The 144,179-nt window shown below is 41.1% G+C and overlaps 1 protein-coding gene across 3 annotated transcripts; it reads left to right on the forward strand.

Moving 5' to 3' along the window:
* Window positions 1-17,332: 17,332 nt before the first annotated feature.
* Wapl (WAPL cohesin release factor) lies at window positions 17,333-90,072 on the forward strand. 3 transcript variants are annotated; one of them, XM_052190190.1, is made up of 19 exons: window positions 17,333-17,753; window positions 20,533-21,053; window positions 34,110-35,162; window positions 37,905-38,023; window positions 62,181-62,276; window positions 63,368-63,520; window positions 63,792-63,928; window positions 64,540-64,651; window positions 67,937-68,164; window positions 72,550-72,661; window positions 73,438-73,535; window positions 75,578-75,654; window positions 78,467-78,642; window positions 79,069-79,184; window positions 79,867-80,031; window positions 81,101-81,308; window positions 82,929-83,017; window positions 87,768-87,863; window positions 88,376-90,072. In XM_052190190.1, exons 2-19 carry the CDS (start codon window positions 20,555-20,557, stop codon window positions 88,439-88,441), a joined length of 3,600 nt encoding a protein of 1,199 aa, XP_052046150.1. In that variant the 5' UTR covers window positions 17,333-17,753; window positions 20,533-20,554; the 3' UTR covers window positions 88,442-90,072. The 3 variants fall into 3 exon arrangements, with proteins under 3 accessions (XP_052046150.1, XP_052046151.1, XP_052046152.1); XM_052190191.1 differs by having other exon boundaries at window positions 37,923-38,023; XM_052190192.1 differs by lacking the exon at window positions 63,368-63,520.
* Window positions 90,073-144,179: the final 54,107 nt, after the last annotated feature.

Raw genomic sequence — 144,179 nt, forward strand, 5'->3', positions numbered from 1 at the left:
TCGAAAAAAACCAAATCCAAAAAACCAAAATAATAATAATAATAAATAAAAACTGCATGGTTCTGGTACAGAAAGAGTAATGTTGATCAAGGGGATTGAATCAAAGACCCAGAAATAAACCCACACATCTATGGGCACTTGATTTTTGATAAAGAAGCCAAAACCATACAATGGAAAAAAGAAAGTATCTTCAACAAATGGTGCTGGTCTAAACGAATGTCTGCATGTAGAAGAATGCAAACAAATTCCTATTTACCATCTTGCACAAAACTCAAATCCAAGTGGATCAAGGAACTCAACACCACCACCAACAACAAAAAAACAGATACACTATATCTCATAGAAGAGAAAGTGGGAAATACCGTTGAACACATTGGTATAGGAGACAATTCCCTGAACAGAAGAACATCAATGGCTCAGGCTCTAAGATCAACAATTGATAAATTGATAAATCATGAAACTGCAAAGCTACTGTAAAGCAAGGGACACTGTCAATAGGACAGAAAGGCAGCCTACAGATTGGGAAAGGATATCCTACAAGTCTACATCTGACAGAGCACTAATATCCAAAATTTACAAAAGCTCAAGAAGTTAGACACCACAACCCAATTGAAAAATGGGGCACTGTGATGGTTCATATATGACTGGTCCAGGGAGTGACTATTAGGAGGTGTGGCCTTGTTGGAGTAGGTGTGTCACTGTGGGTGTGGGCTTAAGATCCTCACCCTAGTTGCCTGGAAGTTAGTCTTCTACTAGCAGCCTTCAGATGAAGATGTAAATTTCAGCTCCTCCTGCACCATATTTGCCTGGATGCTGCCATGATTCTGCCTTGATGACAATGGACTGAACCTCTGAGCCTGTAAGCCAGCCCCAATTAAATGTTGTCTTTTATAAAACTTGCATTGGTCATGGTGTCTGTTCATAGCAGTGAAACCCTAATTAAGACAGGTACAGAGCTAAACAGATAATTCTCAACAGAGGAATCTCGAATGGCCAAGAAGCACTTACAGAATTTTTCAAAGTCCTTAGTCATCAGGGAAGTGCAAATCAAAACATCTCAGAGGTTTCACCTTACACCCATTAAAAACGACTAAGATCAAAAACTAACTCAAGAGATAACACATGCTGGCCAAGTTGTGGAGCACGAGGACACTCCTCCGTTGTTGGTGGGAGTGCAAACTTGTTATAACCACTTTTGAAATCAGTTTGGCAGTTTCTCAGAATACTGGGAATAGTTCTACCTCAAGAGCCAGCTATACCACTCCTGGGCATATACACAAAAAATGCTTCCCCATCTCATAAAGACACATGCTCAATTGTGTTTATAGCAGCTTTATTTGTAATAACCAGGCAATAACTGGAATCTCCATTCATTTGTTCAGTCGTTTCTTTACATCAGTATGGATCCATGGGTATTTACTTCTACTTAATAATATTTCACTGCTCTGCTCATAGTATCCCATCGGGAGCTCTTCCCCAGTGGTCCTTGGTGGGTTTTTAAAAAATTATCATTTATTTTTATTTTATGTGCATTGGTGTTTTGCCTGAAGGAGTGCTGTAAGAGTCCGTCGGAAGACCCCCCACTCAATAAGTCACAGAGACCGGACTCGTTGCAATCTGCAAGAGGTTTATTGTTCCAATGTACACTGGGGTCCTTCAGCACGCAGGCAAGAGGAGACCCCAACTCATGAAGCACAACCTTTTTACGAATATTTTGGCGGGGAGTTCATCAGGTCACCTGAGTTGGACGACTGTGATTGGTTATCCCGAGCAACATTTAAAATTATTGGTCAACTCGAATGAGGAGGCTGTCTCTGCCTTTTGGCCCTGTCCTGCCCACCTTGAGGTATTTGTAGTTTTTCCTGGCATTGTCTTTTTTGACGAGTCACTTCCCTCTCTGGCCTCACCCTAGGCAGGGTGGTTCTGTTTAGGCCTTATCCTCCGCTAGGCAGTCCTGGACAGAATGTAAAGTTTCAGTCCAGCTTTGAGCCCCCATTCTGGGTCGAGGGGAGCTGGCCTGCTGTTTCTGACAGGGTCCTCACAGTGCCTGTGTTAGGTGTCAGATCCCCTGAAACTGGAGTTACAGACAGTTGTGAGCTGTCATGTGGGTGCTGAGAATTGAATCTCTTGAAAGCCAGTGCTCTTAAACCTCTGAATCACCCTCCAGCCTCCAGCTCAAGTATTTTTAACTGCTAGTCTCAGGCTGTGTTGGGGGGAGGGGGGTGTTGTAGGCCCTTTAGAGCATCTGAATGGTGGAAATGGGTTTCTGGGTGTGGATCTAAAAGGCTTATGACCCTTTCTACTTCTAGTGTAGCTCTCTGCTTCCTGGTCCGGATACCATCCCAACCCATGGAACTGTTGGGGTTCAGACTTGGGACAAATAATTGAGGTGTGTATTTAACAGATCTAAGTGTTTTCCCAGGTCCTCCCAGCACTTCCCAGTCCTTACTTGGCATACCTGCCCTCTCTCTGTAAGACTAGGCAAGGCTTAACTTACCAGAGACCCCCTGAGTGAACCATGTGGAGACAGGAACCGATGCAAAAAGCAAGAGGAGTTAGTTTTATTTGATCCAGCATACTGGGGTCGCCCTGTACATGGGGAGAGAAACCTTTATACAGTTTTCAGGGCAGCCGCTGTTAGGCACAATGTGATGGACAGAACAGTGTTACCTTTAAACTAAATGGTTGTTAGGGGATGAGGTAGGTGGTTGACGGTCAACTCTGGGCCTCCCTTAGCTGCAGGGAACTCCCTGTGGTCTGAGGAATGTAATTTAGCCTCTCTCTTTTGGGATAGGCAAGTGTTCCACGACCTTTCCAAAGTTTCTGAGCTGACCCTTTCATCTCTACCCTGAACTTTCCAGTCCAGGGACTAGGCTTCCCCCCTCCCCTAGAGGCTCCTCCCTATATAACCCAGACACTTTGGTCTCTCCCTCTCCCCTTCTCCCCCCTCTCCCACCGCTCTTCCCCCTCCCCCTCTCCTTCCTTTCCCCTCTCCTTCCCTTCTCCAGATAACTTCCCTGGCCTAGTTCCTCGGAATTTGTGAACCCACCTGGATCAGGTTTCCAATAAACCTGCCTGCCTTTATATACTTGAACTCGCTCATTTCACCAGTGGAGAAACAACATATCAGGAACTACTCTGCCTGACCTTCTCTGCCATGCCGGAATGAGCCTCTGAAGCTTTGACTCAGATTAAGTCCTTCCTGCTGTAAATGGCCTTTGTCAGGTGTTTTGTCACAGACAGGAGTAATCAATACACGTGGTGTGAGAAGCTAAGATGCCAGAGCTGCATAGAGCCTTCACGGTTTGCTACAGTAAATAAGTAGGGACCAGGCGTGCCACTCAGTGCTGCCACATAAAAACCCTGGATTTCACGCCCAGCACCAGAAAAGAAACAATGAAGCAAATGGAAATTGGGTCACGGAGGTTTCGTTTATACCTTTCCCGTCTACATTTGGCTCAGGAGGCTAAGCAGGAAGATTTCTGAGTTCAAGGCCAACCCGAGCTACAAGCAAAACTGTTACCAAAACACATGCCAAACTCTCCAGTCCTTTTGTCCCTGTTCTTTGAAGGTGGTCCCACCGACTGCTGTGTTTTATAAAAAGATAGGAAAAGGCAGGGATATGTTTGGTGGACGCTTGGTATGGTGTGTGGGAATGGAATGCCTCTGCAGGCCCATGCTGAGGCATCCCCACTCCCGCACCACTATACGGGCGGTATAATATAGAATAGAATTTACTAGGGCATGGGAATTGAGAGAAAGGCAGGGAGGGAGGGAGGGAAAGAGGGAGAGAGATATGATGAGGAGGAGCTGGCCATGAACACATGGAGAGAGAGGGGGAGGAGGCTGGAGGAGCAAGAGAGGAGGGGCAATTAGCCCCTTTAATAGTGAGTCAATATGACCTTCTTTGGGTAGGTACGAGGTGGGTCAGGTAGGCACTGATGAAACAATACATTGTTTCAATGCTCAAAACAAACAAAAACAAACAAACAAACAAAGCCAACCCAGATGCTCAAAGATCTTGCCAACCACGATCAAACAAACCAGTAAGAAAGAAAAAAAAGAGAGACAGGAAGTCAGCAGGCCCAGGAGTTGCTGAAGAAGCGGTGGCTACAAGCCAGGAGGCTGAAGGGGAAAAGGTTGGTGGGGAAGACAGAGAGTACAGGAGTGCTCCCATGAACAAGGTCACTGCGTCTGGACCGCCTAGTACTGCTGTGGGGCAGCAGCCAGGCCAGCCTGGAGGAGCACAGACTGGAGGACGGAAGTTGGCTTGGTGAGCCAGCCTCTTTAAAGCCGGCCCCCGGGAAAGTTCACCGTCGAGTTTGGAGCCGGGCCCCGGGGAAAGTTCACCGTGGAGTCTGGAACAGTGCAAGATTGGAAGGCTCTGAACATTTTTCTAGACACAGAGAGTTAATTTGTTTTACACATAGAGCATGTATGTTTTCTGAAGGTCGAGGTCAGAACCACTGTGGTTTCTGGCAGCCCCAGATAATAAGGAGGCTGCCTGGGATCAGACCTTGTAGCTTATCAACTCTGCCTTAGGTCTCCAGGCCCCTAACTCACTTGGGCCTCTAAAGTCCTTGCGGAGAGATCAGTTGTAATTGTCTTTATCACCTAGCAAGGCGCCTTTTTTTTTTCTTGAAGAAACAAAATGCAGACAGATAAGGTGGTACACTGCCTAAATTTGGGTGGGGCAAGGCCGAATGAAAATGTGTATCTATTCAACCTAAAATATCTTTGGGCTTGCAACGCGTGGGTGGGTGAGCGGGTGGGCTGAGCTTCTTTGGGAGCCCAGGATCAGCTCAGAAGCCACCTTACTACGCCTGCCTCGAAGTTGAGTGGTCGCCCATTTCCTCCGAGGTGGCTCCGCTCCCATCTCTGAGAAGCCCTTCTCGACTCAAAGACCTCAGAAAGGGCGATCAGAGTCCAGGTGGACCGGAGGCTAATCTTGCCCCGGCTTGCTATACCCGGGCGCCTCCAGACCCCACTTGGTTGACAGAGCCGCTGTACTGACCCAACGGGCCGCCCCACTTTCTCAGCTCTGGGTAAGGCAGGGACAGTCCAGCAAAGCAGCTAGGTAGGTCTCTCATCTGACTAGGAAGTGCCCTCTAAATTGTCGGCACTACAAAGGACGCCCTTGCTGGCACCTTTTTCTTGTAAATTCTAGGTCAGGGCCCTAGTGCAAAGCAAATCCCCTAGGGAGAAGCGACCAAGCAAGCACATAACTCCCATCCCACCCACTCCGGCATCCTGGGGTGCATTCATTTGAAATGCTAATATTTTCATTAGTCTTTCTCCTCTAGAACCGAGTACTACCAGTAAACAGGCTAAAGCCTGGCGGAGATTAAAGAACTTGGCGACTTTGGCTGGGGCAGGAAGCGGCAAACATCTGTTGACTTAGAGGGAGGCAGGTGTTTGTAGATAAATGACGGAAAATTATTGCAGATCCCGTAGCCTAGGCTGCTCGCTTTAATGTCTCCTTTAAGCACTAATTTCAGAGTGGAGGTTTTCCGAGTCCACTGACCCTTATTTGCACCGCTCCCTGTCACCTTTTCAGCCGGGACAGCGGGCAGCTGGGTCTCCCGCCTCTGGGCAGCAGGAGGGCGGAAAGCAGGTCGCGGGTGGAGGAAGGGCGGGGATCGGGTGATCCAAATTCAAGTCCTGCCCAGGTCGCTGGCCTTTTCTGGGTACAGATAGGCCGGGTCTCCTCGCTCAGCGAGAAGTTGGGTGGTAGCCATGGCGCCCTAGAGAACAGAGAAGCGACACAGAGGCTGGCGCTTTCGCTCACATTCCCTGTCTCTCTGTGTGTCTCTGCCTCTGTCTCTGTCTCTCCCCCCTCCTTTTGTTCCCCATCTCCAATTTTGGCTTGCGTTTCTTTGTCCGCATTCGATAGTTTGTCAAGTTTTGCCAAAATTATCAAGTCGTATTCCTTGCCACAGCCTAGCTGCCAGCGATGGTAACAATACCCGCGAACACCTTGGGAGCTGCCGACACTCGGCCAGGTCCTGTCCCTAGCCTTTCAAAGAGATAACTCTGCAGGAGGAGAAGAAAGTCGCGTCAAGCTGCTTCCCAGAAGCGGTCCAACACTTGTTCCTCACTGTCTCATGGGATGTGATAAATTGGGACACACTTCCTGGTAGGATATGGATCGCAATTTCGCAGATGGACCTCCTAAGGGCCTAGAGTTTGTGGGTGCTGGAGAGGGCTGCACAGGATATCAGTGGTTTTGGAACGTTTCCAGGTTCCCCACAATACTCCAACTTTGGTGTTCTTTAAGCCACTCAGTTCTCGAGCAAGTACTCCCTTATCTTTCACGAGTTTTTGTCTCAAGCTGGGAAAACTCAATAAAGGAATGAAGAGTTTTCAGCTTGTGCAGTCAATCCCCAAACACAATGAAGTAAGGACAGAATTCTGTCCCACTCTCCTGGGAGAGGCTCAGGGGTTCAGGGACTTTGCAGGGCAGCCTGAGCTGGGATGGGGCCCTTATTTTTTCCACCCAAAGGCTGGAGTTGCTCACTGAAAGAAACTCAATCCCCTCTTTTCTCTGTCTTTCTGGGAAGCCGAGAGAACTGGAGAGAGTGGAAAACCAGTGGTGGGAATTTGTTTGGGTGCTGTTGGAGGACCCAATAAACGAGGTTTGGAGGACAGTGTTCACTTCTTGGCTAAGACCAGGGACTGTGATCTCAAATTCGAAAGCCTGGCTTTGGAGAGCAGTGGTTCTCAAACTTCCTAATGTTTTGACCTTTTAATACTCTTCCTCACATTGTGCTGGCCCCTCAAACAGAAATTACTTTAATTGCTACTTCATAACTGTAGTTTTGCTATGTTTAGGAATTGTAGTGTGAAAATATGTATTTCCCAATGGTCTTAGGCAACCCCCTGTGAAAGGGTCCTTTGACAAGCCCAAAAGGTCGTGACCCACAGGTTGAGAGCCACAGGTATAGACCGTTTTTTATTTCCCCATCCTAGCCGCTTACAGAGAAGTTGACCTCCCAGCCAGACTGAACTTGCCCTCTTCAATCTTTATTGTGTTCGTGGAGGTCAGAGGACAACTTGTGTGAGTTGTCTCTTTCCACCACACAGATCCAGGGAATGACCAGGCTCTGCCCTTTTTCTTCAAACAAGTAGGGAAGTCTCAACCCTAATCCTTGTTCCTCTGTGCAAACTCAAGCTTGCAGATTGGAAGGGCAACAGAAAAAGGGGGCCGTGGTGGCGCACGCCTGTAATCCCAGCACTTGGGGAGGCAGAAGCAGGCTGATTTCTGAGTTCGAGGCCAGCCTGGTCTACAGAGTGAGTTCCAGGACAGCCAGGGCTATACAGAGAAACTCTGTCTTGAAAACAAAACAAAACAAAACAAAACAAAAAATAAAACAAAAACAAAAAAAGAGTTCCTTCTTCTGACTTAAACTCCAGGGTGTGTGCCTAGCAATCAAACAGTTAGATAGATAGATGGATAGATAGATAGATAGATAGATAGATAGATAGATAGATAGATAGATAGATAAAAGCTAGGCAGTGGTGGAACATGTCTTTAATCCCAGCATAGGCAGGTGAATCTCTATGAGTTTGAGGCCAGCCTGGTCTCTAGAGCCAGTTCTAGGACAGCCAAGGCTACACAAAGAAACCCTGTCTTTAAAAAACAAAAGCAAAACCTAAAAACTTCAGGGTCTGGGACAACACAGGCTTCACTCTTCTGTCCTCTGGAAACAGACAGAGCTGGTTTAGAACTCCGGTTCTGTCACCTAGCTGCTGGCTTGCTGGCTGGCCTTGGGAAGGTCAGGTACCTGGCATAGTGTTCTTCAGGTCTCCCCAATGGAATGAATGGTAGGCTAACACAAAAGCCCTAAGAAGGGGATGAGATGCTGGTGACAGTGTCGGTGACACTCTGCATTGTGCTTGGCAAAGACAAGTCAATGAAGGGGTGTGTGGGGTGTCTTCTCTCTTGATGAGAACAGCACACGTGCATCTGGGAAGTGACTGTTCTCACAAGCTCTCTGACGTTCCACAGTGGCACGGAGAAACTCTAATATCCCTGCTACAGTCAAACTGTCTGGTCCTGGCAGGAGGCAGGGGCAGATGGGCTTCTGGAACAGGTAGCACCCCTGGGATCTCTAGCTGGAGTCAGCTAATGCATTCGCACTGCTTGAATCTTGTCCCAAGCAGGGTCTTCTGCTGCTTCTGGCCTTGGGAAGTCCTTGGAGGCCATTCAATTGCCTTGTGTTGCTTCTGATATTATCACCTCCAGGTTATGAACAACACGTTCAAGATCTATCCTTCTATCTATCTATCTATCTATCTATCTATCCATCCATCCATCCATCCATCCACCCACCCACCCACCCACCCACCCACCCACCCACCCACCCATCTATCTATCTATCTATCTATCTATCTATCTATCTATCTATCTATCTATCTATCTCATATCCACTTTTCCATTTTTCTTTCTAGAACGAGCCCTACCTGACTGTAATGCCATGGGCCTGGGTTTTAAATATAGACCATATGGGAATAAGACTACAGGCTGACTCACATCTAGTAGAATGTGTAATCTAGAAAAAGGCATCAAGCACAGAGGAAGAATGATATTCTAGGCAGAGGGGAGTCCAAGCATGAAGTCTTACTACCTGAGTACTATTTTACTGTCTGGAGTCAAGTGAAAGGAAATGAAGGTATTTAATGTAACCATATAGAGTCTTTTTCTGGGCACAACCACAAGTCATTACATTTTGGAAGCAGAGGGAGGTTATTTGCCAAATGTATGACTTAAAAGTATCATTCTGGGAGCTAAGGAAAGGTAAATTGGTGATTTCTAGTCAGGCTGGTGACACACACCTGTAATCCCAGTACCCAGCAGGCAGAGTCAGAAGGACTGGTGAAAATCTGAGGCCAGACAGTGTAGGCTTAGAGTTTTCAAAACTTACTTTATTTAGGGTTCTTAGATGCTTCAACCTCCCTTCTAGCCCACTGACCTGAGGTAGGGGGAAGAAGATTAACAGGAAAAGGGGGTTGTGGGCCTGTTTAGTAGTTACTTGGGGTGATTCCATTCTTTGCAGTCAGGATACCAGCAGTCCGGGCAACAGCAAGCACCAAGAATGATCCAACAGAAACAGCAAGACTTCGACATATTGACACAAGTCAGCGGAAGTGTCTAGAATCAGCCGGAATACCACAAGAAGTTCTTTGGTGCATTTCTCCCTACCAAGTGAAGACAGAAAGCAGGGTAGCCATGCAAGCCTGTCCTCTCACTGTTGGGGTTCTATTTATATTCTTTTTTGAACATCATAAGACCTGACAAGTGTCTGTTTTCAGCAAAACATCACATGCCCCCTCAAAAGGCAGCTTCCATAAAAACATCGCATGACACAAATAAGTTTTTAAAGAAACCAGGAATTTCCACCATATAGCCAGGGCTATATAGCAGGACCCTGGGTGTAAAAAAAAAAAAAAAAAAGGAAGCTTTATCTTTCCTTCCATTACATTTCTTTCAGTATTCTTCTCAGGTCAGTGAGTGATCAGCAGTCATACGGTGAGAAGACAGGAAGGTTCTACTGTTATTCACAGACTCGCTTTATTTTCTGACATATAATAATATGACAGATTTATAAGAGTACAGTGTGATAATTTAATACATGTATAAAATGTGTAATTGTCAAACCAAGACAATTAACTCTCCTCAAATATTTAACATTCACTTGCACTGGGAAAGTTCAATCTTTTTTTTCTTTTTTTTTTAAATGTAAAAAAAAAATCCCTGTAAACAACGGGCGCATGTTGTTCGTCATAGCACAAGGCTCGTTTTATCTAATGGAAAGTATCAATTTGCTATCCAATCTTCTCTAACCCTCATGTCTGATGACCACTATGCTAGGAAATCAGTGGCATTTCAAAAAGTGTTTATTTTTGTTTTTAACTGTGCGTGTGCTTGCGTGTACACATGCCCAACAGAGGCCAGAGTCCTTGGATCCCGTGTGCTGCAGTACAGGTGGTCGTGAGCCACCCAATGTGGGTGCTGCGAACTGAACTTGACAAGAGCAATCTGTGCTCTTACTCCTGAGCCAAGTCTCGCCCTATAAGATCATCTTTTTTTTTTTTAAAGGATTTATTTATTATATGTGACTATGCTGTAGCTGTCTTCAGACACCCTAGAAAAGGGCATCAGATCCCATTACAGATGGCTGTGAGCCACCATGTGGTTGCTGGGAATTGAACTTAGAACCTACGGAAGAACAGTCAATGCTCTTTTTTGTTTTGTTTTGGTTTTTTGTTTTGTTTTGTTTTTTTTTCGGTACAGGGTTTCTCTGTGTAGCCCTGGCTGTCCTGGAATTCACTCTGTAGACCAGGCTGGCCTCAAACTCAAGAGATCCACCTGCCTCTTCCTCCCAAGTGCTGGGATTAAAAGTGTGTGCCACCACTGCCCGGCTAGTATTTGTCTTTCTGTGCTTCACTTATTACAGTCATGATGTCCCCAGTTTCAACAGTTTTAGATTCAGAAAAACTAAACACATAGTATAGAGTTCCCACAAACCTCCCTCTCCTAACCCCACTCCAAATGCACCTACCATTAATACACCAGTGTGGTAACCTGGTTTTAATGATGCAATATTAACTACATCTATGGTGAACCTGAATGCTGGAGTTAGTGTTTCACACATAGTCCTACATTTCGACACATAGACCTGTTACAGCACTATAGAAAATGTCACCTTCCTCAGGACCTTCTGAAGAGCAGTTGGTGCTCTTACCTGTTGAGCCATCTCTCCAGCCCCCTCATTTAAATATTTAGTCAGTGAGCAAATTTAAACAATTATATATCTTTTTGTAGCAAGCTCTTGCAATCCAGCATTATCTTACATTTTCAGCACACCTCAGGTTAGACTAAACACATGTCTGACACTCAGTAGACATATAGCTATGGCTGCCACACTGGACAGAGGGAGGGGGATACAGTTTTGTGTTGGGTGTTGAGGACCCGATTTTTTTTTTTTTTATAATATTGCATCAAAATGGACGGGACTCTATACTCATACAGTGAGAGTCTAGTGAGGGAGACGAAGAAGAAACAAGCAAATACTTTTGGAAGGCTGAATTGGGAAGAGAATATACGAATATTGCCACGAGACTGGGAGGCTGCTTTAGACTGCCTGAGTAAGCCAGAAAGCCCTGGGCAGTGGCTTCAAATTAAACATGGGGGCATCACTGCTGGATCACACTAACACTAGGTAACAAGCTGCTCCACAATTCAGCCTAGTGCAGTCATTCTTGCTCGTGGGAAGACATGGGTCAGTGGGGCAGCTCTCAGTCCCAGATGGGCTCATGTGTGTGCTGCGGTCAGATAGGTGGCTTTGTAGGTCAGCTTTGGGGCTTGCTGTCTGTTGCCTGAAATAGCATGACTTCAGCTCTTTTCCATGTGGCTTCTCCTCACCTAACAAGCAAGTCTCAACCTGTTCTCTGGGCAGAGGCAGCAGACCCAAAAGACAACATGAAAGCTTCAGGCTTCTTAAGCCTTCGATGTGAAATGTATCACCTCTGCCCTTTTCTTTTGACTAAGGGAACTTAGAGGGCCTGCCTAGATCCTGAGGGCAACTGCAGAGTCACATTGCAAAAAGTGTGACTACAGAAACAGGCCAACAATTCAGGCACCATCCATTATGACTGCTTCAGCTACATCAAAAGCTTTCAACTCCAGGAGCGATGAAAATGCTAAACCAGGGCGGGGCATATCAGCTCAGTGGTGGTGTGCTTGCTGGACCTAGAGCTGGAGCTCTAGTACCTCATACTAAGAAAATTCTAAACCTCTAAGTGCCCAGTAAGATAACCTCAGATTACAAGAGCAAAAACAGAACACCATGTTTTGTTTTTTTGTTTTGTTTTAAATTAAGCCAAATATTTCAATGTAACTTTTGCAACTATCGATTGGCCAAACAGGCAAAAGATCAGTCAAACTTTAGAAGCTGTCAGAATTTAAAGTAATTCAACGCTAGTGCTTGGCTAGCAAATATTTACAGCCGATTTTCTGTGTGTCTGGCGCTATGTCTGTACGCCCGTTCCTTCATACGGGCTTATGTTGTAGTGGCAGAAAACAAACTAAATGAATATGTAAAACTGCTGTGACAACTGTGGAGAAAGACAACGGGAAAGGAACTACGGAGCGCTGAGTGGAAGGGGAGGAAGAGATGGCAGAGCTGGAGCAGTGAGTCCTATATGATAAGTCGCAGCGGTCACGTCACGTCACGGTCACCGTAAGCACAAAGGCCAGAAGCAGGAGCTGCTTTTACAGTAGCAGAAGGTAGGTGTGGACAAGTGGGAAGGATCAGAAGGGCTCAGGGGCCCATCAGCAGGACCTCTGGGCCATGATAAGAATTTGGGAGGTTTAGTTTTAGTAATGGGGAAGTATCTAGATTTTTTTGATGAGGTATCTTGCACCTTTACTGTAGAGGACCCTAGGAAAAAGGCTGTTTGCTGAGACAAAAGTCAGGAATCAAGACCTCTCAGAGGTTGCTGGGTCCCCAGTTTTGTTAACAGCAGTTCAAGCAATTTCCATGGCTGTGTCGTTTAACTACCTAGACTGTAGTTTATTCCCCAAGGGACGTTACCATCTCCAGAGAACATATTCCAATTATCTTGGAAAACAAGGTAATTGGAATTATGATAGGATTCATCATCTCAGTTCTTGCAATGAAAAACCACAAGGACAAAGTAACCCCAGATAGTTCAGTCCCCCTTGCCACAGCCACGGGAGGCTTGACATGACTGGAGCCTCTACGTAAGTTATCTGAAACTACTGTTAGTGTCTGCGGGCTTTCCTTTCCAAGGTACAACCCTATAGGAAAGGAGGGTTTTAGTCCACAGCTATTTAATGAGTATCTACTATGTGTAGGCACTCTTCTATAGGGATAGAGCAGAAAATAAGATCTGATATGAGGGCAGATTCCCATCCTTTCTTCCCAGAGTAGACAGGCATGCAAAATAAATATGTGAAATAGTGTATATTAGATGGGAATATATACACTTTAGGAAAAAATGAAACAGGTAGTGGATGTTTTGGAGTGAAGGGACTATAGTGGTTTAATATAGGCTTCTCAGAGTTGGGGTACAAGCTCATTGGAGGAACCCTTGCTTAGCATTGCTGGACCTTGAATGAAGCCCCCCCCCCATTCATTGAACATCTAATGGAAAGAAATGGAAATGGCCTGGTATGGGACAAGCCATGTGCAGGGGGAGGGAGTAGGGGTGTCTGCGGAACAGTGGATGTGTGCACAGAGTGGAGAGAGGAGGAGCTGTGTGTCCACAGGTAAGGGCAGGGTCTAGCACAAGTCCTGGCGCACTTTCTAACCCAAGCTCTACATATGCAAATGTACACTTTATAATTTTTCCCACATACCAGAGCATAGGAAAAGAAGTTATGCTCATGTGGTCACTTTGTTTTTCAATGTACCGAACTAGACTCTATGTATTTTTTTTTAATTTATTTATTTATGTATTTATTTTTTTGGTTTTTCAAGACAGGATTCTCTGTACAGAACTGGCTGTCCTGAAACTTACTCTGTAGACCAGGCTGGCCTTGAACTCAGAAATCTGCCTGCCTCTGCCTTCCTAGTGTTGGGATTAAAGGCATGCGCCACCTCTGCCCGGCTCTGAACTAGACTCTTTAAGTTATATTTTATGAAACAATTTTCTGAAAAGGGCTGAGGGTCTATTTGGTACAGTTAGTTCTGCCTCCGCCTGTGCATGAGCTAGAACAAGGGCAAGAAACAGCAGCAGAAATGCCTTCTGCTAGTTTTCTTCACAGGAGAGAGTGTAAGTGGACTCGGGTGGAGTTCCAGGCAGGTGGGGGTGGGGTCTGGGCTCCCCTAGGCAGCACACAGAAGGGCAGCCAGTAGCATCAAAGGCTGCAAACTGGACTCAGTCTCAGGATTCTAATTTGTTATATAACTATGACTTTGGGGGGTAAACCCTAGATATCCGAGGGGGGAGAAGAACATTAGTTGAAGGAAAGGATTAGTTTTTTTGTTTTTGTTTTTTTTTTTTTTTTTATCAGGTGAGAGTCACATGTCATCTGAGTGAGGACAGTAGAGGAGAAAAGAGCAGTTTCTGAGTCAAACGTTATCAGAGTGCAGCTGCACACACCTGTAATTAAAGCTTCTGGGAGTGGAGTGGAGGCAGGAGGAGCAAGTCCAAGGCTGTACGGAGCCCTGCATGGCCCTGTTTCAAAACCAACCAACCAACCGACTGACCCACTAACCAAATAAATGGAGAAATATGTCAGGACTCAAGCAACACAACAAAAAGCTTCTTGCCGGTTCACCATCCATTATCCCACTCTGGTGTGGCACTCAGGATCATGCAGGGGAGCACTTGCTTTCCAGGGAACTGAGGAGGGAAGGGGGGAAGGTTATGGTACAGTGTTCTGGGTCAGAAGAGTCTGAACCCTCCTAAGATAAGCCCTAGGGGTGGCATAATCTGTCAGTCATGATATGAGGCCCAGGAAGGTAGAGAGCCCCAGCGTAGCACTGCTACTTAGTCATGGGTCTGACTCCACAGGCCCAGGCTCACTATTTCTCTTCACAAATCATGCACAACTTCTTTCCCCACTTCCCCAATGCGAGGCCGGCTATGATCCTCCTCCTTCAGCTTCCTGAATGCAGTGTGTGTATCCATACCTGGCTTCATGTATAACTTTCTGCTACATTTAAGAATATCCATGCATATCCAATAAAGTTGGTATTCCTTTGTTAGTTGCAGTACACTAAGCAAGTGCCAGCCTTCCTATGCCCTTTCCTGTATAATAGGGAGGTCAACCAAGGGCACAAATGAATCCCCTAAAAACCCTAGCCTCATACTTGATGCATAGTAGTCATACTTGACTCTTGTGCTTGTTTATGACAGACAAGTGCTCTATCACCAAGTTATAAGCCAAGCCCTGTTTTCCCTTCAATATCTTATTCCAGACTGGCCTGGAATGCCCAAAGCTCCTACCTTAAACTCAGAAGGCTTGGGACTGCCCTCCCCTTGTCACCCAAACTCTGTGGATTATATGCCGTGGATCTCCTATAAACCAGTGCTTCTCTCACTGGTTTGATGTGTGAACCCATTGCCCGGGGGACTCCCACTAATCTGCAGATGTTCATGTCTGGGGTTGGGGTGAGGCTGGGAATTATCCCTTCCCAACAAGGTCAACAGTTATGCCTAGATACTGACTATGGGTCATTCTTTCAGTAGCAGGAATTTAAACACAACTAAGTCCTATCACTTAAGACAAGAACACATAAAGCCCTATAAAAGGGAGCCAAAGTCTGTTTCTTAAATAATTAACCTTTCCACTTTCACTACATTCAGCTTCCAAACCCGCCAAGTGCCGAATGCCAGCAGGGCTGGGCTAGAGGGTATTTCTCTTGGTCTTGGAACCTCCTCCAGCAAGATCTTGCAACTGCTTCTCTCTACCTCTTTTGGCTTTTTGATCTTACCTTTTGCCTCTGATGATAATGACCCTCTAATTAGCACCCACAACCATGTCATCTAAATAATTAACCTAAGTGCAGACTGCACCTCTGCCAGCCATCTTCAAACAAATGATAAAACAATATCCCAAGCTGTTGATTTTTTTTTTTAAAAAGACAAAGTTGACCCAAATAAGTCATATATGTATACCATATATAGTGCAAGACCTGTGAACTGGTTTCTTAGCATAAGTTAAGGGGCAGGTGGCTTACTGTGAAGTCAGTCGGAGAAAATACATATACAATATTAGGGAAACTGCAAACGCAAGAATGTAAGTTATGAACTTAGCATCAAAAGGAAAACAATTCAAGTGCGTCGAAAATCCACCTTAAATTCCTATTGGGAAGGGCTCACATTTTTGTTTTTAAGAGGGTGGCAGAAGGGATTCTAACCAAGAGCATGCCGGAGAAGCACTTTACCTTATCCTCCCAGCCTCAAGTTTTTATTTTTCCTCTTTAGGATTTTCATTGGAGGGAAAATCCAATGACTACACTGGAGGGGGCTTGAAATTTGAGACTTTAAAAGCAAATCTGAAAAAAAAAAAAAGAAAAAAAAAGTAGCCACGATTTAAAAAAAAAAAAAAAAAAAGCAAATCTGGCAGAAGAGGTTGTCTTTTCACTAAAAGCAATTAGTAGTTTTCTAATTTCTTTGATAGACGAGTTTCCATTACCTGCAAGGCCAACGACTGACCGCTCATTTCTCCTAAGGGAAACTAACTGTACAGTGTTTAGAAAGCTATTTTCTCATTGAAGACTTAAAATAGAACCTCTCCAAGTTTCTGAACCAGGTAATTCACTGACATGGAAAAAAAGTCTCTGCAGAAGAAAACTTAAAATACTTCCGTCCATCATTCACTACCTTCCTGTCCCAGACTAGTTAAAAACCAAAACCAAAACAATCTGTCCCCCCAAACCAAAACTTTATTATGAACAATTTGAGACATAAACACTGGTTTGATAGCGTATGTGTACATATCCAGCAGCTCTAACATCGAAGAACATCCTTAGTTAAGTTATTCCCTTCTTTCCCAGTTTTCAGAGGCTTAGTCTAAAACAAAATAAATACATCGGATCATTTTACCTATCAACACTTTAGTATGCCTTTTTTCTTTCTAAATTTAAGCCACATTACCGTAAGCACATTCAATAAAGATAATTTCTTGGTAACAAAATATTCGGGGAGCGGTATGGGGATGGGCTGTCACTGCTAACAGGTAGGGGACAGAAGACAGAACTCCGTGGGGAAGACTGACAAGTAAGGAGAGAGGATGACGTGCCGGGCTGAAGCGGATCGCGGCTGCGAAGAGACCGGCACCCGATTGCTCCAGGTTCCGGTGCTCGTTTACCTGCGATGGTTCGCTCGCACCGTCAGACCAGGTCAAAGGCGGCTCCAAGTTCCCCGCCTCCAAGGTCCGGGCGGTGGCCCAGCAGGCTCGGCGCAGCTGCACAAGTCACTGTCCCCAGACACTGGAGGGTCCCTGGAGGGGAAACGATTGACACAGCTGCCTGCACTGTGCCGCGAGCCTCCCCGCGCTGCACCTGCGTCTCGTCGCGTGGCTAGGAACTTGAATTGGCTTCCGAATCGGCGAAGTCCAGCAGGCCCGTAGCCAGAACCCATACCGCTCGCCAGCTCCGGAACCGGGCTTTAGACACCAGGACCTTGCGGAAGAGAACTACAACTCCCGTCGGGCCTCGCGGTCCGACCAATGGTGGTAGCCGGCGCGTGCGGGGCGCGGCGCCTGCGCGGCGGTTTGAGTAAGCGGCCGTACGATTGGCTGCGGGGTCGGGCGGCCGCGCGGGGCCTGTGGGAAGCGGAGTGACGGAGCGAGCGGCTGAAGGAGGTGGGGGCCGGGAGCGCAAATGGCGTTGAGATGGTTCAGGGCCCTGTTCAAACTCCAGCGCTGACCATTCACCGGCGGAGGCGGCGGCGCAGAAGGCGGCGGCGGCCCAGCGGGGGCACGTAGCAGGCTCGGCACCGGCGGCGGCCGCCAGGGAGGCCTAGGCCCCGTCCGGCCGGCGCGCCTGAGGTGGGGAGGGAAGTTGCGGGGCCGCCGCTCACCCCCACCCCCCCTCGACCGAGCTTCCTATTTACCGAAGCGGAGCCGCGGACCGTGACGGCAGCGGAGCCCCTCGCCTCTCGGCGCACCGGTCGGCACTTCTCTCGCGCGCGGGGCTCCCGCGCCCGCCCGTGGGCCGTTGGGAGCGGGAGAGGCGGAGGCGGCCCGAGGCCAAAGCACCCGCCAGGCGCCGAGGGTAAGTGAGGTCTCGGGCGGCTGCTTAGGCCCGGAGTGAGTTGGGGCGGGTGGAGGCGGCAGGGGCGGTGCGAGTCTCGTTGCTCACCTGGCTTCTAAGGAAGTTGGGCACTGGAGGATCTGGAGAACTCTTTCCCTTCCCACCTCTCATTTTGCCTTTTGAGTTCTTTTCCGGGCGGCTACTTGGCTGACTTCTCTCTTCCAAACCCGGTCCGGTTGATTTGAGTCCTGAGTTCTTTTCCCCATCGTTTCCTCCGCCTCTAGCCGTCACCGAGGCCTTGCTTCGGGGACTCGGCAGCAGAAGCTTCCGGGGCGTCCGAAGCGACATCCCTTTCCTAGGCGGTGGGGGTTGGGAGGAGAAAAGTTGCGTGAGTGTCCAGCGGGAGCGAGGGGTGTCTCGGGCTACTGCCTGCGGGCGCACTCGCAGCCTCAGGTGAGGATTTCTGTTTGCCTCTATTTGCCCGGTCCACTTTCCTCTCCTAATTGAAGCCCCTTCCCCCCAGTGTATTACCTTGGGGGGGTCTTTCCTGGAAGAGCTAGGTTCCTTTACAGCCTGAGTGTAAGGAGGTTGGTTGGTTGGTTTGTATACCCTTTTCCTAATCTTAATAATCCCAAATGCACTTCGGTCAAAAAGTCCGTTGAGCTTTGGGATGAGGCAAAGGCCTCCCAAATCGAAAACACTTAGCTGTGTACCTTCATTTCCTTTTTACTTAGGACTGTTGGTGAAATTTGAAGCCTGAACAAGATAGTGTGTCTGGAATGTGTATAAAACGTCATGCCAAATATATATATGCTGAATTTGTACATATGTTGTGCTTAGATAGTGCCATCGCAGTAGTCTGCTGACTTTTCTAAATGGACGTTGTGGAAGACAAGTAAAAGCAATCATATAAAGAACTCTTATATCTCCTGGTTTTGGTAGATAATAACTTAACCGAATTTTCTAATCTGTACGCTCTCCATTTTTAATATTAAAAAGATCATTGATATTTCATCAGCATTTAATGATGTTAATACACCAGTGTATATTTCTGAGACATGATCTTTTAAAAATACGGTTGTCTTAATCACTTAACTCAGTATCAGATATTCATTTGCAGACCTTAATCTTGCACAGTGAATGCTTTGTGGTTTTAGAACTGTTTTTACGTTGAGTTTTTCAGATGTTGTCATAAAGAAGATCAAGTTTAGATTTTTGATTTGGCTTTAGTCAGCATTTTTAGAGGATTGCAATGTACGTGTGCCCAAAACATTCCAGCATTGTTGGAATATGTGTGTGTAGGTCTGCATTTAAAAAATGACTTTATTTTCTTGACTTTGGCAGCTGCCCAGTTATACTTAGTTTTGCTTAATAGGCTACACTTAACAAGAGAGACAATACAGCTTGTTAGTGTTAAAACTACAAACGTGGAAAAGCTGAGAAAAGCTAACATTTCTCTTTGCACAGATGTGTACGATGACTAAATTATTATTTTGTCCAATCAGAGTTGGTTTCCTTTCAAACATTTGGGTGGTGGTGAGTTATCTTCTGAATATTTGCTGAACTAAATTGCGTAGTGATTCATTAAATTATAAGAACTTAATAAAAATACTAAAAGTGTAGCTCAAAAATATTTGAAAATATAAGTTAAATATTATTATTGTAAATTTCCAAGTAATGAAGATTTTCCAAGCTCTTAAGTAATTGCTTACCTTCCCCCAGAATTGATAAATTGATATTTAAACTGCAGAAGGTCAAAGTGTTAAATGGATAATGATTGATTGATTGTGCTGAAAAAGTACCATACCTTGTATTTTAAAAATTTTTTTTTTTTTTACTTTTTTTGGAAATTTTTTTTCAGCATATTTTTAGGTAAATGGGTTTGTAAACTGAAGGGGAAAATAAAGGCTATATATTTCTACTTTATAATAAATCATGTACCTCTGTAAAATGGAGTTTCTCCAGCTTCAGAAAAATGTTGCTCAGCAATGAGTGGAGCACTATAGAGAGAAAGGGAAGAAGAAGAATGGTTTCTTGAGTTTAGGGAGATGACCATTGAAAGAGCCTTTTTTTTTTGTTGTTGTTGTTTTTGTTTTTGTTTTTGTTTGGATTTGGCTTTTTTTCTCTGTTTACCCGTGGCTGTCCTGGAACTCACTCTGTAGACCAGGCTGGCCTTGAACTCAGAAATCTGCCTGCCTCTGTCTCCCAGAGTGCTGGAATTACAGGCGTGCACCACCACCGCCCAGCGAAAGAGCTTTTTAAAAATCAGTTAAAATCACCTTAGTTTAAGAATCAGAATCTTTAAGCTTGGGTAGAAGCTACAGATTGTACTATATGAGAAAATAAGTTTTTCTGACCCTTTATGAAACGCTGTAAAAATTTCAAAGAACCAAGTTTGGTCAACTGACATTGTTTAGATCCTGGAAAACTTAATATATTCTAACTAAAGATATTGTATTTGGGTATTTACTCTATTCTGGTTAAATTGTGTATGAAGATATTTGCATGTTCTAAGTTAGATTTGTAGGTATTGCATTATAAGTTGGTTAGTAGTAAGTTTTTTTTTAAACTTTGTAAGTTTTATATGACCATGTCCTTATTGTAAAAACAAACAAAACACCACCAAACCTGATAAAGGATGGAAAATGAACCTCTTTAGCTTGCTTATTCAAACTAGTTTAAAAGTTTGTGTGCTGAATGTTGAAAGGTATATAAGGAAGTCCTAGGATCTTATTTTTATAGAATGCTTAAAACTTGTTAAAAATTTGCTGATTATATTTTCTTAAATTTCTGCCCACAGAGAATATGAAACAGGTGTCAAAATGACATCCAGATTTGGAAAAACTTACAGTAGGAAAGGAGGAAATGGCAGTTCAAAATTTGATGAAGTTTTTTCCAACAAACGGACTACTCTTAGTACAAAATGGGGAGAGACCACATTTATGGCTAAATTAGGGCAGAAGAGGCCCAATTTCAAACCAGATATTCAAGAAATTCCGAAGAAACCTAAAGTAGAAGAAGATGATACTGGAGATCCTTTTGGTTTTGATAGTGATGATGACTCTCTACCTGTTTCTTCAAAAAATTTAGCCCAGGGTAAGGGTTCATCTTACTCAGAGTCTAGTGAAGCTGCTCAGCTGGAAGAAGTCACTTCTGCACTTGAAGCTAATAGCAAATTTAGTCATGCAGTGGGTGAAGACAGTTTTGCTTCTGACAGATGCTTACTTACGGAGGATACTTTAATTGGGAAAGAGAAGAGCACAAGTAGAATTCCAGAAGACAATGCAAACAAAAGTAGTTGCACTAAGTTGATAACTTCAGGTAAGTTTTAATGTTTTTATAAGCCAAGAAAGCCTTTTTAAAACTACTTAAGTGATAATGAAATTCTAAGTTATTACTTGTGTGCATGCATGTGTTTGGAAAAAAAGGACAACTTTGTATAGTTGTTTTTCTCCTTGTTTATGTGGGTTCTAAGAAATAAATGCAGGTTTGCCTTCTAAGGACTCCTACTGAGCCATCTCATTAGCACCTTAAAAGGTGCAAGTGGTTGATGGGTGGGTTGGTACCTGCTTTTAATTCCAGCTCTTGGGATGCAGAGGCAGGTGGATCTCTGTGAGTTGGAAGCGAGCCTGGTCTGCAAAATTTGAGTCCAGGACAGCTAGGGCTGTTCCACAGAGAAGCCGTATCTTGACACCCCTTTGCCCCAAAAGAAAAAGAAAGGGTGTGTGTGATTACCACTTGTTTTTTTTTCTCCTTGCATTTATGATTAGTAGAGGATATTGATAAGTTTGTGTGTGTGTATGTGTGTGTTTTGCCTGCATATGTTTGTGCACTGTGCTTGCCTGGTGCCTGTAGAAGCTAGGAGCTACTGGAATTAGGCACCATGCAGGTGCTAGGAACTGAACCTGGGTTCTTTGAAAGAGAAGCCAGTGCTCTACTGAACCATTTCTCCAGTCCCCTTATAAAAGCATTTAAAATTTTAAAGAGCTCAATCAGATTTAAATTTTAATTCAAACAACATATTAGAGACTTATTACGTGGCATATTTTGGGAACAGTCTTTTATACCTTGTTTTTGTTGGATAGTGTTTTTAAAATACTGTAGATTGGCTGGCTTTGAGGAATTTGTCTGTTATAGCCTTAATGTAAGAGACATCAAGTAGTAGTATAATGGAATGTGACTTGGAAAATTTTGCTAAAAAGACCGAGCTTTTCCCTGCTTTTCTCACCTTTGGGTGAATGAGCTAGTTTTTGTTGTCATTCCCTTGTTCCTGTGGGCTAATGCTCTTTTGGTTGTTGTTTTGTTCATGTTTCTCCTAAAGCATTGTTCTTGAGGTTAGATTTTCATAAGAAAACAAATCAAAAGAAGCCTAAAATTTCTTCCAGATAAGCTAAAATTTGTCATACAGATACAATTTCTGAGCTCAAATGAAATTTTTAACTTTTTTTTTAAAGATTTATTTAATGTATATGAGTACACCGTAGTTCTCTTCAGATACACCAGAAGAAGGCATCGGATCCCATTACAGATGATTGTGAGCCACCATGTGGTTGCTGGGATTTGAACTCAGGACCTCTGGAAGAGCAGTTGGTTCTCTTAACCGCTGAGCCATCTCTCACAAATGAATTTTTACTCAACTCTCCTCACTTTGTAAAGTTCACAGAGATTTGGTGACTTTGTAAGATCAGCAAAATTGGAATGAGATTTTTTTTTTTAAGTTAATTACTTTTAGGTATATTATATGAGTTCTGCATGCATTTATGCTTATACCATATGCATGCTTGCTGACCACCTAGGCTGGAAGAGGGCATCTGATTCCCCTGAGACTGGAGTTACAGACAGTTGGGAACTGCAGTGTGGATTCTGGGAGTTGAACCATGACCTCTGCAAGAGTAACCAGAGCAGGGAACTACTGAATGAGATTTATTGATAGCCAAGATGTTGTTGAGCCTTCTATTTCAATTGTGTAGTATTTTAATTGTTATTTCTTGCTGATTCCAGATAGTTTTACGTAGGAGGGAGTTGGCCTGTAGAAAAAGTGAAGGTGGCAAGTGTTAGTTTTCCTGGATCAAGGAAGAGAATGTGGGGAATAAAACTGCAGAATGAGTTCAGTTATTTTCCCCTTTTCATTGACTTTCTGAATCTGCAAACTCTGGCAACTCCAATAGGGTAGGAAGCAAACTTGAACTGTCTTTAATTTTTGTAATAGTGTTAGCCTATTCTAAATGTGTATAAATTAGTTATTTTTATAAACCATGTAAAAGTTCATGTATATATAAGTTAGTTCTGTAATACAGAATGCTCTATAGCTTTTGAGCTATAGAGTTTCTTTTCATTTCTTTTTCATCTAAACGTTTGGGATTTCTTTGTTTTGTATTTTTGTCATATTGTCAGTGTCCTTAATTTTACTCAGAAAACTATTAAAAGTTTTATCAACAATTTGTTCAAAGTATGTAGATGTACTTGTTCAAAGTGTGCAGGTTTACCATCCATAGTATCTTTTCAGTGAGATATTTGTTAACAATCACTGGTTTCTGCAGTGGAATTATTACACACCAATGAGAAAAGCTTATTCAAGTTTAAGAGTTTTATCATTTTTTTCTAATAGTACACATTAAGTGCATCTTTTCCCTCTATAGAGATTTATGTGATTTTTTTTTATGATATTACAATTCTTTGTTTTAAATTCTTCTTAATGGTAGTACTTTTAAAAATTATGGTTGGGCAGTGGTGGCGTATGCCTTTAATCCCAGCACTTGGGAGGCAGAGGCAGGCGGATTTCTGAGTTCGAGGCCAGCCTGGTCCACAGAGTGAGTTCCAGGACAGCCAGGGCTATACAGAGAAACCCTGTCTCACAAAAACAAAACAACAACAAAAAAAATTATGGTTAATTTGGAGAGGAAATTCAAAATGAAGTCATAATAAAACAGAATGGTTTGACTAGTAAGCTATTCTAGTGGGTAAAGCCTAAACACCTGAGTTTTCATCTCTGGGAACCACATAGTAGAAGGAGAGAGCTGATTTTCTGCAGGTTGACTTCTGACCTGTATACTCTCAGTGTGCACCATGACTGTGTCCCCACTTGTGCACATACTCACATATAAATGAGTAAGTGTAATAAGTTTTAAAACCGTCAACGGTTGCCGAATGTATTTCAAAACATGTCTAAGAACTCTAGGGAAAGGTTGAGTTGTTAAAAGTACTGAAAACAAGAGCTCAATCAGATTTAAATTTTTAGTTTTTAACTTTAATTAAACTTAACTTTAGTTTTAATTTTTAACAAAATTTCTAGTTTCAGAAAAATAGTGAAAGAACCTTGGGTATTCAGTAGTTGATATATGTCAGGGCATCTTTTCTCTCCTTATGATTGTTGTGGGTTGTCCTGGTGCCATTTGTATTCTGATGTTAATTCTACTTCCTTGGAAGAGGTTGCCTCCTGGAGCTGTGATGTCATGTTTACCTTGGCCACATTTTAACTGGTCAATAAAGACTAGATTTTGGGCAGTGGAGGGGAAAGGTAGTGCTGTAGGTTTGAGTGAGTGGAAGGAGGGAGGACTGAAGAAGAGGAGGAAGCCATGTTGGACCAGAACCATGTGGCCAGGAGAAGCCACAAGTAGCAAGGGGTCTTACAGCTGGGGAATAAGAATAAGTTAGTATAGTGTTAGATCTGCCCAATCTAGGTTTATAGCTTATAATTGTAATAACTGGAATTTTTTTTAAATATGCGCTTATTGGGGTTGGAAATTTCTGCAACATGTGATACCATGGACTGAACCTAGGGCTTTATGCATGCTAGTTAGTCATCTACCATTGAATACCCCTTAGCTCAGTGTATGGCAAATTGTGTCATCTTTTCTACATACTAATCTTCCTATCTTCCATCATGTATGTATTTTATTTTTAAGTAAATTTAGTAGTTCTGGTTTTATCTACAAATTCTTATTTAATTTTATAAACAACATTCTGATTTCAGGTTTTCTTTCTTTTCTTTTTCTTTCTTTTCTTTTCCTTCCTTCCTTCCTTCCTTCCTTCCTTCCTTCCTTCCTTCCTTCCTTCCTTCCTTCCTTCCTTCCTTCCTCCCTCCCCCCTCCCCTCCCCTCCCCTCCTCCTTCCCTCTCTCCCTCCCTCCCTCTCTCTCTCCCTCCCTCTCTCTCCCCCCCTCCCCCAGGGTTTCTCTGTGTAGCCCTGGCTGTCCTGGAACTCTGTAGACCAGGCTGGCCTGGAACTCAGAAATCCGCCTGCCTCTGCCTTCCAAGTGCTGGGATTAAAGGCGTGTGCCACCACTGCCCAGGTTTTTTAAACTAGTTAATTCTTAGACAGGTGTGACATTAAAATGACTTTGAGCAGGAGCCAGAGTTCATCTTTTTAAGATATCTATAGTATATTATGAATCATTTTACTCAACCTTTTATATTTTGTTATTTTTAAAAGACACAGTCTTACTATGCAGCCCTAGTTGTTCTGGTAAACACTGCACATAGACCAGGATTTGGTCTCTGCCTTCTGAGTGTTGGGATTAAAGGATGCATGTCCATGCCTGGTTTAAGATTTATCTTTAATTATGTTTATGTGTGTGTCTGTTGTCATGTGTATATAAGTGCAGGTGCCAGAGGCATTGGATCCTTTGGAACTTGAATTATAGGCAGTTGTGAGCTATCTGACATAGATACTGGGAACTGAACTCAGGTCCTCTGGAAGAGTAATATTCACCTTTCCAGACACCCCCCCCCCCCATTTTTTGAATTAAACTTATGTATGTGTGTGCACATGAGCATGAATAAATATGGAAGTTTAGAGTACATTATTTTGGAGTCAGTTCTCTCTCTTTATTCTAGCAAATGAACTCACTGTCAGGCTTGCATGACAAGCACTTTTACCAGTTAACTCATCTTACCCACTGGAGTGAGGGGTGGTTTTGTTGAGACAGGATCTTGTATATCCTAGACTGGTCTTGTGGTTACTATGTGAACAAGGATGACCTTGAACTTCTGATCTCCAGCCTTCACATTCAAGGCATTCTCCACCGTACCTCCCTTATTTTGGTGTTGGTTATTGAACCAGATGCTAGGAGGCATGATACTACCAATACCTGCCAGTATTCAAGTTTGGAATCCGGGACTGTGCAATACAACATTATTTTTACTGGGTGGTGCTGGTGCTGGCACCTTTAATCTCAGCACTTGGGAGGCAAGTGGATTTCTGAGTTCAAGACCAGCCGGGTCTGATTGAGCTCCAGGACAGCCAAAGCTACACAAACCCTGTCTTGGGGAAAAAAAAAAAAGACTACCATATGTGTGCAGTAAAGGCCAGAATAAGGTGTTAGATCCCCTGGGACTGGAGTTACAGTCAGTTGTGGGAGCTGGGGCTTCTGGAAGAGCAGCCAGTACCTCTGAACCATCTTCTTACCCCAAAGATACTTTTTAAAAAGGTTGCTTTTGCTTTTTATGTGGGGTTACTTCCATTTCTCCTCTTTGTTAGTCTGGACTCTTGAAAAAAAATTATGTAGAGACTTACATTTTTGCTTGGCACACTTTCCATGCCAGCCAGCTGGGATTCAGTCTACATATCCTGCCAAATATTGAGATAACCATAGCATAGGCTCTTAATTTGCATGGCTGGTTTCATAGCCAATAAATTTTTTCCATTTGCTTAAAGCTGTATTGAGTGTGTGAGCCTGCTGGGTGGTATTATCAGGACTTTCTGAGATTTGATTTTAGAACCAAAGGTGATTTTCAGAAAAGGGGAATGAATAATTCTACTTTTGACAGTTTAAAGTGGGCTACAATCAGGCTGGAGTGGTGGTTCAGGGGTTAAGAATGCATGAGTCTTGGAGAAGACCTGAGTAGCTCCCAGCACCTACCAGTGACTACAGTTCCAGGGGAATCTAACATCTTTGGTCTCTGTGAGCACCACACTCTTGTGTATTTACCTACACAGAGGGGTATAATATGAACATATTTTAAAAATATAACTTTTTTTAAAAAAAGGACTACAAACTTATCTTAAAAACATCAGGAAGTTAAATTTATTTGCCTTTAGGTCGCAAGCATTTTTTGTATAAAATATACTTATGCTTCAAGTTTCATGAAAAGTGGGTAAGAAATCAATTCTGTTTTTGGTTCCAGCTTTGTGCTAAGCCATTTATATATCATAGCCTCTTAAAGCCGGCTTAATTCCCATTATATAAAGAGTAAAGCATCATTGGATAACTTGAATTAATTGGAATAGGTGTGAAACATCCAAATTGCTCTTTTCATATGGTATTATTATATTCTAGTAGGAATAAACTTAATAATAAGTAAACAATTCTTGATTTTAGAATTTTTGTTTTTGTTTTTTGTTTTTTGTTTTTTGGATTTGGTTTTTTCGAGACAGGGTTTCTCTGTATAGCCCTGGCTGTCCTGGAACTCACTTTAGACCAGGCTGGCCTCGAACTCGGAAATCCGCCTACCTCTGCCTCCCAGAGTGCTGGGATTACAGGCGTGCGCCACCACCACCCGGCACTTGATTTTAGAAATTAACAGCTGTCATGAGATCGATTTTATCTTGATGTTGAAGCAAATTACAAGTTCTCATTTGTTTCTATTTAAATAATTTTTCCAAAAAGACATGTTTTATTTGTATGGATATTTTGCCTGGCATATACTTGTGCACCATGTGTTTGCCTGGTGCCTTGGATCCCCTGGGACTGGAGTTAAAGACAGTTAGTTAAAGTAAGCTACCATGTGGGTGCTGAGAATTGAGCCTGGGTCCTCTAGAGGAACATCTGGTGCTCCTAACCATTGAGCGATATCTCCAGTCCCTAAATAATTTTTTTTTCCAAAATAAGGCCAGAGTTTTTACTGAATAAAATGGATTTTATTTATATAGTTAATAAATATCTTTTTTGTGTGGGAGGCAGATTTGTATGTGCTTTGTTTGTTTTTGCAGTTGCTGGAGATTGTGTGCAGGGCCCTCTACATTCTGCCACATCCCCAGCCTCCGTTTAGATTTTGATCTGTCTATTTCTGCCTTGAGATTATAGTACAGGCTGCCCTCATTTTGAAAACACACTCTTTTCTCTCTCTCTCTCTCTCTCTCTCTCTCTCTCCCTCCCTCCCTCCCTCCCTCCCTCTCCCTCTCCCTCTCCCTCTCCCTCTCTCTCCCCTTAGACTTAGAACCATGCACAGCCACACCTGGTTTTTGAGTGGGAGATCAAGGATGGAGCTTAAATAAGCAGCATTGATTTGAAATAATACATGTGAGACTAAGTATAAAAATATTTGAACATGAAGTCATTAAGTATTTGAATTGAGCTGTGAAAAAATTCCTATACTTAAAGGGTAGGGAAAAGAAGAAACTAAAAAAGAAAGCTAATTTGAAACAGCCAGAACTGAGTTGAATTGGATTGCTCATACAAAAGTTAGCTAAATGAGGATTCTACAGAATGGTAGTAATGGCCTGAGGATTGAGAAAATTTCACATATGGAAGTGTACATGTTTTAAAGAGAAGAACTGGGACAGCTGGAAACAGATGGCATGCCCAAATTAGATAATATGAGGAAGGTTTATTTACAAAGGTATGGGGGGGCATATAGGAAAATCACAGGGGATGAGGCCCCAACCTTGATTCTTCACAGTGAAGCTATTATTACCCTGACTCAAATGGATTAGGAGCTGAAGAAGCCTACTTTATAAGGAACTCTATCTTTCTGTTGAGGACTTGATTATGTTGTCCTGGGGACAGCAGCTCCTTACTGATAGAACCCTGTGTAAGCCTAAAGATAAGGGCTGTTTCATTGATTGGAATGATAGGTTGGTTTAATTTTAGCCGTTCTGTGTAGCAGGCCTGCTGTTGGTTGTGCTGGCAATGCTGCTGCTGGTGGTGGTTATAATAATGGCAACAATAATAATAATAATAATAATAATTTTATATGTAATTCTAGCGCTCAAGTGCTGGATTATAGATAGGCTGCTATGCCCCGTTTTTGAGTAGTATTTTTGAAATGGTTTTTGGTCTGTCTGTCTGTCTCTGTCTCAGGGTTAAGTATTAAACCTAAAGCCTATAGTTAAGCACTGTTCTGTACATTGAGCTACATCCCTAATCTTCATTTACTTACTATATTATCTTTAAAATGACATATAGTCTTGTGTTTCATTAGAGTAGTTTATATTCCAGTTGAAAGAAGATGCTTTACCTTTCAAATCTTGATGTAAAGTCTAATTGAGGAAGTTGGGAGCTTTTTTTATTTTTTTTGAACCAGTTTCTAACCAAGGCTGGCCTCAGACTCCTGTAACAAAAAATGACTTGAATTTTTTACTCTATCCCCATCCTGAGTGCTAGCATTACATTCCGATACCCCTCTGTTTTTTGCCCCCCTCCCCAATCCCACTCTGACTGATTGAAGCTTGAGCTTGAACCAAGGGCCTGGTATGTGCTAGGCAAGCTATCAACCAGTTATATCCCCAGTTCCTGGTTCACAAGTAATAGTTCATTCTCTGACTTTTTAGGTACTTGTGGTTATAGGTACTTGTGGTTAATATCCACATGTTCTTTTGACAGTGAAAAGTTGCTTTCCTTCGGATTTCATGAATACTTTGTATTTCATTTTGGAAATAGAACCCAAGAACTTGGGTATGGGAATGTGCATTCTATCATTGAACTATACCACCTACCAGCTTATATACTGTGTATGACTCTAAAAACCTAAACATGTGCTGTATGTAGTGGCATTGACTATAATCCTAGCAGTTAGTACAGCAAGGCAGGGCAATCTCTGAATTTGAAATTAAGCCCAGGTTACATAGTTCTTGGGCAGCCTTGGTTACACAGTGGGGTCTTGTTTCAAAACATGCACACAATGTCACACATAAAATACTGGAATATATGTGTATGTATGGTGTATCATGCTATTAATACATTTAAAGGACAATTTTAGGTTGTGCATTGCTCAGTTTTTGTAGATACGTGTTCTTTTTGGCAGGCTCGTAGTTTCCCATTGTGTAGGTGCACTTGAACTGCCTTATGTTTTTTGCTGTAAGTAAATATTGCATTGAACATCTTTCTAAGTTTTTGAGTATGATGTCACCTGTGTTAGTATAGTGATAGGAGTTATTTCTAAAAGAAATTTTGGAAGGGCATATATATTTTAAAGTTTATTTATTTATTTATGAATGATTTATTTATTTTATTCATGTGAGTACACTGTAGCTGTCATCAGATACACCAGAAGAGAGCATCAGATCTCATTACAGATGGTTGTGAGCTACCATGTAGTTGCTGGGAATTAAACTTAGGACCTCTGGAAGAGCAGTCTGTGCTCTTAACCACTGAGCCATCTCTCCAGCCCTAAAGTTTTATTTTTATTGCTTTAAGTTATATGTAGGGGTGTGTGTGTGTGTGTGTGTGTGTGTGTGTGTGTGCGTGCGTGTGCGTGTGCGCGCGTGCGCGCGCGCGTGCGCTTGAGTTTGGATATGTGCATATAAGTACAGGTGTTGAGGAGGACGAAAGCATAGGACCCCTTGCAGCTGAAGAAACAGGTGGTTTTGCATCACCTGATGTGTGTTGGGGTTGGAATTTGGGTCCTTGGGAAGAGCAGCAAGTGCTCTTCTGCTGGACCATCTCTCTAGCCTAAGATGTATACAGCTTAAATTTCAGTTGATAATGCCACATTTCTTGTTAATAGTATGCACCTCCTCTCCCAAACTTGGTATCACCCTTCTATCAAACTTTGTACCAAGGTAAAGGTAGAAAAATAGCTACTTGGGGTTTTTTTTTTTTTTTTTTTTTTTTTTTAAATGTTGGATTGTTTTCACTTTAGAATATATAGTATTTTTTACACATTTTAACTTGCAATTGGTTTATAATGGTATTGGCTAGAATCTTCCTACTTAGCCCTTTTCTCAGCCAGTTACCACAGTTCTCCCTAGAATGACAGTATATAGTTAATTATTGTAGCTTTTTAGGTACATACTGTACAGTTATATTGTAAAGTATACATTTAGTTCAGTTTTTGAGCATAAAATTCAAGATCCTAGAATCTTTTTTTTTTTTTTTTTTTTTTTTTTTGGTTTTTGAGACAGGTTTCTCTGTGTAGCCCTGGCTGTCCTGGAACTCACTCTGTAGACGAGGCTGGCCTCAAACTCAGAAATCCGCCTGCCTCTGCCTCCCAGAGTGCTGGGATTACAGGCGTGTGCTACTACCACCCAGCAGGCTGACAATTTTTAAGGAGCTTTAGGATAAATAGTGTTCACTAGGTAGATGCAATCAGGATTAGAGGGTTTAGACTTTCAGAGATACTCCTACCTGAAACCTCTTAAGGAAGGGAAGAGGGGACAAGGACAAGGGCTAAGTTGATTGATTACTTAGGAAAGAAGAACCATCATGAAAACCATAAAAGGTCAGGTTTTAGAGAGCTTCCAGATAACTGATCACTAGGTTTCCTGGAGGATGGTGCACTCTTCCCCTCATGCCTTGTTTGTTCATTGTTCTATCTGGTTCTATTTACTTGTTAACTAACTAACTAACTTACTTACTTACTTACTTAAGGTTTATGAGATAGGGTCCCATGTAGCCCAGAAGCCTCTGGAGTTTGATATGTAGCCAAGGATGACCATAAACTCTCAATCATTCTGCCTTCACCTTTCAGGTGCCACTATACCCAGCAACTATTTTCTTCTCCTGATGGATGATTTGTTTTAGAGATAGGACTTCCTGTATAAAATTAAGAATTTGTTAAGTAAAAGTGGCCATTTAATTTCTCTTATTGGATGTGAGAGTTGAGACAGAGTCTGTGTAACATGCTGGCTTTGAATTCACAATCCTGGTTGATTTGCCCAGCCTTGTGAGGGTTAGTGCCTGGTTTTATTGTATCTTGTTATGACTTGTTTGGTTGATGTCCCTGGGAGGAGGAGATGTTGGGTTTGTGGGGTGGATCTGGAAGGAGATGTAGGATGAGGAGACTGGGAGAAATGGAGGGGGGAGGGGAAGGGAAGCTGCAGCCAGGATGTATTGTATGAAAGAATAAAATAAAACAAAAACCCAAAAAAATCTAGCCGTCCCTAACCCCTTTGGTAAATGGATATTCTGTATAAATGGGTTTATCTGTTAGGAAATGGGTTTTGATGTGGGAGGGCAGTTAAAAGCAATTGTAATCTGCAGTTTTGGATATGGTGATAACCTTTCAAAAGCAAGTTAAGATTTTGTTGTTGTTGAGTAGTTAAATAATTGAGGACAGGACACATTTTACGTGCTAAAATACTGCTGTGGAGACCTTGGTCAGTTTTTCTTATGTAGAACTCAGTTGATCAAATTAGCTTTTACCTAAAACTATCTATGTTTTAGAAGTTTAAAAATGTACTAGTAATAATTCACTTTTGCTTTTGCTATATATAATAGGTGGATTGTTTGCTACTGTTACTGTATACTATTTCCTTACTGAATGCTGCATACTGAAACTATTTATCACTCTTCCTTCTTACAAGTTTACAAAGATAGCAGCAGTTACTACTTAAATCACTCAAAGGGCAACTTCTAAAATGCATAAACACAACACAGGAGAAATGAGGGCAATAAATTTAAAACAGCAATGTTTTTTAAAACTATAATGAAGTTTATTTTTAGATATGTCTTTAAATCAGAATAATGTTTATGCCTAAAACAGAAAGTCTTTTTTGAGATATTAAGATAGTAGAAGCCAGGTATTATGCACATGAAGCAGAAAGATTACTGCTTTGAGGCCATCTTGGGTTCCAAAGGGAACCCTGTCTAGGAAAACAAAAACAAGCTGTGTGTGGTAGCATGTCTTTAATCCCAGCAGAGGCAGGTGGATCTATATGATTTTAGGGCCAGCATGATTTATAGCAAGTTGTAGGCCAGTCAGTGCTACATAGTGAAAACCTGTCTCAAAACAAAAACATACTATAACCCAACTACCCTCCACAAAGTCCCCTCAGTGGAATACTATATGACTATAAAAATGAGCTGCGGCTTGGAGAGGTGGTTCCCAGCATCATGGCACACATGCTTCCACATGTGCACTAATCAGTAAACATGAGGTATTTTAATGTAGTTACATCTTAGACGTGTTAGGTGGGTGCTCTAACCAGAGTTAAATTAGTACGCTCCTCTTTTTTCTTTTTCTTTTGAATCGGTGCCTAAGTTTCCCAGGATTGCCATTAACTTTGTATTCTCTTGCTGAGATTACAGGCCTGTGACACAGTTAAATTATATTTAAACTCATTGAGTAGCATCAAAAATTATATAGACTCACTCTGTAGACCAGGCTGGCCTTGAACTCAGAAATCCATCTGCCTCTGTCTCCCAAGTGCTGGGATTAAAGGCTTGCGCCACCACTGCCCAACAAACATTTCTTTTTGACTGTATTCAAAAGTATGTTCATTAAGACTTGTAAATAAGGAGAGTGTTGTGGCATATAACATTAATCTCAGCACTTGGAAGGTGCAGGCAGGTAGATCTCTTGTGAGTTTGTGGCCAGTCTGGTCTATATCATGAGTTCCAGGACAGAATTACATAGTGAGACCCTATCTTAAAACAAAACAAAAGATTTGTAAATAGTTTTTCTTAGATGTCATTGTGTTTTTCTTGAGGCAAGTTTTTTTTTTTTTTTTTTTTTGGTTTGGCATAGAGTAAATATTTGCCAGTGTTTACCCATTAATTTAATGCTCAGGAATCCATGATACTAGTTTGAGTCATATTGCTATCTTTTACTTGAAGGTAAAAATGTAATTGCTTCTTATGTTCAAAAAAATGAAATTCTCACATATAAAATAGTTATGTTAAGTTTGCAATACTGGTTGATACTCATAAATAGGCATTATAGACTACATAGGCAACAGATCTGTTGTTAAGAAATTATGTGGCTTTTAGGATTAGAAGAAATATAGAAATAGCTAGAGAAGCTTCCTGTAGGCAAGTCTCTTGACAAAATTAGCATATTGTATAAACAGCCCTATTTCAGGTAAGTACAAATGCCCTTCAAAGGCTTGTGACTCATTGTTACATGTGTTTAAGTTCTACTAATTTAAGCATAGTTACTTGAAAGCATGTTATCTAATGTTATCCTCAGTTGATTCAGTTTCTTAATAATGCTAGAATCTCTTATGAGTTCAGCATAACAGTTTTAAGAAGCTTGGGTGTCCAGGGACAGGCTACTAGAAGACATGGCAGCTGTACCTACTGACAGAGTCAGAGACTCTTAATTTTGGTTTGTTTTTTTTTGTTTGTTTGTTTGTTTGTTTTTTGTTGTTTTGCAATTTGAACTCATTGCCGCTATTTCAAGATTATGTTATACTACTGTTCAAATAGCCCTGCTATTTGTTAATTTGCGTATTGATCTCATTTATGTTTTTAACCTGACATATTTTTCATTTTTATAGATAAAGTGGAGAATTTTAGTGAAGAACATGAAAAAAATAGTCACCATTTTCACAAAAATGCTGAAGATAGTACTAAGAAACCCAGTGCAGAAATCACAGTGGCTTCTGATTATAAAGCTGATGAAACTAAAGAAACAAAGGATACTTGGAACTCTCAGTCTGGAAAACAAACAGAGTCTCCATCTGAAAGTTGTCCAGTCAAAGGATCTGTAAGAACTGGTTTATATGAATGGGATAATGATTTTGAAGCTATCAGATCAGAAGACTGTATTTTAAGTTTGGATAGTGATTCTCTTTTGCAGATGAAGGATGAGGATTTAAAAACTCGGATTGGAGGATTGGAAAATCTAAATGAAGCCTTTGAAGAAGATATTATACAAAGTGTTCTTAGGCCAAGCAACTGTAGGACGTACTGTAGGGCCAATAAAGCGAAATCCTCACAGGGAGCATCAAATTTTGATAAGCTAATGGATGGCACCAGTCAGTCCTTAGCCAAAGCAAACAGTGAATCAAGTAAAGATGGCCTGAATCAGGCAAAGAAAGGTAGTGCAAGTTGTGGGACCAGTTTTAAAGGAACAGTTGGACGGACTAGAGATTACACTGTTTTACATCCATCTTGCTTGTCAGTTTGTAATGTTACCATCCAGGATACTATGGAACGGAGTATGGATGAATTCACTGCATCCACTCCTGCTGATTTAGGAGAGGCTGGCCGGCTCAGAAAAAAGGCAGATATTGCAACTTCCAAGACCACTACTAGATTTCGACCTAGTAATACTAAATCCAAAAAGGATGTTAAACTTGAATTTTTTGGTTTTGAAGATCATGATGAGACAGGAGGTGATGAAGGGGGTTCTGGAAGTTCTAATTACAAAATTAAATATTTTGGCTTTGACGATCTCAGTGAAAGTGAAGATGATGATGATGACGACTGTCAAGTGGAAAGAAAGAAAGACAAAAAAAGAACTAAAACAGCTCCATCACCTTCCCAGCAGCCTCCTCCTGAAAGCAGTGACAATTCCCAGGATAGTCAGTCTAGTACTAATAATGCAGGTAAGAATTGTAAGATGTATATATAATGTAAAATAATTTGTATCTAATACATAAATTTTTTCAGGCTTTCCTTAATACTCAGTTTTAGTTTGATATATATGATTTATTTTTAATTATATGCTGATGTGTGTGCCTGCATGTGGGTATGAGTCTATTAGTGCAGGTGCCATCTGAGACCAGAGCTGGAGATAGAGAGACTTGTAAGCTGCCTGACCTGGGTGCTGAATACTGAGCTCAGATCCTTGGGAAGAACAGCAAATTCTCTTAACCACTGAGCGATCTCTTAAGCCTTAGTTATATTATACTTTGTAGACGCATAGATTGTCTTATGTATAAATATAGCATTTTACATGTAAATGATTAGGTCTTAAATTGTAGGGTAGACTGGGGAGTCTTATATGTATTAAGTCAGTAACTGTCATTTAAAGTTTTTTATTTTGGATTGGGCTCCAAACCCAATTCAAATTACATATAAGTAAACTCTCTTGCACTGAAATACAACCCTAGGCCAGCACATATGGGAATTTATGTGAGAATTGTATATTATTGAGTCTTTGGGACAGAAATACCAAACATCTTGTTTTAGTTTTGGAAATACAAATGCAATGCAGGCATAAGGATAGATTTTTTTGGACATTTAGAATTGTACTGATAACAGATGGTTTCAATGAGGGAAATACTCAAGAAATTAATTAAACCCTTTGGAAGTAGTACAAAACTGAAAAAAAATTTAAAATATTCTCAAAGCCTCTTAAATTGCGGTTTCATAGGACTGGAAAGTACTAGTAGTAAGTAACTATTCTCTTTTAATAATAAAATTTGTCTCAAGATTGTAGGCTCAATGATAAGATCCTTTTTGTAGTTGAGTCTCTATTGAGAGCTAGGTCTGTTTTTTGTATCTTGGAGTAACAGAATTTAAATTCTGGAATATGAAAAGTTAGACCCACTTTGAGAAATGAAGTTGATATTGAATAACATTTGAAAACTAAAGACCACTTGGATGAGAAATACCAAGATGCAGTTCAGTCTTGATATAATGTGTGAACCAGCAATCATTTTTAAAAGTTGAGGTTCTCTTCCTTCTTTTAAATTAGAAGAAAATGTTTATAACCATTTGAGAAATAATCTGATCCTTTAGTAGTTTTTATGTGAAGGCTCACAGGTCATTGAACTGCATTGTACTAACCAAGTACAATTGTTGTTTTCTTTTCCTCCTGACTCAGCCTCCCAAGCTCTAGGATTAGGACTGTGTACCACACCCAGAGATTGTACTTTTTAAAATTTTGTCCTCTTTAGGTCTGGAGAAATGGCTCAGTGGTTATGTTTGTTGTTGTTTGTTCCCAGCACCCATATGGTGGTTCATAACTTTAGTTCCAGAGAATCTGATGCCTTACCATTTCTGCAGTCTCTACAGGCAGGCATATGGTTCATATTCATACATGTAGGCAAAACTGTTGGGAGATGGTTTTGTGTATTGTGTATTCAGATACTGATTTCTATGCCTAGACTTCTGCAGTCTGGACAATGGCATGGTCTAACATCTCCAGTCTTAATGTTATATAAAAATTGTTTTCCATCACCTCTGTCTGATTGGCTAATAAAGAGCTGATCAGCTAGTTAGCTGGACAGAAGAAAATAGGACAGTACTTCCAATCCCAGTTGGGGTCCTGGAGAAGAGGAGAGAGGGAGAAGAAGGTGTGGAGAGACCATAGGGATGGACCAGGAAGATTCTCCATTTAGGTCTCTATGAGAGAGTAGCCATGAGGACAAACATGAACCAGAGTGAGCCAGGGCAAAACTCAGACATAGCTGGGAAATATGCAGCATAACCAGCTTAGAATAGCTCCGAACCTGCCAGCTTAGTGCTTGAAGCTTGTTAATAAAAAATACCAGGTCTCTGCGTCTTTTATTCAGGAGCTAAAATGGACTAGAGTGGGCCCTGCAGTTATGTGGGAACAAAGAATTAGTTACACAAAACACTCACATGGAATATAAATCTTAAAAAAAGTTTTAGAGTGGTTATCTTTGTAGAAGTCAGCAGCCTGTTACACACTTTGAACTATGTCTAGAGTATTTAAATGTCTTTGACTTTTGAGAATCACACCAAAAAAAGTTACTTATCTTACATCAAAGAACTCTAGACTCCCAGCTAGCACAAACATGCATTGGTACTGGAAATATCCAGCACTGACACCAGACACTACTACCTAGCTTTGGATTCTGAGTCAGCTTCATCGGCTTTGCTTCCAGCAAGTATTCTTTTAAGGCAACATGGTTTCATGAACTTAAAATGGAGAAAAAAATGTAAAATTTAGAGAAATTTGGTATTTTTTGAGTTTGTAAATTATATATCAGTATTAGTATCTATAGATATCTGGCAATTACATTATAAAGTTTAGATTTTATTTTGGGAAAAAACTTTAATCCGGGCATGGTGAGTATGACTGTGATTTCAATAGGATTGCCATGAGTTTGATCCCACTTTGGAATATATAGGCCAGCCTGAGCTAACTATAAAGACCCATTCTCAGTAAAAGAGAACATGTTTGATTTTTTGCTGTTAATACAAAATACAGTTAGAACAGATATGTAATAGGTTTTGAAGTAGAGGGTAGGGTTAGAGTACTTCAACCAGTACTACTTTTAATCCTTTATTTTCCCCAACATTGTTTTTTAAAAAGCCTTACGTTTTCTGATAACTTGAAACACTGGAAAGCTAGCTAGTTTTGATTACCATTTCAGAAAACTTGGATTTTGCAGAGGACTTGCCTGGTGTGCCTGAGAGTGTGAAGAAGCCCATAAGTAAACAAGGAGATAAATCCAAGGAAAATACCAGAAAGATTTTTAGTGGCCCCAAACGGGTAAGTAAAGCATTACTATTGGTGATTTTAATTTAAAAAAAAGTGTGTGGTGTGTGTGTGTGTGTGTATGTGTGTATACATACATATATTTATTTATCACTAGAGGGCTCAACCCTTAACTTTTTATTGGGAAATTACTAGTAAGCCATTGTGACAGTGTGTTTTTTTTTTAAAAAAACTAATATACTATTGTAAAAAAAATGTAATTATATATCTAAGTCAGTGAATCAGTGCATGTGGCTGTGCTCCTGCCACCACAGTCAACACTCTCCAAGCTAGGCCTCGCTGTGCCTGATGACTGTGTTCCCAGCTTTCCTTCACTTGTTCCTGGAGGTGCTAGTTCTTCCTCAGCCATAAACCCATGTAGTCCATATTCCCACATTCCAGTAACTAAAGGGAACCACCAACCTCGAGATTGCATATCACAATACCCAGTAACCTGGTAAAATCAAGTTTAATTAACCAGTCATATTTATGTATCAATAATATCACAATTTACGATACCAATACAATAATTTCATAGCCAATTGATGATGATAAAAGCTTTATCCCAATTAATCTAACCTAACTAGCTGGTAAACGCTACTTGGGTGCAACAGCCATCTTACTCCTACCCACCGCCCCATTCACCCTGTCTCTGACACTCTTAGTCTGCCTCTCGTTTCCCTGTTCAATCACAAGCCTCCTCTGTACTAATGTAATTGGACAGGGAAAATCCTGAGACATACGGCATTAAAAAATAATTTTTCCATGCTTTAAAATATTGGTTGTTTAAACTGACAAGAGGCTGGTTGGGAGCTGAGACTTGTTGCTCCTCCTGTCTTTTAATAGTATTCTGCCACACATCACTAGTCTAGAAGAAGACCAGAATTCAAATACAGTTTCTACTAAATTCTAGTTGCTTTCATGCCATCCTCAGATTGAACATTTGTAAGTCAGGGATCTTCTGTGTTGTATCTTTTTGATTTTTTTTTTCCGTTCTTTTAGCTATATACCTACTGTTATAACCATTTGTCAAGCTTGTTCAGTAACTGGAAATTGTTTTGCATTCCATTTTATATCTCCTCAGCAATATAGGCTCTATCAATTTCCCCCATGTCCTGGCCAACATTTACTACTAGACAAAAGCTACTATAGGCTTGTTGTGATGATTCATGCCTTTAATTCCAGCAACTGACAGACAGAGGCTGTCTTTGAATTTTGGGTCAACCTTGCCTGTATAGTGTGAGTTGAAGGCCAGCCAGAGATACATAGATCCTGTTGTAATTTAAAAAAAAAAAAAGCTACCATAGTACTTATAGAGGAGTCATGCTTTGATCTTCATTTCTATAATGGCCAGAAGTAGGAACTTTTTTCACATGCTTTCTAGTCATTAGTGAGTCTGCATCATGTGTGTTATTATTATTATTTTTTTTTTTAGTATGTTCGTTCTGCATGTGTCTCAAGACCCTGTGAGGCTTCTTCCTCTATTGTTCCCTACCTTTTTTTTTTTTGGTTTTTTTTTGGGGGGGGGGGGGTGTTTGAGACAGGGTTTCACTCAGCCTGGAGTTCATAGATTCAGCTAGACTATGACTGGCCAGCAAAGCCCAGGAAATCTTTTTCTATCTCTGCCTTTCTGGAACTAGGATTACATTTATTGCTGTGCCCAGTTTTTAGCTGGAGTTGAACTGAGGTGGTTGTGCTTGTATGGAAGTATTTTACTAACTGAGCTGTCTCCCTAATCCTATTTTGTCTGTATTTTGAGAAATTGCTAATTGAATCTTTTTGCCCTTTTTAAAATTTAGGATTATATATTTGTTTGTTGTAGGAGTTCAGTAGATTTTTCAGAAAAGAACTATGTATGAGCCTGCTGTCTCACTCCTGGGCATATACCCAGAGAACTTCATACCTGCTGTGGGGATATTTGTACTCTCGTCTTCATCGCTGTTTTTATTGTAGCAAAGACTTTGGAATCAGCATAGTTGTCCATCAAAAGATGAATGAATATTTGGTTTGTGTGTGTGTGTGTGTGTGTGTGTGTGAGAGAGAGTGTGTGTGTGTGTATAATGGAATACTATTCAGCTGTAAAGAAAACTATAATAAAGTTTGCAGGAAAATAGATGGACTTAGATTAAAATATATAATAGCTTAGGCCATCCACTTTCAGAAAAAAAACAACCACATTCTCTGAAGTCTAGCCAATAATTTACACACACACACACACACACACACACACACACACACGTATGTATGTAAGTATATAAACAAATGTGGGCACATAGTATAACATGTAAGAAAGTAAAAGAATATTGTTAAATGTTAGGGGATAAGAAATGACAGAGTTTCTGTTCTGTATAAAAGAGAAGTTCACTGAGTTGTATAATCTTTGGGGCTAGGTTTTCTGTGTTTTATAATTTTTGTTAATTGGCAGTGTTTTGTATAATATAAAATGTAGTTAAAAAGAATTCCTTATTAGATATATAATTTGCAAATATTTTGTCTATTTTTTTTGTTTGTTTTTTGTTTTTTTGAGACAGGGTTTCTCTGTGTAGTCCTGGCTGTCCTGAACTCTGTAGCCCAGGCTGGCCTCGAACTCAGAAATCCACCTGCCTCTGCCTCCCGACTGCTGGGATTAAAGGCGTGCGCCACCACACCCGGCTTTGTCTATTTAATGTTACATCTTCTTCTTTGCCAAGTTTAAAATATTATTTTCTTTCCCTTTTGTTGTCTCTGGTTTTGATGTCATAGCCAAGAATTCATTGCTATATTTAATATAGGTTTTCAAAATTGTTTTTCCACTCAGGGTTTTATAGTTTTATTTAGGTTTTTGGTCTATTTGAGTAATGTTTGTTTGCTTATAGATAGGGTTTGGGTTTTCTGTGTAACAGTCCTGACTGACCTGGAACTTGCTTTGTAGACCTGGCTAGCACCATACTTGCAGAGATCCTGCCTCCCCAGTGCTGAGACTAAAAAAATAAGTGGCACTACTGCCTAACTTGAGTGAATTTTGGTGTATGCTATAACATGGTGATTGTGGTCCACGTTCATTTTTAGGCATGGCAGCATGTAATTTAATATGGTCTAGCACAGGTGCTGAGAATATTTTTTACATTTAAAAAGCCTATTGTGTTTTGTTCTTGAACTTGCAGCTAAAAGTTTTGTTCTTGCTATGTGAATTAATTTTATGTAGCTAGAATGTAAACATTTTTTATTGTCTGTCTCTTTTATTTCTGTCAAAGCTCATTGGTAATCTTCAAAGTAATTATAGCTGTTTAGATGCACTTTTAGTTCTTACAAAATGGTTTATAATATATGTTTTCAGAGCAATATTTATCAACAGGTAGAGGGGTCTCAATTACTACATTTTTTAACATTTGTTTAGTTTTGGGAGAGGATTCCATATTATAAGTCCTGTATTTATACAGTTTCTATCTCTCCCTGTCCTTCCTTTGTACGTTCCCACTCCTCAACATCATGACTTCTTTACTTACTAATATACATACACAAAATACATATGTAAATTAAGTAAGTCTTGCTGAGTCCTTTTGATATGCTTATGTGTGTGTGTGTTTACTTTACATTACATCCTTAACACATATTAAGGACCCCAAAGGACTTTTAATTACATGGCCACTATCAGTATGTATTAGATTAGATAGAGCCAAGAGTGGTGGCGGACATCTATGATCTCAGGAACTGGGGAACTGATACAGGGGCATAACAAGTTATAGCTTTATGATTTGGGGCCATATAACAAGGCCCTGTCTTAAATAAATGCAGTGAAAAAGAAAAATAAGCAAACAAATAAAAACACTGAATAGATTAGAAATGAAAAACAAACCCCATTTGTATTTATTTATGATTTATTTACGATTTCCTAAAATGATGAACTAATGGTGTAACAATTTATATGAAAAAATATTTTCAAACCAAAAGTGTAGAGGAAAGAATAACAATATTATACCTTTATTTTTGTAAATCTCTGTAAAGACAGGCTTTAAAAAAAATGCACTTGGAGGCTTGGTGTGATGGCCCATGTTCATGCATTTAATTCCAGCTCTGGGGATGCAGAGTTTGAGACTAGCCAGGAGTATCTATGTCAACTAACAGTTGTAGTTTCCTTTTTCTTTTTTTTTTTCTTTTTTGTTTTTTTTTTTTTGTTTTTTTGTTTTTTTGTTTTTTTGGATTTGGTTTTTTCGAGACAGGGTTTCTCTGTATAGCCCTGCCTGTCATGGGACTCATTCTGTAAACCAGGCTGGCCTCGAACTCAGAAATCCGCTTGCCTCTACCTCCCAAGTGCTGGGATTAAAGGCATGTGCCACCACTGCCCATTTTTTGAAGAATCATTTTTCTGACATAGATATACAGCTCAAAGTTGTTTTATACACAAATATTTTATGCACATTTGTCACATAGAACATTGAGATTTAATAAAATTGATAATAATTCTTAGGCTTTATATGACGCTGATGGATATGGTTTATGGCAGTGATGAGAAGAGGTATAATTTGTAGGTTTTACAGTTTCTTCTTGCCAAGACACCACCAAACTGGCTTCAGCACCATCCATAGGAATTTCAACACTGAGAAAGGCAAATAACTGTAATTATGAAAATAGTTTTGATTTTGTAGTCTCCTGAGTTTGATCTATCTCTAGTGTCTATGGCCTACACTTTGAGACCTGATAATTGTGATAGTAGTATTCTGTTCCCCCAATTTTTGGTTTTTTTTTTTTTTGTTTGGTTTTTTTTTTGTTTTTTTTTTTTGGATTTGGTTTTTTTCCGAGACGGGGTTTCTCTGTATAGCCCTGGCTGTCCTGGAACTTACTCTGTAGACCGGGCTGGCCTCGAACTGAGAAATCCACCTGCCTCTGCCAGAGTACTGTGACTTCAGGTGTGCGCCACCACCGCCCGGTTGTTTCCAAAATTTTTATTGTGAAAATTTTCAGATCAAAAAAGAAATGTGAAACCCCTTCTCTCTCGGCTTGTATTTATTTTTAGCTAGCATTTTGCTATCATGGTTTGCACAGTGTTCTTTCTTTCTGTATAGCATGTTTATTATATGTAGTATCATGTATATATTGTAGTATTTGAAAATAATTTCATTGTTAGCATAAACATTTTTCTTTTTTCCTTCTGTTTTGTTTTTTATTTTTGCAAGGCGGGTTTCTTTGTGTAGCTCTGCCTGTCCTGGAAATCAAGATATCAGTTCTCTGGAAATCAGGCTAGCCTAGAATTCAGAGATCCTCTGCCTCTCAGTGCTGGATGATTTAGAGTACACTGTCTTCAGAGACACCAGAAGAGGGCATCAGATCCCATTACAGATGGTTGTGAGCCACCATGTGGTTGCTGGGAATTGAACTCAGAACCTCTGGAAGAGCAGTCAGTGCTCTTAACTGATGAGCTAACTCTCCAGCCCCCTAAGTATTTCTTAAGGAAAAAAAAAAATCTCCTGTTTAGTGATAAGATTAAAACCTATAAGAAAATAAATGCTGTAAAACATAATTCTTAATGCCTGATCATATAGTTTTCATCTAAAGTCCTTAGTTTCCTTCTTCACCCCTTTTAAGTAAAACTCTTGTAGTTTGGTATGGTTTGTTTTTATATACACCTTGTTTAAATAGATTCTTTTTTTTTTTTTTCTTTTTTTTTTTGAATTTTCGAGACAGGGATTCTCTGTGTAGCACTTGCTGTCCTAAAACTCACTCTGTAGACCAGGTTGACCTTGAACTCTGAAATCTGCCTGCCTCTGCCTCCCAAGTGCTCTGACTAAAGGCGTGCACCACCACTGCCCGGCTTAAATAGATTCTTATTTACAAAGAATTCCCTTTCACTTATTTTTATTAGGAAGCTGTGATAGTTTTGATACTTTAGGACTGTTCCACATGTAGATATTATCCAATTACTTCCTTGATATTATTTAACTTGCTCTCCACTATTGACTTAGCTGTTTATTAATAAACCTATTTCCTGGGTTAGATTTATGTTAAATTTTTTCCCCCAGAGCTTCTTTGTTTATAATTGTTAATGTTTCTTTATCAGGTGTGTATAGCAAGTGCTTTTACTTGCTGAGCCATTTTGTGAGCACTGATGTGACCTTTTTGTATTTGGTTTACTGTTGTAGTCTGTGCACACATAATAACCACATTGTAATGGACTACTGATTGTTACTGGGAACAATAAATAGTGAGTGAGATTTAAGCTATCTATGTTTGCAGTTCTTTTGACCCTTAAATTGTATCTTACTAAGGGTGACTGGTCAGAAAGTAGGCAAGGTGTCACACCTATAATAACTAGCACTTGAGCTGAGACAGGAGACTTGGTATGAGTTTGAAGCAAGACTGGTATACAGAGCAGAGACCCTGCCTGAAATTTTTTTAAAAGCCTGGCAAGGTGGCAGAGGCCTTTAATTCCAGCAGAGGAATACGGATCTCTATGAGCTCAAGGCCAGTTAGGCCCATGTAAGTGAAACCCTATCTCAAAACAAAACAGTTCCTTGTTAATTTTATGGTCTTTGCCTATATTGCTTCAATATTTCAGTTAGTTGAGTTCACCATGTATGCTTATTTGTACTCAATTTTTTGGTAGTGTTTGTTTTTGCAGTATTAGTGATCTAACCCAATGCCTTATACATCGTAGGCAAGTACTCTACCACTAAACTATACCTACAGCCCTGTGTTCAGTTTTCAGATTTAGTTTTAAACTTAACCTGGAGAGATTTTGTTTTGCTACTCAGAGCTTAAAATGGAAATAGTATGCATGTACTTGACCTGATTTTGAAATAATTTATCTGGCCCAAAGTAAATCAGGTCATAGAAAACAAGTTGGCAGCAGACCTATTTGCTGTGTTGATGGACACGATATTATAGTGTCAGGAAACGTCAGGAAAATTAAGGAAATGACTGCTAACTTGTTTAAACTTAAAAGCTACATGTGGGATTGCACGCACTTTAAATATATAATGTGAGTAAAATGGTCTTGTAATAGTAGTTTTATTCCCTGAAGAGACTTAGATGCTCCCTACTTTCATATGAGTAATTAGGATTTCCAGAAAACTAAATTCTCCAAGGAACTTTTATGTACATTATTTTCCAGATACCCTAGGAGAGAAGTGGGTGTGAGTGGATGCAGGAAATGCTCGCAGCACTTGTAGAGTGGCCTCAGCTTACATTTGTGTAGTGCTTCCTCTGATTCACTTTAGTTGCCATGGTTTTGGTATGAACACTAGAGAAGATACTGTGTTCTCATTGCTTCAAGACCCTGTTTAAGTACACAGAACTGTGAAACGTTTAAAAAAAATACATAGACTTTTTTAGAGTTGTTTTATTGTTAAAAACTAAGGACTTAAATAATGCCTTGTTATTAGGGCCTTCCTCATGCCAGACTATCCCTTCTCTACTTCTCTACATCTCCATTCTGTCATGCTGTGGCTTTACATGTGATTTTATACTTCATTTTATAGAGTCTAGCGTTCACACTGGCACTTTTCCTTTTGGTCCACCACCAGGTTTATTTTGCCCTTCATGCTTTTGTATTTTATTTCTCTTAAACTACAGTAAAAAATCTGGTTGTTATTATCTTCAGTATGTTCCATCATTGAGTTAGTCCTAGTAATATTTGTCAATAAATTTCTTGGTCACATAGGTCACCTTCTTGCTTTAGTGATATAGACAGTCTAGCCCAGAGTTTCCTTTTTTCTATTTTCTTTAACGTTTTAAAATGTTTATTTTATGTATATGAGTGTTTTACCTGCCTGTATGTATATACACCCACCCACTTGTATGCCTAATTGCCTAAAGAGGTTAGAAGAGTTTGTCAGATTTCCTGGAATTAGAGTTAAAGATGGCTCTGAACCACCATGTGGTTACTAGGAATCAAACTAGGTCCTTTTGAAGTGCTTTCAGCTGCTGACCCATCTTCTCCAGCCCCACATTACCTTTATTAAACATGTCGTCAGTACAGTTTTTAACCTTACCAGGAATATAGGCAGGAGTTGTTAATAATAGGATTGGGGGCTGCCTGGAAGGTTATATGCTACAGAAAAATGAGCAGCATGAAGAAAATTGGTTAAAAAATAGTTTAAACAATTGCTTTAAAAAGTCATTTGCTGGGCTTGAGAATTGGCTCAGTGGTTAAAAGCGTTCTTGTTCTTTTAAAGGACCCAGGTTTGATTCTCAGCATCTGCATGGGTTCTAAGTTCATTAATTCTAGAGCTCTGACACCCTCTTTGACCTCTGCAGGCTCCAGTTATCCATGTGGTGCATATAAATACGTGAATGCAAGACAGTCAATATACATGTTTTTTAAAAAAACAAAACCAAAGACTTAAAAAAGTTATTTGCTAGTTACGAAAACAAAGGGATTTTAGGAATTGAACTTGAACATAACTGAATTTAAGTAACCTTGGTTAAGTTTTAAGAATTGATCATTTGGAAATTCTGGTGTAATGATTCTGTTTCTGATTTCTGGCTACCATTTCTCTGCTTCCCCCTTTTTGCAGCTGTCATGCCTGTGCTGATTTAGAGAGAACTGCTTGCTCTGCTCACTTTACACTCAACTCCTCCTTACCCCTGTCTGTTGCTAAGGCAATGTTTTTTTATAAAAAATCAGCCAAAAATACCTTCAGTGCTTGGAAGGTTGCATTTTTCTTGGAATGTTTGCTACCTTGTTTTGCATTTAAGACTGCTTCTGGGTCTTTGAAGAAACTAATATAATATCAGTTATGGTTTCAATTTTCAAATATTTCTACCACTACTTTTCAGTGTTTCTCTGTAGTTTAAAACTAGGTCCATCTGTCCCTATCTTTTGTCTGACTTTCTAAGGAACATTTTGGACTTAAGTGTTTTTTCTTCCTTCTGTCATTCAATATGACAATTGATAGTAAGTTTCTAGGCATTTGGATTAAAATTTACTTCAAGAGTACACATTAATTTCTAGCATAAAATTGGAATTGTATGAGCTTGCAATTTTAAAGTTGTATAGCTTTATAAATTCTTTTTTGTTTTCTGAAATTAATTTATATAGGTTGTTAATTTAAAAACAGAATCTCGTAACTGAAGAACTTTAAAGGACAGGTACTCCCACATTTCACCAAAGAACAAATGTTCTTCCACACAGTACTTGTTTTAGCAGTTAGAATTCATTCTCCCAGAACAGCTTATTTTCATCCAGTGTATTTAGTGAGTGTTGCTTTTTTATTTGAGAATTTACCTATTTTTGTGTTTTGTATTTGAGGATTTATTTCCCACTTTTGGATTCAGATATCTAGGTGGTGGTAATTTTTAAAAACTAGACACCTGGGATGTTAACGCACATGAAGCCTGAATAAAAGGAAGACCGGCACTGGCATGATGATGAGGAGTGTTTGAGGAGTATAAAAGTTCAGAGGCGCCGGGTGGTGGCGGCAGCACACACCTGTAATCCCAGCACTCTGGGAGGCAGAGGCAGGCGGATTTCTGAGTTCGAGGCCAGCCTGGTCTACAGAGTGAGTTCCAGGACAGCCAGGGCTGCACAGAAAAACCCTGTCTCGAAAAAACCAAATCCAAAAAACTAACAGACAAAAATAAAGTTCAGAGGCATGGCTGGCTGTTTATAGTTGCTACAGTGATGATCCACAGGAGTTTTAAGAGTTGTCAGATAGCTTCTAGTTTAGTTGGCTGTCTTCCTTTGTCTTTAGTTAATGTATGATGGATGCTCTGTGTGCTAGCTGATCAGGCATCCCAGAAGAAATATTTAAAAAAAAAAGTCTTTTAAAGCTCATTAAAATGTTTGTCCAAGCTGGAATTTTATATAGTTTTAGCATTATCTTTCTCTTTTAGTTTTTTGAGAAAGGGTTTCTCTGTGTAGCCCTGGTAGTTCTTGCTGTTCTGGAACTCAATTTGTAGACCAGGCTGGCCTTGAACTCAGAAATCTGCCTGCCTCTCCCTCCCAAGTGCTGGGATGAAAGGTGTGTGCCACCACCACCCGGCTGCATTATCTTTCTCTTATAGAAATAATATTTGAATATTAAACTAGGTATTCTGAATTACTGATCTGTGCAAGTGATAAGGTAAAAATACTTAGGAAGGTTAAAGTGAAGGTTAAAGTATTTTTTCTTTATAATCCTTTTCTTCATTTTCTTATATAAAATACTACTAAAGTATTACTACTTTCAGTTTTCATTAGTTCAGTGTTGTTTTGCTTGCATGCATGTAAAAGGCATTTTGTTCATGCCTGGTGCCCACAGAGGCTAGATCCTCTGGAACTGGAGTTATAGAGAGCTGCGAGCCCTCGTGTGTGCTGGGAATGGAATACAAGTCCTCTGAAAGAGCATCCAGTGCTCTTAACTGCTGAAGTATCTCCCCAGCTCCAATTCAGGTGCTTTTAAAATTAAAAATAGGACCTGGAGTGATGGCTCAGCAAATGAGAGTACTGGCTGCTCTTTTAGAGGACCTAGATTTGATTTTCAGTAACCACATGGAAGCTCCAGGCACCTGTAACTCCCATTCCATGGCAGCCTTCTGGTCTCTCAGGTAACAGGCATGCAAGTACTGGGTGTTTGGTCTTTATGACTTGACTCTCATTCTACAGAAATTCCTCACTTTCTGAATAGCATGGGTTCGTCTTATACTCCTGCTAAGGCCCATTCCTGGGTTGGAGATGTCCCCAGGGACTAGGTTTTATGCACTAGGCATGCTTTCATTGATTTTGACCCCTTTAACAGAGATAGGGAACGTGCATGTATATAATCACATACACATAAAATACATACTCATGTAGATTCAAATACATGCACATGTCTTGAGATCATAGAGAAGATATCTTCAGTACCAACCCATCCCCACAATTTTTTCATCCTTTTTGTCGACAGTGAGCATTAGCATGACATTTACTCAGACTTGTAATATTTCTAAAAATGTATTTGCTTATTTCACTGCAATAAAGCCATTATTAAGATATTCAGGATTTGAGGGTGAGATGGCTGAACCGGTAAGTACTTTCTGGTCAGCTATAAGAATTAGACTTCAGATCCCCATCATCTGGGATGAGAGGGGCATATATGGTAGTGCCTATAACACCCTAGCACTGTGGAATTAGGATTTGGGTACATCCCAGGAATTCAGTGGTCAGCCAGTCTAGTCAGTTGCTTATTTCACTGCAGTAAAGCTCCAGGATCAGTAAAAGACCCTGTCTTGTAAGATGGAGCAATAGAGAATACCTGACATTGATTTGTGGCCTCTATAAACATGCATACAGAGCACACACACTGCACATATTCTCAAGTTATTCAGAATTTGTTTACAGACATACACTTTCTGTGTCAGCACTAAGATCAAGGGTGTAATGTCAAACTGTTCACAGATTATTTGGGATTAGTTGTCTGCCTGCCTTTTGATCAGTTGGTCTGCCCTTGATTTATTTGAAATATAAGTAGGTTTCTTGGTTCTGCTTTGCTTTAAATTTTAATTTTCCCCCTCTGTTTTCATCCTTGTGAATGATATGAACAACATTAACATTTTTCCTGAAGTAAAAACTAGAAGCCGGGTGTGGTGGTGCATGTCTGTAATCCCAGCACTTGGGAGGCAGAGGCAGGCAGATTTCTGAGTTCGAGGCCAGCCTGGTCTACAGAGTGAGTTCCAGGACAGCCAGGGCTACACAGAGAAACCCTGCCTTGAAAAAACAAACAAATAGAAAACTATTTAAAAAGGTAAATGAGTTAAAGGTCACTTCATTTGAGACCTGTTCCACCTAATTTCCCACCACTTGGGGGGGGGGGGGGACAGCTTTATTTTTTGTTTTCCTGTTTTTTTTTGTTTTTTTTTTTAAAGATTTATTATCATACGTAAGAACACTGTAGCTGTCTTCAGACACCCCAGAAGAGGGTGTCAGATCTCATTATGGATGGTTGTGAGCCACCATGTGGCTGGAATTTGAACTCAGGACCTTGAAAGAGTAGTCAGTGTTCTTAACTGCTGAGCCATCTCTCCAGCCCTTTGTTTTCCTTTTTTATAAAAGAAAATAAACAGATGCTTTTTTCTAACTTTCTTACAAAAACGTAAAATTTACTATTTTTTATTTTGAGACAGGATTTTGTCGGGTAATTTTTGCTTTTCCTGTTGACCGCCTGGCCTCAGACTTACAGAGCTCTTTCTGCCTCTGTCTTCCAAGTGCTGGGATTAAAGGGATTAGCCACTACTGCCTGGCTGTTTGAATTGTGTAAGAAAGGGTCTCTCACTCACTGTTTCCCAGGCTGACCTGGAAGTACTGTTTAATCTCAAAATTCTACTGCCTCAATCTCCTGAGTGCTTCCATACATTCTTTTATAGGGTTTTTTTGTTTGTTTGTTTTATTTTTGAGATGGGGTCTTACCTAGGTAACCTTGGTTGCCCTGAAGCCTGCCTTGGTGTTGAGTGCTGGAATTGGAGAGTGGGTGCCACCATACTTGGGTTACACAGTAGTTTTTGTGCTTTGCTTATTCTGCTTAGTAATAACACCTCTTGAAAAATTCACATACTATTGGCACATAAAGATCTTCACAATACTAAGCATGTAAGAATGTAAGCACGGGTCTGTACATTGTGCTTTCACTTTAGTCTCTTTCTCTCACATGCTGATTGTTTATATTCTGTAAATTACTTCCTTTAAAATCATGTTTTAAAAATGTACACACTTTATGTGTATGAGTGTTTGTGCACTGTATATGTATCTGGCTGCTGTTGAGGCCAGAAGAGAGCTTGGATCTCCTGGAACTAGAGTTGCAGACCTGCTGTGAGCTGCTATATGAGTGCTAGTAATCAAACGTTGGGTCTTCAAGAAGAGCAGCCAGTGTATCTTTGCCCAGGAGCCATCTCTCCAGCGCCCCCCTTTAATATTACGGTTATGTAGTTTTTCCACACCCAGTGTTATTAAATAATTTCTATGTTCAGCATGATGCTAACCTCAAGGGAATGTTATTTAAAATTGTTGTCTTAGCCGGGCGTGGTGGCACACGCCTGTAATCCCAGCACTTGGGAGGCAGAGGCAGGTGGATTTCTGAGTTCGAGGCCAGCCTGGTCTACAGAGTGAGTTCCAGGACAGCCAGGACTACACAGAGAAACCCTGTCTCAAAAAACCAAAAAAAAAAAAAAAAAAAAAAACAAAAAAAAAAAAAAAAAAAAAAAAAAAAACATTGTTACCTTGAGCTTTGATATAGCTGCTTTAAAATAGATCCTAATGTAAATTTAAGTGGGTAACATATTTTTCTTTGACTCCATAATTTTTGTTTATGTAGATATCCTCCACATTGTTGGCTTCTTTTTTTCCCTTCTACCCTTTTTCTCTTATTTCTGTTGATATGAAGGAACTGTATACCTAGACACACACTGTGTATTGCAGCTCTTTGAGCATCATTCAGATGGACTTATGCTGACAGCGTTACATTACTTTGTTCATGAAATCCTTGTAGACAAGACTGGCTGAAATATAGCCAGCTTATTGTTTATTGTTTCTGTCATTATAGTCTTGAGTTGGTCTTGTTTTTTTTGTTGTTGTTTGTTTGTTTGGATTTGGTTTTTTCAAGACAGGGGTTCTCTGTATACCCCTGCCTGTCCTGGTACTCACTCTGTAGACCAGGCTGGCCTGGAACTCAGAAATCCTCCTGCCTCTGCCTCCCAAGTGCTGGGATTAAAGGCGTGCGCCACCACCGCCCCTCGAGTTGGTCTTGTTAAAAAACAAAATCATACTAAAAAAGGGTGGGAATCCTCTCCCTCACCCAGCACACATACTTTTAGAGGCCTACTCAGTGGAAAAGAGCAAAATGTTCTTTACTATTCAGGAAGGAACTTTACTTAAGGAAAACAAAAACATTTATTTTTATGTAGGATTGGTATTTTGCGTGAATATGTGTCTGTTAGATTCCTTGGAACTAGAATTGCAAGCAGTTGTGAACTGCCATGTGTGTTAGGAATTGAATCCTCTGGAAGAACAGCCAGTTTTATTAACTGCTGAGCCATCAGAACTCCACTTTCTTTTTTCTTTCATTTTTATTAGATATATTCTTTATTTACATTTCAAATGTTGCCCCTCTTCCTGGTCCCCCCCCAAAAAATCCCATAAACCATCTCCCCTCCCCCTGTTCCCCAATCAACCCTCTACCGCTTCCCAGTCCTGTCATTCCTCTACACTGTGGCATCGAGCCTTTCCAGGACCAAGGACCCTTTGGTGTCTACAAAGGCCATCCAATGCTGCATATATGTCTGGAGCCATGGGTAGCTCCATGTGTACTCTTTGGTTGATGATTTTGTCCCTGGGAGCTCTGGGAGTGTTGGGGGGCTCATATTGTTGTTCCTCCTATGGTGCTGCAAACCCCTTCAGCTCCTTGGTTCCTTTCTCTAGCCTCCCCCATTGGGGACCCTGTGCAAAGTTCAATGGCTGGCAGAGAGGGTCCCTCTCTGTATTTCTCATGCACTAGCAGAGCCTCCCAGGTGACAGCTATATCCAGCTCTGGTCAGCAAGCACTTGTGGGCATCGATAATAGTGTCTGGGTTTTATAACTGTATATGGGGATGGATCCCTAGGTGGGTTAGTCCCAGACTCTGCTCCACACTTTATCTCCTTCTGTGGATATTTTGTTACCCTTTCAAAGAAGGACCAGAGTATCCATACTTTATTCTTCCTTCTTGAGCAACATTTGATATGTGAAATGTGTCTTGGGTATTCCATGTTTCTGGGCTAACCACTTATCAGTGAGTTCATACCATGAATGTTCTTTTGTGATTGGGTTACCTCACTCAGGATATCTTCAGATGCATCAATTTGTATAAGAACTTCATGAAAGCATGTTTTTAATAGCTGCGTAGTATTCCATTGTGTAAATATATCACATTTTCTGTATCCATTCCTCCATTGAGGGACATCTTGGTTCTTTCCAGCCTCTGTCTATTATAAATGGGGCTGCTATGAACATAGTGGAGCATATGTCCTTATTACATGCTGGAGAATTCTCTGGGTATATGCCCAGGAGTGGTATACCAGGGTCCTCTGGTAGTATTATGCCTAGTTTTCTAAGGAATCGCCAGACTGATTTCCAGAGTGGTTGTACCAGCTTGCAATCCCACCAGCAGTGGAGGAGTGTTCCTCTTTCTCCACATCCTCACCAGTACCTGTTTTCCCGAGTTTTTGATCTCAGCCATTCTGACTGCTGTGAGGTGAAATCTCAGGGTTTTGATTTGCATTTCCCTGATGACTAAGGATGTTGAACATTTCTGTAGGTGCTTCTCAGCCATTCGGTATTCCTCAGGTGAAAATTCTTTGTTTAGCTCTGTATCCCATTTTTTAATAGGGTTATTTGGTTCTCTGGAGTCTAACTTCTTGACTTCTTTGTATATATTGGATATTAGCCCTCTGTTGGATATAGGGTTGGTGTAGATTTTTTCCCAAATTGTTGGTTGCAGCTTTGTCCTATTGACAGTGTTCTTTGCCTTACAGAAACTTTGTAATTTTGTGAGGTCCCATTTGTCAATTCTTGATCTTAGAACATAAGCTATTGGTTCAGGAAAATTACCCCTGTGCCCAAGTGTTCAAGACTCTTCCCCAGTTTCTTTTCTATTAGTTTCAGTGTGGCTGGTTTTATGTGGAGGTCCTTGATCCAAATGGACTTTGGTTAGAGTCACACCAAGATACTTTTTATCTCCTTTGTACAAGGAGATTAGAATGGATCGATTTACATTCTTCTGCATGCTAGCAGCCAGTTGATCCAGCACCATTGAAAAGTCTATCTCTCCCCTCCCCCAACTCCCACACTGGATGGTTTTAGCTCCTTTGTCAAAGATCAAGTAACCATAGGTGTGTGGGTTCATTTCTGGGTCTTCAAATCTATTCCATTGATCTACCTGCCTGTGACTGTACCAATACCATGCAGTTTTTAACACTGTTGCTCTGTAGTATTGCTTGAGGTCTGGGATACTGATTCCCCCATAAGTTCTTTTACTGCTGAGAATACTTTTCACTATCCTGGGTCTTTTGTTATTCTAGATGAATTTAAGAATTGCTCTAAGTCTATGAATAATTGAGTTGGAATTTTGATGAATCTGTAGATTGCTTTTGACATGATGGCCATTTTTACTTTATTAATCCTTCCAATCCACCAACAAGGGAGATCTTTCCATCTTCTGGAAATTCTTCAATTTTTTTTTTTCAGATACTTGAATATTTCACTTGTTTGGTTAGAGTCACACCAAGATACTTTATATTGTTTGTTACTATTGTGAAGGGTGCCGTTTCTCTAATTTCTTTTTCAGCCTGTTTATCCTTTGAGTATAGGAAGGCTGCTGATTTGTTTGATTTAATTTTATATCCAGTCACTTTGCTTAAGTTGTTTATCAGCTGTAGGAGTTCTCTGGTGGAGTTTTTTGGGTCGTTTAGGTATACTATCATATCTGCAAATAGTGATAATTTGACTTTTTTCTTTCCAATTTGTATCCCTTTGACCTCCTTTTGTTGTCTAATTGCTCTAGTTAGAACTTTAAGTACCATATTGAATAGATATAGAGAGAGAGAGCAGCCTTGTCTAGTTCCCTGATTTTAGTGGAATTGCTTCAAGTTTCCATTTAGTTTGATTTTGGCTACTGGTTTGCTGTATATTGCTTTTACTATGTTTCAGTATGGGCCTTGAATTCCTGATCTTTCCAAAACTGGATGCTGGATTTTGTTAAATGCTTTTTTCAGCATCTAATGAAATGATCATGTGGTTTTTTTCTTTGAATTTGTTTATGTAGTGGATTACATTGATGGATTTCCATATATTGATTCATCCCTGCATCGCTGGGATGAAGCCTACTTGCAATATTGTGGTGAATGATCGTTTTTTGATGTGTTCTTATATTCGGTTGGCAAGAATTTTATTGAGTATTTTTGCATCGATATTCATAAGGAAAATTAGTCTGAAATTCTCTTTCTTTGTTGGATCTTTGTGTGGTTTTGGTATCAGTGAATTGTGACTTCATAGAATGGGTTGGGTAGAGTTCCTTCTGTTTCTATTTTGTGGAATAGTTTGAGAGTATTGTGTTAGGTCTTCTTTGAAGAATTTTGCACTAAAACCATCTGGTCCTGTGCTTTTTTTTGGTTGGGAGACTTTCAGTGATTGATTATATTTCTTTAGGGGTTATGAGACTGCTTAGATGGTCTATCTGGTCCTGATTTAACTTTGGTAAAATCTGTTTATACTAGGATCTGATGTTTTTTTTTTTGTTTTGTTTTTTGTTTTTTGTTTTTTTTTTGTTTTGTTTTTAATTTCCTCAGTTTCTGTTGTTATATCTCCCTTTTCATTTCTGATTTTCTTATTTTGGATACTGTATCTGTGCCCTCTGGTTAATCTGGCTAAGGGTTTATCTATCTTGTTGATTCTCTCAAAGAATCAGCTCCTGGTTTTGTTGATTCTTTGTATGGTTCTTTTTGTTTCTACTTGGTTGATTTCAGCCCTGAGTTTGATGATTTCCTGCCTTCTATTCCTCTTGGGTGTATTAGCTTCTTTCTGTTCTAGAGCTTTCAGATGTGCTGTTAAGCTGCTAGTGTAAGCTCTCTCCAGTTTCTTTTTGGAGGTGCTCAGAGCTGTGAGTTTTCCTCTTAGTACTATTTCATTGTGTCCCATAAGTTAGGGTATGGTGTGCCTTCATTTTTATTAAGTCCTAAAAAGTCTTTGATTTATTTCCTTATTTCTTCCTTGACCAAGGTATCATTGAGTAGAGCATTGTTCAGCTTCCATGTGTATGTGGGCTCCTGTTGTTTTCAGTGCTATTGAAGACCACCTTTACTCCATAGTGATCTGATAGAAGACATGGGGTTAGTTTCATCTTCTTACATCTATTGAGGTCTGTATATATGGTCGATTTTGGAGAAGTACCATGAGGTGCTGAGAAGAAGGTATATTCTTTTGATTTAGGATGAAATGTTCTATATATATCTGTTAAATCCATTTGGTCCAAAACTCCAATTAGCTTCACTGTGTCTCTGTTTAGTTTGTGTTTCCCTGATTGGTCCATTGAGGAGAGTAGGGTGTTGAAGTCACCCACAATTATTGTGTGAGGTACAATGTGTGCTTTGAGCTTTATTAACGTTTCTTTTACAAATGAGGGTGCCCTTGCATTTGGAGCATAGATGTTCAGAACTCAGAGTTCTTGGTAGATTTTTTTCTTTGATGAATATGAAGCGTCCTTCCATGTCTTTTTTGATGACTTTTGCTTGAACGTCAATTTTATCTGATTAGAATGGCTACTCCAGCTTGTTTCCTGGGACCACTTGCTTGGAAAATTGTTTGACACTGAGGTGTGTTTCCTGTATGCAGCAATATGCTGGGTCCTGTTTACATATCCAGTTTGTTAGTCTTTTTTTTTATTGGGGAATTGAGTCCATTGATGTTAAGAGATATACTAAGGAATAGTGATTGTTGCTTCCTGTTATTTTTGATGTTATTTTTATGTTTGAGTATTTATCTTTGGGTTTGTTGAAAGAAGATTACTTTCTTGCTTTTTCTAGGGTGTAGTTGCCCTCCTTATATTGGTGTTTTCCATCCATTATCCTTTGCAGGGCTAGATTTGTGGAAAGATATTTTGTAAATTTGGCTTTCTCATGGAATATCTTGGTTTCTCCATCTATGTTGATTGAGAGTTTTGCTGGGTATAGTAGTCTGGGCTGGCATTTGTGCTCTCTTAGTGTCTGTATGAGATCTGCCCAGGATATTTTTGCTTTCATGGTCTCTGATAAGAAGTCTGGTAAATCTGATAGGTCTTCCTTTATATGTTACTTGGCCTTTTCTTTTCTCTTACTGTTTTTTAATATTCTTTCCTTGTTTAGTGCAGTTGGTGTTATGATTATTATGTGACGGGAGGTATTTCTGTTCTGGTCTAGTCTGTTGGAGTTCTGTAGGCTTGTATGTTCATGGGCATCTCTCTTCAGGTTAGGGAAGTTTTCTTCTATAATTTTGTTAAAGATATTTACTGGCCTTTTAAGTTGTAAATCTTCGCTCTCTTCTATACCTATAATCCTTCGGTTTGGTCTTCTCATTGTGTCCTAGATTTCCTGGATGTTTTGGGTTACAATCATTTTGCATTTTCTTTGACTGTTGAGTCAATGCTTTCTATGGTATCTTCAGCACCTGAACTTCTTTCTTCTATCTCTTGTATTCTGTTGTTGATGTTTGCATCTATGACTCTTGATTTCTTCCCAAGGTTTTCTATCTTCAGGGTTGTCTCCCTTTGTGATTTCTTAGTTGTTTCTACTTCTGTTTTCAGATCCTGGATGGTTTTGTTCAGTTCCTTCACTAGTTTGTTTGTGTTTTTCTGTAATTCGTTAAGGGATTTTTGTGTTTCCTCTTTAAGGGCTTCTGGCTGTTGACCCATGTTCTCCTGTATTTCTTCAAGTATTTTTGTGTTTCCTTTTTAAGGGCTTCTACCTGTTGACTAATGTTCTATTGTTTACTTCTTTAAAGGAGTTATTTATGTCCTTGAAATCCTCTATCAGCCTCATGAGATGTGATTTTAAATCCAAATCTTGCTTTTCTGGTGCCTTCGGGTATCCAGTACTTTCTGTTGTGGGAAAACTTGGTTCAGATGGTGCCATGTTGCCTTGGTTTTTGTTGGTAATGTTCTTCAACTTGCCTTTTGCCATCTGGTTATCTTTGGTGTTAGCTGGTGTTGCTGTCTCTGAATGTGGCTTATCTGTCATAGAAGCCTCTGTATCTTTGCTCCTGGGTGACCTGTTCTCTCTGTGTACACTGGTATGTAGGTGTTCCTGTGAGACCTGCTCTCTTGTGATTGTATTTGGGTATGTAGTTCTGTGGCCCGATCAACTCTGGGTGCAGGTGGAAATTTGAAGACTCCTGTTCCAGGCTGCTCCTCTGGGTTTCTGGCTGTTTCCTCTGAGCAGCAGGAGTGGTCCTACCTGTGCTGTCTAGCCTCTCTGCACTCCTGAGTGGTTAGCTACCTCTGTTCGTGCATCACTTGGATATGGTGCACCGTGGCAGAGGGTGGTCCTAAGCTAGAGTCAGAAACCAGATGACTTCTGCCAGAGGTTCAGGGTGTGATCCTCTGAGTGGTGGGGGTGGTTCTACCTGTGCAGGCAGCTCCTCCGCACTTTTCAGAACTCTACTTTCTTATAATTGTAATTCAGTTAATTGGTCTGCTAAATCACTCTTGAGATTGTCCTCATATAAAAACCTTGTATTTTTGTTTTCATTGACACTGTCACTCATGTATAATTGATCCACATAGGTTGATCATGGGCTTTTTTTTTTTTTTTTTTTTTTTTTTTTGAGACAGGGTTTCTCTGTGTCTGTGTAGCCCTGGCTGTCTTGGAATTCACTCTGTAGACCAGGCTGGCTTCAAACTCAGAAATCCGCCTGTCTCTGCCTCCCAGAATGCTGGGACTACAGGCATGCGCCACCACCGCCCAGCTTATTTTTTTTAACTGTAGTAAATTTCTGCATGTAAAATTTTTGTTGTTGCATATATTCTTGGAGAAGTAAATAAGAATGAACACAGGATGTTGTAAGGTTCTGAAATATGCTTACGTGGTTTCAACTCTTTAGATGTTAGCATATTCATGTGAGCTATCCATTCCTTGTTCTAAGTATTCTTTAGATTGGAGAGCAAACAGAAGCAGAAATTGTCTAAGAAAGAATAAAGAAAAGTTAATGTGCTATATATCTATGTAGGTGAGACTAACCCTGAACTCCTTGCTGCTAACTAAAAAAAAAAAAAAGTCCTCCTGATTCTTATTATAAAACATTTCAATGCCAGCATTCCCTTTGTTGGACTGAGTCCCTGTATGATGGATTCCCCTTTTGACTTGAAGGTGATGGACTCATATTAGGTAGCCCAGCATTAAAATAGCTATATACTAAGGTATATAAATATTACTACATAATTAGTAATATTTAGTACTTAAAATAGTAATTAGTGTTTTGCCTGATCTTACAGGGTTAGTTAAGAATCTTGTTTTTCCCTGTTGTTTTGTTCTAAGGAGATTTAGCCTTTTTCTCAACCCAAGATTAGAATGGGGGACTAACTCTTACCTAGAGTTAGTGTGTTTTTAAAAGAAATAGAATGGGGGACTAGGGAGATGGCTTAGCCGTTAACACCAACTGTTCTTCAGAGGGCCCAGGTTCAATTCCCGACACCTATGTGGCAACTCAAAACTTTCTGTAATTCATACATATGGTTCACACATATCTGTAAGAAAGACAAACACCAACTCATTTAAAAAAAATCAGTAGAATTTTTGCACTTTGAAATACCTTTCTCTGTCTTTGACTATATTATAATTCTAGGGATGAAATCAGGGACTTTGCGCATGCTAGGCAGGTGCACTACCAGCCACACTTCAACCCAGGACACAGATTTACATCAAAAGCATGGAATTGTGGCCTGGGCTCTGAGTGTACTTGAGGTATTAGAGGTTGCTTGAATAAAGGATTTAATAATGAACAGGGACAAAACATGTATAGTGTTTTTCTGAGATAAACATTAATAGAGAGTTAGCTTTTAGAATTTATGTTAAATCTACGGTGTGTACATGTGACCCAGAAATCCTGATCAAGTCGTTGTATGACTTCATAAATTATTTAGGTATAAGAATGAATCATTAATTAATATAAATCTAGTTTATAAGAGTAATGGGAACAGGAGTACTTGGCCATTCTTAAAGTAGGTTTTTGTGCAAATACTCTCTTTTGCATGTGTAGCATAAAAAATAGGAAGATTGGCATCATAAACAGAATCATTAGTCAGGTTAGAGACTTGAGGATTAGAATGAGAACATTTAGTATCATATCTTTTTCTTTTAATTTTTTTTAAAGATTTATTTATTATATGTGAGTACACTGTAGCTGTCCTCAGACACCCCAGAAGAAGAATCAGATCTCATTATTGATGGTTGTGAGCCATCATGAGGTTGCTGAGATTTGAACTCATGACCTTCAGAAGAGACTGCTCTTAACTGCTGAGCCATCTCTCTAGCCCTTAGTATCACCCTTGAAGAATAAAAATGGTATTACTCTTCTGTCTTGTCATTCTTCCTTTTGAAAATAGAGGTTACACACACACACACACACACACACACACACACACACACACACACACGTAGGCCTATGCATTTATATTTGCAGGTTTTACTATTCTGGTTCTGAAATTCAGAATGTTAAAACTGAGAGACTTTTTAAGTAAATTGGTTTACTAGTATAATAGCCTTTATTAAAAATTCAAGACAGTTTATAATCTATGAACATTCAATATGAATTTTTTATATAATTTTGTTATGGAATTCATAAATGTTATACACTGAACTATTGTGTCTTATAAGGGTAGTTCATCTCTACTTTTATAATATTTGAATAATTTTCAATGTTGTACAATTGGTTCCAGTGGTTTCACTCAGATCTGAGTATGGAACTTTTTTCTGCCTGCCATAAACTGCCTGATCCCTCTTGTTAGCAAATTATGAAGCAAGAATGACATAATTTTGGTATTAATATTCTGAATTAAGTATATTAAATTCTCTACATTCTTCCTTTTCTTTTTTCTTTCCTTCCTTCCTTCCTTCCTTCCTTCCTTCCTTCCTTCCTTCCTTCCTTCCTTCCTTCCTTCCTTCCTTCCTTCCTTCCTTCCTTCCTTCCTTCCTTCCTTCCTTCCTTCCCTCCCTCCCTCCCTCCCTCCCTCCCTCCCTCCCCCCCCCCTTTGGTTTTGTTTTTGTTTTTTCCAGATAGTTTCTGTGTGTATCCCTGATTGTATGGAACTTGCTTAGTAGACTGGGCTGGCTTCAAATGCAGAGATCCACCTGTCTCTGCCTCCTGAGTGGGATTAAAAGTGTGTACCACCACATCCAGTGTATATAGGATTTTAAAACATTTACTTAAAAAAAAAAAAGCCTCATTTACTTATTGCATGTGTGTGTGTGTGAGGGGAGGGGTGGTGGAAGGGAGAGGGAGAAAGAATGTGTGTGGAAATATAGGCACGTATGAAGGGCGTATGTGGAGGTCAGGGGTCTCTTGTTCTTGTTACTGCTATGCCACTTACTCTAGGTTAGCTTATTACAAACTTGTGGGCAGTTGTTTTTCTTTTCTTTTTTTTAAATTAAGAATTATTTATTTACTTTTTATGAGTTCATTGTTGCTGTCTTCAGACACACGAAAAGAGAGGGCATCAGATCCATTGCAGGTGGTTGTGAGGCACCGTGTGGTTGCTGGGAATTGAACTCAAGACCTCTGGAAGAGCAGTCAGTGCTCTTAACCACTGAGATATCTCTCCAGCCCTGGGCAGTTCTTCTGTAGAAATACTAGGACTCCAGATGCATAGTTGGTGATGCAGCTTTCTTTGTGGGTTAAGTTGTTAGATTTAACTCCAGTTGTCAGGCTGGTACTGCTAGAACTTGTATTCAGTGAGATAGATCTTTCTTTCTTTCTTTCTTTCTTTCTTTCTTTCTTTCTCTCTCTCTCTCTCTCTCTCTCTCTCTCTCTCTCTCTCTCTCTCTCTCTCTCTTCTTTCTTTCTTCGATTTGGTTTTTTTTTTTTTTTTTTGAGACAGGGTTTCTCTGTGTAACCCTGGCTGCCTGGAACTCACTCTGTAGACCAGGCTGGCCTCCAACTCAGAAATCTGCCTGCCTCTGCCTCCCAGAGTGCTGGGATTAAAGGTGTGCGCCGCCTCCGCCCTGCTGAGATATTTCTTCATCCCCAAGAAAGTACTCTATACAAAAAAAAGTAGTTCAAGATGCCTTAATTTCTGTTACTATTACTTTTAGGAAGTAGATTTGCATTAAGTGATGATTTCGTTATTATGTCCAAATAATTTATGAATTCATACAGTGACCTTATTAGGTTTTCTGGGTAATGTATATAGTGTAGATGAAACATAAACTAACTCTGTTTTTATGTTCCTCCAAGAGAACTGCTGTATATAATATGTGTGTGTGTGTGTGTGTGTGTGTGTGTGTGTGTGTGTGTGTGTGTTAGCAATTTCAAGTGCTGTTTTCTTCTGGTTAATTGCCTGCACAGAAGAGCAGTTACCAGCTGTGCTAAATACCAAAGTGATTATGGCCAGCGTAGGCATGGTAATAGCACTGTTTTTGATTAAGCATGTATGTTTATGCATTTCAGTTATTCTATATATGAGACCTTTTTGTAAGGGATGCAAAGTGAGATGGAAACAGTTGATTTTTTTTCTCTCATTTCACTAGTCACCTACAAAAGCTGTATATAATGCCAGGCATTGGAACCATCCAGACTCAGAAGAATTGCCTGGGCCACCAGTAGCAAAACCTCAGAGTGTCACAGTAAGTAAATTTCTTTCTCTTTCTCTTAAAATAAATTTGAAATTAATGTAGATAGTTACTATCTTAATTTTTATTCTTACAAGGTTATAATTGAAAGCTTTAAAAATTAAAACTTTGTAGGAGCTCAAGGCCAATCTAGGTTTCATACTAAGACCTTATCTTCTTTATTTTATGTGCAAGAGTGTTTTGCCTGAATATTTATTCTCTCTCTGTCTCTCTGTCTCTGTCTCTGTCTCTCTCTCTCTCCTGTTGTTTTTTTTTGAGACAGTGTATCTTAAGCTGTTCTGGAACTCATTTTGTAGACCAGGCTGGCCTTGACTTAAAAAGCCTTCCTTCTAAGTGCTGGGATTAAAGGTGTTCTTCACCTCTGTCCAGCTGTCTGTCTTTGTATATCTTAAAGTAACTTATATTCTTTAATTTGATTTTCATAGAGCTAAAATTACATTCAGTTAATACATTCCAGAGCAAATCTGTTGCAAAATATTCTTGCTAGGTATGCTACCTACAATCCAGGCAACTAGGGATCGAATTTGTGTTAGTGGCTGAACCCAGGACCTTGTGCATAGACTAATACTTATCTTCAGCTCTAATAATAGAACTCTATAATAAACACAATATAATGTTTTTTCTTAAATTGATTATGAAGTCACCATCATATATACTAATAATTATTTGTGATTCTGAAACATGCTTTGTTATTTTTACAACTTATTATTTTTGTTCTTTCCTATTCTGTGATTTCTTTGTTGTAGTTTTTCTGAAGCTGTGTCTGTTTATCATTGCTACTTATATGCATGCAATTGTGGTTCTTTATTCTGTTAATAGTCCTGGAAGCAAAGAAATGATATGAAATGTGAAGTTTTTAAAAAGTTGGAAGTATTTCTCAAGTGGTTCTTTTGTATATAAATCAAAATTTAAGTCTTAGTAGTGCATGAAATTTAAATTATCTCTTAGGACTTGTCAGCAGCCTCCTTCTTCCCCTTTAAAATTTTTTCATTTACTTTTTAAAAGCTAAATTTGTCACATAGACAAGATGTTACCTTTTAAAATATATTTGCCTAGAACAACTAATTTAATACCTTTATTAATAGGTGAGGCTGTCTTCAAAGGAACCAAATCAAAAAGATGATGGAGTTTTTAAGGCTCCTGCACCACCACTCAAAGTGATAAAAACTGTGACAATACCTACTCAGCCCTACCAAGAAATAGTTACTGCACTGAAATGCAGAAAAGAAGACAAAGAAGTAAGCAGCCATATACCTTTCACTGCACGTGGATAGATTTCTGTGTATAACAATTAGCCTTTTGCTTTAAACAAGTATCACTACATTGTTAGCCACAGTTTGAACCACAAACGTACCTTATCCTACTTGTCCAATACTAGTGATTTAAAAACATTTTTGTTGCCATCTAATGAATGATTTTATAGGTGTTTTATTAAATATAGTGAGTCTATAGATTGAAATATGTTAGTTCAAAGTTACAAAGAGGTGGGCTTATTTTTTTTCTTGGCAGTTATATACTGTTGTTCAGCACGTGAAGCACTTCAATGATGTGGTGGAATTTGGTGAAAATCAAGAGTTCACTGATGACATTGAATACTTGTTAAGTGGCTTAAAGAGTACTCAGCCTCTAAACACACGTTGCCTTAGGTAAGCTCATAAGTGTACATTTTATAATGTTGAGCATGCTGTGTCATTAAGCTTTTCATCTAGATGGGTTTTTTAGATTTGTTAATAAAGCTAGACACTTAAAACATTTTGATGTTGTAATTAGTGATATGCTAAAATGTTTCTTCTTTTGTATGGTATAGGCTTTTCAGTTTCAGATGCTAAAAGATTAAATAGTATATTAAATAATCTGAGCTGTCTTTTTTTTTAAAATCTCGGAATTTCAGCCACCGAGTGAGGTGATGGATTGTATATGTTGAGTGGTTGTATTATCTATAGTCAGTTGAAATGTATCCAATCAAATATAACTACTTCTAGTTTTAAAATAGTAGCAGTACTATGAATGTGAAAGGGAATTAGAACTAGTGTTGGAAGAATACACCACAGAAACCATGGTATTCATTTTTATAAATGTAGTATGCCCATTCATACTCTAAGCCTTGGTACATGTTTTAAAATTTGGTTTGTCTGTGGTTTTTATATTTTGTGTTGTCAGTATTTTAAACCTTCCACTTCTTGTTTGGAATTATGCAAACTACAACTAATGTCCTCACAGTTTTTAGCTGCCTTAACATTAGTCTGTTTCCTTTTAGTGTTATCAGCTTGGCTACTAAATGTGCCATGCCCAGTTTTCGGATGCATCTGAGGGCACATGGGATGGTTGCAATGGTCTTTAAAACTTTGGATGATTCCCAGCACCATCAGGTAGGTATTTTTAAGTTTCCGAGGTTTGAGAAGTAGTATTAAAAAAAAATTACAGTTTTTGTTTCTATCAGAAAATAGCTTCATAAGATAGTCATATAAATGAATTAACAGTTGAGTTTGATAAGTAGAAATGATAGCAATATATTTTTTCCTTTATATATCACATTTTTTCAAGACATTTTCCTTAAGAAAAGTTTGTTTATATTAAAATACTATTCATTTGTCAGTTAGCATATTATACTGAATATTTTATATTATAAAATGATTTCTTACATTCAGAAGTTTTAAAATATTATTTGATAGTGATGGCATAGCACAGGGCTTTGAAATATAGCCATGGGGCTAGAGAGATGGCTCAGTGGTTAAGAGCACTGTCTGCTCTTTCAGAGGTACTGAATTCAATTCCCAGCAACCACATGGTGGCTCACAACCATCTATAATGGGATCTGATGCTCTCTGCTGGTATGCAGGTGTACATGCAGATAGAGCACTCATATACATTAAATAAATATAAATAAATAGTTTTTAAAGAAATATAGCTTCAAAATATCTAGTTCATTTTTGGTTCTGCCAAATAGCTGCATTGTAAAAAGAAATAAATGGTAAAGATTAATCAACCAAAGTTAACTCTGTTTTTGGATTTGGTTTTTTCAAGACAGGGTTTCTCTGTATAGACCAGGCTGGCCTCGAACTCACTCGGTAGACCAGGCTGGCCTCCCTCCCAGAGTGCTGGGATTACAGGCATGCGCCACCACCGCCTGGCTCAAAGTTAACTCTTAATGTCATCATAAGTTGGAAAAAATACTCATTTCCAAACCTGACAGTGATATATTGAGGTGGCCTTATATGAAAGGAAATTACTTTCTAAATACAAATTGAGTGGCCCAAATTAATCTAATACCAATGCTTCTAAAACTAAAAGTAATGAAATTAAAGTGAGCGTCCCTTCCTCTGTTCCCAGGTTGTACTAGACACATAATAATGAGGCCAAAAAGGCACAAGAAATGTGTTGTTTGTTTCATTGAGCAGTTAGGTATAGGCTTAAGACATAACTTTTTCTTAGTCTTCTCTTTGATATTCTAATTTCCAAAAAAATGCTTTATAAACATTTAATCAAGGGGACTGAAAAGATGATTCCACAATAAAAGTTCTGATTTGGTTTTTGCCCATAACTCATAATCATCTGTGACTCTAGCTCCAAACTTCTGGTCTTCTTGAGCAATTATACCTATATGGTGTATACACACACTTTACGTATATACAGTCACACACACACCTTAGTTTTAAGATAACGTCAAAATAACAATATTTAGAGAATTTGTACTTTGAACAATTTAGAGCCACAATCAAGTGATTAATTATATACACTATATTGTTGAACATAATAAATACAAACAACCTCAAACATTGGCATATCCGAAATGTACACAGCCATCCCTTGATATCAGTAGGAGACTGGTTCTAGGACAATATGACTAAATATTTACAGATTCCAAGGCGACTTTGTCTTAAGCCTGTACCTAACTGGACAATGAAGCAAGCAACACATTTCTTGTGCCTTTTTGACCTCATTATTATGTGTCTAGTACAACCTGGGAACAGAGGAAGGGTCACTCACTTTAATTCCTATACAGATTCTCTCTTACAATTTAATTTCTGGATTACCTAGAATATCTAGTAGAATTTAAATATAGTAGTTCTCATATTATTTAGGAAATAATATCAAAGAAAAGGTTTATATATATTAAAAACAAATATAATCCTTATTTCTTGAATAAGAATTGCTTGAATTTTTTGATATAGAATACATTCTTAAGGTATTTGTCTACCAAAGACTGATTGTGTTAACATTAATCTAAGACAATCTATAACAATTTTGTTAATGTTTTATTAAACAGTTACTAGGGACTACGAATATAGCTCAGTTAGTATATGTGCTTGTATAATAAACATGAAGCCCTGTGTCTGACCCCCCAGTATGATATAAACCAGGTATTATTCAGGCCTGTAATTCTAGCATTTAGGAATGCAGAGGCAGGAGTACCAAAACTTCATGGTTAGCCTCAACTACATAATGAGTTCAGGGCCAGCATGTGTTATATGAGATCCTGTCAAAAAAATGAAACAAGCCTGGCACATGTCTTTAATCCCAGAACCTGGGAGGCAGAGGCAGGCATAACCTCAAGGCTACTTTGACCTACCTGGTTTGCACAGTGAGTTCCAGTGCTACATAGTGAAACTTTGTCTCAAGAACTTACACCACACACCTAACAAAGGTGTGTCAGGCCTGATGGCACATAAGTAAATAGATCTCTAGGCTAGTTTGGTCGCAAGTTCCAGGCTGATCAGAACCACATTGTGAGACCATGTCTTTAAAAAATGTTGTTGCATCAGGTGTAGTGGTGTATGCCTTTAATTCCAGCACTGAGGAGGCAGGGATAGGTTGACTTCTGTGAGTTTGAGGATAACCTGGTCTACAGAGTGGACAGGATAGCCAGAGCTATATAATGAGACCCTGTCTGGAAAACCAAAACAAAAGAATATGAGTATGTTTGTTTCCTTTTAAAAGTTAATTAGTTTATGAGTGTTTTGCTTGCTGTGTGTCTGTATTTGGTGTGTGCCTGGTGCTTGCAGGGGCCAGAAGATGGTGTTGGATCCCCTAGGAATAGAGTTAGAGATAGATGTGAGTGAGCCACCATGTGCATGCTTGGAATAGAACTGGGCTCCCCTGGAAGATCATCTAATGGCCACTCTTAACTGCTGAGTCATCTCTTCAACCCTCTAGTTAAATTTATTTCCGTTCCCTGTATTCTGATGGCAAGCTCAGTTGTCTATACTTTTTAGAGGGAAAATTGTGTTTTGATACAAAGTATAAACATTTATGTTTTTCAAAACAAAACTTGACATAACTTTATGCTACAAAGAACATTAAAGGTATATTGCAAAAAGAAATATTTATGTACTACATAATTCACAAAAATGTTGTATAAGCACCTTATTTAGCAAAACTGTTCAAAGAAATGAATAGTTAAATTTATATTCTAGTTGAACATTCATTAGTGAAGGATGATAGAGAGGAAAAACAGCTTTTAATCAGGGTTTTATTTATCAAATGTTTCCCTAGAATATTTTGAAAGAGCAGTGAATCAAGCATTATTGGGGTCTCCATCAAAACTAGCAATAGAAATTTTAGACATTTTAGCTTATAAATGTCAGTAATGTCCTTGTTTCTGAAGTTGTTAGTAATTGCTTTCATGAATATTTCTCTTTTGGGGTCTGTTGAAGAATCTGTCCCTCTGTACAGCTGCTCTCATGTACATATTGAGTAGAGATCGTCTGAACATGGATCTGGATAGGGCCAGCCTAGACCTCATGATTCGGCTTTTGGAGCTGGAACAAGATGCTTCTTCAGCTAAGCTACTGAATGAAAAAGACATGAACAAGATCAAAGAAAAAATCCGAAGACTCTGTGAAACTGTGCACAATAAGCATCTTGATCTAGAAAATATAACGGTGGGTTGTTCTATAACAAATGAAGATTACATTTAGAAAGTCTGATTGGTTACAGTGGCTTTGTGGGTTTTGACAAACGATTTAACCTTTAATGGCCTTGTTTATGGCCTTCGTTGACAGTTTCCTATTAAGGTTTAGCTCAGAAAATCATTTCCTGTTCTAGTTAGTGTAACTATTGCTGTGATGAACCACCATGACTAAAGGAACTTGGGGACGAAAGGATTTATTTCAACTTACACTTCCAGGTAACAGTCCATCACTAAGGAAAATCAGGGTAGGAGCCTGGAGGCAGGAGCTGTTCAAAGGCCGGAACTGCTGCAGAGGCCCTTACTCTCCTGTTCCTCAGGGCTTACTCAGCCTGTGTCTCCCTCCCACCCCCCACCCCCAGTCACTAGTTAAGGCTACAGTCAGGTTCCCGTCTTTCAGATAACATAACATTATCTAGCACACTCCTGAAATCACTAAACTTGCTCATCTATATTTGAGCTTTTCTTAGTTTTGGTTTTGCTGGTAAATAGCTATTTTGTTGTTGTTAAAATTTCCTTAATGTGCCGGGCAGTGGTGGCACACGCCTGTAATCCCAGCGCTCTGGGAGGCAGAGGCAGGAGGATTTCTGAGTTGGAGGCCAGCCTGGTCTACAGAGTAAGTTCCAGGACAGCCAGGGCTTTACAGAGAAATCCTGTCTCGAAAAACCAAAAAAAAAAAAAAAAAAGAAAAAGAAAATCCTTAATGTTTCTCTTTTTATTCTTAGCAACTGCAATTTTTTTTCTCAATTTCAAAAATCAGAATTTGGAGGATTTATGCACAAGTACTTTTTTTATTCTAGACTCTCTCAGGCATCTGGAGGCTAAAAGGGGAAATTCTGTCCTTTTTGGAGCAGTGTCCCCCTCATGGCCCCTTCATTCTGGGCACAGTTCCCCAGTGGGTGATGGTAGTCTAAGCTCACAGGCTAGTAGGATAATTGATCCGAGCTGTTGAGGAGAGGAAAAAAAGGTAATTGTTGTATAATCTGATTTTTGTTTTTTAAGATAAAACTTTTTCTTTTCATTGACAGCTTAACTGTGAAGACTCCCAACATTTGCCACAAAAATTTGCAGACCATTGATAGTAGTCACAGTGATTGAGGGCTCTCACTCTGTTCAATTATTCTAGACTTATTAAGGGATTTATGGACAAAAGCCAGTAGAATTTAAAACTCAAATCCAAAATGCACATTTGTTCTGTACTTTCTAGTTCTGGGAAATAGTTGTCCTTAGCACATGAATTAATTATCCTTTGTTACCACAGTCTGTCCCTTTAGGCTGACTTGTTATTCTATTTTTTAAATGTGCAATTTTCATTCACCCAGAATTTTTAAATCTAATTTTTTAAAATAATTGTGTTTTCTCCCATTCTTTGTTCTTATTGACTCATCTTTCCTAGCACTTCCCCTGTCTAGAAACTCAACCACTCTCTGCCTGCCACAGAAGTACTTGTATGTTTGTTTATTGGTGCACTGTCAGTGATAGCAAGAAGTGCTATTCTAGTGCTAATCCTAGGTCTCCAGCAACAGATGAATAGATAAAAATATGGTCTAAGTGGAGTTTCATTCAGCTATAAAGGAAAATTAATTTTAATGCTATAAAAGAATTATTTTGGCCGGGCGGTGATGGCGCACACCTGTAATCCCAGCACTCTGGGAGGCAAAGGCAGGCAGATGTCTGAGTTTGAGGCCAGCCTGGTCTACAGAGTGAGTTCCAGGACAGCCAGGGCTATACAGAGAAACCCTGTCTCAAAAAAACCAAAAAAAAAAAAGAAAAAAAGAAAAAAAATTATTTTGAACCTAAAATTTGTATTTAGTATATAATTGAATAAATATTATTTTTGTGTTATTCATTGGCATTTTGGTTTGAAATATTGGCTGTTAAGTGATAACATTTTTAAAAATGAATTTGACTTGTTTTAGTGATTTTGTTAGGGTAAATATAGCAGCGTAAAAAATCTGGCAGTATATTAAATAATTTACTCGATTGAAATCAGAGAGAGGGCAGGGCTATTTTAGGGTGTCGTCTTCAACTCATTGTCAGCTCTTAAGTACGGTTGTTTTAAATTGTATAGTAGGCTGAGTGAGTAGCTTTGTTTAAAGAACAGCTGCCCACATGGTTTAGTGAGTGGTATTGTTTGGGTCTGGTTAATTTTGCAGTGTGTTTTTGTATATTTCAAAGGTTTTTTTTTTGTTTGTTTGTTTGTTTGTTTTAATAAAGTGTATAGCCAGGAGTAGTGGTACAGGCCTTTAATCCCATCACCGAGACATCAAAGGCAGTTGAGTCTGAGGCTACCCTGGTCTATAACGTGGGTAACATGGCAGCCTTGGCTACACAGAGAAACTTTGTCTCAAAAGTTTATAGAATTAAAAAATAACTTTTTAAATATATTTGTGCTGTTGATAACACATAAAGAGATAGCAATAATATTTTAAACTGGGTTATAGTACTAATGATTAGCAGAGTAGTCTGATAAGTGATTTGCTTTAGGTGATTATTTTAGTCTTGAAGTAAAAATGCTTAAAATCGTAGGGTATTTTCAAAGGTTAGCTTATGTATGCTGAATGTAGCCTGAAACATAAGAGTTTTTACTAATTCTAAAATTTTATGCCCTTAAAGATTGTAGCATGTGTCTGAAGACAGCTACAGTGTACTCACATAAATAAATAAATGTATCTTAAAAAAAAAACTCATAGGCTGATAAATTTGGTCATTAAATTACTATTTGCAGGACCTAGAATGAGAACTGAACACAAATGATTTTGTTGTATTGGATTCTAATTCTTTATCCTAACAAATTTTTTTTTTGCCTGTAAAGAACTTATTAAAATGTTAAGTCTTTGCTAATTATTCCTTTCTTCTCCTCTTTTTACATGAGTACTACATACATTTCAAGGGATTAGCAGGCCGAAGGATAACTAAAAAGGATTTCTTTTTTTTTTTTTTTTTTAATTGAGTAGTATCTTCTTCATTTCCATAAAAAGGATTTCTTCTGTTGGGGCTAAACTTCCTTTATTAAGACAAGAACCAGATTCATCTCTGTGGCTTTAGGCTTTAAAACCTTGGACCCATAAAGAAAAATGCTCGTGCTCTCTCCCTCCCCCTCCCCCTCTCACTTCCCCCCTCTGTTACACACACATATAGGCACACACATATACACATATATACACACAATTTTGTTATGACAAGGAATATCCTAGGTGGTACATAATCCTGTAGTATAAAGTTTAAGGCAAAGTATGATTAAAAGAGAGCCAACTTTACAGGAAAATAAAAAAAAACAATGAGCAGAGAAGTTGAGAAAAAATGTGGTTCATTGAAAAGTATGTGGGAAAATGCTCATGCTTACTGTGTTCAGAAAAAATATAAATCCAGATTGTTACCACTCTGTAAACATGGGTCTGTTTAATGACCATTGAGGTTGAACATTTAGGGCCACTGACATTCCCATATTTTCCTCCTTGAAATTTATTTTTTATTTTATTTTATTCACCTTCTTTTGGGTAAATTAATCCAGTATATTGAGGAAAGTTGGGTGTGGTGGTGCGTGCCTTTAATCTCAGCACATGGAAGGCAGAGGCAGGCAGATTTCTATGGGTTCAAGGTCAGCCTGGTCTACAAAGTGAGTCCAAGACAGCCAACGCTGTTTACACTGAGAAGTCATAAACAACAACAACAAAAATTCAGTAATGCCACATCTGAGCCTCTGCATTGCCATTATATATTATATGAAACTAACAAAAAATAGATTGCTTTTAAATGATTTTTTTCATAAAAGCAAGCCATATAGTTAAATCACAGTTTTCATGTAGACTGTTCTGATAAAATTAGTTTATTCACTTATAAAGGCACTTACTGTTCTATTTTTTACTTAACTGCATTTTAGTAAAGAAAAATAAATTTATTTATTTATTTATTTATTTATTTATTTATTTATTTATTTATTTATTTATTTATTTATTTATTGGTTTTTCGAGACAGGGTCTCTCTGTGTAGCCCTGGCTGACGTGGAACTCACTCTGTAGACCAGGCTGGCCTCAAACTCAGAAATCCACCTGCCCCTGCCTCCTAAGTGCTGAGATTAAAGGTGTGTGCCACCACCGCCTGGCATAAATCCTAAAATTAATGCTTCAAAATTATTCTAACCTGGTGTTGGTGTTACATGCCTTTAATCCCAGCATTCTGGAGGGGGGGAGAGGCAGGCAGATCTCTTGAGTTTGAGATCAGCCTGGTCTACAGAGTGAGTTCCAGAACTTCCAGAGATATACAGAGCATCTTGTCTCAATAAACAAACAAACAAACATCTGGAAAAAAGAATTATTTTATAGCTGGCTATTCATTAATGGTGTTTCTGATTTTTAGACTGGTCATTTAGCTATGGAGACATTGCTGTCCCTCACTTCCAAACGAGCAGGAGATTGGTTTAAAGAAGAGCTCCGGCTTCTGGGCGGTTTGGATCATATTGTAGATAAAGGTCTGTATACTATGTACGTGCGTACATACATACGTACATACATACATACGTAAGTACATACATACATATAGTATGTAGCTACATACTGTAGATAAAGATCTGTGTAGATCAGTAGGTAAAGGTCTGTGTATGTGGTACGTGTACACACACACACACACACACACACAGTGTTATATAACTTCAATCCTGACACTGAGGTGGATCTTTGATTTTGAGGCCAGCCTAGTCTACAAAGCCAGTTCTAGGACTGCTGAGGCTACATAGAGGAGAAACCCTGTCTTGTAAGCACAACAATTGGAGACACCATAATCAAGACAACTTACAGGAGGAGTTCATTGTGAGCTTACGGTTTTAGGGTAAGTCCATGACCAGTATGGCAGGGAGCATGGCAGTAAGCAGGCAAGTGAGCAGTAGCTAAGAGTTCACATCTCTATATAAGCACTAAGAAGAGAAGCGGGGAGGGAAGTGACTGGGAATGTCCTGAGTGCTTTGAAACCTTAAAACCCATCCATATTATAGGTAGGCCTTTTCTGACAGGCCCTCCTAATCCTTCCTAAACAGCCACACAACTATTGATCAAGGCTCCAGATACATGATCCTGTGGAGTCTGTTTTCATTCAAACCATTGTACTTAGTATCAGGCATAAAATAATGTTCCCATTCAGTATATACATATTCATAATATATTCATATGTATGGAGGTAACGTTTGATTTTAGGTAAGAAACAACTATTGAACTTCTATATACTAACTTTTGTCCATTTGTTTTTGCCTAGTAAAAGAGTGTGTGGATCATCTAAGTAAAGATGAGGATGAAGAGAAACTAGTGGCCTCATTATGGGGAGCAGAGAGATGTTTACGAGTTTTAGAGAGTGTAAGTATGGACAGCAGGACAGGGGGAATATCTCTACCTGTGATTGTATAACCACCTGATATTTTAAATATCCTAGGATTTTACCTTCACTTATCTGAATTGTAAGGATTCTTTTCAAAACCAACTGCCAGTAAATGGACATTTTATCATTTTAAGAATGTATTGTTTTGCTGGATATGCTGATGATATACTTGTGATCCTAAAATTGGGTGGGAAGATTGTAATTTCAAGGCCAGCATGGGCTACATAAATAAGACCCTGTCTCAAACCAAAAGCTTTTACTTGTGTATTATTGCTTCTAATCAAAGGTACATACAAGTTTGTTTGCATGTTGGTGACTATAGTTTTCTTAATACAGAAATCTGTTTTTATTAAAATACTAACTTGTTTATCAACAAACACAGTCATGATTTTGTTTTAGTTAGTACACTTTTGTTTTTTAGTTTTTGAGTCAGATTATAAGCACGACTAAAAATATTTACTTGACTTTGGAAAATAACACTGTTGGGTGGCAGTAAGTATGTTTTGGTCTTTGATTTTGAATGACTTAACCTAGTTCAGCTTAGGCTACAATTTTAATGACAGTGAATTTTAGAATGTATAATTGATTAAGTATATTAGTTGGGTACTTTTAAAAACATGGAAGAGCTCTTGGATTCTAGGGTGCTGTTTACTAGGTTATACACTATTTCTTTATTTAAAATATTTTAAATGGCTGACTGTATTGGCACACACCTTTAATCTTAACATTTGGAAGGCAGGTGGATTTCTTTGAGTTCAAGACCAGCCTGAGCTACATAGTGAATTCCAGGATAGCCAGGGCTCTGTAGAGAGATCATATCTCAAAGAAGAAAATAGATATTAAATTAAAAGGTAAAATATTTTCAATCTATTTATGAATTTTAAAGTACCAAGATTTATACATTATAGGTCTGCATTTTAAAGCACTTGACAATTATGAGTTATTATGAGAGTGATGTCTTTATGATAAATTAGTATTTTTTGTTTTGTTTTGTTTTGTTTTTTGAGCCAGGGTTTCTCTGTATAGCCCTAGCTGTCCTGGAACTCACTCGCGTAGACCAGGCTGGCCTCGAACTCAGAAATTTGCCTGCTTCTGCCTCCCAGAGTTCTGGGATTACAGGCGTGCGCCACTACCGCCCGGCTAAATTAGTAGTTTTTAATTGGGATCCCACTATGTAACTTTAACTGACATGTAGTTCGCTATGTAGACCAGGATTTTTTGAACACACAGATGATGAGCCTGCATCCTGAGTGTTGAAATTAAAGATGTGTACTACATTCTGGTCAGTAGTTCTCTTATTTTAAATATTGAAGTCATGGGTTGTACAGGTATTAATCTCCATAAGGGCTTCATAAATTTTGCCACCCACCACCCATTTTTGCCCAGTAAATTTTAATATGACCCTCAGTATATTAGCAATACTACATAGGTATATACTACTAAAGGTTTTAAAATTAAACCTGAAACAGAATCTTAAACAACATTTTGGTTTTAGTTTTTAAAGTCAGTCATTCTGACACAGTATACAACCCAAAGGTATACCAGTTTGATACACACTGATATTTAATCACATGACTGTTTTTATAAGACTAGAAAAATTTGTGTATATTATATGTAGCATAAAACAGACATGTTTTTTAGCTATTTGAGCAGTGTTTGTTGATGTGTGTGGCATGACAACTCACATGTGCAAAATGTCTGTGTTATGTCATAGAATTAAGTGAATGATAAATGCGCCATGGGTGATAAACATTTGTAACAACACTTTAGGGTTCATTATGCATTTGATTTTTAATGAATTTGGTTATTGATAACACTGAGAAATTTTCTATGCTGCCAGCTTTTGCAGTCCCCACATATAATTACATCTCTGTAGGTCAAAAACTGGAGTTTAGGAGTTGTGTCCTTAAATGACAAGATCTGCTTCATCTTTTTATATTTTATCAGGTTAAGGTATGGTATTATTTATATAAATGAAAACTATGGATTGTTACAGTCATTTTATATCCATTCCTTTTAGGTAACAGTACATAATCCAGAGAATCAAAGCTACTTGATAGCCTATAAAGATTCACAACTCATTATTTCATCAGCTAAGTAAGTTGTATAAACTCTTATTATTTATTTAAAATTCAGGAAATAAAGATGTATTTTATTTTTTCTTAAAATGTGTTGTCTGTTGAGTTTTGTGAATATGTACATTATAGATAAAAAGTTAAAAGTATACATTCTTGAGGTAAAATGGTTTGGTGAGAATTGCAGCTCCTTTATGAGCTATAATCCTAGACAAATGACTTGTTAAAAGTTCTTCATGGGGAGGGTAAGAGTTGTGCCTTACTAAAACTACTAGGATGGTTTTCATCACCAAACACGTAGATATATCTTAGCATATACTACCACATATACATTTTTACAGTGTATATAATACATGCAAATATGGCCTGTTTGTTAATACATTTTAAGTGTTTTTAAAGTGTGTGTACAATATATATGAAAGAGTCAAATTCTTTATGTAAGCCTAGTAGAACATTGCTTAGTATATAGTCAATGATAAATATTATACTCCTTTTGTTTGATGTGGATTGTAACTCCATTTCTGCCATTTATTTGCATCTCATTTTTCCATATATATATATATCCCCTGTCTAGCCTTCATCACAATTAGGCTACTGCTGTCACCTTAGTGCTTCTGTGTCTCTAGTCCTGGTTCTGTCTGATTACAACAGCTTCTTCTTGGTATTGCTGTCCTAGATTTTGCTATCTCTGTCCTAGTTCTCTGGCCTTTATCTTAGCCACCGGGATTTAACTTTCTCTGGGTCTCTGCTTTGAAAAACTAATCTTAAATTGCAATTCTATATGACCCTTGATTGCCTTTGTAAATTTCCTTATAAAAGAACAACTATTTCAGTGCAAATGGTCTGATTTATCTGTGTATTAACCTTTTATTTAGAGGGTTTTAAATTAAGAGAAGTGTAGACTGAATAGTGTGATAAATTCTTATTACTCAGCTTGAATAATACATGGGTGAGCCTTGTTTCTGTCTATAACCTCATCTTTTTGGTGTTATTTGAAGCAAGCCCAAATGCTGTATCATCTCCATTTCCTGTTTTATTGTGCTTTTGTGAATTTATAGCACATTGTTATCCTTAATATAAGCAATTATTCGTTATTAAGGAGCTTCCTTGAAGATTAAATATGTTTCTCATTGCATTTCATTTGGCGGGTGGTGTTTGGGGTTGATTGGTTTGTTTTGTAGTAGCAGTAGAGATGGAAGTTATGCTTATATGCCAAGTGGTCTGTCATTCAGACCTACTCTCTGTTTTTTGTTGTTTTTTTAATTAAAAAAAATATATTATTCCTGATTTTAAAGTTATTTTCTTATGCTTCTTAATCCCTGAGAATTGCTTTAGTAAGGAGGTATTTAATGTTACAGATTTAATCTTTTGCATGGGGTTTTCTTGTGAAATGGTTTTAGAAGTGGTGATAAAAGTCAGAATTGGGTGTTTGGGAAATAGCATTCACCTGTAGCTTTCAAGAAAACCCTTGTTGATACTTAATAATACTTAGCACAGACAGTTTAGTTACTAATAGCAACAAGGAAATTTTGTCCACATCCTCAAACATTAAAAAAGCAAATTGGGTTTGACCATAAAAGAATATCTTTCTAACCGAAGAATTGTAAAATATTAGGAGCCTTATAGGATTTTGTCATTGCATATTAAAAATAAGCTAGGAATAGATTAAATATGTAGAGTTTTTCTTGAAGGGTTTTATGTGGTATGCAATTCATGAAGAGTAAACTGACAACATCAGTTTACTTGATCTGTGTTAGACTTGAAAAAATTAGCGAATTTAATGGTTGGAAGATGCCTTCACAGCTGGAGAGCTGACTCACTGGTAAGATATTTGCAGTATAGACTTGACCAGAGACAATGCAGAGCTCAAAGAAGTGCATCTCCTCTACAGAGTTGTCTTCTGACCCCATATGGGTGATATAGAATCTTTGCTCATACATACATCATACACACTTATTAAAATAATCAGAATTTACAGATAGACCTGTGTTAGCATTCTACTTCCTTGTTAGTGTGTGTCAAACTTGGGAGTCATTGGATGTAGCTGTCAGAAGACCTGTTAATGTTCCTCAATTAAAAATAATGATTTGTCCTAATGTATGTCAGGCATTTGATAATCATCTTTATCAAGTGACTTTTATATATGATACTCTACCTGCTAAGAAAACATTTTCTTCCTTATTTGCTAAATGACAACTAAGTGGAATTGAGAACAGGCATTATTTCTTGAGAGCTTATATTTGAGGAATCTGTAAAATGTAACCGCTCCTTTGAGTAAGGAGGTTTTCCCCTCCTTGGTTGTCATGGTGCTAATCGTTTAGTTTGGGAGAGGATGTTATTCCTTTGTCTCAGCTAGTAAACTTCTAGGCTAAAACAATCCTTTTGCCTCAGCCTCCTATTGTAGGGAGTATAAACAACAGGAACCACCTTGCTCAAGGGGGAATGAACTTACAACTTTAACGTTCTTTAGAGAAAAATTTTAATGATCAAGTGTACCAAAATTTATTAGTTAGCAAAATTATTAGCATATGTGGTACATTATTAGATGTTAACATTGTAACTTTCAGCCAGGCTGTGGTGGCTCACGCCTGTAATCCCAGCACTCGGGGAGGCAGAGGCAGGCGGATCTCTGAGTTTGAGGCCAGCCTGGTCTGCAGAGTGACTTCCAGGATAGCCAGGGCTACACAGAGAAACCCTGTCTCAAAAAAAAACCATTGTAACTTTCAAAACAGGAAAACAAAACAAAAACCCTGATCATTTTCTTAGGCCTCAGTAAATAGAAACTGTCTAACTTTTATTATACCATAATAGTATACATTTTATTTTCTCTTAAGAGCATTACAGCATTGTGAAGACCTGATTCAGCAGTATAACCGCGCCGAGAACAGCATATGTATAGCAGACAGTAAACCTCTGCCTTACCAGAATGTAACTAACCATGTGGGCAAAGCAGTGGAGGACTGCATGAGGGCTATCATTGGGGTATTGCTCAATTTAACTAATGATAATGGTAAGTAATATTTTCTTACTATGTTGCATTTGGAAATAAGCTATTCTGTTTTTGATGTAATGATTTACAATATTCCTTAATGTAATTGACTTACTCCTATAGTGATAAGCTACTTTTAGAATTGCCTAGTAAATTAGCCTTTAAATATTAAAACCCTGTATTTCATTAAAGAAATGGTCATTTTAAAATTAAAAATTTAAATTAATACTTAGTTGAGTATAGAGTTCATACCTATAATCTTAGCCCTTGGTGGGGGGGTTGACTAAGGCATGGGGGTGCTAAGTGTCATGCGGTTGAAGTTGGTTTGAACTACATAGCAAGTACCAGATCAAGCAGAATTAGAGGAAAACCAGGACAAGGAAAGGGAAAAAGGAAAGGAAAACCCTATTAACAACAAAATCATTTTAAATGTGATGCATTCTTCAGAGTGGGGCAGCACAAAGACAGGAGAACAAGAAGGACTCATAGGCACAGCAATGAACTGTGTTCTTCAGGTTCCAAAGTACCTACCTCAGGAGCAGAGATTTGATATTCGAGTGCTGGTGAGTTGAAGTGTGGTCACTTTGTAATTGTATTTTATCTTGTCTTTAAATGATGAAACTTTGTTTTCGTTTGTATTTAAGAATCTGTCCTTTAATATATATTCTGTGTTGTTTTGGTGGATCCTTATGAACATCTTCATATTTTTCTGTTCTTAAAACATCTTAGCCGGGCAGTGGTGGCGCACGCCTGTAATCACAGTACTCTGGGAGGCAGAGGCAGGTAGATTTCTGAGTTCGAGGCCAGCCTGGTCTACAGAGTGAGTTCCAGGACAGCCAGGGCTATACAGAGAGAGAAACCCTGTCTCGAAAAAACCAAATTCAAAAACCTAAAAAACAAAAAACAAAAAACAAAAACATCTTTCATAAACATGGAAGTATAAACTGAAGATGGTGGTTGATAACTGGAGGAGCTAAGTGTGGCTGGTGCCTGTCCTAGCACCTTAGAGAGTGGAGTAAGAGGATGGCATGAGTCAAGGCCAGGCCAGACTACAGAATCAACAAGACAGGTCTTCTGTGGTTCATTCAAGCCAGCGAAAAGAAAGAACAGTATCTTACTTACATAGCTAGTGGTTGTGGGTGGAAAAGTGCTGCTTAACATTTTCCTTGACAATAAGTTACATATATATATATTACATTCATTAAGTTCTTGTGTGTGATGATTATATTTTTAAATGTTTTATAGGGATTGGGTCTACTGATAAACCTGGTGGAGTATAGTGCCCGGAATCGACACTGCCTTGTCAACATGGAAACATCCTGTTCCTTTGATTCTTCCTTCTCTAGTGGAGAAGGAGATCATAGCTTAGGGCTAGCTGGACAAGTTCATGCTGTTCAGGCTTTAGTACAGGTGAGCAGCAGTGACATAATTGCATATCGTATAAATTCTGCAAGATCCACTGTGTACTCAGAAAATGAAAGAAGTCCACCAACCTCCTCAGGCTTACTGTCCAAATCCCCTAACAGGGTCCTTAGGACCTTGGGGGTTCTTGGACCAGCTTTAAGAAATGTTCTTTGTTTTGTTAAAGCTATTATATATATGGTCTTCAAAGTCTGTATAAGCTTAATGTCTGCTTAGCATTTGATATTTAGATAATTCTCATTAATAACTTGGTACTTTCCCAAAAGTGTGAATGGTTATATTAGGTGCTTTTTGTGTTGAGCGCTATAGCAACAAACGGAAAAAGTAATTGTAGGCAAGGAATTTGGTATGTTCTCTTGTCTGTATGGATACCTAATAGATAGGAAACTATCTGAATAGTCTTCCTTACCTATTACGTCCAGTGATAAGAATGCTAATGATGTTAAGACCTAGTTCTTCATGAGAACTTTCATATTTATTAATAAATTGTGTATATTTTAGCTTCATTGTTCTTTCTTCCAGTTAATTCATCCAGTATGTGTAGGTTTGTTTATTATTCTGTATTTTAGTTTTAGAATTGCGTAGGGATTTTTAAATTTGTTTTTATTTGTTTTGTTTTTGTTTACCCTTTAATTTTCTTGGAAATATTACCTGAATTAAAGATAATTATGGAGACTTTTCAGTCTTGGAAACGCTATATAAATTGTTACTAGATTACTTAAAAATAGCATTTATACTTCAGTTTTGGTTTTCAGTAAAATGTTGCACAAAGGCTTTTTTAAAATCAGATATTATTTAAAACAAAATATTACATTATGTTAGTACTTGATGTCTTAAATTTTTTTTTTACAATATCTTTCTAGTGTCTCCTATGTTCCGCTCATTTCTTTAATTACAGTTATATGTATGTGTGTATCTTTAATTATAATTGTGTGTAAATTTATAAATGCAATTATTTGAAATCATTTAGTGTTGGTCATGTGTATTTAGTGCTGACCTCAGGATTGACTGACTTTTTGATATCTTTTTAATAATTTTCAAACATAATTTTTATCAGCTATTTCTCGAACGAGAGAGAGCAGCACAGTTGGCAGAAAGTAAAACAGATGAGTTGATCAAAGATGCTCCCACCACTCAGCATGATAAGAGTGGAGAGTGGCAAGAAACAAGTGGAGAAATTCAGTGGGTGTCAACTGAAAAGGCCGATGGTGCCGAGGAGAAGCAGAAGAAGGAGGAGGAGGATGAAGAGCTCGACCTCAATAAAGGCATGTCATTCTAATATAGTAATACAGTCACAGGGACAATAATGGTTTTTAAACATTTATTATTATTATTATTATTATTAAATGTCTTTACAGTTTGTCTAGTTAAGCTTTGGAATTACAGTAATTCTTCCTGTCTTTGAGCATGGTGTGTGTGAATGAGAGATCTCTTTGTTTGTTAGGTACTCCTCCTTTCTCTATAAAGAGTAGCAGCTAAGTTAGGCATGGTAGTGCGCAGCTATAATTCTAGCACGAGATAGGCTGAGGCAGAGAGAGGAATGTGACTTGAAGGCCAGCCTGGTGTTTCCTGGTGAGACCATGTTCTGAAGCAGGACAGGATGAGTAGTTCAGGTTTCTTTTATCTGCCTCACCTTATATGTACATTCTGCAAAATAGGTATTTGTAACTAACCCTCTGAGATTTTGGGAGTTTCTTGTTTGGTTTATTGTGACAAAATCTCTGTATAGCTCTGGCTGTCCTAGAATTTGTTCTGTATACCTGGCTGGCCTATAATGTCCAAGAACTCCCTCATGAGTATTGGGATTAAGGCCTGGGCTACCATTGCCCCACTAAGGTTTTGAAATTTAATCAACATTTTCCACTTAGGCTGATGCTGAACCTGTTTTCTTTTGGTAGGCTACTCCTTCCCTAAGTTCTGATACTAGTCTTTTACTTGAATACCCGTGGTTCAGTCTGTCTTATCAATTTATTTCAATTGGATGCATTTTGTGGCATTTGTTAAAAACTGTTTATTGTTTTTATAGTCATACACATAATATATGTATTGTGTGTGTGTGTGTGTGTGTATGTATGTATGTATGTATGTATGTATGTATGTATGTATGTATATGACGGCATATAGGCATTTCATAGTCTTACTACATTTTGTTTATCTGTGCATTGATGAATCCCTTTGGGTTGTTTCTGCTTTCTCGCTGGTATGGTGATGTTAATTGCTTTCCAGTGTGGCAGCTCACAATATATGAGGGTTCTAGTTTAGTCACACCTTCAGGGTTACCTTGAAGGATATTTTTCTTAGTCATTTTAATTGATGAAATTTTTTTGTTTCATTTGCAGCTCTCTAAAAACTAATTATTTGTAACATCTTTATTTGTTCTTTAGTCTTTTTGTGTATATGAAGAAATGTTTTTTGGGTCTCATGCCTACTTTTAATCTGGTTATTAGTTGTTTGTTTGTTTGTTTGTTTGTTTTTTAAAGTTTTTTAATACGGGGTCTCTCTGTCTAGCCCTGGCTGGCCTCGAACTCTGAAATCCTCCTGCCTCTGCCTTCCAAGTGCTGGGATTAAAGGCATGTGCCACCACTGCCCGGCTAGTCTTATTCTAAACATCTTACCAGATAGATGATTGTATACTTCCATTTTGTGAGTTGTCTTTAACTTTATTATTGGTGACCTTCTAAAAACCAATCTTTTAAGTATGTTACAGTTTTGTTTTTATATTTGGGTCCCTTATTCATTTTGAGTTCTTTTTTTTTTTTTAATTTGAGATACTGAATTATACACGCATCATTTTTAGTAGCTTTTAAGGTGATAACAGCATGATTGATGTTATGAGGTCTACACCAGTTCTGCACTGTAATTACTCCTTATTTAACTGTTTTCAGCCCTTCAGCATGCTGGTAAGCACATGGAGGATTGCATAGTGGCCTCCTACACAGCCCTGCTTCTTGGCTGCCTCTGCCAGGAAAGTCCAGTAAGTAAATAGTTCAGAAGTGCCTCATGTGTCTTTAAAGATTGTTGTGCAACAGCTTCATGCCATTCATTATCTGATGCACTTAGTTTAAAACTTTTCCCTGTTCATGCATGCTTTTTATTTTAGAAGAGCTGCTGGTTGTACATTTATTTAAACAGTTTTATTTATTTTGCTGTGGAAGAAAATGTTAAGAATATGTCGATAACTTTCTAGTGGCTTCCTTTAAAACTTCTTTCTAAAATAGAATGTGAACATCTTTATTCTCTTTGCATTATAGACTTTTATAGCAAGATTTGAGATGTAGTAGATTGTTATTCTTCATGGCTTTTTAAGAATTGATGCACATATCAGACTCAAACTGTTTAAGATACTAAAAAGCAAGCTGGGGGTGCTCAGGATGTAACTCAATTACTAATGTGCTTGATTAGTGTGCCTGAAGCCCTGGGTTTAGACCCTACTACTACCTAAAGGTTATGGCAGTTATGCCTACAAACCCAGCATTTAAGAGATGAAGGAGTTGAATCAGAAAGGTTATTCTTGGCTAAATAAGAGTTTGAGGCCCACCTGGGCTTAGAGACCTGGTCTTACAAAAACTTAATTAGAATGCTTTTAATGTTATACCAAAAGTTTACATACAAGAAATTAAAGTAGTTTGGGATGTTAAAGACTTTAAGATATTTCTGACCTTTCCAGAATACATTAAGGAAAGAATGATTTCGTTATAACAGGGGAGTTCCTGATATGGATGATTAAGTCCCTGCTAGTACCTGGAGTTGATGTAAAAGAAGGGAGAGTATAAAACCTATGCTCAGTTGCCAAGTCAAATTTGGCCATTTTAGTGGCTAAGTGTAGTAACTTGTCCTGCATAGGTTTTACTGTGATTTTCCTTGGTTAAAAAGCACTCATCATGGGCTGGAGAGATGGCTCAGCTGTTAAAAGTACTTGCTGCATTTCAGAGGATTGAGAGTTCAGTTCCTAGAACCCTTGTCAAGTGGCTCATAACCATTTATGAGATCAGCTCCAAGGTATCCAATGCCTCTGGCCTCTAAGAACACCTGCACTGTATACACAAACCCACATGCACGCATATACACGTATATACACATATACATATAGTTTAAAGTCATCAAAATAAAATAATTTTATGTATATCAAAGTACTTGTTATGGTCATAAGTGGCCATACTTAAGGTCCCATCTAGTCAAGTAATGTCCCACAGGACCTTCTCATTTTCTTTTTAAGACATGATCCTTGGACTTATCATTTATCTGGCTAAGCATTGGGTCACATGCTTTCCTCTTAACCAGTTCAGGCTAGGAAAATGTTAGTAGCTTATATTCATCATGAATTATCCCTGAGAAATATATGTCTGTATAAGTTGGTAGTTACACAGAAATGGAGGTTATAGGTATTGGACAGTCTGTTGCCATTGGAAAAAAACAATCTGAACATCAAAAATACAGTGTGAATAAGCTCTTGGAATCACTGTTAGTGTCTGCTTTGCACTATGTGGCACAGGTAGATAAGTAAAAGGTCAGTGGGAGTTGCCTTTATTTCTAATTGCTGTGGTTAACACATTAGGATAGTCTTGTTTGAGTGTATTGATAATAGATGTTGAAGTTGTGTTAGTCTGATATGTAACCATTATTATGGATATCTGTGCTTTTGAATCCTTAAACAGGGTTTCTGTATTTGTTAACAGTGCTGTGGAGTCTTATAGCTATAGATAAGGTGGTATATTAGTTGCCTTGTCAGTCCTTGTAATTAGAAAATTAGATGTTACCACAAATATAAGGTGAATTGGCTTTCCCATTGTGGAAGTGGAAAAGATAAGCACACATATAGTTATGGGCAGTAAACTGCCTTCATTCTGTGGCCCCATGTTTAGGAAGTGTAAGAAAGTCTGATATTTTCTGTTACCTACCTTGACTACCAATTTGCACTTAGTACTTTGCAGTGGTCAGTCTCCTCACTGCTGTTGTTGGTTTTTGCCTCTCTGTATTCTTTAACTCTTGCACAATGCCACAAGATCTAGCTTTCTTCAGAGTTCTAATCATGTAATTTATCTGTCTCTGTCTGTCAACAGCAATGGAATGGTGGATTTAGTTGCTACTTTAAGAACATTACAGTTAAGCCTGCTTCTCTTATTTACCTATGCCAACATACATTTGGATATCTCTTATGTTTTTCAAATAGTCCATGATATATTTTTCCTCTTTGTACCTCTTGTACTATGAATGTTGTAATGTCTTTTCCATGGCCACTATAAATGTTTAGTTCTATATAGGAGTAAAGAATTTGAACTAATGAAGGACTTTGATTTACATCATGGGAGCTATTTATTCTCTATCGTAGAGACATACTTTTTCATGGAGCATCCTTCAGAAGTCTTTTCTCCACCCTTATGGAGGTTTAAATGTGATGATTGGTACTACCTACTTTTGTAGATATGGCTATTTTAGCAAGTTTTTAAATTTTAACTTCTGTGTATGGATGTTTTGCCTGTGTAGTAGTTTTCTTTAAGATTATTTCTTATTATATGTAAGCACGCTATAGCTGTCTTCATACACACCAGAAGAGGGCGTCAGATCTCATTACAGATGGTTGTGAGCCACCATGTGGTTGCTGGGGTTTTAACTCAGGACCTTTGAAAGTACAGTCAGTGCTCCTAACCGCTGAGCCATCTCTCCAGCCCTGCTTATTTCATCTTAGAGTTTACAGTCCTCCGTGGTGGGAGGTTACCAGAAACGCCTAGGAATCCTGCTTAGTTTTCTTTCTTATGCAATCCAAGGCAAGACCACATGCCTAGAGGTGGTGCTACCAGCCCCATCATTTATCAATGATGAAACACCACATAGGCTTGTCTCCAGGTCAGTCTGATGGAAGCAGTTCAACTGCTGGTTTTTTCCCTAGGTGACCCTAGTTTGTGGTAAGTTGAGACAAATTTAGCTGGCATACTCCCCATGTTTGTCTGTACATTGAATATTTGTCTTGTGTCTGGAGGCCAGAAAGGTATTAGATCCAGTGGAACTGGAGATAGAGATTATAATGTATGTAGGATGCTGGGAATCAAACCCAGATTCTTTGGAAAAACAGCCAGTGTTCTTCTCTGTAGCCCCCATTTTTTGAGTTTGTTACATCTCTTCTGATGTGTTTTATCTCGTTATTTCACTTTATAATTGTATAATTTACAAGAAAGTGAACTGAGGCTGGTGGTAATTTCTTCAAAAAGTAATTAGTTTCTTCCTTTCACCCATCAGCAGAAATTTAAGTTTTAGGCTTTCTTTTTATTTTGTTGTTATTGTTGCTGTTGTTGTTGTTGTTGTTGTTGTTGTTGTTGTTGTTGTTGCTTTTTTCAAGACAGGGTTTCTCTGTGTAGCCGTTGCTGTCCTGGAACTCACTTTGTTGACCAGGCTGGCCTCAAACTCCGAAATCTGCCTGCCTCTGCCTCCCAGAGTGCTGGGATTAAAAGCGTGCGCCACCACCGCCCGACTCTTTTTATTCTTTATGTCATGTCTTCATACTGTTGTGCTCTGTAGTATAGATGAGCCTGCCTGGAAGATCTATTCCTTTTATTCTTTCTGAATCTTTAAGCTTTTTTTTGAAGTTTTGCCTTTGTTTTTCAGGACAGGGTTTCTCAGTATAGCTCTGCCTGTCCTGGAATTCGCCCTGTTGACCAGGCTAGCCTCGTACTCAACAGGGATCTGTGTCTGCCTCTGCCTCTTGAGTGTTGAGATTAAAGGCAGGCACCACTGCCCAGCTACATTAAGCAAGTTTAAATATAATGAAATAGAGTATATAAATTAGTTCATGTAATAGTTTCCTCTTACTGGGATTGTGTGTGTGTGTGTGTATAAATAATAAGGAGGGCATCGCTGGTTTTGCTAATTATCAAATAAAAATTAATTACCTTTCCTGGAATTGCCCCATCATTTATCACAAATGATGTTTTAAAGATTTAGTTAATTCTTGTCTTCTTTTTTTTTTTTTTTAAAAGATTTATTTATTTATTATATGTAAGTACACTGTAGCTGTCTTCAGACACTCCAGAGGAGGGTGTCAGAACTCATAACGGATGGTTGTAAGCCACCATGTGGTTGCTGAGATTTGAAATCAGAACCTTTGGAAGAGCAGTCAGTGCTCTTAACCGCTGAGCCATCTCTCCAGCCCCTAATTCTTGTCTTCTAATTTACCTTTGTAGCATGGAGAGTTTTCTTTCATCTTTCTGTTTTATAAGCAGCTCTGTGTATAGACTCTGTCTACATATTTAACTGTGCAGTTTATTTCAGACCTTTCTCTGTGCTTTTTTTGGGGGGGGGGGTTGGGGGGGGTTCAAGACAGGGTTTCTCTGTGTAGCCCTAGCTGTCCTGGAACTCACTCTGTTCACCAGGCTGGCCTCGAACTCAGAAATCCGCCTGCCTCTGCCTCCCATGTGCTGGGATTAAAGGCGTGCGCCACCACTTCCCAGCCCTCTCTGTGCATTTTAAAAACTAAATATTCACAGATACTTCTTTGTAACTTTTGCTAGCTTTGTCATCTTCCCTTTCTTTCTGTGGGTAGGGTAATATGGAGTGGGGAATTGACCTGAATGTGCTTGCGCAGAGGTACGTGAGTGTGGACTGGGACTAACCTTTGAGTTTTGGGGTCCTTTGTGTGTGCTTACTGCAGGATATGTAGCAGAGCCAACAGCATCAAGTGAGTCACAGTGTCATATTCTACCAGCTTGACTGTTTTTAATCTGTTTCTTCAGATCAATGTAACTACAGTGAGGGAATATCTTCCAGAAGGAGATTTCTCCATAATGACAGAGATGCTTAAAAAATTCTTAAGCTTCATGAATCTTACTGTAAGTACCTTTTATTGTATATTGCAACTTATATGAGTTTTTGATTATTTTCTAGACAGAGTCTTACACTGTAGCCCAGGCTGGTAGTCCTCATGTTTCAACTGGACCAGTGGGACATGGCTAATTTATATGTTTTTCAATTTAAATGTAATACATTGACAGTGAAATTCATAGCCCCATAGTGTTAGGTTCTTCTTCCTGGCAAATATTTAACATAAGCAGCTTACAGAAAGGTACATTTTGGTTTATAGTTCTAAAATTTTTAGTTGATTTTGGCAAGGGTGGAGTGGGAGAGCTCTCTCTGGTGACCAGATAATAGAATGCCTATGTATCTGCTTTCTCTTTATTCCATCTAGGCTGTGGGATGGTGTTACCCACAAACAGAAAACTATTGTGGAAAATGTTCTATTACTAAGGCAATTTCAGTGTGCTCTTTACTAGGTAGACTTTATTTGATACCTTTTTAACATTTCATTAAGAATTAACCATCATTTCTCTCCTTCCCCAATCAGTGTGCTGTTGGAACAACAGGCCAGAAGTCTATCTCTAGAGTGATTGAATATTTGGAACATTGCTAGCTGCTTTACCTTTGCTTCAGGTGCTTGGTAATGCTGGAGCTATCCTTAGACAAAGAAAAGACATGAAAAGAAGTCCTTGAAGATATACCAAGAACATTCATCAGTATCATTCGTGTTTGGATTTTTATGATTACCCGATTTCTTCATCATGCATTCTGCATTTGCTAAATGACAGTTACTACATCAATCTGCAGCTATCAAAAATGAGGGAAAAGGTTCAGGCTGTTAACAATCCCATGCAGTATTTAAACACACTTGGCAGAGTCTATGCCCTCTCCTTCTTTCCTTGCTTTATTTCCGGCAAGGTTTAAAGGGGAAATTTGTGCTGCTGTTAGTGCAACTGCTGTGTATGCTGAGCCACTGTCGTCATGCCAGTCAGGTGCAGAGGCAGCTTAGCTACTGAGGTGTCGGATGGTCTGAGGACATGCTAGACAACAGCTTAGGTCCTTTTTCAGGCTCATTTGCTTTTGCTTTTTGTTGAATGATTCCAATCGTAAATAAAGCTTTTAATAATTTTGTGAATTTTTTGGTTGTTGTTCCCTGAACTACTGTCTATATTTAAAATGAGATGGAATCCAAAGACACAAGGGATTAATAGTATATTTTTTTATTCTTGATTAGGTTTGGGTGTTGAACTATTTTTCACTTCTGAGACCATGACCATATTCAATGTCATACCATTATGTGTCATAGCTATAGGCACAAGAAAACAAATAGCAGTTTGAGGGAATATTATATAAGATAATGTGCCCTGTTAAAGGATTAAGCAAAAATAGACAAACCCAGGGTAGTTTACACTTAATGCTAGGGAAACTCTTGAAACATTGTTAAGTTTTGAGGGAAGTTCTCTAGATATATTTTCTAATGTTCAGTTCAGTAAATATAATAAGGAAGCTAAAACACCAATGTGGAATCCGTTTTTCCAGATAGCGTGTATATTCTTCTATAGAGTGACAGGATCAATTGCATAAGCGCAAAGCCTTAAATTGCTGGTGTAGAGAAGACCCTTTTTTTTATTCAGATTCTATGTTCATAGAGCAATTGTTTAGAAAACGGTTGTGGAACACACAGAACATGGTTTATAGGATAAATTTCATAGTTTTTTTTTTTTCTTTTTTCTTTTGTATTGTTCAGACCACTGGTTATACATTTTCTCCCTTTTTATTAATTGGCCTGAGGACAGGCTTTCCAGAGATGTTTCATTAATACTTTTAATTACCTTTCAGATAGTTACATCATGTTTCTTCATTGGATTTGTAAAACTTGAAGCCATAAAAATATTAGTTTGGTGTGTATTGGGGAAAATAGCTAAAAGTCTAATTTTGAGTCATTTTAGACTTTGTTATTTCCTTGTATAAAGTAACAAACCGGGGCTCTTGTATCAGTGCCAGCTGTAATGTTTTTTAAACGCAGTGGCTGCCTTCTATTGTCTTCCTATTTTTGATAATGCAGATTGTTGGGAAATCTATAAGGAAGTAACTGACTCTAGGCAAATTGTTTTCTTCCTTCTCCCCACCCAAACCCTGCCCATCACCCTTAGGAACACCAGTATGCCAGTGTAATGTGGGAACCAGCGAGACTGTGTTTGCCCTGAGTACCAAACTCATTTAGTAAACTTTTTTTTTTTTAAAGCATACTGGTAAATGATGTCCACAAATTTCCTTAGATATATTTTAATTAGTTGTTTTAAATACATTGATATTTATTAATCTGTTGGATTTGGGGAACAGATTTCTGACTGTGGCAGATGGTAAGGAACAGGACAGTCAATAGTTGGGTGAGATCAATCAGGGCGAATTACATTTTTTCTGTTACACTGGTGATCATTTGATAATTGATTTACCTCAGTGTTTAACAGTTTTTGTTTTGTTTTAAAAATACTAACTAATTGTCAAGCACTGATGAGATGCAGGTTTGGTGGGGTGGGCTGTGAGGAAGACCTCACCTTACCAACTGCAGTGCGTCTCTGTGTTTCAGCCTCAGAGAACTCTCATTGTAGGGTACTTGAGGCTGATTTGCAAAGTAACTAAAGTTTTAAGGTAACCTTTTTTCCATTGTAAATATTTCTGTAAATACTACCAGTTGGATATTAGAACAGTAGGATACTTTTCTGAATCCAATCCTATTTTTATTTTATACAGTATTTCTCAGCTGTGATCTTTGGAGCAAAAGCCAACGGCAGGAAAAAATAGTTTGTACGAGTTTCATGAAGTATGTCTTTGGGTTTTTGTAAATAATTTTAACTCAAATAAAATTGCTACTTTAAATACACACGTTGTCTTTAACATAAGTCTATTGACCTGTTTTGGAGGAAGACGTCTCAAAACTTGAAAAGACCAGCACACCGTGTCATTTGAGCATAAGTGTCCAGTTTTTCTTAAATATTTTATGTACTTCTAATTACTGCTCTGAATGGCTGTAACTAACCACTTAGCACTTTGGGCTGGTTAGGGATGGTGGTTTTCTGACTGTATAGTTAAATCCTTAGAACTCCCTCTATGTTACTTGAAAACTTTTGGCTTTCTGAATGTGACTGTAAATTTATTTGCTTTTGAGGTTTGATAGCCATTTTTTAAGCTTTTAATCTTTTCTTGTCAGCCTTTAAAATGTTTACATTTACAAGTAGATTTCTCAACCTTGCCTTGCATGCTTTAGTCACAAGAGTAGATTTCAGAATTTTCTCCTGGATTCCCCACTTCCTCTCCCCATTTATACACATACACAAGTCTCAGTAAGACCCTGTGTGAGAGTGGACAGATGAAGCAGGTTCTAGACTTGGAAAGACCTAAGTCACACACATGGAGTTTGATTCCCAGATCTGGTAGTTGCTGTTAAATTGGAGCAAATTATTATTATTTTTAAAGATTCATTTATTTTCTGTGTATGAGTTTGCTGTTGCTGTCCTCAGACACACCGGAAGAAGGCATCGGATCCCATTATAGATGGTTATGAGCCACCATGTGGTTGCTGGGAATTGAACTCAGGATCTCTGGGAGAGCAGTCAGTGCTCTTAACCACTGAGCCATCTCCCCAGCTCTGGAACAAATTCTTAAAACTATAATTTACCCAGTTTCCTTTATTGAAAAAATGGGAACCAGTACTGACCTACTTGATGGTTGTGTAGATTAAATATGTGTGAAGCATTATTATAATGTTCCGAATTTAATGTTAAGTAAGTGCTAGGTTTTTAGGGTCTTTTTCCCTTTTACTATTTCACTGTACAAAGGTAAAAATGCCCTGAAAATGAAATAAAATTCTTGTAACTATTAAGGGCATCATACACAATGCTGGTGCCTCACATCACTGCAGGTGATGGTTTGTGCTTCTAACACCAGATTCTCTGAGTTACTATGTCCAAACTTGGTCTTGTTAATCTCTTCATAATGAATCATAAAGCAGAGGGAAATTGAGCAAACTTTAGTGTTTTCTAAAATGTTTCAGGTTTTTTTTTTTTTTCTCTTAGAATGATCAAAAAAGGGTTGGACAACTGTTGATGGCCTCCTGATGGAGGTTTAATTAAATACCTTCACATAGAATATCTTTGAACAAACTCTTACGAGTGTTTTGGTCAAACCTCTTTGTCTGACTTCTGTGTATGTGCAGTTTGAATTCTCAAAGTTCCTTGTGCTGCTTTAAGGAACGTTTTCTTTCTACCTAGATTGTGCATTCCGAAGAGTTTGCTGACTAAAATCATACTACAGAGAGTACATACGCCAAACATGTCCAGAATACCTATTGATAATGATTGTTACATCGAATGTAGGCACACTAAACATTTCAGTTAAGGCAGAGATTTTGAGATTGAACCAAAGTAGAACACAAGGCAGAGAAGAATAAAACAGTAACAAACTAGCAAGAAATAACAACAGACATGTACAAGTTGTCCTCTGGCTCACACAAAAGTAAATAAAAACAAAAGATACCAGAACAGAGAAAAAGTAAATAATTCTATCTGTGCAAAAGAAATACACCATGATGTCCCCTAAATGAAGTGGTATCTCATTGTATTAACTCAAAACTCTAATAAAGGGTGAGAATGAGACAACCAAGAGATGCTGAGTTTAAATGACACATTAAAGTAAAAGAAAAAATATACCATGCAAATGCTAATGAAGTATTGATATAAGACATAATTTAGGGCAGATTAATGTATTTCTCCACTAGCATATGGTAATCATGAGGTGTGGAGTGTATACAAAAGAACACAATGGACTAATACCATAGAAAAATTTCTAAGTATGTGATAATAAAAGCAATCCTACATGTAGGTAAATTTACAACCATAGTTTCATGTTTTAATACAACTTCAGCAAGTAATAGTGTCTTACAGCTGTGAACAGACACCATCACCAAGGCAACTCATACAAAGGCAGCATTTAATTGGGGCTTGCTTACAAGTTCAGAGTTTCAGTCCATTATCATTAATACCAGAGCATGACACGTCCAGACCGGCACGGTACAAGAGGAGCTGCGTCTTCATCTGAAGGCTGCTAGGAGAAGACTGGCTCCCATGCGGTTAGAAGGAAAACAGTGGCACACATCATTCAATAAGGCCACACCTAAGAGTGTGACTCCCTGAGCATATTCAAACCACTACTTTCCACACGAGTCTAAGGGGCTATACATAATAAAAAATATAGTCATTCCAACTTCCAAAGTCCCCATAAATTCAGTCTCTTCTGAGATGCATCCACTTAACTAATCCCCAAAGCAAGACAGGGATGCAGCTGGGCAAACTCCATACGCTGCATCTCCATGGCTGATATCAATTTGGTCTTCACATTTCCAACTCCTTTTTCATTTTTGTTGATAGCAACAAACTTGTTTTCCCTGATCTGGTTCCACTACCTGTTAACAGCTTTCCTCAGCAGGTATCACGTGGCTCTGGCATCTTTAACATCTGGGGTCTATAAGTCAACTTCTTGTTTCAATATCTGGCAACCACACATGGTCTGGCTCCTCCAAAGGATTTGCATCATTTCTCCAGCTCTGCCCTCTGTAGCACTTGTGGGCTTAAGCTGACTCCAATCCACTACTGCTGCTATTCTTGGTGGTCATCCCATGGTACTGGCATCTCAACATGCTGAACTCTTCTGCTGCAACTAGGCTTCACCAATAGCCTTCATAAGATCTCTTCAAGGTGCTAAACCTCAAATTCTTTACATGATCCCTTCAGTCCCATGCCATCAACTAACTGCAACTGAGACTCCCACCTTTACCAATGGCCTTCCATGGTCCCTCAATGTCAAGCCTCAGCTGTTCTTCATGACCCCTTTATACCTTCAAAACAAATACCACCTGAGTGACGCTTACATGTTACCAAGTCCAGCTGCAGCAGGAAGTACAGCATTGGCTATCTTTGGAACACAGCTTTTTTTGTTCTCAGAACATACTTCCCAGAAGATTTCATCTCAGTGATACTGGTCTCTTCATCTATGCTAATTTCTTAGTTCCAGCTAACCAGCTTCAATTATACCAGTAACTTCTGTTTTTGACTAAGGCCAGAGCCATGTGGCAAAAGCTGCCAAGTTCTGCTGCTTGCTGGCGCTGGAACATGGTCCCCTTGTTCTATTATCACTAGCTTTCTGCTTTCCAAGTCCTTTACTACCTAAGCTTGGCTGTCCTGGAACATGCTCTGTAGTTTGACCATGAATTCAGATCTGCATGCCCGTGTCTCCTGAATGCTGGGATGAAAGGTTTAAGCTTTTCTCTACTTGGAACTTGCTCTATACCAGACTGGCCTTAAACTTAGAGACTTGTTTGCCTCTGTCTCCTGGGATTAAAGGTGTGTACCACCATGTTTGGACCTAAGCCTAGCTGGGTGGGATCTTGTCCCAAGATCACCACCACTCCCTTAATATGTTTATCTCCTTGAACATAAGATTCAACTCCATTTCACTGCTTGGTGCCTCTTTTTTACTTGAACCATACATTTTATATTTTACCTTTCTCAGCTTGTCCCTTCATTAAAACAACAACAACAACAGAAAATACTCTTTATGAGACTAAACCAGAGAACAAAGTCCATGCTGGGCCTTTTCATGACTTCGTTTATTAATGGGATTAGTATAAATAAACCTCTTTAGCCTCAGGTAGATACAAAAACAGTCTCTAGGGCACATACAGAAATTCTTCACTGAAACCACAGGTCTGCACAATTCAAATCACTCTCAGCAAGGAAGTCTTCAATATGCCTACTAGGATAGCCCGTTAAGTCCTGCTTAAAGCATTGCACTGCCTTCCAAATACAAAGTCCCCAGATCCACATTCTTCCAAACAAAAGAATGGTCAGGCCTATCACAGCAATACCCCAGTCCCTAGTACCAACTTCTGTCTTAGGATTTTCATTGCTGTGAAGAGACACTGACCAAAACAACTTTTATAAGGCCAGCATTTAATTGGGGTTGGCTTACAGGTTCAGAGGTTCAATTCATCATCATCATCAGTAGAGGAACATGGCAGGATCCAAGTAGGCATGGTGCAAGAGATGAGAGTTCTACATCTTCATCTGAAGGCTGCTAGGAGATGACAGGCTCCCACGTGGTTAGGAGAAGGGCCTCATTGTTGACCTCTACACTGGCACATTTCCTTTTAACAAAGCCACACCTACTCCACCAAGGCTCTACCTCCTAAGGGTATTACTCACTGGGCCAAGCATATTTAAACCACCACAAATAGATACTTAGTTTGTTTTTTAAATATAAGCTGTTGCTGTAGCACATACCTATAATCCTAGCTACTCAGGAGGTTATGTCAGGCCAATCATGTAAGTTTAGGAGTTAAAACTTGTTTGGACAAGAACATGTCTCAAATAGTATGTAATTAAATGTAAAGCTACAGAAAATCTGAGTGGATGAATTACCTTAATCTAATATTCATACAAAATTAAATTGAACATTTGCATATGCAAATTTTACCAGATAATCTGAGGGCTGATAAAGCAGGCTTTGATGTATTTCAAATGACTGAAGTCTACCTGTGATCAGCAATCAAAAATCAAAACAAACAGCAAGTACAGACTGTATTCAGATATTAAGCCGTATGCACCAGTGAGTAAATAAAAGCAAGAAAAGATCGTGTCAATCAAAACACAACACATAGGAGGCTTTTTTTTTAATTTTCTTTTTTGCTACACTTAAAGCAGTGCTTAAAACTAAGGCTATCACTTAACGAGAACCTGAAATGAAAAAGATGAGGTAATTAAAACCCTGTATAAGTTTTAAGAAAGAAAAATTAGGTTAGAAATCAGTATAACTGAAAAGCTTTTTTTTTTTTTAACTTAAACCCTTCAAATCAAACAAAAGCTATCAATGCTGGGAATGAAAGATGAAATAATACAGAGCCTATGGATATTCGAAATAAGATGTTACAAATGAGCCAAAAATGTTTACAACTAAAATTTAAAAATTGAGAAGCTTCGAAAACTGGCCAGGTTCTGTGGTGTGTATGTGTAAGCAGCATTTGAGAGGTCGACACAGAAAAGTCAAGTTTCAAAGGCTGTGTTAGGGAGACGGCTACTGGAGACAATGTCACACAAAACTTGTGTGGTGTGTGTGTGTGTGTAAAGGCAAAAAGGAACATTGAAAACCAAGGCAACATGTCCCCAGCATTGCTAGTTCCACAGAAATGGTTTCTAATCAGAGATGAAATCCTAGACAAAGAATTGAAAAGGATAATTTCTAATTACAGCCAATGAAATGAAAAGAAGGCACAATTCTAGGAACACAATCAGCCGACGGGAATAAAGACGCTGATAGGGGTTATAAATGCAGAAGTCAATGTAGAGCTATGTAGAGCTAGAAAGACTGAAGAATGACTGGAAATGGAAAGCAAATTAAAAGGCTTTAGGGAGTCATTGGTAGAAATGGTTCAAAGATTGACTGAGTACTGGGGATAGAAGGCAAGATAGATGAATTGTTCAGACAAAGATAAAGTACAAATAAGATATACGGGGCACTATATAAAGACCAAACCTACAAATTCTGAACTTGGGAAAATGAGAATTTCATGCTGGAGGAAGGGAAACCATTATTTTCAAGAACACAATTTTATTGAAGTTTCCTGAAATCGAAAGAGATGTCTGTTCAGGTACCGGAAGCATAATACCAAATAGGTAAGAATGGAAGAAACTTTCCTGTGTTATAGTTAAAACACTAAATACACAAAGTATTGGAAGCTTAGAGAAAAGCACCAATTCAAATATAAAGACACATCCATCAGAATAACACCTGATCTCAATAGAAATATTGAAAGCCAGGAGGACTTGAGATGATGGATTTCAAGCTCTAGAGCACAATAACTGTCAACCCAGACTACTATACCTAGCAAAACTATCATATCTGAAGAAGAAAAGAGTTTTCTCCGATAAAAGCAAACTAAAGGAATTCATTATGAAGCTAGTGCTACAAAAGGTACTTGAAGTAATCGTTTAGATTGAAGAGAAAGATGAACACATCATGGAAGCTACAAGAAAAACAAAACAAAAAAATACCAGTAAGCAAATGAGGCAAAAGAAAATACCAAATGGTTAGAAATTAATGTTAAGAGTTAGATAGACTGCTAGATTGGATTCAACAGGATACATCTATTTGTTATCTCCAAGAAATGCACCTGACCAGCAGATGCACCTTTACTGTAAAAAGAAAGAAAAGGTTATTCAAAGCAACTTCTAATAGGTAGCAAAAATTGATCTCAAAACTAGAACCTAAATAAGGTCACTTTATAGTGTCTCCCCAGTTGTTCTGCTGCACTGTGTGCTTTGGGCTAGCAGGCCTGGAACTCCTGTTTCTGCTTCCCATCTTACCAGAGTGCTGGGATTACAGATTTGTGTCACTGCATCTGACTTTTTTACATGGGTTCTGGGGTTCTTCAGTTGTAAGGCTTGGGCATCAAGCATATTTACTCCTTGAGCCATCTAGTTACCTATGAAAAAATGTTAAAAATATATTGATGGAAACATCAGGTAGGTGGGATACAGCAAAATGGGGGAAGCTTTTGCTATAGGTCTCAGATTGTTAGGACATTCTTATAATTTGAGGTGATAGAAACCAGGGATTACACAATAATTTACCTAATGGTCACAGGATATGAGGTCATACATAGATTTTCTGGGAAATAGCAGTTTTGGGGAAATAAGGTCTCTCAGGATAGTTTGCCTCCAACCTGTAACCTTCCAACTCCCCGCATCATGGACATCCTAAATAGTCAATCAGCCTTGTAGAATGTTTAGTACAGATACAGTGTTCTCTTCAGTTCCCAAGAACTTCAGTTCCCAAATCTCATACTAGAAGAAAAAAGCTAAAGAGCTGGCATCAGAGAAGCCAGGGAAGAAACTTCTGATAGGACAGGGCCAAAATCCATGACAGACTGCAAACTGGCAGTTTGGGAGACTAGGCCTAAGTTTCTGTTCTCCAGAATGGGAAAAGTCCCAAACAAGTCAATTCCAGGAAAACCCACCCCTCATGGGCAGCCAATCAGGAAGCTGCCCTACCACCTAGCCTGAGCCAACTTCATGGGCAGCCAATCAGGAGCTGTAGAAGCTACCCCACTACCTAGCTTGAGCCAAGTATAATTAACCAGCAAAAGTTCCCCAAATTCCCCAGAGCTGTAACCAGATCACCTATACCCCTCAAGATAGAACCAACCAATCAAGAGAAAGAAAGGTGAAAATCCTCCACTCCTACCCTAACAGGCTTTAAATTGACCCTGCAAAGTCCGCACTTCTGTCTTCCATTCTGATGTATGGTGGACCCCTGCATGCAGATTCCCTGCAGAATAAATGCTCTTTGCTGTTGCATACTATTTGAGTCTGGGCTATCATTCTTTGCAAGCCACAGACCCTTACAACTCCTAGGAAGAGACTTCACACAGTTCTGACAACTTAATGTATATATAATCCCAGGCCTTTGCCTCATCCTGTTATCTTGCCACAGAAGAGGATGAGAAACCAGGAGCTTATGTCTCCTCACTTTGGCCAAACCGGAGTGGGATGGGGATCCATTTTTCTCTATCGGCTTTTGTTTTTCTAGTTTCGTATATGATACAGTGAGGTTATGAATCTAAATGTCCCAGATAATAAATACTTGACCTGACCTCAACTGTCGTGTTTGGAGGAACACAAAATGTCTGACCGTGTAAGTTTCTGGCACTCTCATATAATAAACACTAGGAGAGATGAACAGTGTATGTTGCTGGAGGTTGCTAACTGCCAGCAGGACCTCAGAGTTGAGCACTGGTGCTATGGGGGAAGAAACCACTAACATCATTTTAGGGTGTTTCTTTTTAGTTTAGGTATGGGGGTGGAGCTGATCCCTAGGAGTGGGAACTGGGTAGGTCTTACCCTGATTGACAGTTGCATTGTTATAAAGCTTCAGTAATCTGCTCTAGCTTGGGTTTTATGTGCTGTAATTTTAAACATGTACACATTGTAGTGGTAAACGGGATTTCCCTTGAATGGTCGTTTCAAAGACAGATTGCCCACTGTGCATATCATAGCCTTCTCATCTCTTCTACAAACACCAAAAATTACCGACAGAGAGTGGCAGGATGTTGGCCTACTGGGAGGGTAAGAACGAGTTCTTCCAAGGGGAGTTTCCCAGGGACACTGGTACCTGATAGTTGCTACCATGCTATGCCAAATCAGGTGTTTCTGACTAGCCAGTGTTCTGTCTATTGACTTTATTGTAGTCTTGGTTCTGAATACACAACATGCATGCTTCATGCATGTAATGCCATTGTAAGACCCCCAAAACTGAGGGTGCCCCAGCACCCCACACCCCAGAAGGCGACACCCAAATCACTCGCGAGAAATGGTCTTGATGCAATAGCATGAGGATTTCTTTATTTCCAGAATTCTGGGTTCCATAACCGCCGTGTACCACGCAGGGTCAGAGGACTATGGACCACGAGTGCCGAATTGAGACAGCTTTTATAAGTTTACGACAGAGCCCGCGAATCGAATCACAAACCAATCTTTTTTTAGCATGGAGAGCCCGCGAAATGCGAGCCAATTGATTTGTACCACTCCATAGTTTGTAGGCCAATCAGTTTAAATTATCGGAGCCCGCGCTCAGTGAACCAATTAGTTTCTTATAATGTCTACAGCTGCGTGAACTCCTGCTTAGGGGTAATGGCGTAAGTTTACAGAAGCAAGATAAGCTTAGCCCATTTTCAGTTACCCTATGGGGCCAGGATCACCTATTCAAGGTCTTTCTACTAGGTCTAAACAAAGGGCGGGCTCTGGAATGTGACCTTTTACCTAGTTTCTAACAAAGCGAGATAGCATTTTAAACTACTGATTTCTTGGGGTCGTTAGAATTAGGCTGTATTATTTTGTCCTTTCACCATCACAACAAACAAACAAACAACAAAACAGAAAATGAAAAACAGAAGAAAGGAACTGTCTGAAACACCTTGGTTCATATTAGAGTCCATTGTAAGATATGATTTTCTTTTCTTTTTTTTTTTTGTTCTTTTTTTTTGTTTTTTTGGATTTTTTTTTCCCAAGACAGGGTTTCTCTGTATAGCCCTGGCTGTCCTAGAACTCACTCTGTAGACCAGGCTGGCCTCCAACTCAGAAATCCACCTGCCTCTGCCTCCTAGAATGCTGGGATTACAGGAGTGCGCCACCACCGCCCGGCTTAAGATAGGATTTTCAGTGCTTGCATTATATAAATAAAGCTTCCTGCTCCTACAGAAACAATACAAAAAACAAAACAAAACCTTTTACCATTTTCTTCCCATCATTTTGCACCACAGCATTCTGCAGTTAGTATATCTTTGGGTTGTAATATGCTAGAATGTTTGATTTTAATAATTGTGGGTAGAAGGCTGGGGATGTGGTTCTACTGGGAGAGTGTTTGCCTAGCAAGAATGATCTGGGTCCAATTCCCAGCACCACATAGATCTGGACCTGGTGCGCCCCACTGTAATCTTAGCTAGCTCTTGGGAGGCAGAGGTAGGATAATCACAAGTTCCAGGTCATCGTTTGCCTGGGTTTTAGGAGACCCTGTCTCAGGACAATGACAACAACAACAACAACAACAACTCCCTTCTCTTGGAGTTGCTGATTCTGAGTTTCATTAAAATGGAGACCATCAAGATGGCTAGTTTGGCAACCTGAATTTGATATTTGAAACCCAATTAAGGTGGAAGCTGAGAACTGACTAGCTCATCCATCATTGCCTCACTCTACACACACACACACACACACACACACACAAATTGCTCAATGAAATTTGTTTTGTGATTAGGACAGAATTTCCAATAATTTTCTGTGCCACAGTGCCAGTGAAATCTGTAAAACAGAATTTTACAGACTAAGGTGAGAAATGTCTCCTGGGACTTTGTGGAACACCCTATTCAGAGGCGGAAAATCTCACTTGGCAATTTCCTATACTCTTCTCCTGCCTAGTAACCAGGACCAAGAAAAACCAAGATTTAAGAGAATCCATATTGTAGCCAAAAAATTCTGCAACGCTTTGCTCCAATCATTTATGTAATTACCTTTACCTCCCAACAGGATATATATGAAGTATGGCTCCAAATATAGTACAAAAAGCATTAATAGCAGGCAGTAGAATTTTCCAGGAACCCTGAAATTACAGGTTCCTTTTGTTTTTTAGTCACCCTAGCAGGACAGGTGGATTTGAAACAATAGGCCCAGAAAGAATTTACATTTGAGTTGGTGCAGAGCTCAGAGCTGCCTCAATGGAAGCTTGTGAGGAACTGCTTTTGTTTTGCAGACCCCACCTAGGGAGTCTCTGACCAAAACAACATTCTTAGCTTATCCAGGTGTGATTCAGGATACAGTTTATACTTTTTACTCAGAGAAACTCCCAGTTGGTTCACCGGGCTGGGGCTAGGGGGCTGTAGCCTGAGCTGATCGCTGGGCACCTAGGGCGGCCCCCAGCATGGCACAGAGAAGAATGCGTTGGACGGACTAGGCAGAGGTGCTCTTGGGAGGACAACGCAGGCCAGGCAGCTTCCCAAGCTCTGCAATGCCGCCATCTTCACCCGGGAGTCTAGGTGCAGGGAGCCGTCCCTCCCCAGCTTCCGGGCTAGCACAACATCCGGGCCACAATGAAGAAGCAGTTTAACCGCATGCGCCAATTGGCCAACTGGACCACGGGCAAACACTCTATATTGCCAGAAAACTGAAGCTTTGACAGATGAATGTGATGCTTAATTTGAGATGTTAACTTGACTGGACTGGGGGATACCCAGAATAATACACTCAGATTAAAAAACCACCTCGGTGTCTGTGTGTCATTTTTGCCAAATCCGTGCCTTCCTGGACCAAAAGGATCCTGGTTATCCCGCGGCTGAGCTTGGACTGCGGCATTTCTGAAATCGCTGTGAGCACACATCTGCTATTTTATACAAATAATATATCTTTATGCAAACTGATACCATCAGCACAAAGAACTGTAAAATAAAAAGCTGGAAGCTGGGCGGTGGTGGTGCACGCCTTTGATCCCAGCACTTGGGAGGCAGAGGCAGGCGGATTTCTGAGTTGGAGCCTGTACTGTAGATGCCCTGCATCTTTCAGAGTTATGCACTCAACCAACATTTAATTCTTTATGCAAAAATAAATAAGCACATCCACCTCATTAGAATACAGGTTTTCTTTTGTCTTTACTAAGTAGTGAAATTATGTATGTATCATGGACTTAAAAAGCTTTACGAGCTACTGCCAGCAAATGACTTGTATACCTACTTTATATAGTTGTGCCTCTAAGATCAAATAGAAACTAAGCCTCAAGTGTGATGGGCTGATGAGACAGATGGTGCAGGCAGTAATGTGCTTGTTGCCAAACTCAATAACCTGAGTTGTGCTCCTGTCTCATAAGGCGGAAGGAGAGAACTGACACCCTCAAGTTGTTATCTCACCTCCACGTGCAAGCCACGCTGTGTGCATACTCAATCAATCAATCAACCAATCAAGGTAATAAAAATAATTTCTCACGTATATAGAGAGACTATCTTATGTCTGTATGGTTGTGCACCTGTCAATAATAAATCTGATAGCCTATGGCTTAGGCGAGAAATAGGAGGTAGGATATCCAGGAGGCAGAAAGGATCTTGGGTACCAGGAGCAGGAGATTCACCTGGGAAGATGTGACAGACAGATGCATGGTACCTGAGCGTGGGTAACTAGCCACATGGCAGAATATAGATTTTAAATTATGATGTAATCAGAGAAGAGCCTAGCTATATGGCTAAGACATCTGTAAATACAGTGAGTCTGAGTCTTAATTTCTGGGAGCATGGGGTTGGGAGGTAGAACCAGAACATAACTTCTACACAGGTGTAAAGTCATGGGTGGAGAATGTTTCAGAAGCCCTCCCTCAGCAAGTGAGATCCTTATAATTCCATTATCATCTGAGTGTTCCACCCTAAGCAGTCCCCGAGCACCATGGGTCTCCATGATGATGACTTGAAAATGAGCCTTACGCTACCTTCAGCTGCTGCAGTAAGACTCCTCTTCTGCTTGTTTCTCTTACCAGCTTGGCATTCCTGATGGGGCAGTCTATCATGTCCAGTTAGAGTCACACAGAGGCAGAAAAAAACCAGGATTAAATCCATATCCATCCCAGGCCAACTAAGTTCCTGGCACCCCGATCCTCTGATGGTATTACTTCTTGGTTCTTGAGTTTTCCCATTCAGAGTTTGTTGATGGCAGGAAACTTGTTTTGTTCATGTTTCAATACACAACATCTTAGGAGTGTAGCTTAAAATCTTGACCAGTTGCTAAAATAAATTCCAATTTGTTTCAGCAAGGAAAATCCCATTTAAGGGTCTAGAGAGCGGGGGTCAATGATGCAGGCTCAGAATCTCAGTACTGGAAGACTGATTCTGCAGGATTGTGAATTCAAGGCCAGACTGGACAAATCAGGGAAACACTGTCATACATGCATAAAGGAAAATGAAGTCCCAAAGAAGCAGTAATTTGAAGTGTTAACACTCTAGGAAGATTTTGGTCAAGAAAAACAAAATTAATCTGAGAGGCTACCTCCAGGGCGAGTGACTGATAGGCAATTTGTGTGTCAGATGGACTTTCCTGACTAGTTAGAGATAGTCAGAAAGCTAAGCAATTATTAACTTAGAGGCAGCAAAACTACAGGAGAAAGTCAATGTGACTTACTGGGTAATATTTATACAGCTGAGAGAGTGAACACTGGGCAGTGGTGACCCTGAAATAATCTAAGGGGGACAGTCAATGGAAAATCTAGAAAACTCAGGGTAAGTGTCATGTTTAGAAATACAGAAGAAATAGTTTGAGGACCTGGGTGGACACTGCTTAGGACCTTGTCATTGAAAATCTCTCTGTCTCTCCCTCCCTCCTTTCTCCTTTGCTCCCTCTCTCTGTCTGTCTCTGTCTGTCTCTCTTTGTGTGTTTCTCCCTCTTACTTCCCCCCTCTCTCTGTGTATGTCTCTCCCTTCCCTCCTCTTTTTCCCTCCCACTCTCTGTCTCTCTGTCTCTCTGTCTCTCCCTCTCCCTCTCCCTTCCCCTCCCCTTCCCCTTTCCCTCCCCATTCCCCTTCCTCTCTCTCCCTGACAGAGGGTTTCAGGTAGCCATGCTGGCCTTGCTATACAGTAGAGGCTGACCTTGCATTTCCCATCCTCCTCCTGCTTCTCTCCAAGTGCCGTGATTACAAATGTATAGCACTACACCTGTCCTTTCACTGTAAAACTTTTGGCTTTTGAACATAAATACTTTTTTGTTGAGATAGAGTCTTGCTATATATTCCAGGCTGGCCTAAAGCTCTCCATCTTCCCACCTTAGCCTCCTGGTGCTGGGGTTTATTATGGATTTGTGCCACTCCCCACCCCCAACAACACACATAAAACTAATCTTTTTAGCCATGCCTGCTGACATACAGCTGCAATGCCAGCTACCCAGGAGGAGTAAAAGGGTAGATGGGACAATAGATCAGGGGTAGAAAGTTCGCCTAATATGCATGAGGCCCCGGGAATCCTCCCAGGATTGTAGTGCTGTACTACCACCACCTAAATGAACAAACAAACAAACAAACAAACACTTCTTTGGAACTTAGGTTTAGGTGTTTAGTATTGTCAGTACGTCGGGGCCTGGCTTTGGGGTGGAACCACATCCTGAATTGAATCCGTAGACCATGAACAGGTTTCTGAACTACTTGAGCAAGAACTTTTGCATGATTAGCCATGTGAGTCTTCAGATGGCATTTGGTGGCTGAATTGAGATAGTAGAGGATAAATTTGGGAGGTTACAATTGTCAGCATTTCAGACGGCTCCACGGCATCCCGTGGAAAATGCAACAGCAACAACCAAATACCGCAGGCGTGCGCACCACTTCGCCAGCCTCTTCTACTTCGCCCTTCTGTCATCTGGGATAAAAACTTAAGCACAGTTCTTATAAAAATAGCTCACATGTCTCAATCCCCTGCTATATATACACTGGACTTAGGCAAACCACATCCTGCACGCAGCCTTTGGCTCACCGAACCGTGCGTATGCCATGCATGAGCTACTGCATGTCCAGACAGAAATAGCACACTCAGGCTCATAGTAAAGACATTTATTTTTAGGTGTTTGAGTGATATATTGAAATTGCACAGAAGGAAGACTAGACTGGAGGAGAGCAAAGTGCACAACTGAGATCCCTGCCATTTTCTGTCTACACTGCTACACGTGCTGCCTCTCATCCTTGGACCACAGGTCAAGGGATGCTTTCGGGTGGATTGCTAAGGTTACATTACATTAGCTCTTGTATCTGGTACAGCCCTTCCTTCCTTCCTTCCTTCCTTCCTTCCTTCCTTCCTTCCTTCCTTCCTTCCTTCCTTCCTTCCTTCCTTCCTTTCTTCCTTTTTTAACACAGGGTCTCTCTGTATAACCTAGGTTGTCCTTGAACTCATTATGGAGACCAGACTGGCTTAGAAGTCATGATCCTCCAGCCTGAATATCCCAAGTGTTAGGATTATAGATATGCGCCCCTGAGCCTGGTTCAGGGTTTGGTATTCACATACCTCCAGAGAGCTTAGGTGTCAGTTCCAGGGATTCATGTCCGTGCTTGGGAGTTCATAAAGTGTGAACAAGCTACTTTTTACCTCTTACTCCTCAAGGCTATTGTGGGATATTCACCAGAGAAGACCGCTCGGGCATGGGTTTAAGCCAATAGAAAGTCTTCATTAGCCAGTCAGTGACTAAATAGGTGTTCAGGATCCCATTGTAGCATTAAGCCCTTCTCGGGGTGAGCTTTTAAAGCACCAAAAACAAACCAACAAGCCGACAAATGAAAAAAACCAACCAACCAACCAACCAAACAAACAAACAAACAAACAAACAAACAAAGTATGTTCTGAAATATTTCAGGTAACAGGAACAGTTAACCAGAGCAAAACTACAGAAGCCAAAACACCAGGTTAGTACATTTTGAGACTTTCCCATAACTACGGACTTTGATGGATTAGGTCGTTGTTGTAGTTTTGGCAGGAGTTGTCATCTATGTGCTGAGTTTTACAACCTGCACAACATTTCATCACGGGGTCAGTTGTGTGGGTTCCTGTTACAAGGCAACAGGGAGTCAGAGCACACAGAGGTTTCCTGCGGACCTTTTGTGGAGCTTAACCTCTTTGTAATGCAGCACACTGGACTTTAAGATGCAGTTGATTAATTTGATGCCATCGATGCACATGCTATTTGTGCCCCGGGCCTGGTGTAATTGGCTTGAACTGAGTCACAGATGTGCAGAATCTCTCCAAGGGCAACTCTAAGAGAGGATAGTCTAGTCAAGCATGGTTCCAGCTGATGAGGGGGATGGGATGACTATCTGTAGGGCCGTGCCACTCCCTCCTGCCCAGAGCTTGAAATTGTGTTCCTTTGCTAAAGTTGTGGGGGCAAGGGTCACAGCTAGAAGACAAAACGAATCCACTCCCTTCCCCAGTTCTCCAAGCCCGAGCTGTAACCTTGCTGCTTCTAATGCCTGTCAACCACTAGTCCCAAGGCACGCCGAATTGCCCCCTCTAAGCATTGTGGGTATTTTCAAAATAATCTGACAGTGCAGAGACTGGTGTGTGCTACCTGTACAGATGTTGACCTTTATTTCTGTTGGGCTTCACCGTTGTTGGTATGGAAGTCTTAGATTGGTGACGATTAACAGAAAATCCAGGAAGAAGCTAGTATCAAGAAAAGCACCTGATTTATTTGCCTTTTCTGGGGTTTCCCAGGTGAGGTACTTCTCCCTTCCCTCCCCTTCCCTCCCCTCCCCTCCCCTCCCCTCCCTTCTCCTCCCCTCCCTTCCCTTCCCCTCCCCTCCCTTCTCCTCCCCTCCCTTCTCTTCCCCTCCCTCCTCCAGTCTCCTCCTCTTACCTCTCTTCCCCTGACCTCTGTCCCATTTTCTCCCCTCCCCTCCTTTCATTTCTGAGCTACCTTGCCACCCTTCTTGGTTACTAGAAAGAAAATAAACTGTTTTTAGACCAACTTCAGCTTCCCTGACCAAAGAATGGACAACACACCCAAGCGTTTACTTAAGGATGACTTTTTACAGACAGAAGACCTCGCTGTTGATGCAAGACTGTGAACCTCATTAGCAAGTCGTCTCCTGGGGGACCCAGGCAGCCAGTATCTAAAAGCCCTATACACATAATGATAATATAATAAATAATAACAAAATATAATAAATAATATTATAAACAAACGTAATAATATAAATAAAATAATAAATAAACAATAAAATAGAATATATTATAATATCATTTTAACATCATATATTATAATATATAATAATATATTATATTATTATATTTGATAATATAATAAAAATAAAATAATATAAATAAAATATAATAATAATAAAAGAAAGAACATCTTAAACCAGTCCCAATGACCTGGCATTATTCAGGTGAGGACCAAGGCTTCAGATGTATGTAATTCAGCACCAGAGCATGTGCTTAGCATGTTCAAACTCTGGGTTTTATCCCCAGTGTGTGTGTGCGCGCGCGCGTGCACGTGTGCGCGCCCGCGCGCGAACACACACACACATACAAGCACACAGGCACACATACATACATACATACACACAAACATAGGCACACATACAGACATGTGTGCATGTGCACACAGACAGGCACACACACGTACCACTTTGGAATCAACTTTCCTGTCTTACCTGAAAGCCAAGGTGTGGTTGGTAGACAACAGACATCCCATGTCATACATAGGGAGGGAGGCCTGTTGGAGCCAGCAGGCCTTAGTGAGCCAATCTAGATGATCTCACACGGGGGACAATCTGTGTCCCCTTAGTCCCACCCAGAGTGCTAACCCACCTGATCACAAGTGACAAAAGGACTGTTGTTTTAAGCCACCAAGTTTCGGTGTGCTTTGTGACATAGCTATAACTCGGCTAGACAGATGCCAGGCTGGAAGGGTTTACACACATGATTGTAAACCCAAGTGGTCTCCTGCATGTCTGCGTCAGAAGAGGTCCACAGAGGGAGGGGGGAGGGGTTGAGGCAAACACAGGAAACTGAGTCAATATGGAGAAGGAAGCAAGTTTTGTGGCTGAAGGCTCATTGGCCTATGGCACTAATTCAAAAAAACATTTGTCACATAAACAAATGAACGCGAAGTAGCCTGCCTGCTTTCCTGGTTTTCTTATCTCCAGCCCCTCTGAAAAATACATTCTTCCCGACTCTGTCAGCTGGTTTCTTGTTTCTTATGTGAGTCATTTCAAGCTGCATTTGTTCACCGCCATTCAAGAGTCTTCCCTGGAGAAGGGGACGGTGGGTGGATAAGGGGCGGGCCCACCTCTGTGCTGGGCCTTCTTAAAGCACCTTAGAGAATCTGCTAAAATCAGCACGGCTTCCTCTTCGTGTGTACACTTTACGCATTCCCGATGCTTATTTTCTTGTAAATAAACAAAGACCCCGGAGGATGTGCTAAGTGTCCAGTCGGCAGCTGTTGGACTTCTCTTGCTACCTTGGCTGTCCCTGGACAAAACAACAGTCAAGCAGCCGACTGAGATACCCTAAAGCGGATGGACTTTCTGATTCTCATAGAGGCCTTGAGAAAAACAGACAACAATGGCCGCTGCGGACTGCTTTGACTCTCGGAAGCGACACTTTGGGACTTCAGGCCTGATTCACTTTATACCAACTCTTTCGCAATGACAAGCTTCGGTGAGTTCTAGAAGGCCTTGCAGCATCCCAGTCCCCACCCAGGTTAGAGGTGAAGCACTTCTCTGTGTAGACCAACAGAAGCCCTGCTGAGACTGGAACTCAAGAAAGGGCTTTGTTGATTGGTACAGACATAAACCTTCATTTGCATGTGAGGTTTGTTGTGATTGGTGGAAATAACCTCTTCTCTAGCTCTAGAAACAGGCGGTTTCACCCTTGATGAATCAGCAGGGTGATCCCCACCCCCACCCAGCACTGTCTGTCTTGACGGTACAGAAAAAACAAAACAAAACAAGCAAACAAACAAAACGGAGGGGGCTTTAGAGATGGCTTAATGGTTAAGAGCACTGACTACTCTTCCAGAGGTCCTGAGTTCAATTCCCAGCAACCATATGGTAAATACATAAATAAATATTTAAAAAAAAAAAAACGGGCCTAAAAAAGGACTTTTTGGTTTTTGGACTTGTTTTTTTCGAGACAGGGTTTCTCTGTGTAGCCCTGGCTGTCCTGGAACTCACTCTGTAGACCAGGCTGGCCTGGAACTCAGAAATCTGTCTGCTTCTGCCTCCCAAATGCTGGGCTTAAAGGCGTGGACCACCACCGCCTTTTTTTTTTTTTTTTTTTTTTGGTAAGAATTTCTTGCCTATGCATGATCTTGGAATCCCACTGAGCTGATAGGGAACCAGGGCCTTTAAAGTTCTCTTCAGGGCATGTTATGATGGGAAACCTGGGCAAAATAGGTATTAAAGCTTCTCAATAAAAATGTCTTTATACTCTTCAATGTGTGCCTGTGCGTGTGTGCGTGTGTGCGTGTGTGCGTGTGTGCGTGTGTGTGTGTGTGTGTATGTGTGTGTGTGTACACATGCATGCAAGGACTCTGGACTCCAGAAGAGGGAGCTGAATTTCCTGGACCCACCTGACAGATGCTGAAAACCGAACTCTGGTCCTCTGGAAAAGCACGATGCAAGCAATCTTGATTTCTGAGCCATCCCCCATCCGCAGCTCTTTAGTTATTTAAGGAGATATCCCCGGGGCTGGAGAGATGGTCTGGCAGTGAGAAGCATTTGTTTACTCTTGTAGAGGCCTAGGGTTCAGCTCCCAGCCTCCACATCACAACTCATAGTGCCCAACCCTTTTCCAGGTCCGTGGGTACCAGGCATGCACACGGAACACATCCATGATCATAAATGCTCAGATGCAGAACTACTGTAGCGGAACATCTTCAGTGAAACAGATGACGGATTTTTAAGTGTACCGTTCAAATCTTCCTCTGTATTCACAAACTAACCAACTACTCACTACTCACTACTCACTACTCACAACTAACTACTACTCAAATCAGATTCTAGAGCATTTATGTCACCCTCAAAGGCTCCCCCAGCTCCGTCCCAGGGAGCCATTTTCCCTCTTGTTCTGACTTCTCTTAGCCAATTTGTTAACTTGCTCTGGACTGTTCCATATATGGAATCATAGCAAATGGGCTTCTGACGTCTTCTCCTGAACATGCTGGAGGTGTATCTGAATCGTATCAGGACTTTGTTCCTTTTAATTGTATTATCACCTCACAACTTATTTACCTGGTTGGCCACATTTAGGTAGACTCCAGCTTGAGTTTTCAAAGTGTTTCTCTGACATCTCTCCGCTTCTCTTATGAACATATGCACTTATTTCTCTTGGGTAAACAGGAATGCAATCGTAGTTCATAGAGTTGGGCCAATGCTCAAATATATGTTTTCTCGAGTAGATAAACCAACTCTCTCCCTCTCTGGCAATTTAGAATGACGTTTCGGTGCTCCATAGCACTGTCAGAACTTAATATTTTTAATTATTTATGTTGTTTTGTAATATGTAAATACTTATATATTTTAATATTTTTAATAGTTTATATTTTAGTTGTTCTTTTTGAAATGTAGTAGCATTTTGCTGATTGGTTTTTATTTTTAGATTTTTTAAAATTTTATTTTATGTATAATGTTTGCTGGTATCTATCTATCATGTCTATCTATCTATCTATCTATCTATCATGTCTATCTATCTATCTATCTATCTATCATGTCTATCTATCTATCTATCTATCTATCTATCATGTCTATCTATCTATCTATCATGTCTATCTATCTATCATGTCTATCTATCTTTCTATTTATCTATCTATCTCAGGTATGCACCTGATGTTTGAGGACGTCAAAGAGGGCTTCAGATCGTCTAAAACTAGTGCTGTGGATGGTTGTGAGCTACCACGTGGGCACTGAACTGAACCCAGGCTGTCTGTATGAGCAACCTGTGCTCTTAACTGCTGAGCCATCTCTCCAGCCCGTCTTTCAGTGTACATACCCTAATTAATGACTCTATTGCTGTGAAGAGTCACTGTGATCACAGCAGTTCCTAGTAAGAGAAATGGTTAAATTGGGGCTGGCTTACAGTTTCAGAGGTTTAGCCCATTATCATGGGGGGAGCATGGCTCTGAGCAGGTTGATACGATGCTGGATAAGGAGCCCAGAGTTCTACATCTGAATTGACAAGCAGCAGAAAGAGAGAGCGAGCCACTAGGTCTGGCTTGTGCTTCTGACACCTCAACATTCACCCCTAGTGACACACTTCCTCCAATAATGCCACAACTACCCCAAGGCCAGACACCCTAAACTTTTTTTAAAAAATAATTTAATTTTATTTCACATGCAATGGAGGTTTTGCATCCATTCCCGTCTATGTGAACATATCAGGTCGGGAGTTACAGAGAGTTGTGAGCTGCCATGTGGGTGCTGGGAATTAAGCCCTGGTCCTCTGGAAAAGCAGCCAGTACTCTTACACACCAGGGCATCTCTCTAGCCCTCAAGGGGGGGGGGCATTTTCATTCAAACTACCACAACGTGTTTGTGCACCAGTGATGATGCTCGCGGGCTGGAAAGGCTGGATGCTCCGGCAGGTGCTTGCAGTTCTCAGTAGTTCCCCGCCAGGATCCTTGCCTAACCTCTTTCCGTTTCCATTACTACGTATTTACACACACACACACACACACACACACACACACACACACACACACACTTCACTTTCTCCTGGCCGTGTTGGGATGAACCCAGGACCTTGCACGTGATCAATATGTATTTTACTCCCTAGCCCTACAGCATTTCTGGTTTTCTTTCCTGTGTGTGCGCAGTGTATTTCGGTCATTTTCATCCCCAGGACCCTCTCTTGTCCCCTCCCATCCTCTCCTTAACTAGTTCCCCTTCAGTTTTTGTGACTTCCTCCTGTTCTTGTTTACTCAATCGGCTTAATTTTGTTTACATGAACATGGGCGGGGGCGTGGGTACCTTACGAGTGGTTTCACCTTGGAATGTGTCCCCCTCCGTCCTTCAGGAACCATTAGCTGCCTACTGGTCCTCAGAAAGGCAGGAGGCTTCATGAGCCCCGCCCACCGACCTGTGATGGACAGTGGCCAGATCCAATCTTGTGCAAATCTTTGTTCTCTGGCTGTCATTGACAAGACAGAGACCCACGATATTGATGAGTACCCTCGACTGTCACCTCTGGGACACTACTTTCTGTCTTATGATCACAGAAAGGAAGTTTGAATGACCTTTGCTTTTATTCTGTGACAGGGTACCGAATTTAGCCTCCTGAGTGTTAGGACTGTGTACCCCTTCTGCTCTGAAAAAATGTTTCTTGTTTCATGTTTCTCCTACCATATAATCTATGCCTGCTTATTTTGGAATACTTTTTCATTCAAAATATTATTTTCATTAGGAAGATATGATCACTGTACTAAAGGTAAAAAAAGAGTAACAAGGAAAAAAATTCTTTATTTTCCGCCTGTGACTGAGGTTCGGAGGTATGTCACCTTGCCTGTCCCTCAAGAGCCCTTTCCAAAAGCTAGCTAGTTCCAGTTCAGACCTTAAGTTGGTGGCGCTAGGCGCGTCCTCCAGCAGCGTGCGCACAGCGCCTCCTTGCGGCGCTGGGTGGTATTATAGAACAGAAGGGGTCCTAACGAAGGGGTGTAGGGGAGGGAGCGTTGGAGCAAGCGAGCTGCGGATTTCCCGCGGCTCCAAGGTCACCCGAAAGCTGTGCCCGCCGGAGTCGGGGTCCTGAGCGAGACTCAGCGCCTCCTCCCTCCCCTCTGTGTTCGCGCGACTGGTTCCGTCCTTATCCCCGCTCCCCCTGGGTTATGCGTGGCGGGCCCAGGCCGGCGGGTGTCTCCAGATGGAGCCTGGATGCCGCACCTGGTTGGGGCAGGATGCGCCCTGTGACTTTGGAGGCCTCAGTTTCTCCAGGATGACTGATCTCGTGCGTGGTCAGCAAAGAGGAACAGGGCAGAGAATCTACCACGCACCGCGAGCGCCCAGAGAAGTGCATTCGCCCAAGTCCCACCTCCTAGGGCTCTGGTCCGTCCCCACCTCCCAGCCGGTCTCAGCCAGGGTCTCGATTTTCCTGGAGGTCGACCCAGGCAAAGCACCACAAGCCTTGTAGCCCCGAGCCTGTCGGGTGCAGGCTTGGCCCAGGCTTTCTCGACCCCAGCGGGCACTGTGCCTGGAGGACAGAAGCCGGAGGCAGCCTCCACCCAGGTGACTGCCCCCTGGGTCTTCTTGCTTCTGCTTGCTTTGGGTTTAGGAGTTGGAAGTGCTTAGCTTGAAGTCAATCTCCCCAAAGTAAGAGTCTGCGAGTGTAAGACTCGCCGGGTGTAGGCGCTTGCGATCAAGCCTGACATCCTAAATTTTCTACGGAAGGAGAGAAGCAGCCTCACGGAAGTTGTGCTTCCGATCTCCACACAAGCGCTGTGGTGCGCGCACGCACACACCTCCCTCGTCCCGTATTTTTTTTTTTTTAATTTAAATCTCCAATATACCGAAAACCACTTGTATAAAACATACCGAATAACAAACCGACCTCCTGGTAAGCACCACACATATCCGTCCTGTTCGTAGTTCTTCAGTTTTGACACCAAGTGTGCCTTGACAAGATGTTACAAGGTCAGTTTGTTCTTTTTAACTGTCTTAGGACTGTTTGTAGATTCCGTCTCCACCTCTTTCTTAGCTCATGTCAGTGAGAAAAGCTGACCTTAGAGGAGATTTCCAGCCTGGATTTCATCCATTGCATTGTACAGTGCAGACCTGAAAGTTGACCCTGCATCTGATTTGCTCAGACTTAAGGTTCAGGGTTTTCGGGAAGACCCAGTGAGACCCTGGGGTGCTCTTGCATTATTAGGAACCATTTTTTTTAAAGAGCTACTTTTCTGTTACTGTAATAGAACACCTGAGACAATCAACATATAAAGAGAAAAGGTTTCGTGGTTTGAAGGTTTCAGTCTGTGGTTAGCTGGTCCCATTGTTTTTGTCTCTGTGATGCACAGGCTGGACCAAGCTGCCCACCTCATGGTCACAGAGAAGCAAGGAGAGGGAGGAAAGACAAACCCCAGGATCCCCTTCTAGGCACCCGCCGCCTCACATCTTTCTGCTTCTTAAAGGTTCCATTTTTGTTTAGGGTGTGGCCGCCAGGCCACAGCAGAGATGTCAGCTGAGCTTAGTTCTTATATCGACTTATTCGTTGGTGTTTCTTGGAGGTAGGATGGCTAAGGATGAGATGGCCTTCCTGTCCTCCAGATAAACTTCATACAGTGACACTTCTCACCTGTGATGGGGCTGGTTAATGGAGTCGTTCCTAGAGCAAAGGCAGGGCATGTGCTTGTTTCTGGGTACTTGTCCGTCTTAAAGAGAATCAGCTGCTACCCTGTTGTCCTTCAAAGACAACGAGTCCTGGGCTGGAGAGATGGTGTCTTAGTTAGGGTTTTACTGCTGTGAACAGACACCATGACCAAGGCTACTCTTATAAGAACACCATTTAATTGGGGATGGCTGACAGGTTCAGATGTTCAGTCCATTATCATCAAGGAGGTAACATGGCAGCATCCAGGCAGGCGTGGTACAGGACACGCCTACTTCAAACAAGGCAACACCTTCCAATAGTGCCATTCCCTGATTGGAGCATATACAAACCATCAGAGATGGCTTGTGGTTAAGAGCACTGGCTGCTCTTGTAGAGGACCTGGATTTAGTTTCCAGCACTGACATGTGGCTCACAGCCAGGCATAACTCCAGTTCCAAGGGACTCCTTTTCTGACTTCTGCAGGCACCTGGCATGTACAGGAACATTTGCATGGAAGTTTGAGTAAGCACGCATGTGCGCATGTGTGCCCACGGCCCCACCTCTACAAAATTCTAGGTGGATTGTGCCTTAATATGAATTAGATTATAAGGAGCTGCATTTGTAGCTGGTTATAGACAGCTTGCCTAACCTGAGTGATCCCCCTCCTCCATCACAGTGGATTAGAAAGCTTAAAAAAAAAATTAGAGAACTCTCACTGTTTAGACTTTGGGGGGAGGAAGGGGGAGTTTGGGATTTGAGTTATAAAACAGTTGAGATGAGAATACGTTTTGCTAATGCGGGCTTCCTGAAGCAGCCCATAGAAGCAAATCTCATGTTGATATACTGCTGTCACTAGGGTGGACAGAGTCCCACTGACAATGCGCCTCGCAAGGGACAGTGCAGGCTCCCACAAAGCTATGGAATCTTCCTGGCTTATGGAGGGATAAAACTACCCCTCTCTAGCTTCAAAACCCCCCAAACCAACAAGGGAACAAAACCAGACACACAGAGTCTGCTTTTGACTAAATGAGAAAGGTGGTAACGCTTTGATCTGCAAAACTTGGTAGGAGATTGCAAGAGAAAGGGAGGGTGTGGAGAGGAGGAGAAAACCTGTGCTTACTGGAACTGCAGTAGCAAGACAGCCTCTGTACAGAAGTGTGGAACCAAAATCTTTTGGAAAAGCTCGAATAAAGAACTCAGGCTGGTGCCTGCTCGCCTCCTGGTGTGGTCCTGAAAGGAAAGAATTCAAGTCAAACAAAGACCTACACAAAACAACAGAAAGACAAACAAAACCTCCAAAAATACCTACATGGAGAAATGCCATCTTGCAGAGAAAGAGGAAGACCTTTGGTCTCCTGGGAAACAAAACTGGGCCAATCTCCTGCCATTTACCCTTCTAAGGGCCAGGCACACCCCGTGTTGAGAGGGTTTCACCTGATCTGAAGCTGTGTTTGGGAGCCCACTCAGTTAGCTCAGAGACATTCAGAAGACAGAAATCACTGACCGTTCCTTGCTCAAGTCCTTACAGGGCTCGCAACAAGTCCAGAGAGCTATTCATCAGAAGACTTGAGAAACCACACTCAGAAGATGGACACTTGGTTCAGCCATTATTAGTGCAAGCAGGCCATTACCTGACCCGGCAGACCCGACTGCCATTCCTGGGCATAACCTGCTGTGTATGGTCACAGGAATCTGCATAGGGGACCAATGCAGGGCTGGCCTTGGTAACATTACACAGGTACTCTTCCCTTGGAGGTTCCCTATTGGTGATCTTATTAGTCTTATTTATAGTTGTTAGGATTGGAAATGTAGCTTATTGTTTGAGTAGTTCTAATCCCAACATAATCTGGGGGCTCAGGGTCCAGGCACAGCCCACAGTCCTGTCCACTGCTGGGCTGAGGCTGGCTCAGGAACTGACATACTTTCCAGCATCCGGACACGGAGGGGCTGACTTCCTCAACTTTTCTCCCTAGCTATCAAAGAAATTCTTGGACGAATTGGAGACTGGGGGCTTTCTACCTTAGGGGAGCCATGTTGTGAGTTGTTCACACCAACGGTGAACAATCATTTGCATCCTCACAAAGATTATACATAGGTGTTCATCTGAGGTGGTTTGGATATGCTGGCCCAGGGAGTGGCACTATTAAGGGTGGCCTTATTGGACTAGGTGTGGCCTTGTTGGAGGACTTGTGTCACATTGGGGTTGGGCTTTGAGACCCTTGTCCCAGCTGCAGGGGAGACAATTTCCTCCTGGCTGCCTTCAGATCAAGATGTGGAACTCCTCTCCTGCACCACGCCTGCCTGGATGCTGCCGTGCCTCCTGTCGTGATGATAACGGACGGAACCTCTGAATCTGTACGACAGCCCGATGAAATGGTTTCCCTTATAAGACCTGCCTCGAAGACTTGGGAGAAAGATTGAGGGTCCCAAATAGGACAGCAACTCCATAACTAATCTGCACCCTTGGGGGCTCCCGGATTCTGAATCACCAACCAAAGAGAGACCACAGTCTAGACCTAGGCCCCCTGCATATACATAGCAGATGAGCAGCTTGGTCTTCATGTGGGTCCCAAACAACTGCATTAGGGGCTGACCTGAGCCTGCTGCCTGCCCACCTGCCTGTGGATTCCGCACCCTTGAATGGACAGCCGTCTCTGTGGGACACATCTCTCAGTGGGAGAGGGTGTGCTCAGTCCCACAGTGCACAACTTGATGTGCAGGGTAGGGTGTGGGGTGTGGGGGTGTGGGGTGTGGGGTGTGTGTGTGTATGTGTGTGTGTGTGTGTGTGTTTGACATCCAGAGGGGGCTTTCCCCTTCTTTTTCCCCTTCTAAGGGGAAGGGGAGGGGGAAGAGTTACATAAAAGGGTCCTGGGAAGAGAGGAAGGGCTGATATTGGGTTGTAAAGTGAATACATAAATTTAATAAAAAATGTGGAATTTGTATCAAAAGTTTCATGATAATAGTACATCTTTGTTTTATTACCAAATTATAATTGTGCTATTGTGAAAATTAGGGAGATTTAAATAAAATGATGTAATTGGCATTGGTTGCCTTGGTCACGGTGTCTCTAAGACATCCCTGTCCTCATTCTCCTGTTGTTTGGGGCAGGCATTGTGGGGTGCCCCCTACAGTCATGACGTCAGCCCTAATTGTGGGAGACTAAAAGTTCCAAAAAACTCAAAGCTCAAGTAATCATAATCCTAAACAATCTAAAAAAGAAAATTATTTCTGGGCTGGAGAGAAGGCTGAGCAGTTAAGAGCCATGACTGTTCTTCTAGAGGTCATGAGTTCAATTCCCAGCAACTGCATGGTGGCTCACAGCCATCTGTAATGGGATCTGACGCCCTTTCCTGGAGTGTCTGTGTACTCCTATGCATAATATACATACATAAACACATCTTTAAAAAATCTTCTTCCACCCGGAAGCTTAGGCAAACTCCTTTGTAGAGGCCGTTCTTCAGAATAGAAGCAGTCTGGAGCTCTTCTTCATGAAACAAGGTCTCTATATGGCATTAGGAGAAACTTTCCTGCTTCTATGACAACCGGTCATGGACAATTAAAAAATAATTAGCTAAGAATAACCTTAAAAGGGGAGGGGTGGTGGTGTAATCTGATGACTGGTACCAATCCTGTTCTGGTTCCCTTGGCTAGCTACTCTACTTACAGACATTACTGGGCTATTAATTCTTTTGTTCCTAGCTCTCACGTAGGGCACTGCTTGCTCAATTGCCTACTTAATTATGTAAAACAAAAAATAAATTCTGTTGAATTATTAGTGCCGAGGGGATGATAAAGCCCCTGCCCCGCGATGAGCTCATGATTTGACTCCTGCTCATTAAACCAGTGGGGAATGTAACAGGCCTTACCACACCTGCTGCCAGGTTAGAGGCACCATCTTGATTTTAGGTCACAAAATAGAGGCCCTAGCACCAGGGAAAAGGGAACAGAGACCTAATCTGTCAAAGACTGAATGCACAGCTCTGGGATCTGAGACAATCCCTAAATCCACCAGCCTTGCTTTCTTGGCCTCTCTAGGTTTGCTTCTCACTAACTGTTCTTGTGGATGGAAGTGTGTCAACCAGGATGTGGTTTTTGTGCATAAAAGGCTCAGGGCTTCGTGATTTAGACAAACTCCCCGTACAGTCGCCGGCTTTAAGAGTGTCCGTATGCTCTCTGGGGGAATTAACCAGCAACAGCACCAGAGAAACCCAATACAGTGGCAGATGCCTGTAATCTTAGCACCCAGGAGGTAGCGGCACATAGATTAGGACCTCAGTTTCATTTTGGTTATTTATCAAGTTTGAGGCCAGTTCTGGTTATCTGAGACTCTCTCAAAAAGAAACACAAAAATTAGAAAATAAACCAAAAATAATAAGACTACTGTAACTAAAATATCATGTCATTGAAATTAGAACTTCAATGTTGAATATTGAGCTGAATAGTAGATTAATATAGTATTCCTAAATCCAGGTGTGGCGGCAGCACCCAGGAGGTAGGTCTTCATGAGTTTCAGATCAATTAAGATTTTAGAGTGAGACCCTGTCTCAAGTTGGACTCTGCCCTCCTGAAAAGAAAGAATATTTGTGAGTTAGATCCTGTAGAGTAGTGGTTCCTCTACTTCCAAAAATATTTCTATTGTGATTCATAACAGTAGCAAAAGTACAGTTTTTTTAATTTGTTTTTCGGTTTTTTGGATTTGGTTTTTTTGAGACAGGGTTTCTCTGTGTATGTAGCCCTGGCTGTCCTGGAACTCACTCTGTAGACCAGGCTGGCCTCGAACTCAAAATTCTGCCTGCTCCTGCCTCCCAGAGTGCTGGGATTACAGGCGTGCACCACCACCGCCCGGCTGCAAAATTACAGTTATAAAGCAGCAACATGAGGAACTGATTAAAGGGTTGCAGTGTTAGAGTAAGAACCACTTCTATAGAGAGCTGTGGACGATAAGAAATTGGATAAATACAAACAAGAAGCTTGGGGGATAGAAAAAAGAAGATTCTAATATGTATTGAAACTTTAAGATAAGAAAATGGAATTACCTGTCATGGGACAATCTTGGCTCATAGAACTACTGACAGACGTGGCTATTCAGCGGCACAGGCTTATGAAGATAAAACCAGATCTTGACTTACTCTGTTTTGAGTATCTATAGCAAGATACCCGAAGCTGAGAAGGGATTTACTTAGTTCACCGTTCCGGAGGCTCAAGAGCTGGGCGCTGCTGCACTCTGCTTGGCTCTGGTGAAGGCTCATGGTAGATAGTGTCACAGTGATGGCAGGGCAGGAAGGAGTCACGGGTGAGACTGGAAGCGAGGCAACTGTAACAGTCAACCTCGCTCTCGCACAATTCCTGTCTCTGGAGCACTACGCCCTTGTGACCAACAGCGGTCTCTCTTAAGACACTATCTCTATGGCTACACGGCCTTGCGCAGGCGCTCCATCAAAGGCTCTACGCCAGTCGGCAGGCCAGGCTGCTACATGCGGACCTTTGGCGGGCACACCAAGCCATGCAAACCCTGGCGCTGGGCACGCAGACGCACTTCAGAATGTTAAAGACAAAGGGGGAATCTGTCCCGAGCAGCGGGCAGAAAGCCACACACAGCAGAACTTGGTTCAAGCAAGCGGTTGTTGGTCAATGGTTTCTACATTCCAAGAAGGAAGTGAGCGCCGCTCTCTCTAGTTACCAGAGCTGAGGCAGGAAAATCACGGACCACTGGATGTGGTCGAGCATGCCTGCAATCCTAGCACCCGGAAAGAGTTGGGAAGATCCGGAGTCCAAGGTCAAGGAGCTTGAGGTTGCCCTGGTTACTCTATCTCAAACAAATGAACAGATGAAAGAAGGGTTAGAGGTCCTGCGGGGTCACAGAGTGAGGAGACAGAGGGGCGGGCTTCAGGACTGCAGAGTGCCTCGGCTTAATCCTTGAGATGACCCAGAATAAATTTATCCTAAACCACTGCTCAGGGGTAAGGGCAAAATGTAAATATGTTCGACAGGGATTGGTGACACGGTCTGTTCCTCCAAGGTTCTGCCTGGGAACACAGTCGGGTAGACTTCAGAAAGAAGCCAGCTGAATCCAGAAAGGGAGAGTGTTTAGTTGGGGGGTTTCAATTGCTGTGAAGATTCACCATGGCCACGACACTCTTATAAAGGAAGACTTTTAATTGGGGCTGGCTTACAGTTCAGAGACTGAGCCCATTATCACCACGGCAGAAGGCACAGCAGCACGCAGGCAGACGCGGTGCCGGAGAGCTGGCTCAGAGTTCTGCATCTTGATCGGAAGGCAGCCCGAAGAGATCCGTTCTCCAGCGAGGCCACACCTCTTAGGACCGCGGTTCCTGTGGTCGTTTCTGCGGGGCCATTTTTATTCCAATTGCCACCTGGAACGAGCTGGGAGAAAACGAGATGGGAAGAAACGAGTGAGGACGCTGCCAAGTCCAAACGAGCATTTTGCTGAATAATAACCGCGGTGGTACCAACGTCAACGGTGGACTGGGGAGGGGTAACGGAAGTGAACCCACTCGCCTGTAAATACGGGAGAACCCTAAAGGGACTGAAGTTTAAGCTCCTCTTAAATCTTAATCTTAGTACTATGTGCTGGAAGGGATCCTGATTAGAATGAAATTATGCTAAGTGAGCATATCAAAAATACTTGGATGATTCACAAAATAGAAACATAATCTCTCGCTGTCACGAAACACAAAGATTCATCACATACTAGTCAACCAAGGGTTAACAAATCCCGCCCAAAGAGTTGGGAGCATGGCACCATGTAATTGTTAATAAAAACTAAATAAAAAGCATATTTCAAATTAACATTAGGCATAAAAAAAAAAAAAGAAAAGAAAGAAACTACGACAGGTGTCAGAAAGTCTATCAAAGAAGACTGGAGGGCACTGCTGTAAATCAAAGCCTTTAGTGTGCGGCCCGAGCAGTGGCTTTGAGGACACAGGCTTTGAGGACATTTTCAGGAGGATGAAAGAGTAGCTCCCAGACAGGGAGCAGACCTGTAAAATATTTAATAGGAAAATATTGGGAACTATGTAGAAAGGATTTTTGCTTCTTTCTGGGAAATGCTTCTTGTAACCTGCCTTCACAAACTGACCTTTTACCTGACCTTGTGACCAAGTTAATTACATGCTTGAGATCATGTAAAACTATGTGTTCATTCTGCTCACACAGTGTGTGCTCAGCCTGTTTACATGTAACCTGACAACGATGTAATCAGTCTTGTCATGCTTTGGATTCCCCATGTAATCAGCTTTTTACAGGAGGAGGAATTGCAGTTCTGGTTTTAAATAGTTTTCCTATTTCTCCTTCATGACCTTTCAGGTCCCTAATGCAGACTAATGTGCTTGTGAGGTGTGTGTGTATGCATGTGGTGTGTGGATGTGTGTGTTGGGTGTGTGTTTACACATGTTATATGTGTGTGTGTATGTGTGTATGTATGTCTGTGTGCATATGAGGTATGTATATACATGTGGATGTGGCATAATTAGCTCTAATATTACTGCCAAAACCAGCTGAGTTGAAAGCAACCTATTGGGCTGGAGAGATGGCTCAGCAGTTAAGAACACTGACTGCTCTTCCGAAGGTCCTGAGTTCAAATCCCAGCAACCACATTGTGGCTCACAACCATCATAATGAGATCTGATGCCCTCTTCTGGAGTGTCTGAAGACAGCTGCAGTGAGCAGGGGGCTGGAGCGAGCACTGACTGCTCTTCCAGAGGTCCTGAGTTCAAATCCTAGCAACCTCACGGTGGCTTACAACCATCTGTCATGAAGTCAGATGCCTTCTTCTGGTGTGTCTGAAAACAGCTACAGTGCACTTACATATAATAAACAGATCTTTTAAAAAGAAAAAGAAAGAAAGAAAGAAAGCAACCTATCACCTATGACAAATGTTGAATGGATTGTGTGGATATAGGATGGTGTCTTAGGGTTTTATTTTTGTGAAGAGACACTATGATGAAAGCAACCCTTATAAAAGAAACATTTAACTGTGGCTGGCTTACAGTCTCAGAGGTTCAGAACTTGAGCATAGGAGATCTCAAAGCCCACCTCCACAGTGACACACTTCCTCCATCAAAGTCACACATACTCCAGTGAGGCTATACCTCCTAATAGCACCACTCCCTGTGGGTTAAACATTCAAACAAATGATTCTGTGGGGGCCAAACTTATTCAAACTACCACACTTCTGTCTTGTCAGGAAGGATTTCATTGCTGTGAAGGGACTCCATGACCAAGACAACTCTTACAAAGGAAAACATTTCCTTTATTGGGGCTGGCTTACAGGTTCAGAGGGTCAGTCTATTATCAACATGGCAGAAACTTGCATGCATGCAGCCTGACTTGAGGCTGGAGGAGCCGAGTGTGCTAGATCTTGATCCACAGGAAGCAAGTAGGAGACTCCCGTCCCACACTGGGTGGAGCCTGAGCAGTAGGAGCCCTCAAAGCCACCCCCACAGTGACACACTTCCTCCAAGGACACCTCTAAATAGTGCGACTTTCCAGGGCCAAGCATATCCAAACCCCTTCTGGTGGTAACAGTTGGTGATGAATGAGTTCGATTAATCAGCAACCAGTTTCTTCTCTTGTTAGACTGGAAACGGATTCTATATTTTCCTTTTATGTATATTTTTATTTTATGGGTGCTTTTTGCCTTCATCTATGTCCGCATACCATGTGCAAGCAGTGCCCACAGATGCCAGAAGAGGGCGTCAGATTCCTTGGAACTGGCTCTCCAACCGCTATGGGCTGCCACAACCTGAGCGCCAGGAATCGAATCTGGGTCCTCTGACAGAGCAGGCTCTTAACCACAAAGCCATCTCTCCAGCCCCAGGTAAAGATGCTTTAAGACAAAGTTCCTCCTCCTCTTCTCATACCAGGTTTGATATGCTGTTCTGTAAGTCTTCTGCTGGGGAGAGTTCATTCACGCTCTCCTGATTGGCTGGCCCGGGGCTGGTCCCGCTCTGGGGCACCGCCTTGTATGCCGGTTCCTCTGCTCCCAGCCTGGACCCACAGACAGTGGAGTCAGTCCTTTTGATGTCTTTATTTTTCCTCTCCCAGGTGATGCCTATCTTTCAGGCCCTGACTCCTATACTCCACACTTTGGTATGAGGAAGGCACAAGGCCACTGGGAGTCTCTTCTCCTTCCTGCCCAAGGCATCTTTTGGTTCCCAGAGACCTGATCCCCGGCCTCTACTTTCCCTTGTCTCAAAGCTTACCCAGGAGACTCAGCTAATAGTCCATGAAGCTCAGTCCCCCAAAGAGGGTGAAACAGAACTTCTCTGGACTCTAGCCCTCCCCCACGCCACTGTGTGCGCCCTAAGTCACCTGTGGTATTTTCTACACTTACTCCCTAAGCTTGCTGGGCGCCTCTACAGTGTGGCTTTGGCATCCTTCTCCACCTGGCGTCCAGTGTGCTGAGGCCAGCAGGGACCCGAATTGGCACCCCAGGCCCTGACTTGGCCGTTCTGCCCGGACTCGCCCTTCTTGTGACAACCTGGGACCTGTTTAACACTTTGGCTCCAATCGCAGGACGCTGGGTTTCCGCGCCTCTTCCTCAGCCGGGCCTCTTAAAATTGCATCTCTATCCTTCTTCCCAAGGCTTAGTCTTTCTTCCCAGGTCCAAAAAATCTAAACATTTGTAGCCAGAAACCACCAGAGAAGCTGGAAATGCTGATGCAGAAGCCTGGTCGGGTCCTGCGCCCGGGGATGGGCTTTGGCGGTGTGTGTGCAGAGGCCCAATGGTAGGTTCTCAAAGCACTGGGGGATTTTAGTGCACCCGAGCGCCAAGCGGGACCTCAAAGCTGTGACTTCACATCTCAGAAAAGGACTTCTCCCTCGCACAAGGACGCGTCTCTGTTGACAGTACGACAGCTCCACCTCGCGTTAGAAAAGGGAATTACTTTAAAAGAGAAGGGAGCCGTTTAAGAGGAAAGGCAGGCGAAGGCAGGAAGAGGATCCTAAGCTGACAACAGCCTGGGTTAGAAAGTGGTCTCAAAAAACCCAGGGCTGGGTTTGTATCTCAGCGGTAGAGCATTTGCCTAGCAAACTCAAGCTCCAGTGCCCAGCACCTAAAAATGCCAACAGCATAAACAAAAACTAGTTCATTAAATAAACTACAACTGCTGATGGCTTGCAGGTTTTCTTTCTTTCTTTCTTTCTTTCTTTCTTTCTTTCTTTCTTTCTTTCTTTCTTTCTTTCTTTCTTTCTTTCTTTCTTTCTTTCTTTCTTCTTCTTCTTCTTCTTCTTCTTCTTCTTCTTCTTCTTCTTCTTCTTCTTCTTCTTCTTCTTCTTCCTCCTCCTCCTCCTCCTCTTCCTCCTCCTCCTTCTTCTTCTTCTTCTTAACTTTTTACTGGTTCTTTGTGAATTTCACATCATGTGTCCCAGTCCCACTCATTTCCCCCTCCCCTCTTACCTGCTCTCCACTCTTGCAACCTCCCCCCACATAGAGAAAAAACCAATCCTGTGGAAACTGTAGTGTGTCACGGTGTGTCCCACAGTATTCCCTTCTTTGCTTGCAAATGTTCAGTGCAATGACTTGGTTTGGTATGAGACCTCTCGCTTCTGCTGTTCAATGCTGTAGCCTCACTGGGATTCCTCTCGGATATCCTGTTGTTGCCCTGTGTCATGGAGATCTTGTAGTTTTGGATCTGTAGGACCCACCTTTCGTGTACCCCAACAGTTCACTGATAGGGTAGATGTTGGGGTGAGCCAACTCAAAGCCCTGGATCTGATCTGGACAGCCTGCTGGCTCTCCTGCTCACAGGTCCTGGGGCTGGCACACCAGTAACCGTTTGCCACCAGAGCCAGCTCTACCCTGCTGCCCAGTTCTCCCGAGTGTCCCCCACTCTGATGGGGGGCTCTCCCACTTACCATAGATGGTAGGGACGAAGGTGGCGAGGAAGATGTCTCGTCCTTGTCTGCCCCACTGCTCAGCAAACAAGAGGCAGGACAGGTCCTCAGGATGGCTCACATGCAGCCCCCACATGCGGGGTTGGCTCTACTACCGTGTCCCTGCAAGGTGCAGGGCCTGCTCTTCCGAGTGCTTGCAGCTTTTCCTGATCAGATACTGAATGGCTGGAGATGAGAGAGGGCCCTCTTAAAAGTGTATGGCATCTCTAGTAGTGTTCCCATTTTACAGCCGAGGAAACATCTGTAAAGTAGCCGTGCTGAGATTGAGAGGTGGAACTGAGGGTACAAACTGAAACCAATCTGGCTGGACTGTGGGGACTCCAGCGCAACGCCAGCTGCTGAGAGGCCTGCTGCCTGCACAGGGGACGGCAGCAGGCTGGGGTGTCTCCTCTGAATTTGTATACATGCTGCAAACAGGGACGGGAGGCAGCCGATTTGGCAATATCATTTGCAACTGAGACAGGGCCTCACTGTGTGTTCCTGGCTGGCCTGGAACTCATGTAGACCAGTCTGACCTCAGACCTGGAGAGATGTGTCTACCTCTGCTTCCCCAGGTCTGTGCTTAAAGGTCTGTGCCACCACACCCAACTTCAGGTGCCTTTGATAGCTGCCCTCAGAATGGAGGTTGGCAGGGACAATTTATCGAGGCTCATCACCAGCTGTCACCCACTGGAGCAAGCTCTGCTAATCCAACTTCCCTTGACAATTCCCGGGTAGGCGGTTTCCCCAGTGACTTAAGTATGAAGTCCTATCAGTCTGGATCTCCTCTCAAGGGTGTCTAAGACTGGGCCAGCTTGTCTTTCCAGGCGAAAGCCCTTGCCCCGGGTCTGCGATGAATCAAAGCCTCTTCTTAACTAGTCTAACTCCTAAAAAGACTCACCAAATCTCTATCCTTACATATTCTAGAACCTACAACCTTTGGGCTGTCCCATGTTCAAGCTCTTTGCTTAAGTGGGAGGTGTTTAAAAGACAAACAGGATCTTGATGCTTTGCTGACTAGCAAAACTATCAGCCCTTGGGGAAAGGACCACGCCTTCAGTTCAGCCCCACAAGGGGTAGTCTGGACTCCTTTCAGTGTTGCTTAGAGGATGGCAGGCGATCAAAAGCCCAAGGCCCCTCCACCCGGAGGCTGCAGGTCCGCCTGGGCCCAGGGTCATGCTGCTTCCTGTGGGCGTGGCCTCAGGGGCCCTTACATCACCTAGTGGAGAGAGTCCAGGGCTGGGAAGACTTTCTGTATCCCAGCCCTTGGCTCCTAGGCTCTGTCTGAAGCTCTGTTGTCTGCACTGCAGCAGTTGAGGCAGCCATAGCTTCTGGTCCTACCAGAGGATCTGTGGACGAGAAGAGGCCTCGCTAAACTCCCGGGCTTCTCCGTGGTCCCGGACTCTTCCGATGGCTGGGTATGGTCACAATCGCTATGTGTGGGGGAAGCCAGAGGAGATTAAAGTCTGGTTGGGAGGTTAATAGTAGTCTAAGGTGTATCTCCGTAGTGGAGTGCTTTCCTAGCTTGTGTGAAGCCCTGGGTTCCAAAGAACCAGGAAGAAGCTTTGGTGGCTCTATACTAAGTTCCCCTGGATTCAGAGGACAAGGGTGGAACAGTTGGGAGTTATGAGAAGTAGTATGGAGGGGGGAGTGAGGATGGATGGGCACGGTCCTGGGCCGGGCTGAATCTAGAGATGAGGATTTTCTGTTCGGTAGGATATGGTACTTGAGGGAAGAAAGGATCAAGATGTCTCTTAGCTTCTTTTGTAGGGAGGCAGAACCTTAGTTCCACAGGAACCCAGTCCCACAGGACCCCAATCTCACAGGACAACAGTCTCACAGTCCCACAGTCCCACAGGACTCCAGTCCCACAGTCCCACAGGACCACAGTCCCACAGTCCCACAGTCCCACAGGACTCCAGTCCCACAGTCCCACAGGATTCCAGTCCCATAGGACCACAGTCCCACAGGATCCCAGTCTCACAGTCCCACAGGACCACAGTCCCACAGGACTCCAGTCCAACAGTCCCACAGTCCCACAGGACCATAGTCCCACAGGATCACAGTCCCACAGTCCCACGTCCCACAGTCCCGCAGGACTCCAGTCTCACAGGACCATAGTCCTACAGGACCCCAGTCCCATAGTCCCACAGTCCCACAGGATCATAGTCCCACAGTCCCACAGTCCCACAGGATTCCAGTCCCACAGTCCCACAGACTCACAGTCCCATATGACCCCAGTCCCACAGTCCCATGTCCCACAGGACCACAGTCCCACAGGACCCCAGTTTCACAGGACCACAGTCCCACAGGACCCCAGTTTCACAGGACCACAGTCCCATAGGACCACAGTCCCACAGGATCCCAGTCCCACACTCCCACAGACTCACAGTCCCACAGTCCCACAGTCCCACAGACTGACAGTCCTACAGGATTTCAGTCCCACAGTCCCACAGTCCCACAGGACTATAGTCCCACAGGACCCCAGTCCCACAGTCCCATAGGACCCCAGTCTCACAGGACCACAGTCCCACAGTCCCACAGTCCCACAGTCCCACAGTCCCACAGTTCCATAGTCCCACAGTCCCACAGACTCACAGTCCCACAGTCCCACGGGACCCCAAGACTCCAGTCACAGAGAGTAGCCTGAAACCTACTAGGCCAGCCTGTACTCACAAGCACCATTCCCCTTAATGATTTCTAGGATTACAGGCATGTCCCACCAGCCAGTGTAGCTCTCAGGTGCTTGACACCTCAGAAAGGATGGAATGGCCTGAACTGGGGAAGGCAGAGAAGAGGGTTTGGAAGTGTCTGCGCCCCACACTGGGGGCCCGGAGTAGGTGCTGATTGGGTAGAGAGACCAGTGCTTGCTGAGGGCCAGGCTGGAACTCAGGATTGCAGGGAGATGAGGGTGCAGATTCAGTTGATGCTGGGGCTGAGAACTTCAGGAAGAGCATCCAGTGTGGGAGAGCTTGCCCTTCCAGGAACATGTGTGTGCCACCCGTGGAAGCAGGGGCTGAGGTAGGTCAGGTGCACTGAGCGAGGAGCTAAGAGAAATGCTGCCTTTTAAAACGCCTGCTGAACTCTCATGCATTTATCAAACAGCATGGGAAACACATACACACACGTTTGTGAATGGATATAATAGATAATTATGTGGCCACTAGCCAGGTTCCTCCCTAGAGAGGATGCTATCAACACAGCATGAGTCTCCCTAGTGTGACCTCAGTCAGCGCCAATGACAAGCATTCAAATATGCGAGATTGTAGGAAGCATTTCTTAAGATTTATTTATTTGTTATATATAAGTACACTGTTGCTATCTTCAGACACACCAGAAGAGGGCGTCAGATCTCATTACAGATGGTTGTGAGCCATCATGTGATTTGAACTTCGGAGGAGCAGTCAGTGCTCTTAACCGCTGAGCCATCTCTCCAGCCCTGTAGGAAGCATTTCTTATTCAAGCCACTACACGGTGGCAATTCCCAGACATGTCCACCTGACCCCCAACATTAGAACCATAACCTTCTACCCCGGCTCCTCAAGGCCCATGGTCATCTTAGAGGCTCAAGTGTTAGGCAAACTGCACATTCTTATGCCTTTCCACCATACTCTGTTCTCTCTTACCGTAAGTCTAGGTGAATACGGCAAGCAATAACCACGCCACAACCTGAATGTGACTCTGTCTTGAAATTTTCTCCACCAAACAGACCAGCCCGTTGCTTTAAAATTCAGGGCTGGAAAGATGGGCAGAATGCAGCTAAGAGTGTGTGCTGTACTTGCAGGAGATCCACACTGCGTGGCTAATTTCAGCTCCAAGGGACTCAGTGTCTCTGGTCTCTGTAGGCATGGGCCCACACATTTAAAAATGTAAAAGGCCTGGGCAGTGCTTGCTGGCCAACTTGGCTACTGTCTTGGCCCAGACCCAGTGCTCTGAGTTGGTCTACCTAGACATCTAATCCATATATGAGCTGCAGGAGCACATGGAGGAGCTGGTGCTGCAGAAGCAGACGCCATTACTGAATAGGGCAAGCCATAGGCGTTCTGGTTGGCCCCCAGCATGGAGCTGCTGGTGCTGTAGCCCACATTGCTTGCCCTGCTGGGAGACAGAGAGACAGAGAGACAGAGGGCTCTGCCTGTAGTCTACAGGTACAAAGACGGAACTCGCTGAGCCTGACATTGAGGGTTGGGGGGAGTGTGGAAGCCTGGAGCTTGCCCAGAACTCACCCAGCCACAAGATCACCTTGATTCTGGGCAACAGCAGGATATCCAAGATGAGCATAGACAATAATCTAGTATTTATGGTGTGTCAGAAACCAGGACCCTCAAACCAGAACAACATGCATGCATGTGCATGTGTGTGTATGTGTATACACACCATGTAACACACTGTGGTTTCTAACGCCACTATGATGGATGAATATGAGGTGGAGAGGTGGGAAAGATGGAGGAATGGAGTGCTGTGTGCATGGTGGTGACAGGTGAGAGAAAGCTGTAGTCTCCAGGGAACACGTCCTTGCTGAGTAGGGTAGGTAGGCATGGTGGTGTGCAGTCACCCCCAACCCACTGTCCATCTGCACGATCTCCCTGGCTCTGAGAAATGTCCAAATGAATGGTTCATTTTCTCCACTAGATCCTCTTAAAAGACCTTTATGGTCCATGCTACTCCTGGAGGCGGTGTTGATGCCTGGGGTCCCCTGTCTCAGGCTGTGTTGAAGCCTGAGATTTCTGTGGATGTTCATGGTCTGGTTGGCCACTGTTGGCCATGTGGATGCCCAAGGCCCATGCTAATGCAGGAGGCCAGGTGGAAGTCTGTAGTCTGTGCACTTCAGGAGGCCATATTACTGCCCATGGTCTGGGTTGCCACCATAGGCCATAATGATGTGAGTGCCACCTGAGGCCACCCACGTCGATGTCCCTGGTTCGTGCTGCTGCTGACGGCCATGTTGAGGTTCATGGTTCTGCTGTCGCCAGGGACCTTGTTGATGTCTGTGACCGATGTTATCACTGAAGGCCATTTGGATGTGGTGGTTTGTGCTGCTGCTGCCTGAAGCCATTTTGATGTCCTTGGGCCATGCTCCCACCAGGGGCCCTGTTGATGTGAGTGTCCTGTGCAGCCACCTGAGGCTACACTGATATTCAGACTTTGTACTGTTGCCAGCAGCCATGTCTGGGTCCATGTCCTACAGAAGCTGGGGGCTGTGTTGATTTCCAAGGCCCACGCTGCCACCAAAGGCCATGTGCATGTCTGTGGTCTATGCTGTTGCCTGAATCTGCGTTAATGTCAGTTGGCCAGGCTGCTGCAGGGGCCATGTTGATGTCCTGGTCTGTATAACTACATAGGTCTATGAGGATGTTCATGACCCACGCTGCAGCAGAGGGCTGTGTTTATATCCTTAGTCCGTACTGACACCAGAGACCATGCTGAGGTCTGTGGCATGTGTTGAAGTCAGAGACCATGTGGAAGTCAGAGACCATGGTCCACAGGCTGTAAAGGGCAAGAAAGCTACTTTTGCAGTGTTATCAATGACTGCAGACTTGCAGTTGAAAAAGAGACATGGAAGGCTTCTGCGATAACCACTACCTCCATTCCACCCCACTCCCAAAAATAACAGCCTAGGCAGATGGCCATCAAAGAGAACTCTTAAAAACTGTGATAAGGATACTGAAGTGTAGTTCTCCACCACTGGTGACTCTGGTCAGGGTGTAAGTGGCAACAGACTCAGTTTTCCTTAAGAGGCTGGCTGCTGGGACTTTGACCATGCTCCAGTTAGTATATGGGCAATGCAAATTGGATATTTTTAAAAAAGTTCCTTAATTGTGTGTGTGTGTGTGTGTGTGTCACAAGGGTGGAGGGTAGAGCTGGGAGGACTGGGAAGTGAGTGTGATTGGGGTACATGATGTGAAATCCCCAAATGATCAATAAAAATATCCAACCTCACTTAGGTCCTCAGGACATGAGCAGATAGATCAGAGCTATGGCAGCTGCCAGAACTCTAGCCTCCAATTCGGGCAGAACCTCCCTGTTTGGCCAGAGGCTACCCTGGCCATCAGAAGGCCATTCACCAACTTGGGTAGGGACCTTCTATTCAACCATAGGCCACTCTAGCCAGAAGGCCAAAGAAAACAGAAACCAAGGAACAAAAACTCAAGAAAATAAAACAAAGACAAACTCAGAATTCAGCACCTAGACCTACAATCACCCCAAACCCAGATGCCTAGACACCAGTGTAAGAACACAGCAGCCAGGGCAGTATGTCACCACCAGAACTCAGCCATCCCACTACAGCAAACCCACATATTCCAACACAGCTGAAGCACAAGCAAATAATCATAAAATTAACTTTATGAAGACGATAAAGGTCCTTAAGGAGGAAATGAATAAATCCCTTAAAGAAAAAAGAAACAAGAAAAAAAAAAGGGAGGGGATGAATAAATCCCTTAAAGAAAGCCAATAAAACAAAACAAATCAGGAAAAAACCCCAATAACACCCAACAGTCGAAGGAACTAATAACTCCGTTCAAGCCCTGAAAATGGAAATGGAAGCAATAAAGAAAACACAAATAGGAAATCCTGGAAATGGAAAATCTAGGTAAGCGGACAGGAACTATAAACAGAATACTAGTGTTGGAAGAGAGAATCTCAGGTGTTGAAGACATGATAGAAGAAACAGATAATTTAAAAAATTCCTGACACATCCAGGAAACCTTAGACAAAATGAAAAGGACAAACTTAAGAATAATAGGACTATAAAAAGGCGAAGAGGCCAGGTAGTGGTTGTGCACACTTCTAATCCCAGAACTTGGAAGGCAGAGATAGGTGGATCTCTTGTGAGTTCAAAGCCAGCTTGGTCCACAGAGCAAGTTCCAAGATAGCCAAGGCTACACAATGATAACTCAAAAAAAAAAAAAAAAAAAAGCCAAGCAAAACCCCAAACAAACAGAAAAAAAGAATCCCAACTTAAACATGAAGAAGAAGAAGAAGGAGGAGGAGGAGGAGGAGGAGGAGGAGGAGGAGGAGGAGGAGGAGGAGGAGGAGGAGGAGAAGAAGAAGAAGAAGAAGAAGAAGAAGAAGAAGAAGAAGAAGAAGAAGAAGAAGAAGAAGAATCACTCCAGCTCAAAGGTCCAGAAAATATTTTAACAAAATTGTAGAAGAAAAATTTTCTAACCCAAAGAAGGATATACCTATGAAAGAACAAGAAGTTTACAGAACACGAAATAGATGGGACCAGAAAAACAAGTCCCCTCATTACATAATAACTAAAACACTAAATTCACAGAACAAAGAAAGAATATTAAAATCTTTAAAGGATAAAGGAGAAGTAACATATAAAGGTAGACCTATTAGAATTACACCTGACATCTCATGTAGACTCTAAAAGTCAGAAGTGCCTGGACAGATGTGCTGCAGACTCTAAGAGACCAAAGATGACAGCCAAGATTACTATATCCAACATATATGGTGGTCTCCAATCACCATATATGGAGAAAACAAGATATTCCATGATAACGTCAAATTTAAACAACACCTACCCCCAAATCCAATCCAACAGATGACAGTACTAGAAGGAAAACTCCAACCCAAAGAGGTTAACTACACCCATGAAAATACAGGCAATAAATAATCTCATACCAGCAACACCCAAAGAATGGAAACATGCACACACACACACACACACACACACACACACACACACACACACATGCACACACCACCACCACCAAAATAACAGGAATTGACAATCATTGTTAATTAATATCTCTCAATATTAATGGGCTCAATTCTATAAAAAGCAAAGGCTAACAGAATGGATGTGAAAACAGGATCTATCTGCTGCATACAAGAAACACACCTCAATATCAAAGATAGAAATTATCTCAGAGTAAAGGATTGGAAAAAGATTTTCTGAGCAAATGGACAGATATAAAAAACAAGTTGGTATAGTCATTATAATATCTAACAAAATAGATAATCAAAAGAGACAGGGGAAAAATTAACCAAGATGATATTTTTTAATTCTTAACATTTATACCCCAAACAAAAGGGCACCTGTGTTTATAAAGGGACATAACTAAAGTTTAAATCACACATGGACTTCACACATGGATAGTGGGAGACTTCAATACCTGACTCTCACTAATGGTCAGGCCATTCAGAAAAAAACTAGACAGGGAAGTACTGGAGCTAACAGATGTTATGAATCAAATGGACCTAATGATATTGACAGAACATTTCATCCAAACACAAAAGAATATACTTTATTCTCAGAACCTCTTGGAACTTTCTCCAAAATTGATCATATACTCAGTCACAAAGCAAGCCTCAACAGATACAAGAAAATTGAAATAACTCCCTGCATCCTATCAGATCACTATGGATTAATGCTGGATTTCAATAATAGCAGAAACAACAGAAAACCTACAAACTCATGGAAACTGAACAACTCTCTAATGAGTGATCACTGAGTCAAGGCAGACATAAAGAAATTGAACACAGTGGAGCATGTGTCCTTATTACATGCTGGGGAATCCTCTGGGTATATGTCCAGGAGTGGTATACCAGGGTCCTCTGGTAGTATTATGCCCAGTTTTCTGAGGAACTGCCAGACTGATTTCCAGAGTGGTTGTACCAGCTTGCAATCCCACCAGCAGTGGAGGAGTGTTCCTCTTTCTCCACATCCTCACCAGCACCTGCTGTCTGCTGAGTTTTTGATCTTAGCCATTCTGACCTGTGTGAGGTGAAATCTCAGGGTTGTTTTGATTTGCATTTCCCTGATGACTAAGGATGTTGAACATTTCTTTAGGTGCTTCTCAGCCATTCGATATTCCTCAGGTGAAAATTCTTTGTTTAAGTCTGTACCCCATTTTTTAAATAGAGTTATTTGGCTCTCTGAAGACATGCTCCACTATGTTCATAGCAGCCCTATTTATAATAGCCAGAAGCTGGAAAGAACCCAGATGTCCCTCAACAGAGGAATGGATACAGAACATGTGGTATATTTACACAATGGAATACTACTCAGCTATTAAAAACAACAAATTCATGAAATTCAAAGGCAAATGGGTGGAACTGGAAAATATCATCCTAAGTGAGGTAATCAAATCACAAAAGAACATACATGGCATGTGCTCACTGATAAGTCGAATACACAAGACACAATTCACATATCAAATGATGCCCAAGAAGGAGGAAGAACAAAGTATGGATACTCTTGTCCTTCTTAGAAGGGAGAACAAAATACCCACAGAAGGAGATACAGAGATGAAGTGTGGATCAGAGACTGAGGGGAAGACCATGCAGAGAGTATCCCACCTAGTGATCCATCCCATATACAGTTGCAAAACCCAGACACTATTATCGATGCCTACAAGTACTTGCTGACCAGAGCTGGATATAGCTGTCACCTGGGAGGCTCTGCTAGTGCAGGACAAATACATAGGGGGGACACTCTCAGGCAGCCATTGAACTGAGCACAGGGTCCCCAAAGGAGGAACTAGAGAAAGGTCCCAAGGAGCTGAAGGGGTTTGCAGTGCCATAGGAGGAACAACGGTATGAGCCACCCAGTACTCCCAGAGCTCCCAGGGACAAAACCACCAACCAAAGAGCACACATGGAGTTATCCATGGCTCGAGATGCATAGGCAGCAGAGGATGGCCTTGTTGGACATCAAAGGGAGGAGAGGCCCTTGGTCCTGGAAAGGCTCGATGCAGCAGTGTAGGGGAATGCCAGGACAGGGAAGCAGGAGAGGGTTGATTGGGGAACGTGGGAGGGGAGATGGCTCGTGGGACTTTGGGGGGGGGACCAGGAAAGGGGAAATCATTTAAAATGTAAATAAAGAATATATCTAATAAAACAAGAACGAAATTAGAGACTTTGTGAAACAAATGCACAACACACCCAATCTTATGGGACGCAATGAATGCAGTGCTAAGAGGAAGGTTCACAGCACTAAGTACGGTCATAAAGAAACTGGAGAGATCTCATACTAGTGACTTAAAAGCACACCTAGAACAAAGAAGAAGCAAACATACCTGAAAGGGTTAAACAGTAAGAAATAAATAAAGTCGATAAACTAGAAGCAAAGAGAACATTAAAAAGACTCAATGGTGCAAAGAGTAGGTTCTTCGAAAAAAAAAATCAACCAGATAAACAAACTCTTAGCCAAACTAAGTAAAAGGCAGAGAGAATATTCAAATTAACAAAATCAGAAACAAAAAGGAGGGTATAGCCACAGACACTGAGAAAATCCAAAAGAATCATTAGGTCTGATTTTGAAAACTTATAGTCCAAAATATTGAACAATCTAAAAGAAAGAAGGAATTTTCTTGATAGAAACCATTTACCAAAGTTAAATCAGGGTGAGACAAACAGCTTAAATAGACCTCTAACCCCTAGGGAAACAGAATGGGATAGGAGCAGCGGCCATTCAAAGTCTCCCAACCAAAAGTAGCTCGGGGCAAGATTGTTTTAGCACAGAATTACACCAGACTTCCAAAGAAAAGCTGATACTAATATTCCTCAAGTTACCCCACAAAAGAAAAACAGAAGGAATACTGCAAAATTCATTTTATGAGGCCACAGTCACCCTGATTCCCAAACTACACAAAGATTCAACAAAGAAAGAAAATTTCAGACCAATTTCCCTCATGAGCATTAATACATAGACACTCAATAATGCACTTGAAAACTGAATTCAAGAACTCACAAGAAAGATCATCCACCATGATAAAGTAGGCTTCATCCCAGAGATGCTGGGATGGTTCAACATATGAAAATCTGTCAATATAACTCACCATATAAACAAACTGAAAGAAAATAAACCACATGATCATCTCATTAGATGTTGCAAAAGCCTTTGGCAAAGTCCAACACCCTGCCACGATAAAAGTCTTGGAGAGATTGGGGATACAAGGAAAATGCCTAAGCACAATAAAGACAATTTCAGAAAGCTTACAGCCATCATTCAATTAAATGGAGAGAAAGTTAAAGCAGTTCCATTAAAATCAGGAACTGGACAAGGTTGTCTGCTTTCTTCATATCTATTTAAGGTAGTTCTTAAAGTTCTAGCTAGAGCAATAAAACAACTAAAGGAGATCAAGGGGGAAAAAAAGGAGATCAAGGGGGATACACATTAGAAAAGAAGAAGTGAAAATATCACTATTCTTATATGATATCATGGTACACATAAGCAACTCCAAAAATTCTATCACAGAACTCCTACAGCTGATAAATACCTTCAGCAAAATGGCTGGATACAAGTTTAACTAAAAAAAAAAAATAGCCCTCTTATATACAAATGAAAACCAGGATGAGAAAGAAATTGGGGAAACAATACCCTTCACAATAATCACAAATAATATAAAATATCTTGGACTAATTCTAACCAAGCAAGTGAAAGAAAGACTTGTATGTTAAGAATTTTAAGTGTCTGAGGAAAGAAATTGAAGAGGGTATCAGAAGAGAAAAGGTCTTCTATGACCAGTAAGATCTATTATATACATCTATATCTGTCTTATCTATATCTATATATTATTTAAATATATCTATTATGTATAATAGATCTTACTGATATATATTATACATATGATATATTTACATATATATGAGATATATGTAAAAATAGACATCTTAGCCGGGCGGTGGTGGTGCACGCCTGTAATTCCAGCACTCTGGGAGGTAGAGGCAGGCGGATTTCTGAGTTCGAGGCCAGCCTGGTCTACAGAGTGAGTTCCAGGACAGCCAGGGCTATACAGAGAAACCCTGTCTCGAAAAAACCAAAAAAATCCAAGAAACCAAAAAAAAAAAAAAAAAAAAAAATAGACATCTTACCAAATCAACACAATCCCGGTCAAAATTCCAACACATTTTTTCCTTTTTCTTGAATTTCTCATCACACACCCTATTCCCACTCATCTCATTGTGGAAGCCGCAGTGTGTCACGATGTGTCCCTTAGTATAACCCTTTTGTCCAAACAACTTTACTTGCGATGCTCATTGCTAGGAGTCTTCGGTCTGGTATGAGGCCTCTGGCTTCTGCTACCCTGTCAATCCTGGATACTCATGGGGACTCCTCAGATATCCTGGTGTTGCCCTGTGTCATGGAGACGCTGCAGCCTTGGTACTGCAGGACTGGCCCCTTCCCAGGCTCCAGCAGTTCAGAGATGGGGTGGATGCTGGGGTGGGTCAATCAAAGCCCTGGTGGTAGCTGAGCTGGTCAGCCTGCCAGCTCTCCTGTGCCTGTGCCACCAGGGCCAGCTCTCCTGCTTTGCCCAGGCAAGAGCTTGGGCCAGCTCTGTGGCAGCTGGCAAGGGGCAGGGTTGGCTGTCCTGTGCTCACACCATCAGCCTTTGGACATCAATATGGCCCCATGTGGCAGCCCAGATCGAGGATGCTCATATGGTCTTTGGTGGTAGCATGGGCCACAGACATCAATCCAGACCCCTACTGCTTCAGGGCCATGGACCCAGACACACCATGGCGTCGGGTGGTAGTGCGGCCCACGCACATCAGCTGATTCTCTCCACCCTCCTGTCTCCAGTTCCGCCTCTCTTCATAGTGCACAGACCATTCTGCACCCCCTTCTCTCCCTTCTCTCCATTATACACATTGTAGTGGGGCCTGTCCACTTGTGTGTCCTGTGGCGTTTGGTGGGCCTCTGGGTGCCTTCCAACTGCCTGTACCTCTCTCCAATGCACTTTTTCAAGACCCTGAAAGAACAATATTCAACTTTATATGGAAAAACAAAGCCAAACCAAAACAAAAAATATCCAGGCTAGCTAAACCAATCCTACACAATAAAGTAATGTCTGGGGTATCACCATTTCTGATTTCAAAACAAAACAGCATGATATTGATATAGATACAGATAGGTTGATTAAAGGAATCAAATTGAAGAACCAGGCAAAAATCCACACACCTGATTTTTGATAAAGAAGCCAGAAATATACAATAAAAAAGAAAGCATCTTCAAGGAATGGTGCTGGTCTAACTGGATGTCTGTATGTAGAAGAATGCAAATAGATGCCTATCTATCACCCTGCACAAAACTCAAGTCCAAGTGGATCAAGGACCTCAACATAAAACCAGATTCATTGAGCCTGATAGAAGGGAAAATGGGAAATAGCCTTGAATGTATTGGCACCGGAGACAACTTCATGAACATCAATAGCATAGGCTCTAAGATCAATAATTAATACATGGGATCACATGAAACTGAAAAGCTTCTGCAAGGCAAAGGACACAGCCAATAGGACAAATACCATAGAGTGTGGAAAGATCTTCACCAGCTCCATATCTGATAAAGGGCCGATGTCCAAATATATAAAGAATCTAATAGACTAGATATCAACACACCAAATAATCCAATTAAAAATGAGGTCCAGATTTAAACTCAACAGGAATCTCAAATGGCCAAGAAACAAAACAAAATAAAATAAAAAAAGAAGGAAACCCCAAACCAAACCAAACCAAACCAAACCAAACCAAAGAACACTTAATATTCAACGTCCTTAGCCATCAGGGAAACGCAGATCAAAAAGACTCTGAGGTTCCATCTTACACCTGTCAGAATGGCTAAGACAAAAAACTCCAGCAATGGACCCAGACTTCATGCCGCTGAAGGTGTGGAGTAAGGGGAACACTCCTTTATTGCTGGTGGGAGTGTAAACTTGTTCAACCACTTTGGAAATCAGTATGGTGGTTTCTCAGAAAATTGGGAATCAATCTACCCCAAGACCCAATTATACCACTCTTGGACATATACCCAATGGACTCCATCCTACCAGAAGATGTTTGCTTGATACATTTAGAGAAGCTTTTAATGGAAGTATCTTTAATATAAGTATAAACAGTGAATTAATCAGGTGGCTGTATTTCTTTACCTTATGCTATCCCCCAATAACCACACAGAAAAAAAAAATAAGATTTATTCAAAACTGTACCCCGATAGCTGAACAGTGAAACGATCTACCTGTGCTAATCTGTCCACCTCTCAGCCCTACCCCAGGGTACTTGCATATTATTATTGATGTGGCCCTTTGGACCCCTTCTTCATGACTTCAATTCCTCCATCCCGCATCCTGCCTCTCTCATCTGACTCTTTCCCTCTCCCTATCCCCCTCTCTTTCCCCTCGCTGATGGATATCCTACCGTATTCTGTATTCTGCCCAGCCATTGGGTGACTAGCATGAGAATAAATGATAAGAAATATTTACACAAACTTGAGACAGGGAACTCTTGGTATAATCATCCCGATACCGTATCTGGATTGAAAGAAGATATGAAGGCAGAGAAATCAGCTTTTGAATAACACAAGGGAATAATAGCCAGAAACTGGAAACAACCTAGATGTCCCTCAATTGAAGAATGGTTAAAATATGGTATATATTTTTTTAAAGATTTATTTATTTAATATATGTAAGTACAGTGTAGCTGTCTTCAGACACCAGAAGAGGGTGTCAGATCTCTTTACAGATGGTTGTGAGCCACCATGTGGGTGCTGGGATTTGAACTCATGATCTTTGGAATAGCAGTCAGTGCTCTTACCCGCTGAGCCATCTCTCCAACCCCCATGAAGAATGGTTAAAATATGGTATATTTACACAATGGAGTATTACTCAATTGTTAAAAAAAATAACATCACGGATTTTGAAGGCAAATGGTTGGAGTCAGAAAAAAAAATCAGTGAGGCAATCCAGACCCAGAAAGACAAACATGGTATGTACTCACTTATAAATGGACATTAGCTGTTTAGTAAAGCACATTCATGCTACAATCCATAGACCCAGAGAGGCTAAGTAACAAGGAGGACTCACGGGAGATGCATGACTCTCCCCAGGAAGGGAAATAGAATAGATTTTGTGCATGGACTGGGGATGGGGTGAGGTATGGGACCAGGAATGATCAGGTTTGGAAGGATGGAAAGAGAAAGAGAGGAGAGAGAGAGAGAGAGAGAGAGAGAGAGAGAGAGAGAGAGAGAGAGAGAGAGAGAGAGAACTGGAGCCGGGGAGGCATTTTGTGGGTGAGGTAGAAACCCAGGGCAAGGAAACTTCCAGTAATGCATGAGGGTGACCCTCGCTAAGACTCATGGTAGTGGGGACATGGAGTCTGAACTGGCAGTCTTTTGAAACCAGGCAAGCCTTCCAGTGGAGAGACTGGGACACCAACCCATGCTCTTGGATTGGCAGGATTAATAAGGTAAAAATGACCATCTTGCCAAAAGCAATATACAGATTCAATGAAATCCTCATCAAAATACCAACTCAATTCTTCATAGAGCTAGAAAGAGCAATTCTCAAATTCATCTGGAATAACAAAAAACCCAGGATAGCTAAAACTATTCTCAACAGTCAAAGAACTTCTGGGGGAATCAGTATCCCAGACCTCAAGCTGTTCTACAGAGCAATAGTGATAAAAACTGCATGCTATTGGTACAGTGACAGGCAGGTAGATCAATGGAATAGAATTGAAGACCCAGAAATGAACCCACACACCTATGGTCACTTGATCTTTGACAAAAGAGCTACAACCACCCAGTGGAAAAAAGATAGCCATTTCAACAAATGGTGCTGGTTCAACTGGAGGTCAGCATGCAGAAGAATGCAAATTGATCCATTCTTATCTCCTTGTACTAAGCTCAAGTCCAAGTGGATCAAGGACCTCCACATAAAACCAGACACACTGAAACTAACAGAAAAGTGGGGAAGAGCCTTGAGCACATGGGCACAGGGGTAATTTTCCTGAACAGATCACCAATAACTTATGCTTTGAGATCAACAATTGACAAATGGGACCTCATAAAATTACAAAGTTTCTGTAAGGCAAAGGACATTGTCAAAAGGATGAAAAAGCAACCGACAAATTGGGAAAAGATCTTCACCAACCCTACATCTGACAGAAGGCTAATATCCAAGATATACAAAGAACTTAAGAAGTTAGACTCCAGATAACCAAATAACCCTATTAAAAATGGGGTACAGAGCTACACAAAGATTTTTCACCTGAGGAATATGGAATGACTGAGAAGCACCTACAGAAATGTTCAACATCCTTAATCACCAGGGAAATGCAAATCAAAACAACCCTGAGATTTCACCTCACACCAGTCAGAATAGCTAAGATCAAAAACTCAGGAGAAAACAGGTGCTGGCGAGGATGTGGAGAAAGGGGAACAGTCTTCCACTGCTGGTGGGATTGCAAGCTGGTACAACCACTCTGGAAATCAGTCTGGCCGTTCCTCAGAAAACTGGGCATGATACTACCAGAAGACCCTGGTATACCACTCCTGGGCATATACCCAGAGGATTCCCTGGCATGCAATAAAGACACATGCTCCACTATGTTCATAGCAGCCCTATTTATAATAGCCAGAACCTGGAAAGAACCCAGATTTCCCTCAATGGAGGAATGGATACAGAAAATGTGGTATATTTACACAATGGAATACTACTCAGCTATTAAAAACAATGAAATTCTTAGGCAAGTGGGTGGAACTGGAGAATGTCATCCTGAGTGAGGTGACCCAATCACAAAAGAACGCACATGGAATGCACTCACTGATGAGTGGATATTAGCCCAGAAGCTTGGAATACCCAAGAAACAATTCACATATCAAATGATGCCCAAGAAGAAGGAAGGAGTGGCCCCTGGTCCTGGAAAGGCTCAGTGCAGCAGTGTAAGGGAATTCCAGGACAGGGAAGTGGGAAGGGGTTGATTGGGGAACAGGGGGAGGGAAGAGGGCTCATGGGACTTTCAGGGATGGGGAATCCAGGAAAGGGGAAATCATTTGAAATGTAAATAAAGAATATATATATATATATATATATATATATATATATATATATATATATATATAATATATATGATTGTCAACCTACATTTTGCCCAGTCTGCAACATGTACTGGGGAAAAGGTGGCACGGAACTTGTGGGAATGGCCGACCCATGACTGTTCCAATTTGCGACCCATGCAGTTATTAGAGGGAGTCTATGACTGACACTGCCTGGAAGGCCAGGAACCAGTGGCTGGAGAGCCCGGAGACCATCATAGAACCAAACACGACTGGAAAAACAAAAAGTCGGCGAAATGACTCCTACTGACGTTCTGTTAGACTTGCAGACTGGAGCCCAGCATAATCAACATGAGAGTCTTCACCCAGCAACTGGTGGGGACAGGTGCAGAGACCCACAGACGAGCATTAGCAGAGCTTGGGGAATTGTGCGGAAGAGGGGGAGGAAGGATTGTGGGAACCAAGGGGTTGAAGACACCACAAGAAAAAGGGTCACAGAATCAGCTGAATGGGCTCCTAGGGGCTTGCAGAGTGAATCAACAGAGTCTGTATATATCTGACCTAGGCTCTCTGCATATCTGCTGTGGTTGCGTAGCTTGACCTTATTGGGGTGCTCCTAACAGAGGGGGCAGGGCTGTCTCTGACTCCTTTGCCTGCTCTTGTACCCTTTTCCTCCTACTGGGCGACCTTGTCCAGCCCTGATGTGAGGGGCTGTGCTTACTCTTATTATAACTTGGTATGCCATGTTTGGTTGATAGCCCCTAGAGGCCTGCCCTTTTCTGAAGGGAAAGGAGGAGGTGTGGATCAGGGAGAGGGGAGGTGTGTGTGTGTGTGTGTGTGTGTGTGTGTGTAGGAGTGGAAGGAGAAGGAACTGCTGTAATAGATCAGAGAATACATTTTAAAAATATCATTTTTTTGTTTGTACATTTGCCAGTCTTGCCCATGTTTCTTTTTCTGTCTCAGTTCCTTGGGTTTAACTCTATACTATTTTGTCATGTAATCTCTCTCAGAAATTATTCTGCCACTCTCTGTATCTGTCTTTGTTTTCCCTCAATGTTAACATCTGTATACTAGCCAAACATGGTGTGTGTGGTGTAATCAGCAGATAGAGATAGGATGATCTCAAGTTTCAGGCCAGTCTGGGATACATAGCAAGATATTATCTATCTATCTACCTACCTATCTATCTATCTATCTATCTATCTATCTATCTATCTATCTATCTATCTACCTATCTGGGATACATAGCAAGATACTGTCTTTCTTCCTTCCTTCCTTTCTTTTCCTTCTTGTTATATGTAAATACACTGTAGCTGTCTTCAGACACCCCAGAAGAGGGTGTCAGATCTCATTATGGATGGTTGTGAGCCATCATGTGTTTGCTGGGATTTGAACTCAGGACCTTTGGAAGAGCAGTCAGTGCTCTTTTTTTTTTTTTAAATATTTTTATTTTCTATATTCTTTGTTTACATTCCAAATGATTTCCCCTTTCCCGGATCCCCCCCTCCCCATATGTCCCATAAACCTTCTTCTCTCCATCCATTCTCCAATCACCTCCCTCCTTTTTTTCTCTGTCCTTATATTCCCCTCCAATGCTAGATCAATCCTTTCCAGGATCAGGACCCTCTCCATACTTCTTCATGGGAGTTATTTGCTATGCAATTTGTGCCTTGGGTATTCAGGGCTTCTGGGCTAATTAATATCCACTTATCAGAGATTGCATTCCATGTGTATTCTTTTGTGACTGGGTTACCTCACTTAGGATGATATTTTCCAGATCAAACCATTTGCCTAAAAATTTTGGGAATTCATTGTTTCTAATTGCTGAGTAGTATTCCATTGTGTAAATATACCACATTTTCTGTATCCATTCCTCCTTTGAGGGGCATCTGGGTTCTTTCCAGCTCTGGCTATTATAAATAAGGCTGCTATGAACATAATGGAGCATGTGTCTTTATTGCATGCTGGGGAATCCTTTGGGTATATGCCCAGGAGAGGTATAGCAGGGTCCTCCGGAAGTGTCATGTGCAGTTTTCTGAGGCAGTCAGTGCTCTTAACCGCTGAGCGGTCTCTCCAGGCCAGCAGGACCCTGTCTTAACCCCGTCCCCTAACAAGCCTTTGCACGGCCAGTTCCCCACGCTCTGCTGTTAGTATTCTCTCCGTATTCCCGGCCAAGGGAACGTATTTTTCAGTTCTGAGCCTTTCTCTCTCCACAGAGTGTTGTGCATTGGTCCCCTCATCTGGGACCCCGTTCTTTCTGCTTGA

This window comes from Apodemus sylvaticus, chromosome 8 (assembly GCF_947179515.1).
Source record: "Apodemus sylvaticus chromosome 8, mApoSyl1.1, whole genome shotgun sequence".
Lineage (NCBI taxonomy): Eukaryota > Metazoa > Chordata > Mammalia > Rodentia > Muridae > Apodemus > Apodemus sylvaticus.

Excerpts from the sequence above, each read along its gene's own strand:
- Wapl (XM_052190190.1), top strand. The coding sequence starts at position 20,555 with ATGACATCCAGATTTGGAAAAACTTACAGTAGGAAAGGAGGAAATGGC. Across the intron at positions 21,054-34,109 it reads CACTAAGTTGATAACTTCAG|ATAAAGTGGAGAATTTTAGT; the intron begins GTAAGTTTTAAT and ends TCATTTTTATAG. Across the intron at positions 63,929-64,539 it reads CTAAACACACGTTGCCTTAG|TGTTATCAGCTTGGCTACTA; the intron begins GTAAGCTCATAA and ends GTTTCCTTTTAG.